This window comes from Amia ocellicauda, chromosome 11 (genome assembly GCF_036373705.1).
Source record: "Amia ocellicauda isolate fAmiCal2 chromosome 11, fAmiCal2.hap1, whole genome shotgun sequence".
Taxonomy (NCBI): domain Eukaryota; kingdom Metazoa; phylum Chordata; class Actinopteri; order Amiiformes; family Amiidae; genus Amia; species Amia ocellicauda.
Window position 1 is genome coordinate 12022053 of NC_089860.1, and position 144179 is coordinate 12166231.

A 144179-nucleotide genomic window follows, 5' to 3' on the forward strand; every position below is an offset into this window, starting at 1 on the left:
CATCGTGTCTGACTTCCTTTTTGTACATTAAGGTCAGCTCGTAATCATCTGGTCCACATTGTCAATATTAGGCTCCAGGAGAAAACTGAAAGCAACACAGCATATTTTAAATCCAACTGGTGGTAATCAGTATAATGTCCTTTTTATATTCATGAACAGAAATGGCATGGGTCACATAATAAATAAAACGCCAAACAAAGACTATAATTTACTGTGTTTTCAATTTTAAACAAGCCCATGCACGCACACACAGACACACACACTGAGTTACATGAATGGCAGCACTGTTGAAATAAAAGTAAATGTAGGAAAGCATGAGTCAGTGGGGTATCCAGCAGAGAGGTTTATTTTGGTTGATAAAATTGATAAAAAGTAGTGGCTTCACAATTATCTGAGCTATGTGTGTCAGTGTTTTGCGCGGCACTGTATGTATTCCAGAGTGAGCTAAGATTGCTGCTCATAAACCATAATCAGCACATTTAATTAGTTACTTTATTTCTGACCAGGGGAAACACAAGGACATTTTTTTACAAAGCTGCAAGTCTTTGTTATTTAATGAATCTACTGCGCCCCACGGATAGTTATCTGTACAATTTCATGACATCTTTGTAACATCTTTTAAGATTTTTTTTTATTTTTTTTTTAATTTAACAACCCAGCTGTGGTCAAAACCTTGGGGAATTTAATTCACAACATTGGTGTGAGATAGGAATAGAAATGTCTCACCACTAGAGGGGGGGTTACCAATTACTGTAGAAACATCTCACTGTAATACCTTTTAAATATATATATATATGTATATATATATATATATATATATATATGTATATGTATATATATGTATATATATATAGTAATGGTTTAAAAAGATACAATCTTTAAATCTTTAAAACATGAAAACATCAGTAGCTAGTAAGTCAGTAAGTAAGTAAAGAACAACGCAATTATTTGGACACGGTTTAGTGGTGATGTTGTGATCCGTGAAACATGAAACCTCAAAGCTGGACACAGTAAATTATTTCTATCCTCATTACTTATTGAGATGTGTATACAGGATCATGTTTTATTTCTTTCTGTCATTGTTTTATAATCATCTTCAAATTAAAAATGTGTTTAACCGATTAAATACACAGTTATTGCTCTCATTTTGGTCTGTATGTAACATTTTCAATTCTGTTCTCTACCGTTTCCACCATACCCAGGAAATAACAATGACTTGGCCTAGCACTACAATATTCACCGTATTACCAACCCTATGAATGGTAAAATAAAATCAATATGACAGGATTCCCCCTGCTACAATTAACTTGCATAATCAATGCTGAAGGCCATAGCCAACCTCTGTCCCACAGATCAGTGTTTGTATTCATATAACCCACTATCAGTCAGTGATTTACAGACTTACTGTAGTACTGTATTGCCGTGTTCCTTCGATTTCACAAAAGGGGATTTTGTTTAACGACACTGTTGTAACCTGAACCTAAAACAAAAAGGTTGTCTCTTGATGCGAATGGTGGGGGGAGGGAAGTCTTGCTTATATGAAAGGGGAAATTGAATTAACTAATCTGTAATTAAACAAACAAACAAACAAACAAAAAATGCAAAAATCATGGAAACCCCCGCCCACAGACAGTATAGCATAGGGATATTGATTTACTCCTACTAGAGAAAAGAAGACAGGAACAGATGCCATTCTGCCAGCAATGTATAATTCTTCTGTTGGCAGTTAAAGGTACTGCCAATTGGAAAGCATCCTAGCCAAATAACCCAGGGGGAATGGCTTGAAGAGAACAACAGGAATTGTACACACATTTTCATTTCCCCCAGTCTATACACCTTCAAGTGTGTGTGTGTGTGTGTCTGGGGGGGTAATATTCTATTACATTCCTACATATCTATTGTCAGGATAGAACAGGGCAGTAATAACCTGGAGAAAGACATAATTGCATGGTTTCATATGAAATCAGGCCAAGCAGCCAATCAGTTAGGGAACAAAAACCTAACAAACCACTTTTCAAGACATATTGTGAGTCCAGCTCAATAAAGACGTCACGAAAAACCAGCAGTAGTAGAGATTAGTCAGCCAGTGGGTAAAGAACAACAGCATCCAATGGAAAGCAAGAGAAAGAAGATCTTGTTAGTGGTATTTTGAAGCATTAGGTTTTTTTTGTGTGTGTTTGGAAATGCCCCATGAAGAGGCTTTGTAAGAGCAAAGAATCACTTGTACTTCTGCAATATGCTAGTTATGCTGCTCTGATTGAAAGTGAGTCACATGCATTCTTCCAACTTCCCTGAAAAGAGCTACTCAGCTATTTCTCCAAATGCCAAAAAAGAGTTTTCAGAGAAGAGACATCGAGCATGTTTTAAACTTTCACAAACCTGACACTTCTGTGCAGGGATTCATTCTGCTATTTCTACCGCTAACACTGTGCAAATAAACAAATACATAAATAAATCCAACAATAATACACAAATAAAAAAAAAAGTTTCAGAATGCAACCTTTAGATTAATTCTGACCTTTCTGCCACCTGAAGTGAGAAGCAAAAAGGCGATGATTAAATGTATACAGTTCTACTTGGATCCTCTCCCCAATCAATACTGGTCATTAATATTCAGCCTCCTGCATTCATCACCAGCCGCCAAATACAGTATTCAAGGTGGTACAATGATTCAGAAACAGGTGCGTTTGGAAATGAGACAAAGATGTAGTAGAAAATGAAGGTAGTGAATCCACTTATTTGTATGCTCAGAGTAGTAAACTTTCCTTCCCCAATGCCCACAATATTTCCACAACCATGAAAAACATATTAGCATCAGCCTCTGCATTATCAACAAGGTTAGGCCTAAACTAACACGTCAGAGTTTCTATTCTCTGCGTTCTGCACTTGCGGCTTTGTCTCAGGTGTATTTTCTCTGTGTGAACGAGGGTTATTAGACTGGGAAAGACGGACTATGTCGCAAAGAAAATAAATCCACACACATTTCTAAAAATAATGATTACAGACCTTTTATCTCCCTCGTGCTTCTACTTGGTTGTTGTGTTTGATGATGTTATTCTTGTTTTTCTTTCCTTGGCTTCTTTTCCTATTAAATATTTTGTTTCTCCTGCATCCATACATCACCTTTTAACATTTGACAGTTGCATATTTATTCACGTTTATTTCTTAGCTGACCCTCTTATCCAGAACAACTTGCTGTTTTGACAAAACAATCAAAGAGTGCTATAATATTCCCCTGGCTAAAATAACTTCGGTATTTTGTCATTTTAGCAGAGTCGTATGAATTAGTGGAAAACTTTTTAAATGATTTTTAATTGAGTATTTAAAACGTCTATCAGCCACTTTTGAGAGGCAGCATTTTTCGACCATTGACTTATAGCAATCGTGCTAAGCTAACGAAAGAACAATTCAAATTTCTTCAAACTGCACGAACAGAATTAAAAAAGGTTTCCACGGATTCGTATGACTCTGGGCGAGTAGGACATCAGGCTAAAATTACACAATACAGAAGTATCCCTTAAGCAAAAGCATGGAACAAAATGCAGTACAGGCTCTGATACTTAGGTTGTTCAAAAGTAGGGTTTAGTAGCAATGTGAGAGTTACATTAGTGGGACAAGTGGGACAAAGCCACAGCAGAGTATAAATCATGGGGACACCATTATGGGAAATTGCGAAAAATACATGCATGTTAAAACCATGGGATGCTGTCAAATTATTGTCCAGATGTACTGTGGTAAACTTCCATAAGGGTCTTCCCATCTTAATTCATATCCCTGACCACAATCTGTGGGTGGCAGGCGATAGTCAGCCGAAACATTGAGCCCTTTCTGTTTCTTGACAGGTATTGTTGCTGTCAACTGCAGGGCTCAGGAGTCCATCTTGGAGCAGTGCTAATAAATTTCTGTCACCACCACTATCTGTCATGACTTGTTGTTGGTCGCGACGACGCAGCGGCGCTTTCTTAAAAAAGCAGGCTGTTCCACTGCAGTTGTGCTTAAAACACACTTCAAATTGTTTCCAATTACTTCGTGTAGTACTGTGAATATTATTAAAAAAGTGCTTTAGACGAAAGAGTGCATAAGAAAGAGGCGTGAAACTGAAGCCGAACAGAAATGCCTATATTAAGACATTCACATGAGGGTACTTAACATACCAGCAGGTAACATGCAACACGAATCAATTAATAAACTCACTTGCTCACTCCAGGTTCTATCACAAAGTTGTTATAACCTAATTTGCCTCCCTTTTTGGTTTTGTCAAGGAGCTGAACATGCGGAAAGTTAATCAGAGCTTAGATTAATTAGCTAGGCACAGTGTTAGTTTACTTAACACTTCATTATTTAGACTGAGTGCACTTCAGCTCGATGCTCAGTGAAAGCTTTTGAAAAGTTTGCGGCACTGTTTTCAGCACACAGAGTTCAGGCCGGGTAAAAGTAAATAGCTTGGTTATTGTTTTAGTAGCAGGAATTCTCCGATTTCCAGATCTGCACTTTTAAAATGCTACCTAATAAAATATTAAGGCATTCTGCAGAAGCCATACAGTCTGAACTATATAAATAGTGATTTTAGAATGGAAGTTTACATTTTACACTGCTGCAGAAAATTACCTTTGTGTATTTAAGTTGCCTATTTCCCTAGCTGATTGATTTAAGTGAGAAGGTTGGCAGACATATAGACAGAAAGACAGAATCGGATTAAGTCTCGAGTCCTGGTAAACTCATTCAATCAGAACAGAGATAAACCAAAACATATATTTATAGATTAACAGAGATGTGAATACATAAATATTTCACATTCAACAAATCCATTAAAAACAAATAAATACACAACACATTCTATTTGTGTGTGTGTGTGTGTGTGTGTGTGTGTGTGTGTGTGTGTGTGTATATATACACAACATACACATACATATATGCACATGGTGCCTCAGAGGTTAAATGTGGTAAAATCAGTGCGGAAAATTAAGAAAACAAAGAAAACAAACATTCAGCGTCTCCCACTTCACCCTTCAGTGCTTGTATATTTGTGCTCAGCAATATAGGCAGTACATGAAACATTACCTGTGTGAGTTTATTACACTTCAAATGTTCGCAAACGTTCCAGTCACGTCTCCCAGGCGCTGCAAGCTTTCTCATTGAGAGGCCAGTGCTGCCCTTCATGAGTGATCTATATCTAAAACTGCCTGGCTTCTTCCATCAAATGTGAAGAGCAGATATAATAAATGATTGTGGAGGACAATGCCCCATTTTCGCTGCAGAGCCATCCATCTTGCCACGTAAACGGTGACAGAGCCCCAGAGCTGGTTATTAAAGCACCCTGACACTGTTCGTTAATTTAACCTGCTACTATTTTCATCTATCTTTAAAAAGAGAGAAGAAAGAAAGGGAGAGGGGAGAAAAGAAACATTTAAAGAGACCATTTGACTTTTAAAGATTCGGGTTGCTAGAGGCAACCCCTCATTAAGTAGTCGGACCTCTCACTGGCACTAATTTTGGACAAAAAAAATTAACTACTTCTCACTGTGTTTCTTCTTTTTAACAGCAAAACTGCAATTTCCAGATGGACACACACACACACTGTAAGGGGCTGACACAGCATCTGGGCTCTTCATATAGGAGTGGTCACAGGGAAATAAACACACAAAAAGGCTATTTTGTATGAGGTTTTTGAATATTCACAGTGCATAGCTGCTGACAATACAAACATGAAGCTAAATCTGCTTTTGAGCCCCAGCTAATCTCTCTTCAGGGCCTTCTCTAACACCCCAGGGCAGATAAGCTGCTTCTTGGCACAAACAATCACAAAGCAAACAAGAGCCACATCCTGACCCCGGTCCAAGTTCTAGTCCATATGCAAAACTGTTGATTATCGTGATCAATCTGCTTCCTCCCTGGCTCTGTTTCACTCAGGTCTGGTTCTTGATCCCTCCCACTTATCTTCTCACTCCTGCACCCCTAGACCAGGAAGATTGCGGTCAGCTGACCAATCCTGAGAGCTCTCCTGGTCAGATGACTCTTCTCACAGGGCTTCTGGGAAATTTAGTGTGGTCCAGGTCAGGTACTTTGCCTCAAATCTACCGTTATTGTCATGAATATTTAAAACAATCAAAAACAAACACCAGTTGTTGCCCACAAATTAAAGGAGGAACATTGCTTGAACATCGAAAGCAACTTCACAGATGAGTCAGGATTTTCAGGATAGTAATTAACAATTAATCACTAATCACCCTATTGCTTTGTTTTCATAATTTACTTAATTGACTAACTCATTACTAGAAACTACCTTTAAGCAGGTCCATCTTAATATTCTTTTAATCCTGGGCAATTACCATTTCTATAGCCCTTTTTTTAGACAAATAAGTACAACATTTTATAGTTACTAACACACACAAATTAAATAAAAACATGTCAAAAGCATGTTATATTATCGGTATGTTATTTCTTGGATCCATGAACCAATATTTAATTTAACTCACTAGGGGGGAAAGATCCCTTAATTTTTCATTTAAATTTAACAAATATATATTTTATCATCTAGAAACCTATGTGTCTTTAAGCTACATAAGATCAATTAGTAAAACTGAGCATTTACACTTTATCAGATGGTTTCACATACCTTCATTAGCATTAGTCTTAAATTACTCTAGCTAAAATAGCATTGGGTAGCCCAAGATTCAGCAGCATTACTCCAACTACACAATACAACAATTTCATATGGTTCAAATGACAACTCTATATTATTATATTATTCAGAACAACTTTAATACCTATCTTGCAATACAATCCAATTTTGGATCTCAGAGAATCACATTGCCAGATGACATTGCCAGGTGTCATTATTAAAATCCATCCCAAATGGTAACACTTTACAATAGGTCTCCCTAAATACAAATGTTAGTTACTCACAAGAACGGTGTAATAATACATTTGTTAACATGTACTTAATGGGTGTTAACTTAGTGTGTAAAAAGTGGGCCAGGGGCTTAGGTTTTGTTTCAGAAGGGGGGGACACTATCAATATTAAGGAATTTTAAGTTTGTAAAAAATACTCAGGAGATTCTTTTGATATTTGGAAAAATGTTTTTTATGATGACAAAACAAAAACTTCTTTCCTTCTCCTTTCTTTCAAAGAACTTCTTTCCTAAATGCAAAGCGTTATGTTTGGTGCAAACCCAACATAGCCCATCACCAAAAAAACCCCATCCCTACTGTGAAGCATGGTGGTGCAGCATCATATCATGGGGATGTTTCTCAATGGCAGGGACTGGGGCAATTGTAAGAATAGAAGGGGAAAGGCAATTCAAAGTAAAGTGTAGAAAACTCCTTGAGGAAAACCTGCTGTCCTCTGCAAGAAAGCTGCCACTGGGACAGATGTTCACCTCAGCATGACAACAACCTGAAGCGCACAGGTAAAACTATACTGGAGTGATTAAGAACAACAAGGTTAATGTCCATGAGTAGCCCAGTCAGAGCCCCAAATTAAACGGAAATCAGAAATTTGTGGCATGACTTGAAGATTGCTGTCCATCAACACTCCCCAAGAACAGAGCTTGAACAGTTTTGTAAAGAAGAATGGTCAAATATTGACAAACCTAGATCCCAACAGACTCACAGGTGTTTCCACCAAGTATAAGTACCAGTGGAGTAGAGACTCATGCAATTATGATATTTCTGTCCAGTAGAAAAGCTCTAGTTATCCTTCGGGCCACTAAATAATTTACCAAGATGAAACAGAGATGCACCATCCACAGGGTAAGGTTGTAAACAGGTCTCGTAGTCAAACACCAGGCAGGTTGAGGTCGTGTTTCAAGGTCGTAATCCTAATCTCGACCTCAAAATGGGGTCAAAAAGTCAAATGTCACAAAGACAAACCTGTCAGTTGCCAATAGCTTGCCAACAAAGACCCTCCTACACTTCCCCTCAGGTTCAGTGCAGTGAGGGAGTGTCTGCGCTGGGATTTTATCCACTCCTGTGATCCCTTGATAATAGACAGGTGTACTTTTCCACAGTCAGTTTTCAGTTCTTGTTGTTTATTTACAGCTGCACACAAGATTCAAATAAAACAAATGTGTTAATAGTCCATTGTGAGTCTACGAATCATCACAGTTGCTAAGTAACGTAAGTGCATCTAAGTAATTAATCAGGTGTTTTTTTGTATTTGCTTTGCAAATTGGTAGAGCACATACTTTTGTGAGAAAAGGAAATTATTTTTTACACATTTCACAGGTACATTCGTTTGCCCAGGGTCCATTCAGCAAAACCTTTGAAAGTATTTGGATTGTTCTGGTTCACTTGTTGCTTTTTCATTATAATGCAACTCTTAGGTGTTTTAACTATGTGTCTTTATCTACCTATTGGCTGTTCCGTGCTCACCGATCCTTGTACATTCATCGATGCGCCCAGTAGAAGAAAATTGTATGCAATCGAAGCGAATGGGGGCCGCCCCTGTAGCTCCCGGAAACAAAGGCATATGCATAGAGTCTTCACAATATAGCCCCCCATTGTAGTCTATGGAACAACTACCGCAAATCCCTGCTAGAGGCATACAAATGTGGCGCTTCCATACAGAGTGCAATACAGGCTACATGAACCTGTCTATTACGTTGTCTTAAATACACTACATATGCATACAGAATAAATACACAAATGTATAAATAAAGGCTCCTTTAAGACATGTTTAAAATGTAGCCTATCAATTTGCCTCTCCATGGGATCAAATGAAAGGCGTCAAATGCAGCGCTGTTACACACTGAACTGAGAGAATAAGGCTAAAGCAAGTAAATAGCGGCTTCTGGAGGCGCGGAGCAGGTTGGCTAAAGCATGCCGTGTGCAGCACCTGGAAGCTGCGAGATGTAAGGTTGAAGCAAGTGAATGCAAGCTTCTGGGGGGCTGGGAAAGCATAGGATAAAGCAGTGGTTTTATGCCTCTAGTGGGGATTTGTGGTAGTTTTTCCATTGACTACAATGGGGGGCTATATCGTGAAGGCTAAATGCATATGTCTTTGTTTCCGGGAGCGGCCCCCACTCGCCCCCACAGTAGAATAAAATTGTCTTCTACTGGGCACTTTGATGCGTGTAGAATCGCAAGGATCGGGTGCCGTGCTTACTGTAATAACACAGTATTTAAGAAAATAAATTCCCACCAAGTTCAGTGCTTTGCAAATTTAAAAATAGCAGCTTGCCAGGGATATTTCCCCCATTCGCGATCTCTCTCTCCCGCTCTCTTTATCTACCTGTTCTCTCCATGATAAATGTTATTTACAGGGCGGAGGAAACGTTGAGAATGCTGAAAGTGAAGCACCTGGTCGGTCCCAGGCAGAGACAGAGTGTTTGGAGATAGAAATCTAGCAGGACCATCTATCTGGGTTATTAGTGTTGCCTCTCAGGGTACTGCTAGAGAGAACACTCTTGCTATTATATAGGCCAACATGAAACACCAAAGAGGGAACAAGGTAGCATTTTCATTTATTTATTTGTTTAATTCTAATTTTGTAAAATAAAAGAAAATTACCACTGAAGCAAAAAGTTAATTTAATGATTAAAAAGGGCTGCAGGGAAAAATAATACCCACAACGCTGGAGCAAATGTTATTTTAGCAACATCAAATAATTAGTAGGCTACATAACATCTATCTCTGCAAGCTCTTCTGATTCAAGGTAAATATTTAAATTGTGAACCAGGAGCGATTTAGGAAGAGTTGAATGCAAACACTGGTTCAAGAATATATTGTATTTGGTTATGCTGCCGTAAACCAGTGAGAAAGATTCCGTCTTTGGAAACCCTGATGTTTAAAGCTTAGACACATCTTTAGCATCAGACTTCAGACTTCCCCGCAGGCATCTGCTCTCAGTCTCTGAAAGTATGATAGTTTCAAGAGATAGGTAAATACAAGTTGTCGTATATAGTATATTATTATAAAATTACAAAAGACAGCTGTTCACAATATATACAATAGGGTGCACATCCACCTTATCCACCTGCACTGCAATCCTTTTGATATATAAGAGTTTATAGATCAGCCAGAAGAAGTTGGACTTTTTGTGGTCTCTATCATTTCACATTTTCACATCAGTTATATATTATATATATATTATGAGAATTTATTTGGAAAAAAACAGTACGGTGTTGAAATGAAACTTAGCCATTTGCCTGATGAGAAAGGTATTTGATCAATGCCTACTACCAGTGCTCACTTAACGCAAAAATGATAGAGGAACTTAAAGAAGCATGGAAAGGTATATGCTTGGAATAGCAAGAAGAGACAGAAAAATATGCATCTGAGAACATACAAAAATATGTGACATCATTAAAAGAGCGATTGGGCCAGACACATTACAAGAAGAACAGATGAAAGATGCACAAAGTAAGCTATTGAATGGATACCAAGAGATGACCACATAAAAGATGTGCAGGTGAAATAATAAACTTGTATTTTAACTTTCAAACACTTACACTCTTACACAATCATAATAATGAAATTCATGAAACACCACAATCCAGGTGACAATCATATACTTCAGGATTTACTATTTTTAATTCAAAGACAATTCTCTGCAGGAGAAAAATAAAATGCATGTCAATTATAGAAGAATTTGCTGCTTTGCACAGTTTGGGAGAGTTAATAGAAAATTAATTGCCTACACTCCAAGAATCGTGCTGTGAAAATTGCCCAGCCCCCAACTGCAGCTCCTGGTTCTCTTCTCATGCATGTAGCTTGTGTATCTGCAGATGGCTATATCACACCAGTGAATTATGTTCAATCAATTTTTCATTTTTAAGAACTCATAATTGGGTGTATGGTCCTGGGAGAATATGCTAAAAAGGAGTAGTCAGACTGGCAAAAGAACATGATGAGATTGTGGTTTACAAATGATCTTGTCTGGTGAAGTAATGCAGGACAATACCACAGAGGACAGTGCAGTGTCAGAGCAATTCACTAAGTATATCTTGGAATAAAAATACATTCTAAGACTGTACAAAAGGTAAAGATGGTTTCAAAAGTGTCAATTAGTATTTGTCTTGGAGCAGTCTACAAAAGTGAACATTGGGTAGTCTAAGACTTATGGTAATCTGATTATCTGAAACCTGCCCTTAATTCCCAAAATCACGTAATTAAAACAGCTTTATGTGTTCGTGTAGTGTAGATTTATATCACTTTTCCAGATGGAATTCATCATATTTATTTTTCATATTTATTATATATATATATATATATATATATATATATATATATATATATATCATATATTATATATTTTTTTATTGAAAACATTCCAGATAATGGCAAATGTTAAAACACAGCATGAGTTAAGTGAGTGGTATGAGTTTTTTCAGAAGATTTCTTTTAAATAATAAAATGGGGGTACGTCACCCACTGAAAACAGAAGAAAAGTTTTAGTTTTAGTTTTGTTTTTAAATGGACAGGCTTACTTGCCAGTAATACAGTTAAAAAATTGATTTGAAAAATGGAAACCAGGTTAACACTGGGAGCTATAACTTTAAGAGAAATATATCCTTGCCAAAAGAAAATAAATAACTGTCATCCAAGAAATTAAAACTTTTTTTTTTTTATCGAGACTCATAATAAAAGCATTTTACTAAGGTAATATAATGAACCTTATACAAATAAAAAGCCACTTAATTGGCCCATTAAGATCTTTTAAAACATTATAATAGTGTGCATAGAGTTTTCTGTCACAATTTAATTACCTCATACTAACACAGATAGTGTTTAAGCCATTGAAACATAGCCCTCCGAGTTGTTATTGCAATGTTATTTTGCATAGCAAGGCTCCTAAAGGGAAGCGCAATCCATAGATGTTTATTGCCTTATGGTTTATGAATCAACTGTTTTTCATGCAAAAATACATTATCAGAATGCTATAAAATATAAATAGATAACGCTTGAGAGCAATAATACATCTCAGCATGTTCAAATATGATACAATATCTAAATGCCTGCAGTGATGCTCGCCACCAGGATTCTGACGGGTGGTGATATTAGACCACATTTCAGCCTCTTGGAGTGTGTGTGTGGATTCATCAAATGAATGTTCACTCCATTTCACCCCCTTTGCCAAAACCAAATGGGTCATCAATGCTTTATTGTCCGCACGGCCTAAGGAATGCAAAGCAACTGGTTGAAAGATGAGGTTGTGTATGAAATGTGTGGCGATTGATACATTTTGATTTTAGCCATGGTGAAATTGTGCAGGCCCCTGAATTCTGTGAGAGTCTTGGCTGAGACTGAACTATGAGCTCCCTGAACTAAAATGTTACTGGTCAACATTCTGCACCAGGTTATGGGATTAAGAAATGGACAAAACCATCTGCCTTATATGTGTACAGGCCTTTATTTTGTCCGGTTGAAAAACACAGGAATTTTCTAAGAGGCTGTTTATGAAGAGCTGGATGGTAATTGTTATCCTAAGTAATGGCGCTGTAGCGCACTTTATTTCGTTGAAAGAATTGTTTTGAACAAAGAAGAAAGATGCAATGGAGTTTCCAACTAGAAACCATTCTAAAGTGTTATTTATTGAAAGCCTGTCCCTATTTCTTCTACATAGATTGCTTTTAATTGAAAGAGGGGGAAAGCATTAATAAAAAAAGCTTTAGTGGGTGTATTAAAAAAATACTTTATAGAGGAATGTTTTATTGTAAATTATATTGAGTCTGGAGCTAGGCATAAAGGTCAAGAACAAATTTTCTTTTCTGCTTTCATTGTTCAGGTTTAAAAAGCATTCCTTGGAATTCCAGGAACAGGATTATTCTATAGAGGCGGCCCAGTACTACAAATTACTGTCTTGTTTACAGAGCGGTGCAGTATTTGCTGCGTTGTAGATGAGGACAAAATAGCTCTTTTGCTTTGATGAGCAACAAGTGAATGTTTTCTTTCTGAAATAAATATAAATAATGAAACCGGAGTTTCTAGTGTTGTACAGAAAGTTGGCTTTTTTTTTTCTTATGTGGCTACCTTTGTGGCAATAAGCAAGGGAAATGTCAATTAAGTGGGGTCACATAAAAATAAAATAAAACATGTTTAAATGTATTTCTCTGTAGGAAATATCAGAGACTGCAAGGGTTAAATTGTGTCACCTGAAAAGGAGAGGGCACTGGAGAGGGAGATTGAGGAGCGATGGCGTTTGGGTTGGGGTCGAGAGTGGGTGTAGTAATCCCTCTCGCCTCCTGCAGCCTGACTTCCTAGTTAGCTATTGCTCCGAGACAGACAGTCATTTTCTGAAGAGTCTCGAGAACTGGAATGCCTCAGAGACTCTAAGTGATAACATTATTGCCCTTTTAGCTTCCTGCGCTAAATGTTCAAAGCAATGCCTTTCGGGTTTGTGTGTGAGTGTGTATGTTGTGGCGGGGCGGGGGGGGTGGGCATGTATTGTCTAAAGGTTACATAAGATGGAACTTGTATCAAACAATCCAGTTGCTTGTTCTTTTGCTTCCCTGGAAGAAGAAAAAAAAATGTGAATCACAGCTCTTTTATTGCAGTTCAATGGAATTCTCCCCAGTCGTTTTCCCCCCCTGACTCTCTGATCTTCTTCAAGCTTCCATTCGTTTTTTTTCTCTTCGTATTATTAAATTAGCAGGTTAAAAAAATCTCATTACAGGATCTCTCCTGCAGCTCCTCATTTCCATTCTAACCAGGCCTCCTGTATTGCCTTTTAATCAGATTCTCAGGTTCACACACAGCAGCTAAACTGTGGTCTGAGACGACTTAACTAATCTAGAATGCAATTATAGATATGAGAGTTAATGAAATAAAATAAAAAAGCGATTGCAGTTTTACCCAGTTGTTTGGCTTTTTATATACACACCTGCAATGTAGGCAAAGCAGGGCTTGGGTAGGCAAGTCATTAGGGGAAATGATGTTAGTCTACAAAATTTAATTAAGGCTTGAAATGAGGTCAGTGTGGGAAGGACAATCATATTCAAATGAACCTTAAATGTATGTTGCTTAAAGATTTACTGCCATCTTTTACATTGCCTCACAGCCAGACATCTACTAGCTATAAACCCTGCCTGTTGTTATTCTCAGGAAAGTAATGCAGATTCCTACTTTCCAATCACATCCTTAGACAATTTAGACAATAAGATATGTACACGCCCTGTTCTTCTTTTCCTTTAAATTTCAATCAAATGCAAAGCTGAAAATATGAACTCATATCTTACTTGCGTCCATATTTCTCCGTATTAAAACAATATTGCTGGAGAATATTGAGGTGGACATACAAAGCTGTGACAGCCCTGAAAACCCAAAGACTGGAGCTGTTGCTCATTTTCAATGTAGTCTCTTATTAAACCTTGTAATCAGCCGAAAACAGGGCTTTTCTCCATGGATTCATAGGTTTTAATTAATTTGCAGCTGAACAAAAATGTTCAAAGATGAACTCTTCAGATGCTTTGCTTTTATTTATTATTTGTTGCTAGGTCAGAATAGTTTGCAGGAATACAAAGTGTCAGCTTTAAATTTAAATGAATAGTCTGATAAATAAATTCAAATACATTCCAGTTCTTTTTCTGGCAATGAATGGTACAATATTATATTTTACATTTTCTACATTAAACAGTTAGATGGAGGGACTATTTTGTGAGGAACTCCAGCTCTGTTAAATTCAATAACATGAGCCAGAATAGAGCCCATGGGTCAAAACAGCCTTGCCTTTTGCATTCACCTTCTTTTTTTTTAGTTTTCAAATTGGAGAGCCACGCTGGAGAGTTCACTGCTTTTAAAAGCCATTTGATAAAAAAAAAATTTGACATGCCAACCACTAAGGGACCCATCTGCTCCCTGTGTTACCTAATGGCAAGCAGGTCACCTTAGTACTGGATGTGATGCTAGGAATATGCTGACGCTTGGGACTGCAGACTTGATAGGCCTGTTCCTCCCAGACTTCCCTGCTGCAGCTTTGAACACCTCAGCAGCAAGACAGGGTCTGCGAACCAAATGTTAATACAATATTAAAATGTTTACACCGCTGATAAATATGACACTTTAGTTGTAATGTCACGATGATTACCTCACCTCTGCATTTTATTAAATATACAAAAATGTATTGATTTTCCTTTCTTCTCAAGCATGAATAAATAAATAGATTCGAGCAGATTAGATTACAGTGTGTCCTGAGGATGAGAAATGGCTTATGATTGCTGTGTAGCATTGAGATGCACTTTAGTCAAGACTGTAAATGCAGTCAGAATTGGGACTGATAGTCATAGGTGCACAGTAGGAAATATGAACACCAGAATAAAAAAAAAAACTCATATTTTCTAGGGGAATCCTCCAACTGTCCATAAAATAAGATAGATGATGTTCTTGTAAAGCAAAATATATTCTCAGTCTAGTCTGGACTGGTGTTTTTGCAACCTTTATGTAACACGGCAGTGGCAAAATAATGCTAAATAATCATATTTCATCTTATTAACTGATTAAACGCATGTTGCTTTCAGAAGATGCACTTGCCATGAAGAAAATATTTATATTTGAAAAGTCATGACATGGCAAATATTTCCAAATAATGAGCTATGCTACAGTAGACTAATAGGAAGAATGATTCATTAGAAAATATATAAATAAATAAATAAATAAATAATAAAAATAGTATAAAACTGGAAGATGTTAACTCTGAATATTGATGTACTTCAATATAATAAATCCTAACTGAAAGACCCAGAGGACCATTTTTTTTTTTTTTATGTTTGCTGACTCTCAAACTGTTTACATGACCTCCTCTTAATGGAAAAGTATTCTGTTTAGAATGCCCGTTTATGGGCTGCTAAGTTTAACTGAATATAAAGTGGCACAGGCACAACACAGTATTACTATCCTATCCAAAAGGAAAACTTTGATTGTCATTTTCTGTGTGTATTTCAGTAAATGTATTCATTAGATTTGTACAGCTTCTTCTCTGATTTTGTTTGTTTCTTCTTTTTTTAAGTGAGGGTATCTCTTTTGCAATAAGAAAAACAAATTCCCATTTTAATTTAAAATATAGCTAATGTATGTATGACACATGCAGTATATGGGATGGGTTAAAGGAAATCTCAACTCACTAGAATAACCTGAAAAGACATTAAAATCTCCCCAAAACTATTTTAGGCATTTAATTCAAACATAAAGTAACAGGATTTTTTTCTCTCTCTTTAAGCCCTTGAAAGTAGATGGATAATTCTGTTCTTTTGTTATTAATTTTAAAGGCTGATTGATTCACACAGAGTTAAGTTATTACTCTTGACTGCATTACCCAAGTATGATGAATGAATATAATATTTGAAATATACATTTCTGCCCTGAAAAACCTAGAGAAAGAAGTGAATTCCTTCATTCAGCACCAGGCATTCAAATCAGCCCTAATTGTTGCCGGTGCAGAAAATAAATAAATACAAATTACAGGTAAGGTCTTAAGAGGATAGTGAGACATTTGTTTAGAGCCTGTTGTGACATTTCCTTTTCTAAAAATGCCCTTATTTTTAAGCTCCATCAAAGTGTTAGTGCTGTTTGACGCCAAACATGAACACAAGGAAAATGAATGGATCATGTTTGTTAAATGATGCCCTTATTGCACAGAGAGGCGTTATTATTTATTTATGTATTAAAAGCTTTCATCCCAAAGATTGATCTGAGACCTGGTTCTAATTTTAAGCCAGATCCTAGTGGCGGCCCAACAGTGGTGGAGCTGTCGTGGATTTAGAGCTCTTCTCACAGGTTCAATTCTACATTGAAAGTGAGAGATTGCATTTTATTTTTAGCCCTGATAATGATAATCATTTTCATTCTTTTTTTTTGTGCAGGTCCCCAGTAAAGAGGTTGGACATGTTGCTTAAGAGGGATGATCATTCATAAATCATCCCCTCGGCCTGCTGGGATGGTTGCTGCATACAGACAAAACTTTCATCCACAGGCCACTGCACCGAAGTTTCTCCTCATTCCAGCAAACACACAGACGTCACTGCATCATCAAACCGAGAGATGTGAATATAAAGTATTTATGTTAAATGTGTTTTTTTTAAACTCTTCCTATTCAACTGAAACAACACATTATTATCTACCAGAAGACAAGACTATATTGTTCCTTTACACGCATGTTTAAAATTTTCTTATGCTTTAATCATAGTATTAAGATGTTCCTTAAAGGATTTTGCATTGTCCGATTTTTTAAGTTTGAACTGCAGAGATGTATTTGCTGAATTTGTTATTCAATCATCTGTACAATTTTAATTAACAGGCATTCCACTTACATAATATTGCAGATTTATTATCATAAAATGATGGGCAGATTAAAAAAAAGAGAAAATACTGACATTATTATACATAATATTCAAGAATATAAACTAGTTATGCAAAACAGACTCTCAGATCATAAGAGTTTAAGTCATGTTATGAGATCACATTTTCAAGTTAAAGATAGCCCTAAAAATAAAGGCAAACATGGGGTGTATAGTTCATTTTATAAATAACAAATAAAAAATGTATAAAATCAGCATAGCGGAAAGTAAGGAGAGTGCATGTTTATTATAATTTTTAGTAGAAGTAGCATTGATTTAAATTCATGGTTGACGCTGATGTCATAAGTGACTCACATTCAACAAGGAATTCTAAAAAAGCTTCACGGTTACAAAATAGGACGATTAAACAAACTATTTAAAACGAAATAAAACGCAACACAGTCTAACACTTCAAAAGTGGGGCACAATACACTCACACTTTTCTGTTTGGTTCTTTGTATTTTTGTTTCTGTTCCTGTAGGTCTGGTGCTTTCAAAGGCGCATCTGGTGGTCCAAGTTTTAGAAGCCCTGTTCTATTATTTATGTGGCAAAGCGACATCCTTCTCGACAGACTCTTAAAGTACAGCGGGGAGCATGTTCCTGCATGTGACACTGTGCTTGATGCCTTCGCTTGGCACCTCAGAAACCTCCGAACGTGTTGATGAGAAAAACACTCAAGTGCCGCCGCACAATTCCCATTATTAATTTCCTGCAGACAGAACAGGAAAGTGAGCAGTGTTTGTTAATGGAAGGGAAACCAGCCATTTCAAATGGTTCGAATTAAGCTAATAAAGCTCTCAGGCTCGACAGTGGACTAACAGGGTATGGTGTCCTTGTGTCTTGCTGTGATACTTTCAATCAGTTGGTGCTCTGATCTTCCCTCGTGGATCTTTCACCTTTTGTGTATGTCTCTTTTCATGTTACTTCATGTTGCATTTGTGTTGCTGACAATATTAATTGGCATTCAGACCATTATCACACATTCTCTGTTGCCTAAAGGCAGCTTGAGATCAGTGATTGATGATGCTGTGTTCCATTTACACACTCATTCCATCTCATCTCATCGCACTAAAGTGTGCAATTTGTAGCTAAAGTTAACAACTTGTACCTCGTTTGTATGTTTACATTGCGAGAGCCATTTTCTCACTCTATTTTTAGATGTCTGTTTTTCATCATTTAAGAAATACAAAACCTATGCTCAATGTTAGGAATCTGTTTGATAAAAGTGCTGTCTGAGGACAGGGGGGTTGGGAGTTGTATTACTTTTTACAAAGAGTACAAAGCTTTTGGAACTCTACCAAAGATTCTAAAATATTGCAAGAAGCAGTCTAGTTTCGAAACAAAACAAAATAAAGTAATAATCAGCAATCTTAGTTTATAAGTTCCATATTTTGCTGAAACTTTTAAAACAAGACGGAAAGTATTTCAGAAGCATTGTTCCTGACAGCTAAAGGGGCCCACCACAAATCTGCTTCATTTATCCAAATGCTCCTCATTGCGTTTTCAATGTGTCCCTTATAATTAACTTCCTTGGGCGTGGAATAATTTCCAGATGCTCTCTGATAGCAATTATTCAAAGATAAAACAAAAATAGTGCAGTTTCCCGCAGCTAGATTGATAGATTGAGACTGATCCCGTCCTCATTGTTTGTGTGAATCTCGGTTGCTCTTCTGCTGTGGTTGTTCGTGCTTCCTCACTCCTGGCGAGGTTTCATACTGAGTAGCACATTCATGATGGACCATTATCTTTAAAATGCACTGTCCTGGTTAAAGAAATGCATTTTCATAAAGGGCACACCGCTGCGAAAGCTGAGGAGGTGGCACACCCCCACCCCCCTCAGTCTCTTCAGCAGTGTCACCCCCAGATACCTTCATCCAGACAGTAAAATGTCACTCGACAGAAGCAGAAATATCAAGTCAGCAGCCACTGCACTGTTAACTTGACAAGTCTGACGAGGTAGGAAGACGTTGCTATCAACTAGTATGGCTGAAGATGTCAAGGACACCGTATAGTCTTGGTCTTGTTGATTCTAACTGACCTAGTTGACAGCTAGCTACTCACATTATAATGAAAGCTAATCCTGACAGGAAAGCAGAAGAAATATATATATTTTTGTCTCGTACAGCTCAAGTTAAAACACTTGAAATGTCAAAAAAAAATGCTGACTGCCTGGCATATAAGTTTTAATTTCCTCGAGGACACATTTGGCTATAACTTCTTCATGACATTTCACATCTGACCAGATCATTTGATGAAGACCATTCAGTGGGGCTGTGCATCAAGTGACATGATGTCACTTGAAGGAATGTCTGGGACAGAAAGCTAATTGTAGCATCATTTTGCACACCCCTCAGGAAAGTGTTTCACAGCAGGAACAAAGCTGTGCCAGCCTGCCAGGTCTGGAACCCTCCTGCAGAGAGCAGTTTCTGGATTCTGAGTGGCCATAAGTGTGAGTTGATTCTTGGTCATCCATGTGGATTTACCCACGATCCATCTGTTAAACCATACAGGGCAGACACAGTGGGTGCCACCTCTTCACTTCTCTCATGGATATTGCACAGCTTTGCCATCTTCTGTAAACCCAGAGCCACATGGGTCTCAAAGGCAATATTGTTATGTCATAGATATCAATTGGGAATGGGGACCAATTTCTGTGAATCAAAAAGGGCTTGGAATGTAGTCTTGGTTGGCATTAGTAGACTTGACTGAGTCCTACAGACATCATCCATGACCTGTATGGCTGATCCCAGGATGATGCTGGACAGACTCTTTAAGTCTTAGGAAGTTTCCACTGGTACTATGCTCATCAGTGCTGGGCATAAAGGGGTCTCTGGCCCCCTTAAGGAATATAGGTGTAATAACAACTCCCTGTATGACACTAGAATAAAATAGAAACCATTCTGTGTCATGACCACACATTAATACAAAGGTTGTGTTTCTGGGATTCTACTAATAAGAAGAAGCATCGTGACAGCTGGTCTTCTGACGAAGCCAAATATGGTTTTGAGGTTAACACTGACGAACAACATACCGCTTTTTCTCTGCTATTAGAGACCTTCACAAATTAGATTCCTCCCGTCTGGATGGGAGTATGTAAAGCCAATTAAATATTTTATTAGTAGAAAAGAACACTTGATTAAAAAAAGAGAAATTATAAAAACAAAATCCAAATGGAAATTGTTATACGGACGCAGTAATGGATCAATTATCCATGATATTAAACACATTCAGTGATATCAGACGTCATCAGGTGCTTTGGATGAGCACCCAGTTCATATGGATAAACACAAAGCTGAAAGAAAAAGATTAATGAATCACTGTATACCTGGAAATGTAATCATGCTACCTGCTGTAACAAGTACTATAAGCAGCTCAAGGGAGTAAATCTGATTTCTGGGACATGTCATTTGTATCTAAATGCTCTCCTATCTGTGCATCACACTTTCCTCTCAGACTTCATATATTTATATATTTATTAGTACCTCCTGATGATCACAGACCTCAGAATTCAACTGGATAGAGAAAAATTAAATACAGGTTTTAAATGTAACATTTTAAAGTTATTTCAAATCACAGTAAATACATACACCATGAATAACCATTTTGCAGTTAATTAATTATGGGTTACATTCATATTTACTAATCAAATGTTTTACTTTACATCTTTTAAATGTTTTTAATTCCAAACCCATCTTTCTATGACTTCATTGAGCCAATTGCTGGCTTCATTAAAGCACTTTTTTAACCACTAATTGGAAGAATCATTGCAATCTGAATGACTGGGGGCTCTCCAGGATCAAGGTGTGGGATCCCTGTCTGAAACTATCAGATGGTGATTAATCTTTTACCGGTCCGTGTCAATCAGTTTAGTCAATGCCGTGTATGTGCTCAATTGTCAGGATGACCCTGTCCACCTGAGCTTGTAGTTCACCACCCCTGGTTTGATAGCACATAGCAGGCAAGGCAGTGTGGGAATGTTATATCCATTTTGGAATGGTTTAGGTCTGTGTGTATATTATACCCTGACATACCCAGTAAAGGTTTTGCAAAACAGTTTTATGATTACAAACAGGAAACAGAGGGGGCTTAACCTTTTAGGCATTTTCCTCCCCTATAATGGGATTCATTGACTCCTTCATTATATTAGTGTAAGTAGAGATTTAATGGGTTGAGATAAGGGAGGTCTGGCAGTGGGTCAGCAGCCAGCAACGTGTACCTAATTAGAATTAATTACGCTAACAACCAGATACAACTCTGTTCAGTCGCCACCTGTGTTATTGTATGGGTTCTGATTTAAATGCTAAAGAAGAATAAAATGGTAAGACTTCAGTAATAGAAGAGAATAAGGTTCATTTTTTATTTAGATTATGTACATTTTTCTTTCTTCTTCACCCCCCCCCCCCCCCCCCGCTCTGTTTGCAAAACCTTGTGTCTCTGGCAATGACACCCAGTCCTTTAATAAGCACTAACAAGACAGCGGCCCAGACAGCCAAATCAATAATAAAAAAATATCATTAATAATCATCAGAACATTTATTGGCAACTTCAAATAAGTTATTAAGAACACCAGGAGTTTTTCTCCGGCAGATTCTCATTATCATTGCAGCAGCAGGGTAGCTGAAGTGTATAGATTTACTGTGACCTTACATGACAAGATATGTACAGACTTTCAGGAACTTTTGCAGCCCCGTAGCTAAACACAATGTGAACTGTAAACGCATTTGAGCCGTGGTGATTTAAACTTTGACATTTGTATTTTTTCCCCCCCACACACCGTTCGGAAATGTGCTTTGTCCTCAAACCTTAAGAAGCCAATGGACCTTCACACATTAGCAGTAATTGAGCTCCATGTACACAGTGTTTAGCCTTGGAAAGTGCAGACTGCTCCTTCTCACTCAGTGAATCACACATTTATCGAAAACAAAATACACGCCTCCAGCTAGGAATCCATGTTGAAAGAGAGCAAACCAGCGCAGATTTCTCCAAACACCCAGTCTTTAAGTGTTAAATTGCTCATTTGCCCACAAGGGCTTCATAACATAGTCTTTTACTTCTGATGTTCGCACAGATTAAATGGGGAGTGCAAATACAGGAAAAAAGATGAATATTACATTTTCCTTCTGCCCATCTCTGATATGTGGATCTTCATTCTTATCCACGTATCTCAATTAGTGTATTGAACACTGGGACAGACAGTTGCATTTCAATGACTACAGATATTCTAATCTTGTCTTCACAGAATTCAATCTCCTCCCTTTTGAACAAATAAAACACAAAATGAAACGAAAAAAATGAAATAGTGCTGATGCTTTAAAGTGAATCAAAAGTCGTATTTATTTCAACCACTTCATTCATTTTTTTTCTGTGTTCGTGGTCTGATTTCATTCAAGTGCCTTGGGAAAGTATTGGGGATTATTTCATTAATCTGCATGATGAGTTGCAAGTGTTTTGTAAAATCACATGTAAATAAAGAAATAAATAGTTTGTAGTGTAGATGACATAAAAGTGAAACAATGACACACTGTTTTATATATAGTGGAAACTGAATGGGTAATGAAGTATGTTCACAAATGCAGGGGAGAATTGTATTTAATGTTACACAGTTTTTTTTGTTCTTGTGACTTAATATTTATTATTTCTCATTTAGAACTGTTCCTACATTCCACGTCCTTACATATATGGGCAGCCGGTAATTTCCATTTGATTCAATTTAGTCCAATTGACAAGGTGCATCCAGGAATTGTGATGATCTTGCTGTACAATTACTTGAAATAGGGTCCAGTGGGCACAGTTTGATTTATGTCATACAGCAGTCAAAATACATTCCAATGTGGGTTAAGTAGCAAGGCAATTACAGCTTGATATTCTGCAGACTTTCAAACTCCACCACGAACGATGATGCTTTATTGTCTTGATGCCTCCTAAATCACATTTTCTTCATATTAACATAGTTCTCTCTCCAGATTTCTGTTAATATGTTTCCAATCCTTTATTGCTTAAATATAATCAACACTGTTTTAGAGTCACCTGCTATAATGATGTACCATGTGCTTTTGACAGCAGAAATACTATATCTTGCCTGCTTATAATTGTCTGACGCTAACTGAAGCCTGTTTTTAAAACTCACTCAACTGACACATGCCAAAATGAGTGGAGGTGAAAGTGTCTCCCTTTCACTACTGCTTAGGACACCTCTTCTGTGCAATACAGGTTGCTCGATGATCGTACAAGTGTCTGAATAAGATTTGCGCTCTAATCCTGGCCAAACCGAGTTGTGGGGGGGACCAAGCTCAGCTCAGAGGTGTTCAACGGAGCGACAAGGTTATGCAGGGCAGGGGAACACAATGGTGATCTGACACTGCAGCTACCGAAAGTGCATTCTGGTCACACAAGCATGTTGGAAAGTGAAGAGAAAATGATGACATCTGGAAAACGTCCGTGTGGTACCTGTAAGTGCGGTCTAATCATTAGCCTGTCCTCTAAATATTATGGGACCTGTCCTTGATGCTAGAAGTATGGGGTCTCAGATGAGAGCTTAAGCAACCGTCTATGAGCAGGAACACTAGATAGAGTAATGCATTCCAACCTTACACTCAATTCATTGGCTGCCCTCGTATATGCAAATTTAAAACACCTGTCGTTGAAGATGTCCCTGTAAACTATCGTTGATTGTAGCCATTCAGAAAATAATGCAATTGATTTTTTGTTTATTAATGGCATTTTGTCTGTGCGCACCACCTCCAAACTACACTCTGAAGCTAGGATTTAGCGAATCCTTTCATAGAACACAAAATATTATGCATAAACCACATTCTTTGTAGTTCAGGGTCATTTGTTTGCAGCTAGTCCTCTTTGAAAAAAGGCATTTTCTATATCACATCACAGCACAGTGCAACATGAGATGAGGTTTGTTGTAGTAGTAAAATACAGAAATGTGCACAGTGCAGCCTGCAATGTTAAAAAGTATGACATGGACACAGCATCTGTGCTCTCAAGGTGGGGCTCAGGAAACAGGAAGGCAGAGATTACAGTGAAAATATGTGCTTTTGTTATACAGTGGGCGGGTGATCCAATTAAAGAGACAGACAAAAAGCAAATCAAAACCTCAGCTCCTCTCGACCTTAAAGTCCCTCTCTTCACATATAATTATCTAAACTGAAATAAACACACTCAGCCAGTCACAATCGCAATCCACTTCAAGGCCAAGTTCGTAATTCAAAGTCCAGCATCAATCAATCAATCTTGGCTGTAGCCACAAGGCAGTGGAGTCAAGTGTAGGATCTATAAGTGCAATCTGAATAGGTGGGATATGAGGATATTCTCAGATATACTTCTGTCTTGTGGTTTGGAGAGTGCTTTCATAATGGGATTCAGAGCTTTGCCTATCAAAGATCTGATTTCCCTGCTTGTCTCCTTTGCCTTTCTGAATCCACGCTCTCACCAGTTGCAAGGTAGTCAGAGAACTAGCAAGTGAAGCAGAAATAACCACTCAATCAGTCCCAGTCCAGTGGTGAGTCTGACCTTTGACTGCTTCTGTAGCAATGTCACTATTTATGATTGCCTGGCTCCCCTCTGAGTCCCCACCCCCCCCCCCGAAAAACACCTTATCTTACTGGCTTTGTTAGACACAGCCACAGGTTGCCTGGAACCTGGGCCAGGTGGGTCACTCAGGCAGACACTGACCCGTCTGACTCTGAGTATGTTGTTTTGATCGTCATATTCCGACAATAGCCTTATTTCTAAGAGGGTAAACAGGCAAACAGGAATAGAAAAGGCATACTGATGCCTAAATAAGTTTTTCCCCCAAGTTTTTACTTGCGGTATTAATTTAAACATGGATGAGGCTATGTGTTAATTGAGATTCAGTTTTAGTGTGGCAGAAGCAAGTGCAAAGAGGAGACCCCAGCTGGGAACAAACAGAAAATGGAGCCGCACATTCATTAGCCTTAATGCCTTTCTTTTCACTTCTCCATAGGTGTTCACTCTAATGATGGGTTCTAGGCTGCAGTGCAAGACAGCCGCCCTGAGACATTGCATGGGAGCCTGCACTTACTATCTCACTGGAAAGAAAATACACAAGTAAACTGCTGCTGCAGCTTTAATTAAAAAAAAAAAGAAAGGCAGATCATCTTCCCTTTATCATTGCCCGTTCCTCAGCCGTGTCCTTGAGGCCTGTGATGGTGCACGCCCTGCTGAGATAAGAGAAGCATAACAAGACGCCAAACCAAGCCACCTGTCCACCTAGCGTCAGCCTCCATTGCCTTCCAATGAAATGGGGTGTCCTTTTGGGCCTTTATGAATGTTAATTAAGGTAGTCATTTTTTTTGGAGTCCTAATGAACACCTAAGAAGCGCCTACATTTTTGTTCTTTTTAAAATGGATCGTCAGCTTGGTTCTACAGATTACATGCTCCTTCTCTCTCTCTCTCTCTCCCTGTAATTTGCCTTCGCAGAGGAAAGACCAAATGCTTATCCACTTTGAATCTGATGACTAGAAATATCTCTATTATTTAAATGGAGAGGGTCCAAAAGGCAGACATCCAGCGAGTTTTGCTGCTGCTAAGAAAATCTCAGCGAATCCATCTGTTAGCACTTCAACCCTGGAGCACTGGACGAGGACCAGAGGGAAGATGTAGAAGATGTGGAGGTTAAACCAGATAAGGGAGCCTGCGAGAGGTTCCCTCCCAGAGCAGTCGTCCCGTGGAGACCTCTTTGTGTCTCCAAAGCATGCTATATCAATTTGCGGTTCTAATTTAAAAGCCGTTTTCTGCCTTATTTGTTTTCATTGTGTAATTAGAAAACACTTTTCCACGAAAGCCTTTCATTGTCTGAGAACACTCCAGTCAGACTGCAAGGGAGTGAGGGAATGGGCTGTTAAATGGTAGGTTGATTCCCTTCACTCTTAGGGAATTTGAACTTAAACAGTATTTTAATACATGGACATCATGTATGTATTTGTGTATGTATGCATGTATTTGTTGGTTTGCAAGTTTTTGTCTTACAGAATGCTTTAGAGTACACACAAATTACCCCACCTATTGCACCAAATGTAAACTATAGTCAATTGTATTAAAACAGTCCAATTTCTTGAATTGTTTTATTTCATATGTTTTGCCATCTCAGCCATCAATATCCACAAAGGCAGTTTGAGAACATTATCGCAATTCTTGAAGCACAGAAAACAATCATGCTGGCAGGAGCTGAAATGAGCATCTGAAGAAATATCATCAAGAAAATGAAGTAAGCTTTCGGTATATTTTTCATTTGAACGTTAAAAGGTAAAGCGGAAATATATATTTATTTTCTCCAGCTAACGCGGTCCCAGGTAAATGTGCCAAAGTATTAAAGGACACAGTTTAATTTAGAAAGAAGAATTGTTATTTTCCTTCATCTAAATGACATTTAAACAAAACAAATATACCAAATGTGCAAATATGTACTGGCAACATTGCTTATTGAACTGTGTACAATGTATGCTGTCTGTGTACTAAAATCATGCTTAAAAAAATAAAAAATAAATGGCAAAGTGTGCCCTCTTCTGGACATTTTGTCTGCGCCTTCTCTAATTACCATGCTGAAGCTTGGAAGCCTCTTCAGGGCACACTGTCAGCTACCCTTTGGCAACGGTGGTTCTTCACATTTAGTACAGAACATTGGAAGAGCTTAAGCCAAATATAATATCTAGATAAGGGTTATTTAAAGTCTTTGAAGCTGATGAACATATATAATAAGCTGCACTTTAATTCCAGTAAGGCCAGATTATTCTTAACACAGCATTGCTACTCTATCAGCTACCCTAAAATAACTCACTTTGAATTATGGACCCTCATTGAAACATATATCCGAAATACAGTGCTACAGTTTATGCAACAGTCCCCCCCTCCCACACACACACACACACACACACACACACACACACACTCACCTCATCTCTCTGTCTTTCTCTTGCACCGCATAATACTACAATCAGAGTATTTTATCTTTACAATTCTATTCAATATTTATAAACCTGGTTATCCAAGTGGGACTAATATCTCATTTTGGTTCAGCAATGTCATGCACTGTCACAATTATATTAGGGAAGCCAGCGAAGGAAAACGACAATTGTGCTGAAATTCAAGAAGTGAATACAGAGATCCTTCGAGTTAGCACACCAAGGCTGGATCAGAGAAGCCACAGGGGCATATAAAGGCAAATGTGACAATGTGATTTGGTGATAGTGATTTGCAAAGCACAGGACATTTGAAGAAGAGGGACAGGGACAGAGACGGTGGCCATCATTTTCCCAACAAAGAAAAATAAATTAAAACCGTCTGGAAATTATCATCACGTTGGAAGCCGAAAAAATACACATAGCATTTTTTTTTTTTCCAGTGGCTCGGATTGCTGTAATCTTCAAAGAACCTTCTCTCTGATGCTTAAGTAAGTAATGTGAAAGAAAGAAAAAAACATTTGTGGGAAATATCCTTTCAATTTACCGAAAGTCCTATCTTAAGTGGGACTCCTAGAGAGATTAAAGAAACACCAAATGTTTTCATATTCAAGAACTCGCTTATAAATGACTTTTTAAGACCCTTAGCCCAATATATTCAATGCAATTACCTTTCTTCTTCCTTTTTCCCCCTCTCTTCACCTGGGGGGGAAACATTTTGTGAAATTACAGATGCGTGCAGCAAAACAAAGCACATGCAGACCAATATTTATTTGCAAGCAATTAACACATGAATGAAACCAGAACTGATTAATTTGCAGTTTCTGCGTAAAAAAGACCTGTGCGTTTCGGCAGGTGTTGCTTAATCCTTAAAACCAAAACAGTGTGACAAGCCAATTGATTATCAAAAACTTTACTAAAGAACAAACCTCAAGGCCAAAAAATTAAGAAATGTGGAAGCGCAACACAGTAGCCTACGCAGAATAATAATCATAACTAACATTTAAAAAATTAAAAAGCTTACAAAAACAACATTTTTGGAACGAGAAGGTGGCAAAAATATGAAATGTTACCACCCTCACTTTCTCAGATCATTGTACATAAAGTAAGATGCAAGGCAAAGGAAAATGTATAATTAAACCAACATAAAGCACAAGATAGGAACCCACAGTAATGTTTCCTTCTCCCAGCTGGAAGTCCTTTGTGTGCAAGTTGATTACTAGCAGATTGAATTTGTATTGATAGTGAATATAATTCTCACAGCAAGAATCAGCTATTTGACAGTGATGACTGAACGCTGCCACTATGCCCATTTTCCAGAAGTACAAAATAATCTCTTTAAAATGAAAAGGAGCCCAGAATCCAAAGGAGATCAACATTTTCTAAACCCCCTGTTCATGTTTTTCAGGCATAGGCACTGCCATGAAGACAATACCACAGGTATGGTGAAGGGAACAGCTACCTCATGAGAAAAATAAAAACCCGTTCTGAATTATTTTCAATTGAATTGACTTGAGAAAAGCTCTTTACCTGCATTCAATTTCTACGAGTCTATACTCAATTCAATACAGAACCCTGACTTTAAGATTTTTGCTTTTTAGACAGATTTTCTTTTTTCAGGGTTGGGTGCTTATTTTGTGTGTTTGTTCGGTAACACTTTATAATAAAGTGCTGCTTATTGTTATTAATTATTTATATATGTTTAATATGATTAAATAAAAAGTGTAAAATAATGTATTAGCAAATGTGTCAAAACAGTAGGGAAGTTGTCTATAAAAAAATATAAGGGTCACTTTTTGGCTGCCTGTTCGACTTTGTGACCATTTCATGTATTGCTCTATAACTAATGTATAATTAATATATAAATCAATAGTTGTGCTTTATAAAGTTTATATTAATCATATATTAGACCTTTAAACATAATTAATAACACATTATTAAGCATAATCATGTTATACAGGGTTACCATTTGTTCACCGTTCACAATTGTTCACAGTTTAAGCTGTAGCACCTTAGCATCTACTGTAATGTAAGAGTTACCTAGTATTTGTCAAAAATAATAAAAATATCAGTATTATATGTCATAATCATCATCATCAGCCTATATCAATCCACTGCTGGATGAAGGCCTCCCCAAGATGTTTCCACTTGCTTGGATTTATAGCTTCCCCTGAGTATTAAAATATATTCGGTAAGGATTTTGGAATAAATTAGATTAATCTGAAGTTAATGAGCAACTTTTATGAATATTCTTTACCCATATATCCCTGTTAGGTAATCTAAGAAGATACATTTGATCTGATATCATTAATATTTTAATTTCATACATCGACTGGTGAGTTTTCTTACATTCCCTTTCAACAAGATGATTGCATCCATCCTACGTGTCACTGAGCTGCTGTATCATCTGAAGGCTTCTGCTACCAAGAGGGAAACCAATCTTCTTCTGTCTGGTCCTTGCTGTGCGAAACCTGTAGCTTCTTTCTAACATCACCTGCAGCCTGCTAATACTCAGCTGGTAAAATAGTCAATAGAGCTTCTTTAGGATAATCTGTGTTTCTGTAATTAACTCTGTTGTTTGACACAAAAGCGCAAAATCTTCCAGAGTGATGTGGTATTATAAACTGACACAGTGGGAATAGACTCTCGAAGCAGAGATACTGTGCTTCAGCAGTTGGAGACCATTTTTCTGTTTCCTTTTATTTGCACAACATAAAAGACTCACGTAATTCGTTTTGGTTTTCTTTCTTTATATGTTTATGAATTATTAAAATAAGCATGGGGGGACGTATAATTATGGAGATATATTTTTTGTATTGAGTTGGTGGTATAGTTGCTTTTTGAAGAAATAAAACAAACCACCACAGAGCTGTGCATTGACCACCAATGCACAGTCCCGATGGATTTATTGCTTTAATGCAAGCAAGAGTTCTCGTCATGAAGGTTTAACAGGAAATAAATTATGCAGATTTCCATGTACCATGTTTTGTGCATATGGTCATGTCTCTCTCCTGGGTTCTTGAGAGTCTAGAAATTCCCATTCCCTTCCCCAAATACCCATAGTCTGGCCTTTTTAGGGTAGGAGGTGTGTCAGTCATTTGCAAATTGTGCCAATCAAACAATTATAGATTTAACATCAGTTCTTATACATGGTGCAAGCTCTATATTAAGTTTATTTAACTGATCCATACATCAAACCATATAAACCAGCAACTCAAGAAGAGATGGTCCCATCCCCTACCCCCCTACATACTGCCAACTATTTACAAGCAAAGATTAGAGAAAAAAGGAAAACAACATAATAGATACATTATATATATATATATATATATATATATATATGGAGAGAGAGCGATAGAGAGAGAGAGAGATTAGTAAGATAACTTATGTTTGATGTTGTAAATTCCATTGCTTTCGTCCTGATTGTTGTAGATAAGTCTCTTGCATATGATGAGACATAGAGAGGAGGAAGTCAATTTATCGGTTAATAAGGTTATTACTCATCTTATATTAATCAATTCCATTCACGCAGATGTCTAATCTTCCTGCACATTATTTACTTTATTATTTTATTAGAGATTCATTCATTCTTCAATTTACATTAATACTGATTTCCCTAGTGTGATATATATGCCCTGCATCGTTCGAGAGAAGAACACTGGTATATGACCGAAGAAGACAAAAAAATAATAATAATAAAGTCTAAATTCTCAGGTTTCAAACAAATCATGTCTGATGGCATTTCACAGGGTTACACATGTAATTACCAACAGCAAATGTTAATCTCTGTGTGAAAAATATTTCAATAAGAAACAAAAACTTGAAAATCCTCACTGCTACCTGTCAGGTATATTGAACAGCAGAGATTTTAATGGGAGATTGTATCATCAGCTTTATCAGATTGCTCATCATAGCAACTATATGAATTATCCACTGAGTGGGAGTGGAACTGGTCCCCAAATACATCTAACCCAACTGAGCAAGAACCTTCTCCTTGTGAGGAGGTTGTTTTTACACTGCATGAAGTGACACCCTTTGAAGTAAAATCAACGTTTCACTATTGCATAACATGAAACAATTACTGAAGTACACGACTCACAAAGTGTAGATGTGTTACCAATACCTTTAAATCTAATTACATCTTCACTGCAACACGACACATGCTGAAGGACTAGTGAGAAGCAGCCATGTGCCTTTTTTTTATTTTCCTCTCATGCAGAGCTCAGAGGTGTTTGGTCTGGTCTAGATATCAGAAATCACAGATAGCAGAAATTCTGTCCGAAGAAAACAGACAGAAACAGTTCAAATCTATTCTCAATTACAAGGTTTACTTGTAATATTCACTCTATGTTGAAATTAAAATAGCTTAAACTGAACATCTATTACAATTCCTAAATATTCTGTATAAAACTGGTAACCTAATAAATAATCTAAATAACCAAATACAACTGGTGGTAAACTCCTACAGGCAGTAACTTTAACATAGTCACTGTGTGTCAAATGATTTCTACAAGTGGCATCACCTTGAAAATATCATTCTTTAGTTATTTTAAGTTATTGTACTATAATCTTTTTTTTTTAATAAAGGAGTTAACATGCAAAGGCGTGGGATACATTGAAATAAAACCATAACAAGAGCAACAAAGCTGTTACAGGACCTTGTGGCAGTGTGCTCGATAATTAAAGAATCATCATTTAAGTGATGCTGACACATAGCAGATTTTCAAAGCACCAGGGTGTATTGGATTTAACAGCACATCTTGGCAAACAATACAAGCATTAACCATTCTCTGTATTAGAAAAAAAAAAAAAGACCAAAAAAAAATAAATGTGCATCAGGTCTGAACCATAGACTACATTTCAGTTAGCATCCCTCCAATCTGCTGGGTGGTCAAGTTGCTGCTGAACTGACCAGCAATGACCAAAGCTATTGTCCATTGTGTTCTCAAATAGAAATCCACCAGGCCTTTCGTGCTGTCAGTGCAAATGCCTAATCTCCCTTTCACGTTTTCCTTCACACAAATCTAAAATCAAAACCCTGTCAATAGACCCTAGTGGCAACAACAGAATCATCTCATGTGCCTGTAGATCTGGAAGTTAGCAGAAATGTCCTTGGAAAGATTGAGTCTGAGGGATGGGCTTTGACAGACACCCTGGTTCACCAACTGAGCTACTGCTAATCAACACTCTTATTTCAACACGCTAAGGGAAAGTGAAGCAATAAGAGAAACGGAAAAGTGCATCTCCCAATGGGGAAACGACGCTGATAAATATAACACCAGTTGACTTACAGTGATATATTAGGTGAGGAATAATGAAGTGACATTGAACTCAAATAGCACGGCTCTCTCCTCTCTTGTTGCGGGTATTTCCAGCAACTTAATCTTAGTCTTCCTGTTACAAACATGGACTAACGTTTTCATTACATTAATGCATTTGTAGTTTACACCTCCTAGCAGCGCCGTCGTCATTTGCTCTCACCTTCCTGTGAGGTGCATTAAACCCAAAGTGACTTTAGGAAACCTCAGACAGCCATGATTAAATCAGCAGCGAACCAGTGAGCTTTTTTTTTTTCTTCTTTTTCTGGACGCATGAATTTTGCTTATTTAGTCGAAGAGCTGCTCATGTTACGTTTTATTATTAATAGACTGCATCCGTGTCACTCGGTTTTCAACCAATTAGCCACGTCTTCTGTTTGCATGCTTCTGTCCGGTGCCCTTTCTGAAGTCGACAGCCATCCCAAGCGGTTGACATTTCCCCCCCCCGCATCTCCGATGGTTACTGCAGAGTGCTCCGTTTCTGTGTTAGATCTCACACTGGAGCTCACGCCAAGCCTCGCAGGCAAAGTGACACTTTGGATTAAACTCCCTTGAGTGGAGCCTGAATTGTTAAAGCATAAAAGACTAAATATTATTTGTTAATGATCTATTAATTATTGACAAGGGGCAATATTTATAGTGGTTCATTAGCTTAGGGCCAGGAGAATGCCACTGAGTCAAATTCATTTTGATTTGATTAGAGTGACTGGAACTTACTATACACTCTTTTCATCTTAAAGGGGGGGATTACAGTGTAGTCTGTCAGTGCAAGTTTTAAATAAAATAGTCTTATACATCTTGTATAATATTTTGGAACTGTTTTGTTTCCACTTATTTCAATGTACAATAGTCTCTTTTCCATGTCACACCAGCAAATCTTATTTCATCTTCCCATCTTCTATGTGGTCGTCTTGTAGGTCTTTTTTTCATCTCTTGGTATCCACTCTATAGCTTATTTTGTCCTTCTTTGGTCCGTTCTTCTTTCAATGCGTCTGGCTATGAGGGGCTGTTCAATTCAAAATTAACAGAAAAATGAAATCATATACCAAAGTGGATATATCATATACCAGAAAAAATATTTCACATAGCAGAAAAAATATATATACCAAAGTGACGTGGTGTAGATGTTGGGTTGGACATGCGCAGTGCGCCCACTTGGTTAGAGATGAGAGTGGATCCTTCACAGGTCACAGGCATTATAGCCGAATGAGGGACACATCGATCGATTACGAGCAGGAGATGATCTTTATCGCTGACTGTACATATACATTAATATACATATATTATATTACAGTTATAACAGTTTTTAAATTATTGGTACTGTATTTGTTATTTGTGATGTATTAATAGCTCTATTTGTTTTTTAATGTAATTTGGTGGTGACCAATGTGATGCTGTTCAAGTTTATAACAAACGGAAGCAGCATCACATTGACAGAACATATCGGCTCATAATAATCAAAATCAAGGCCAGCCAATCGGAATAGTGAAACCAATCTAGACTCATGACTGTACAGTACTGCTCTTACATACGTATTTTGATCAAACTGTCAATTAAGTGTCTGCCACACTATTTGTGCATATACAGTATGTTGATGTTATTTTTCGTTTTTTAATTATATGAACTATATCACCCAGCAGTGGATCACCCAAAGATGTTTTCACTTGAAACTGCTGGGTGATATAGTTAATATAATGTAGTTAACTGTATACATAGCTATAGGCTAGATTTAAGTAACTATACTGGCTATAGCTGTGTATAGAGTACATATACATATAGGTATGCTATATAAATATGTACACACACATTTTGTTGCCTTTTTCTGAATTAATACATTAATTGGAGATTCCAATAATTTAATCATATCCAACTATGTACAGATTGTTTTTATTAAATTTTTTGACTATATATCCCTGTCTTTAATGGTATCAGAGTAGAACAAATAATTATAATAATTAATAAAGCGTTGACACAGCTGGTCTGTATTGAATGGCGTGTCAGTATCACAGCTCAGGGACTGACCCTACACCACAGAAATTAACTAGACTTCCCATCATCCATCTTTAATTCACTGCGAGTGAGATGTTGATTCCGCCACCTTGGGTAATAATGACCCTTCTTTTGAAAACACCAACATGATAAAAGCATAGCCTGTTAATAATAAAGTACAGCATACAATAACACATAGCGAGCAACGTATACACTAGCCTCAGAGTGTACACCTGAAAACTTTAATTTAGGCTTCATGAATGGTATCTTGATTAATGCCTGCGCATGAATGTCCAGATCGATGTGTCCCTCTAATGTCTGTGACCTGTGAAGGATCTGCTCTCATCTCTAAACAACTGGGCGCACTGCGCATGTCCAACCCAACATCTCCACTATGGGACTTTGGAATATATATTTTTTCTGCTGTGTGAAATATTTTTTCTGGTATATGATATATCCACTTTGGTATATGATTTTTAGTTGTTCTGCTATATGATATATCCCCTTTGGTATATGAATTATTTTTTCTACTATATGATATATCCACTTTGGTATATGAATTATTTTATTGACTATATGATATATCCACTTTGGTATATGTTTTTTTTTTTTCTACTATATGCTATATCCACTTTGGTATATGATATATCCATTTTGGTATATGATTTATTTTTTCTGCTATATGACATATCCACTTTGGTATATGATTTATCCATTTTGGTATATGATTTCTTTATTCTGTTAATTTTGAATTGAACGACCCCTCATATCAGTGAAGTCACATATTTTGTTTTGTTCTCCGATACATTTCTTTGTTTTTCTATCTCTTCTTCTTATTCCAAGCATGCATTTTTCCATGCTTCTTTGTGTAATTTCCAGTTTTGCATTTAGTGACCAGGTTTCACAGCCATAAGTGAGCACTGGTAGTACACATTGATCTAATACTTTTCTGTTCAAGCAAATGGGTAGATTTCCATTCAATAACATGCCACTTCTTCCAAATGTACTCCATCCTATTTTTACTCTGTTTGATTTCATGCAGTAGTTCTCCATCTGTCTTGATTTGGTGTCCAAGAAAAAATAACTTTTGACTTCTTCAATTATTTTGATCTATTAGTTTTAACAAAGTTGTTGAACATGACTTTGGTTTTATTCAAGTTCATTTTGAGTCCACTTTTCTCCTTTGCTCTTGAATTTGAAGCTGCAGGTCTTCGGGTGTTTTTACAAAGATAACAATGTCACTGGTTGTTCAAGTAAGCGCTGCTTATCTTGATTCATTTTTCTTCCCAGTCCAAAGTCTTGAACACATAAATATATTATTTTGGTTAATATTTATATGTTTTCAACTGCAGCTCATGTTCTTATTGTTGTAATATTTGCTTTTTAAATATTGTTTTTGTTTTTGGGATTTGTTTTTTAGCAAAATAATAAGTCTATTTAATATTTAAAAAGTTGATAAAAAAGAAAACTACATAATAATAAAAACAATACAACTGAGTTAAATTCATACCAAGACTTATATTCTATTAATTGCCCCCACCCTAACCACAAGATACATAATGTACAGTACAGGAATAAAACATGTTTTCATTTTAATTTCAGCCACAACAATATGCATATTTTTCTTCTCTGTTCAATTTCCTCCACTTTTGATCTCCCTCTGTCTTATCAGATGGTTGAGCTTGTTTACATTCAATTTCTTTAAATCCCTTAAAGGCAGTTTAAGGCAAAAGCTTCCTGCGGCTTTCAACCCGAAGACAAAAACGAAACAGGGAAAACATATTTTGGCTTCTGTTTTTTATTTAATTTATTTCTTTGGCAATTTAAATACATGTGTCCTTTTGAACATTTACACAGTCATTGTCAGTCATTAAAATAGTCAATGTCAACGGAGAACAAAATCCAACTGCAGAACATTGAAGTTATTCAAAGTAAGCACAGGTGATCTAAGAGTACCAAATGAATTAAGTGACACTTACCATAAACCAGTGTAACACTTTACAGCACCAACACACACACACACAAAAACTGTTGTGTTTTTCATCCTTCTCTCCAACCTTCTGTGGAGGTCAGAGACGCTTATGGCGAGCAAGTTGCACCACCGTAATAGTGACTAATTTTGCTGTACTGTTTTCCCAAGGGACAAATACACATTATGAATCTTCCTTATTAGAAAATCTACTTTATTAACTCTTAGTAATTACCACCAAAAAGAGACAGTAGTGTTCTGGAGGTGAGTAAAGGGCTTCCTACTATCATCCTGCTGAGCACATATTAAAAGTTAATGTAGGCTGATTAATTATGAATTGAAGATTGACTAATTATGAACTGAACATTAATTAACTGTTTAGTGAGAACACTTAATTTGAAGTATCACCCTATAGACTTGTCTGCTTTTATTGGCAGTGTTTAACATTTTTTTTTTTTTTTGTGCACAGACTAATACAGATAAATGAGACCATATATTATCTTATGATTTATTTGGAGAGTTTTTTACACATTTGTCACATAGTGATTCGCCAGCTTAAAATGGTTATGGATAGATGGATAGCTCGTATTACCCAGAGTAACGGACAAGTATTCCTTCACCAGCAATTGATTGTAGGTATTGTCTTTGCTGTATGCAAGCCTATACTGAGTTACAAAGAGATGTGGATTAAATAGTGTGTTGAGATTATAACTATAATACCCTTAAAATGTATCCGATTGTTTCTTATAATATGATTTTGGAAACTGCATCCTGGAGAAAAAAATGCATTCACAGCTACAGTGAGGGAAAAAAGTATTTGATCCCCTGCTGATTTTGTACGTTTGCCCACTGACAAAGAAATGATCAGTCTATTATTTTAATGGTAGGTGTATTTTAACAGTGAGAGACAGAATAACAACAAAAAAATCCAGAATAACGCATTTCAAAGAAGTTATAAATTGATTTGCATGTTAATGAGGGAAATAAGTGTTTGATCCCCTATCAATCGGCAAGATTTCTGGCTCCCAGGTGTCTTTTATACAGGTAACGAGCTCGTTACCTGTATAAAAGACACCTGTCCACAGAAGCAATCAATCAATCAGATTCCAAACTCTCCACCATGGCCAAGACCAAAGAGCTGTCCAAGGATGTCAGGGACAAGATTGTAGACCTACACAAGGCTGGAATGGGCTACAAGACCATCGCCAAGCAGCTTGGTGAGAAGGTGACAACAGTTGGTGCGATTATTCGCAAATGGAAGAAACAAAATAACTGTCAGTCTCCCTTGGTCTGGGGCTCCATGCAAAATCTCACCTCGTGGAGTTACAATGATCATGAGAACGGTGAGGAATCAGCCCAGAACTACACGGGAGGATCTTGTTAATGATCTCAAGGCAGCTGGGACCATAGTCACCAAGAAAACAATTGGTAACACACTACGCCGTGAAGGACTGAAACCCTGCAGCGCCCGCAAGGCCCCCCTGCTCAAGAAAGCACATGTACAGGCCCGTCTGAAGTTTGCCAATGAGCATCTGAATGATTCAGAAGAGTGTTGTGGTCAGATGAGACCAAAATCGAGCTCTTTGGCATCAACTCAACTTGCCGTGTTTGGAGGAGGAGGAATGACCCCAAGAACACCATCCTCACCGTCAAACATGGAGGTGGAAACATTATGCTTTGGGGGTGTTTTTCTGCTAAGGGGACAGGACAACTGCACCGCATCAAAGGGACGATGGACGGGGCCATGTACCATCAAATCTTGGGTGAGAACCTCCTTCCCTCAGCCAGGGCATTGAAAATGGGTCGTTTATGGGTATTCCAGCATGACAATGACCCAAAACACACAGCCAAGGCAACAAAGGAGTGGCTCAAGAAGAAGCACATTAAGGTCCTGGAGTGGCCTAGCCAGTCTCCAGACCTTAATCCCATAGAAAATCTGTGGAGGGAGCTGAAGGTTCGAGTTGCCAAACGTCAGCCTCGCAACCTTAATGACTTGGAGAGGATCTGCAAAGAGGAGTGGGACAAAATCCCTCCTGAGATGTGTGCAAACCTGGTGGCCAACTACAAGAAACGTCTGACCTCTGTGATTGCCAACAAGGGTTTTGCCACCAAGTACTAAGTCGAAGGGGTCAAATACTTATTTCCCTCATTAACATGCAAACCAATTTATAACTTTTTTGAAATGCGTTTTTCTGGATTTTTTTGTTGTTATTCTGTCTCTCACTGTTAAAATACACCTACCATTAAAATTATAGACTAATCATTTCTTTGTCAGTGGGCAAACGTACAAAATCAGCAGGGGATCAAATACTTTTTTCCCTCACTGTATGCCTACATATAGCTGTTGAGTGCAGTAAAAACAGGTATCAGATAAAACCCATGATAATTCTTATTTTCATATGTCAGAAAAACATGGTCCAATTCAAATCTCTCCTGATAAAAAGTGGGCCTCACAGACCTTTTTTTTCCCATTTTTAAGGTACACTACTATAAATCATGTACACAGTTCCCAGTGCATCAGTCCTCATTTACAATATGATAGTACCCTATAGTGTGTTATATTTAATTTTATCGTGAACCCATTTCATTTTATTTCAATAGCCGAACTAAGTAGCAATGGAAGGCAATAGTTTATTCAGTCCTATATGTATTCTTCTGGTCTGCTTGATGGTATTTTTCACTCAGGCTGCCATTTTTCTCCAGTACCTTGTTTCAAATTGTATTATGCGTGCTTTCTTGTTTGACAGTTAAGCGGTGTTGAAGTTATCATTGCAGGTCTGATTAACAATGTTATTGTCCACACAAGAATGTTTCTCGATCTGGAATAAAAGGCTAATGTGTCTGTAATGTAACTAATAATTTAAGAAAATTAATTCTTCAGGAGTATTCCAGGGGAATTATATACAACCAATTCCCTGCAAGTATTCAAAAGCAGAGGTATGTTTCTGAAAGTCTTAATGCTCACGATACTGTGTGAAGATGTTCCAGAGTTGCCATGACCTTCTTCTTCTGGGGCTTAGTCCCGAGGATCTGTCTGCAGAAAGTGCAAAAACCTTATTGTAACATTCACCTGTGTCTGAAGTTAAATATACTTTCAGCTCCCTCTTGAAAACAAACAAATCCTATAAAAATTACTTCAGCTTGAAATGAGTCATGTGTTCTTCTTCCAGATCTCACCATTCACACCTGCTCTATTTTTATTATTTTTTATTTATGGAAAGTACTGACTTTCTGGTTGTTATTCTATGTGAAATCAAAAGGCTTTGAACCAACAGAATGCACATTCGGTTAAGGTATGGGACTGAGAGGTTTCAGAGTGACCCTGTTGCCTTCTCGCCATACAACCTTCTGCCTGAATGAAGCTCTGAGCTCTAGAAAGTGGGTGTTTTATGCTCTGATGCCCTGATACACTTTACATTTGTTAATGGGTAACAAAGTATACGTTCATGTGATTTTTTTGATTATTTGTTAATATATTAATTATTTTATGTTGTTTTAGAAAATTGTACATAATTATGGCGTATGGGTCACGTCAAATTCACATTTTCCTTATATAATAATATCAATACACTTTTACCTCAAGGACACATTCAGTCCTGCCTGCTGTCAAATGTGTCTCTCAGTTATGCAATTTATGTCTGTGTCAAAAGGGAGCTGGTGGTGGATTCTCCTAGGATTTTGACGATTATTTAAAATTATATCTTAGTGGAAAAATGCAATCAGTTATCATTTTTTAAGGCCAGGCAAGGCTAATACTCCTTCAAGCAATTCTCTAATATTAACACCCTCGAGCTGGCCAGAGGGTGAATCTTAACAAAAATGTTAATAAAATAATCATTGCCCGGTGCGTTTTCTCACACAAATACTGCTGTAAACCCTGTACAGCCACAATAGAGTTTCAACAATCCAATAAAATGTTAACCTCCAGGGCCTTCTCTGGTATGATTTAAGAAGGTCTGTAACTGTCTTTTTGTGGCCCTTTCTTTTGTGACACTCTTCCATGGTCAGCTGGGTGGAAGAGGTTACAGAGACACAGCTGGTGGTTAGAACATCCAAGCTGTTAGATAATAAGCACACAGGAGAGATAATGCAGTTCTAGCAAAGGTAGCTAGTGAGGTCTTCAGAGTTACATTTTAATGAGCAGCTCTTTTCTGCCATGACGTGACCGTGATACAGAGAACACGGAAGACGGGAGGGGGAAAAAATCAATCACACACAAATATGTTGGCATGAAATAACTTTTCAATTCCTACAGCACCATATCGTGCATTGTCAATTCTATTGGAGTCAAGTTTACAAAATATGTTTTATTTCAACTTGCGAAAACAAACAAACAATAAGGACAGCTATTACATATATATACAGTAGGCACTCCACCGGTGAAGGTGAAAGCTGTAGGACAGTAACTCCTGATTCAATAAATGTCCATAGTTACAAAGAGTTCTGACCACAGGTCGAAACATGTATGCCTCCTTCGCCAACCATGAAAATAATCATAACTTATTTTAAAAAGTAATTCATAAACATGCTATATTCACACATATCTATCTATATATATATATATATATATATATACAGTGAGGGAAAAAAGTTTTTGATCCCCTGCTGATTTTGTATGTTTGCCCACTGACAAAGAAATGATCAGTCTTTAATTTTAATGGTAGTTGCATTTTAACAGTGAGAGACAGAATAACAACAAAAAAATCCAGAAAAATGCATTTCAAAAAAGTTATAAATTGATTTGCATCTTAATCAGCAAGATTTCTGGCTCCCAGGTGTCTTTTATACAGGTAACGAGCTGAGATTAGGAGCACTCTCTTAAAGGGAGTGCTCCTAATCTCAGCTCGTTACCTGTATAAAAGACACCTGTCCACAGAAGCAATCAATCAATCAGATTCCAAACTCTCCACCATGGCCAAGACCAAAGAGCTGTCCAAGGATGTCAGGGACAAGATTGTAGACCTACACAAGGCTGGAATGGGCTACAAGATCATCGCCAAGCAGTTTGGTGAGAAGGTGACAACAGTTGGTGCGATTATTCGCAAATGAAGAAACACAAAATAACTGTCAGTCTCCCTCGGTCTGGGGCTCCATGCAAGATCTCACCTCGTGGAGTTACAATGATCATTAGAACGGTGAGGAATCAGCCCAGAACTACACAGGAGGATCTTGTTAATGATCTCAAGGCAGCTGGGACCATAGTCACCAAGAAAACAATTAAATAAACAAGTAACACACTACGCCGTGAAGGACTGAAATCCTGCAGCGCCCGCAAGGCCCCCCTGCTCAAGAAAGCACATGTACAGGCCCATCTGAAGTTTGCCAATGAGCATCTGAATGATTCAGAGGAGAACTGGGTGAAAGTGTTGTGGTCAGATGAGACCAAAATCGAGCTCTTTGGCCAACTCAACTCGCCGTGTTTGGAGGAGGAAGAATGACCCCAAGAACACCATCCTCACCATCAAACATGGAGGTGGAAACATTATGCTTTGGGGGTGTTTTTCTGCTAAGGGGACAGGACAACTGCATCGCATCAAAGGGACGATGGACGGTGCCATGTACCGTCAAATCTTGGGTGAGAACCTCCTTCCCTCATCCAGGGCATTGAAAATGGGTCGTGGATGGTATTCCAGCATGACAATGACCCAAAACACACAGCCAAGGCAACAAAGGAGTGGCTCAAGAAGAAGCACATTAAGGTCCTGGAGTGGCCTAGCCAGTCTCCAGACCTTAATCCCATAGAAAATCTGTGGAGGGAGCTGAAGGTTCGAGTTGCCAAACGTCAGCCTCGAAACCTTAATGACTTGGAGAGGATCTGCAAAGAGCAGTGGGACAAAATCCCTCCTGAGATGTGTGCAAACCTGGTGGCCAACTACAAGAAACGTCTGACCTCTGTGATTGCCAACAAGGGTTTTGCCACCAAGTACTAAGTCGAAGGGGTCAAATACTTATTTCCCTCATTAACATGGAAATCAATTTATAACTTTTTTGAAATGCGTTTTTCTGGATTTTTTTGTTGTTATTCTGTCTCTCACTGTTAAAATACACCTACCATTAAAATTATAGACTGATCATTTCTTTGTCAGTGGGCAAATGTACAAAATCAGCAGGGGATCAAATACTTTTTTCCCTCACTGTATATACTGAGAGAAAGCAAAAGATCATCAAGATGACAACACTTTGGCTGAGAAAAAAGCATTTGCCCAAATTGATAGAAGAAAGATCTTGGTAAGAAATGTCTAACATGAGGAACACAGGTCTGCTTTGCCTGATAATGTAAACCTACCCCATGATGGAACTACAAGTGGTTTAAAATGTATGGTTCTTTGATGATTATGAAGGCTAGAGTTTATTAATCCTGACCTAGATTGGGAGAAGTCTTTCAGCAACTTTTATTTCAAAATCTCCCAATCTTCGCAGCACAGGTATACATATATATATATGTATGTGTGTGTGTGAGTGTGTGTGTGTGTGTGTGTGTGTGGTTTTACCTGATCTTTGAGCACTTACTTCACTGAGAAAGCTTAGATAAATAAGACTTAGCCACTGCTGCACCACTGGTGATACTGAAATTGAATTAAATGGAGGGAAAAGGATGAAATTATCCGGGTTCAACTCGAGCATATTAACTTGTGGATTAGTCCAAAAGATTGCAGAATGTGGCCATTATGAGACCAAAGGGACCACGGGATTGAGGTAAGAGGAAAAAGTGAATAATATAATCCAAAAGGATTGAATGATGGAATTGAAAAGTTTAAAGATTATAAGTGTTTCCCCTTTGAATTCTTAGAAGGCCTAGAATTTCAAACTCGTACGGATAAAATAAGTGTGGGATTTGATTATGAGATTCCGCGCAACATTCACAGTGAGAAGAATTCCACACGAGGCGGATATATCTGTGAACGACACAAAATCTTTGGCTGAGGGAGTGAGCTGGGATATGACAGGGCGTACATCTCTTTTCAAGCTGCAGATTTCAGAGTTCATATAATAGACTCATCTCATTCCAATCCAGTAATGATGTGTGTGAAAAGAGGTTCGAGGAGAAAACAAACTGGAAAAAGTAATAAAGAAAACAATCAAATTTCAAATGCATGTAATAAAACAACAGAAAAAGGCCTCGGCTACATTCTCCTGGTCTTCTTCTTCTCCTGGTGTCCTGGTGACTTGAGATCAAGTGGAATATGCAAGGTGTATATATGAAGACATATGTATTACTTTTGATAGCGGAGGGAGTGACTTCAGAGGCAGTTCAGAAATGCTCCCTCCATCCACCTCCCCCACGCCAAAAGATAGCCTGCGTATTGACCAAAAAAGAAAGAAAAATAACTTAATCTGCTAGTTTTCATCTCGAGACGATCAATATTGGAAAAAGGGAGATGAAAAGCATCACCTGGAGTACATGTAAAATAAATGAAAGAGAAACTTCATAAGGACCCACCTGTCCAATAATTAGATTTTATTTTCTGTGCAGCACAATCAATCTCTTGTACACCATGTGCCTCCTCTATTGGGGTCAGTCTGGCTTTCTCTCTCTCTCTCTGAAGTGGGAATGTGAAAAGGCTTAGTCTCTCTCCCCTAAGGCTGTAAATCATTGCGCACAGCAAGAGGTGGTATTTTCAGACCACAGCAACGAAAGCCACGCATCATTCAAGAACTATCTGAGAAGACATGCTAATGCAGATATATAGGACCTGGAGATGCCCAGTTAGGGTTACAGGATTATCTCCTGCGCTGCATTACTAGAACCATCTCTTTCATTTTTCACTCCAGCAATAAGAGCCTTATTTTCTGTGCCGATGCTCCCGGAGGCCACACTTGGGACAGATACAGTCGTATTTGATATTTTACTTGTAAACTACTAAATATTTAACATATTGAAATATATATGCTCTGATAAATCAATTATAGTATTCTGTTGGATGAAAAATAAAGCATATTATATCATTCTATACGATTCTGTAATATTCCATGGTATTTGATAGTATGCCTACTTTAATAGACAGTATCATCTTATAAGTAATACTGATATAAACTGATCTCACATCAACCTGTAGTATTGTATACTAATTGCATGATATAGTATTCTGCAATTATCTGTAGGATTACATAATATTCTGCAGTCTTGCAAGCAGGTGTTTGCCATTGATTTGCATCAATTGTAAAGAGACATTCTCTTGTCTTGTTATCTCTATGGTACCTGAATATTATCTAAATGATGACAGATAGGTAATTATGTCAATAATAAGCAGCTTCACCCAGCAGCTGGTTAAATAGAACATCTAAGCAGTGACTGTTTGCTCTCTGACTCAGTGAATTTGAGCCTTCTTCTCTACAGAGGGACCTTCATCCAGACCCATGAGTACCATTTTTCACATTTCATACGTCTCCTGATCCTTCATTTATCAAACTCTGTTTAATATTGATTTAAAATCAAGTGACTGTGCTGGGCTGAATTGTGATATCTCCCAGCAAGGTTGGCTTTGCTCCATGTCAATGTAAGTGACTTTAAAATGCATTAACATGCTTCATGGACATAGGACAAGATGGGGATATGGGACTATCCATCAGAATTAGAAACACTCAAATGAGAAAGTGATCTGGGAGCTTAAAACTATAGTACAAGTTCCAAGAATTGACTTTTGATTGAGACAATCTTAAAGGTCTATTTTACCAGGACAGTTGACTGAAGAGGTGTGATGGGTTTGTGCAAAAAAAGATGTACCAGCTGCATTGCACAATACCTGTGGGGGAACCATAGATGGATATTGTTGTAGAGTAAACAACTTTGAATGTGAAAATCACTTGAGACTTCTTATCAAGTATGACTAATGTGTCAACAGGTTTAAATCATGAGAGATCGTCGACTCCTGGGAGCAAGGAGGTGAGAGAGACAGAGAATGAAATATGTTGACAAGAACTGTGATTAGTGTAGTACAGCAGGCACATTTTTAACTTTTGGTGTCAATCTGGTACGGCAATAACAAAAATAGGAACAAGGGCGTGTTTGATGTAGTCTCCAGTTTTTCACTGAGATTGTAAAGAAAATAAAAACACCCTTGTGTATCTGTATATCACAAATTTACATTAATAGTATTACAGTATTACAATATATTTAATATATATATATATATATATATATATATATATATATATTATATACAGTATGGTTGATGCCATCATGCAAGGTGACGCAAAGTAAAAAACAGTAGCATGGAATTGAGTGTGTATATATATATATATATATATATATATATATATATACAGTATATACTGTGCTGTAAATATTTAATAACCCCATAATCTTTTCAATTGTACTCCTCAGTTTTGATGAGCAGTGGCATTTGTTAATTTATGCAGGATGTGTCTCTCATGCAGTTCTTTCTTTGTAAAATGCCATTCATTCTCATTTAATGCTGGCTTCTTAGGGGCATACATACAGCACTGTCATGTTTCCAACGGGGGCATCGATCTTAAGCGAACATGCAAATGGTTATGGGAATAAGAACCACAATGTATCACAGCCTCGTGTCATAGACTGTATTAATTTCCTTTCTGAATCAGCATCATTGAAGACATAGTATTCTGTGAGGAAAGCAGGATTGGGACAATTTGTATTACAGACTCATAGAAGATTTAACGCACTCTGCTATTCCAGGAAAATTTAAATCAATAGACTTATATATATATATATATATATATATATATATATATATATATATATATATATATGTGTGTGTGTGTGTGTGGTTTTTCCAGTGTTGGTGTCCTTTTAAATCATTATTATTTGTGGTGTTCATCGTATATGAACTCCACAGATTGGATCTACCTGCTACACTAGAGAAACAGAAACACATTTCAAGTGAATAACTATTATTTAAAGTGTCAATGCCGAAACTGTAGTAGCCATTCAGTAATTTAATGCATTGTCAAATCTGTGGGAATGTCCCTGCTGTACATTAGATGGCATCGTCTGGGATTAGTTTACACATAATTCTCGATCAGGTGAAAACCATGTAAATATGACAAGCTAATTTGATTATCAAGAAAAATTGCCATCGCCCACACGCTGAATAAATAAGTAAATCAAAAATGTGGAAGATGTGGGCATTACATTAATAATATTCGGCACATCCGAGGTTAGTTTCATATGCCTGTACAATCATGTTGTCTGTGCAGTGAGACGGTGGCTTTGTGATCACAAAAGGACATCAAACCAGTCAGATAGCTAGGCCCCATGCAGACATCAATTTCATATTTTCAATCCTCAGGTCGGGGTAGCAAGAGCTCCTATCCCACATCTATCATGGGCAGTTAAATTGTTTTGTCTGCTTTTGGGGTTGTGACAAAGAACACTGTCCCGATTCAGTCTAACTTAACGAGTAAGATTTAAGGCCTGATTTGTCATTTTAAAAGTTTAGGTTGAGGGATTACATTTCAGATTGGACTAAGGTGCTGTTTTAGACTGTGGTTTAAGACAGGGTAAGGGAAAACCTTAGATTGAGTGGAGTAGATGAGATGACATTTTCAGTCTGGAGATTAAATCAAGATGAGGGTAGGAGGTAGGGTGAGAAAGTGGCCGTTGGGGATTACGATTTTCTAATTTGCCTCCACTCCCTTGTGGAGACCATAAAGACACCATTAATGAAGAGTGTGTAGCTTATCTAAGATTGTACAAAAAAGTAAATTAATAACTAAATCATCCATACATCCATTTGCAAAGACCACTATATCCAGCTCAGGGTCACGGTGAGCCAGAGTGCTTGGTTCCATTCAAAGTCATGACTGTGTCAGCTGTCTTTCACTTTTTTAACTGCGAATCCATCTGGGATGAGTCGTAATCTTGCTGCCTTGCTCAGTCCAAGTCACAGATTTCCTGAGCTCTGCGGCGGGCCATCAGAGCTGTCTCCTGGGGTGGTGCACAGGGTAGGTGTGTTTTGGGAGCGAGCCCTAGCCATCTGTCTTGTTCCTGCTCTCTTCTTTGCCACGGAACGCACTTGCACACTGCTCAAGGGCTGCCCCATGGCCATTTCAGCCCAGATTTCTTTATCTTTTGAAAAAAACATGCATATCTGAAAATGAAATATATATGCAGTATATATTTGGTCTCGCTATCCTACAACCATTGATTACAGCATCTCGGAATGACTCAGGGAAGAAAACGAAATGATTTAACATGGTTATGCTGCTGTACCATATATGAAACTCATAGTATGTGTAGAACCTTCCCCGAAACTCACAGTGAGTAATATATTGTAATTCTATGCTTCAGGGTTTTTGTTGTCCTTTCTTGTTTGCATCAAATTTACAATGTGGATCAGAATATTGTTTCTCCTGCACTTACCTTATGTCGAAATAAGGCAAGGAAACACATACATCCTTGTTTAGTATATATCTTTCATGTACACAAGCTCCCAAATATACCATTGTTAAACTCTTTTTATGATCATTTAATAGCAATTTTATTTCAGAGCAGCATGAGCACAGTTTTTTTTTTTTTTTTTTTAATCCTCGTTTTCGCAGACAGCCCAGGTGGTATGAACCTCATTACAGTAACAGCCAGAGTGAATATCTTATCTCTCTGCACTGCATTGGGAAACTAGGTCTGAGGAAAAGATCAAACTTTCCGTAAATACCAATAGGTTTTTTCCTTTGCCAAGAGGACTTTTCTTGAACCTTTATCTGTGTTTCAAAGTAAAGAAAGGAAGAAAGAAAGACAGACAGACAGACAGACAAATAAAAGATAATTACATCTTCAAAATGGCATTTGAACAAAACATAATTTACTATGACTTTGAAAGAGTCCCCTCACAGTTAAACTGGTTATTCTGTAAGGAGGAGAGAATGAAAAATACTTTAAATGGTAAAATATGTAGCAACACAACAATCTGTGTAAAGGGGCCTACAGGTGGTAATGCAAGGTGACTTTGTCAAATGCCAGAAATTGCATTGCAGCGAAGAGGACATTACGATCATTACAACTAGAATGCCAGTTTTATACTAGACCTTGGACATGTCAGGCTATTAAACATGCAAGATGTGGGAAGCTCTCTGGAGATATCAGGGTCCATTAGTCTTTCAATCCTTCCAAAGAGTATACAGTCCTATAGGTAAGGGTCACCTTTCCCTTGAAAATGCAAGCAAAGCTCATCCCAGTGGACTTCAACTGGTTATCTTTCCAATAGAGAATAGTACCCAAAGGGGCGTGGGATATCACGTGTTACCGTGGGAAACTCATTCAAAGCATCCTATAGGCAGCTTTGTTAGACAATGTGTTCTGGAGAGATGTCCCGCCCCCTTTTGGGTATTTTCCTCTCTCAGTTTATCAGGGTTGCATTTGTAACCTATTGTTTAAGATCGTTCCTAATCCATACTGGTTCTGCCTTGTGAAAATACATGATCTAACCGAATTCAACATGGGCAGTGAGGCTGCAGTGTCTGATAGCTGTTTGGCTTAAACTGCAGGATTGCCATTTGTCAGAATTTACTTCAAATAATGAACATATTTGTGTGTATTTTGTGTGTGTTTGTATGTGTTGATTAGGTATTGCTGTAATATTTTCATGCCCGCACCATTATGCACAGACGATTGTGGCACCCTGTTCTGTGACATGCAAATTCTTCTTTGGATCATACTCATAATCCTTAAAGCACTTCAATCTCTTTTACCACCCAAAAATATAACCTCACACAAGCAACTTTGCATGCACTAGTATCATCCCGGCCATCCATTGATACAAGCCTACAAGTAGAATGATTTTACTCCTACATTTCCATTTAAAATAATTCCCCTTGCCTTCTCTGCTGGGATTTCTGCAGGCAATCATGGGGAATGAGGGGAGAGATATTTAAAAAAATGCAAATCCCGATAAGGCACTGACAGTATCTTGTTCAGGGCAGCTGCGCCCAGAGGACAAAATGCAAATGAAGATGTTTGCTTAGCACTAATTGCTTCTGCCCTCAATGCATGGCAAGGGGAAGCTGACTACAAGACCCAGAATCCCACGCACCAAAATGATTTTAATAGTGGGCCTGTGATCATGTAGCTGAATCCTCTGATAGAAATGACCAGCAAAGTCTGGGCATGGGAAAAGTACAACAGTGACCTTGTTATGTAAGTGAAAATGAACCAGAGAGCAAAACCTGTCATGGCTTCTTTCTTCTGCTCCAAATCGGATGCTAGCCGGGACATTTATTTATTTTAAACAAAGTCACCTTGTTTGTCTTCACAGGTGGCATTCAAAGAAGACACTGGCACACTGCGAACGGCTTGAGTCGTGAGGGATACTGTAGATGACAGACGTGGGATTGAGAGAGCGAATGAACCCCACGGTTAAGGGAATTACAGCGCAGGTCTGTGCCGGCCTGCGCCACGCTTGTCCACTGCTGGGAGGTGCTGCCTTGGCACCTTTCGAAAAGACTGGGAGTTTTGTTTTTTGTCATTTCTTTCTCTCCCTCCTGATAAGTCTTACTTTGTCCTACTTGTCACCCCTAAGTGACGGGCAACAACATAAAGAATTAATATGACGACTCGAATTGCATTTCCAGTAATGGAGTAAAGGCAGATACATTTCGTCAATACACCTCATCAATATAGAGAAGCATGCTGTGAGTATAAAGAACCTATATATCATGAAGACAGATAGATTCAGATATAGATATAGATACACAGACAGACAGATAAGTGTCTAAATGTAGGCATCTAGTATATGAAATGCCCCGTAACAGCATGAGCTATTGTTGAATGCATATTTCTGCCATTATGTATTGTTTGTATATTTTAATTTATTGTGATTTTTGAATTAATATGCCAAAGCCAACAATCCAATTATTGATTGAAGGTATGTTATATACCCACATACACACACATACACCTTTACCTAATGTTGCAGTTCATCTTTCCTCAACTAAAGCTGGAACGTTTGATTGGAACGTTTGGACAAAAAAACGTTTTTTTTCCAAAGCCTTGCACTTTGCATTCAGGTACAAAACACCAGTTTTATAAAGAGCTAGATTTTAGTGTCTAAATTTAATTTTTTATAATTGAAATGGGTGAGTTTGTTTCTTCACAGATGATTAACAGCTGCTTCCAAGAGCCCAGCTTCAAAAGTATAATTCTTTAGAAGTTCGCCAGGGTTCTGCTCCCAGTGGGGCATAGGATAAAAGAGGAAGAAACACATTTTTAGAGAAATAAGACATTATACAACAGATGTCATTAGTAATACAAGCATCAAAAAATGGTGCCAGGGCTATTGCAGTCTTTATGTTTTTAAATGAAATAACCTAGCTGATTGATTGAAGTTATACATGTTGTATAAAATTTGAATGAATGTCAGAATAATTTATTTTTTGTTTTCTTCTCATCGACTAACCTTGCTGACACAAGTGATAATGAAGGTTAGCAGAAGAGAGCAGGAGGTTTGAGCACGTCTATGTCTCCCTCCCAGGCCAGTAGCAGTCACCTGGCAGGGGGCAGCGGCTCTCCCGACAGATTTGTCAATGTATATCAGTCCAGTCTGTCTGGTTTCTTGGTACATCCGCAGGAGACGTCTCAAAATAACCACCTCCTGGGCTTCCTTTCTGCAGCCAACCTGTGACCGCATAGATGACAACAAGTTATAAAAAAAAAAATACAAGAGTTCAAAAGTTGTTTGTTTCTGGAACCTTTCAAAATCAACGACAGGGGTACAGTATCGTAAACGGATGGCTGATAACAACACTGGAGACAGGGGGAAGAAACAAGGAAAAATAAACGTCCACGTGAGCTGTGAGCTGTGAATAAAAATAATAGAATAGAGATTCCTCTGTGGAAGTAAAGTCGTGTTTTTCACCTATAAATAGGTTTCTGGTGTAGCAATTGCTCATTGCAGCATCTTCCTGATTCACAATTCCAGTTCATATCAGATGGATTGTATGGAACTGAGGACTGGCCATGAAAAGTGTTTATGTTTTTATCAACTAGGTACAATGTATACGCGCTCACTATAAAATTACACAGATGCTGACAAAAATATCATAATACACATACTGGTAGTTAAGGTGCCCTTCAGAAACGGTAAACTGTAGCACATGCAATCCTATAAAACTCAACAGGGGGAGGCAAATTCAGTTATTTTAACCAATATCGTGTAAACTGTTATATGAATACAGCATTTCCATGAAGAACTGCAACATATGGTCCCCAGTAAAGCAGCAATCAGAGAAATGTTATGTTTCTTCAGCTAATTTCTTCTCTGATAGTTCTCTTCTGTACTATTACTTTGTTCCTCCTAGAAATGTAATGTTTTTGCAAGCTTCAAAATTGGGTCCCCTAGGCTTTAATGTGGAAGTGCACAGAACTAAGAGTATTTTCATCGCAGTAATTAAGCAAGCAGCAAGTGTATCACACAATTGAATATGCATTTCTTTATATTAAAAAAAATGTTCTGATATTATGTAGAGACAGAAGCACCCCAAGAGTTTATTATTATTTATTTATTTATGAATACATTCCTTTTCTTATGTTCTACCAGGGCACAAAACGAACTTGATACCATCACTTTGTTCCTGAAGGAAACCAATTCAAGTGAAAAGCTTTCCGTTCACTTACATCTGAGCAACAAATAGAGGTTCAGAATCAATTGGCTTGTACTGTCGTGGTTTTGTCTTGTATTAACTTCTTATCGTCTTCTTATGTGATGTGTTGAAAAGTGCATTGGGACCTAAAGTACACTGTAGCTGCTGTGATTAGATGTTAATGATTGTTTTACAAAGACAAGCCGCATTTGAATGAGGAAGCCGGTACCGTTAATGGGTTTCGTGTTGTTTTAAATCATGTCTCTGATTTCCAGGTTTCAAACCGGTGGAGCCACCAATTTAACATACAGTAGAAACACTACAAATATATGCTATACATAATAATAAACTTTCCAGGCATGACATAGAAAGGGGAAGATATAGACCAAAGCAAGTGGAAACATCTTGAGCAGGCCTTCATCCAGCACTGCATAGATATAGCCTAATGATGATGATTATGATATATATACACACTACAATCTGTTCATCTGTTTTTTTATATATATTGAGCTTTTCACCACAATTCCATGACCATTCTGAAAGGAGCCTTACTATAAACCATAAACTGCACATATTTACACCATATTTGGTGTTAGAATGTAGAAGCCTCAAGCTGTTGGATATATTTAGCACAGTCGGAATTAAAATAAAACCTTGATAATGAAACTCTGGCTTTTGTGTATTCCCCTCAGTATACATAACTAAAAGTAATCCCAACATCCACAAAAGGGAGACTTTCGACAGTGCGTTAGCCGACTACATGTAGAGAATTAATAATTCCTCCATGTTGATTTTGATGCCGGGAAACTTCCTTTAAGCTTGCATTGGTGGTATCAGAGTACGAGAGCACTTTCTGTGATGGCATTATTATGGGGGCTGACAGCTAGAGAAATGTTTAAAGAAATTTGCCAAGTGTTGTAACTCCTGGTGTCATCAGTCAGGACATCAAACAGAGTGAGCTGGCTCTGGAAACATGCCATAATAAGGCAGCGCAGAGGATCCAATCAATTAACAAAACAGCAACTAAAACCGTGAAGATAGAAACACAGCTTTTAATGATCTTAACACTTGCGTAAGAAAACAAAACAAAGTTATTTTTGTTTAAACAAATTGAGGAAGAGTGTAGACTGAATAAAGATGCAGTATAACATTTTTGTTTCTTGTCGTTACTTTTTTTGGGAGTGGTGGTGGTGGGGGGTTCCATTGATCATGTATTCTGTTTCCATATGTGCGTTAAAAGTCCTGATGTGATGATTGGGATGGTTGAGTAAGTTCAATCCACTACCCTCTTCATCTTTTGCCCAAAAACTGCCCTTTTATCTCCGTCGTAATCAAAGAGTTGACAGCTACTAAAAGATATGATGCCTGTATCCAATGGCAAGTTATTAAAAGTTATTCAGCCATTTTATGCAACCCTGCATTAAAAATAGACTGGTTTTAATGCATATGATTTCACTGTTTAATTTGAGATGCCTTTAATATTTATTAGGGCAATTCAAGAGGCCACGTTTTTAATCTCACAAGCATTTTTAACTCATAGTCTACCCTGTAGTGTTCACCACCTTCAATATGATGTAAAAAGGTTTCACACATTTCAGACCAACACAAGAAAAGACAGTGATCGCCAATGAACAGATTAATTTGAGCGGCAAAAACAGCCTTGTTCTGGAGTTCTGCCTTTAACATATGTTCATGTTCGTAGAATATAATGTGTCCAGGATTGCATGTTGATACTTTTGGAGACTTTTGTAAGCAGCTGTGTCAGAACAAGGCACCCCATGTTTAAAATGCATTTCCAAACATATTTGTTTTTGTAGCGCCCACACTTTCATTGTCATATACAGTATGAGCCAGTGGAGTTCATACATCTTAATAAGACAACAACAAGAAAAGCACTGAATTCTGAAAAGAGTGGGCAGTGTTACTCAGCCAACATTTATAAAAAGGGAGACATTTCTCCGACCGAGTCCTCACCAATAGTTTTCTTTCCCTTGTGTATACAATGAAGGTTAAAAAAAATGCAATTTCATAAGATGTCAGGAGACATTCTAGGGTTTACTAGAGTTCTGTCCAAATGTTCAGTTCGTGGGGCCCAATGCTTTACTTTCTAACCATACTTGAGCTTACGATTGAGCCCACTTAGGTGCCTGACCAGCTTGGGCTTCCCGTTTCCTACGCCTGCCATTGAAAGTGAACGACAGCCCTCATGATGATACAGTATTGCGATTTGAGGGTTATTTACCAGGTCTAAGTGGAAGAGAAAGATTCCAAATTCTGTGACATTTCAATGACTCACATGACAGCAAGGGTGACAAGTGCCGAGATGAGGGAGACTTAATGAAGGTGTTGAAGACAGGCCAGACACACCGTGTGGGATGATAGGCCATATCCCATTAAGACACTGGATCTGTCAGCCATTTAAAAGTCTAATTGGAGATCCCTTCTAGCCCCGGCCCTGTAATGTCATCAGGTTGCAACCTCTCCACACCCGCCCACCCCCACTCACACACACACACAATAAAAAGATTTAAATGATAAATATATATCTTATAAATTAGTTCCTGATCTGTTTCACTTTTGCAGCTGTCACAGAAGCATCTTGCCAGGATGCAGTCATCAGTGCTGAGATTGCAAAACACGTCTCCCGTCAAGCCTGAACGCGTTCCCACCTGCCACCGGGCCGTAATGAGAGCACAAATGTATGTATTTATTTATTTCATTTTACTTATTTATCGTACTTTAGCCACCCACTCAAAGTACCAGTCAAGAAACAGCCAGCCACAGAGGCCGTTTAGCACTCAGACTTTCCAACAGTTGTCCCCCATGCCCGAGAGGATTTTCGATGTCAAGCATCGAGTTGGGGGTTGTTTTATTTCAAATGCTCTTCATGTGCGTTGTTTGTAATTTCTGTGCTCTCAAGTAGTAAAAGTCTATCAAGTTCTGTCTCCTTTGCTGTTTGTGTAGCCTGTTCTGTGTTCTGAGTGATTTCCGTTGTTTTTGTCATCTTGCTCGGAGGAAGAGAGCTGATTTAATAGGAAGTGCACATGGTAAGGTAATAAATGTCAGATAAGGTGAAAAGACCAAGCAGAAACTATTAAGATTTCCATGAGAGCAATAATACATTTTCCTCTCACTTTCACTTTTGGGAAGGTGTGTGTGTGTGTGTTTTCAGCTCTGAGTAACAGAGGGGTAAACGCGCAGTCTGCTCGCATTCAGAACAACCTAAGGATGAATCCAGTATATATTATTTGATGTTCTATCAAACACAGAGAAGTTCAGATGTAATTATGTAAAACTGATGTGTATTAGTACACTGTAAACAGAGTTTTCCATCTTGACATTTTGAGCTCTCTACAGGTATGTGTTGCGTCTACCAAAACGTGGATGGTCTTGTTTTGATCAGTAGACTGTCTGGTTCCAGAATATGTCATAATTGTCAATATTTTCTGAGATTTTGCATTCCTACTCTGACCAAGTATCCCCCCACCCCCACCATTTCAGAATGCAGCGTAAATGCGGGGTGGGGGGTGGTATAAAAAACACATCACATCAGAGAATGCTTCACATCTTTAGAAAGCTGAGAGTCTCAGCTTTCATGGGATACCAAACACTTGGCAAATAACACAACAGTGTAGAGTACACATGGGATTAAAGAGAAGCACATGGATTTGGTGCCCTTAAGGCTACCAGAGGGGTTTGTCAGTTTAAGGGATTACATTTTGTTAAATAAAACAATTCCATTATGTATTTTTTATCTCCAAATTGTTTATTTGTTCTATGCTTTAATTTCAGAGTACATTGAGACATTAAACTGCATACATTTCAATAAAAACTGATAAATTGAGGCGTTCAAAAACTTTTGACCAGTAGTGTATATGAAATAAATGATTAGACAGTGCAGGTAATATAAACTGCCCCTTGAATTGATCTTCCTCTGAAGGTGGTACATCTCCAAAAAACGTCTCCAGCATCGCAGGCTTCAGTAATAGCCAGACCTTGCCTTCAGACCCAAACAGAGCTATTTAGATGAGTGCAGTTATTAAACCAGCCAGAGCTCTGCGGAACCTCTGCCTGCAAAATTATGACTCTAATCAGAGGGAACGAAAAAGGATGATTTAAACAATTGAGCTATTAAAGTGGGGGAAAATGTGTTTATCTTCTCCAGCTCCCAGGATTGGAATAAAACTTTAAAAAAACATTTTCTCGTTCTTTTTTTTAGTACATTTTTGCTCCAAATCAAAAAGGCAAAAACCAAATCAAACCCTAGCTTCTGACTGAGCCAACCTAAACACATAACAAGGGTCCCTATCTAAACATAGAACATATATACTGTTTTAGAGGTTTTGTTTCTATTTGTTCTCAAATTAACTTTAATTACTCATGTGAAGGCAATTCTGTGTAGGTATCCCCAACCCAATCAATATAGAGAACTCACCTCAACTCCCTCTGTTAGAACAAGTATCAGTTTCCCATTTGAACTGCTGTTTACAGTGTTAATCCTTGCATTGACAAACTCTCGTGAAGTCTCCATTCACATAACCTGTGGTTGAAATCTAACCGAGCCACCAATGGCCAATCACAAAGCTGCAACTTGATAGTGACTTTTTGTTTGGCACAGACTTCTTGACTTCAACCCAAAGCAAACTGCATCAAATATTGGGTTCCAAATTTGCAATTGCCTTCATGCTTTCGTAACTTCCCATTAGTTGTATCTAGTTAGCTGAATCTAGCTTTTTCATTATCATACATTATTCACATCTGTTAGACGACATTACAAAAACATTTCTCCTTCAAAATTGAACCGCACTTTCAACCCAAAACAAAGATAAACTGATAACATGCAAGAGAGAAGTGGAGCATTAGAATTGAGCATTGTTATTGTTTTTGAGACACGACAGACAAGCACAGCAAGAGGGTCTTTCTTCAAAAAGCATTTGGTATAATGTTCATTTAAGACATGTTTCCCTTTGGTTAATATAAAGGCAAAAACTGCTTGTTTATAAATACATATTATGTAAATTGTGGGCTATTGTGCTGGACTGATTTGAGAGAGGACACTTTAGAGTATGTGTATGTAAAGTATTCTGCTTTTAAAATGTTTTAACCAGTTTATAAATATCAGTTTTCCATACCTGTAATAGTCACATGCTAGATTTGTTTAAATTGTACAATCCTTTAAGGAAATAAAATAGCTTTGCAAATCCCTTGTTACGCTTCCACGTAAATGCTGCCGTTTGTTTTTCTTTTTGTCTCCTTTGGCAGCTCTGCTACAGATTTTAAGGCATTTTCCTAATTGTGTCTGAAAAGTGCTCAGCCCACAACACGCTGTTTCAAAGCTGAGGAATTAACTTTGACAAGGTGATTGTAATCAGCTTTGAAGTAAATGGGGATTCATCAGAGTCCAAGTGACAGTAACTGTGTTTTATCAGCTCTATAATGAGGTCAGTAATAATCAGAATGTGTACAGATATGTCAGTGGGAAGTTTATCAAAACACCATGCTTTGGCACTCCTAACCTGGAGAATGTGACAGGACACTTGACAGGTGAAAAGACGACAAAATGATCTGGTTCTTTGTCATTTGTTCATCGTGGATTTTATCACCGTTAACACCACTGCATTATGATTTTGCTGCCTGTTCATTCCTTTTTTTAGTAAAATACTTTTTACCTCTGGAAACAGTAACATTATCGATTTAAACCACAAGCCAGCTGTGGTCTGTTAGGTTTGATGTTACAAACTACCGATTAGGAATGACAACATTAAGAATATTATTGAGAACGAATTGAAATGAATATGAAATAAGAAGATGACCAAGTTGAAAAAGGGAGATAAACCAGGGTGATTGAGGGAGAACAAAACTAAAAAGATCAAGGAGAAAAATAAAAAAGTGGACGAACATTGACAAATTAAAAAGTTGCTGCTTCACAGAAAGAAAAAAAGGAGGCTGATTTTTGAATACCACAACACGAGCACTATTTGTGTTTTTTATGTAAAAAAACAAATCTGGGTAAATATCAACTATATGTCGTCTATAACTTGCAGTTGAACGTGGGGGGATAATTTAATTGACAGTAAATATGCTGTGGGGAATGTCATTTCTCAACACCGAGGGAAAGTTAACACTGCATCCCTGTGGAAGTGATGGTGCCTGACAGTTCAGTGGCATTTAATTTTGGAGCGAAAGAAAACTGGTGTGTCTGTCAGTAAACTCTGAGTACCACTCTATAAAATCTCTCATATCACACCACCATAGGAAGAAAAGACATAAAATCTATATATATAGATATATATAGATATCTCACAGCCCTCCCCTCAGCAAGATGTTTGGAGGTGCTGCAATGCTCCAAAAATGCTCATTCCTCGCAGTCATATTTCACATTTATAAACAGATATCTCACAGGCTGGTGAAGCTGGAATAAGGAGGGTGGGATGCAGGGGTGTATTTTTTTCCCTCTTTTTTAACAGATTCTTTACTTAAAAAGCCCTGCTGTAGACTCATCAGTGTGTGCCCTACTCATGGCTTCTGACAGAGGATTTGTAAGCCGGTGCCTCGAAATCTGACAGAAGAGCTGGTCCAAAGAGTGCATGAAATATTAATGGTAGAGGTGTGTTTTGTGTTGACTTTGATCCTACACTGACTGGCTGCGCTTGCTTCAGTTTTTCTCTTTTAAAGTCTTTGTAGATCAAAGGAGGAGCTGCCAATAACACAGCCCCTCAAATTCACAGCTTTTCTGCTTATTTTTTACCACAGCCGTTACCATTGTGACTGTTTGGTGCGTGTTTATGCCTTTGTTACTTTTCTGTTGTTCCCACACTTCCAGTGTTAGTAGAAACAACGTGGGCTTTTGATTTGTACTAAATGACTCTACATATGCAGTCACCACTTAAGTGCTTAAACTGGGAGAATTAACAATCGCATTATCGGCCAGGTAGCAGTATCAAAGAAGGAGCATGTAAAACTTCAACTTCAAAAGCTGCACAGCGTTTGATTGATACTATCATCATGCGCACAGGTGATACTAAAGCATTTCTTGTAATTCTCCGAAGAGCTCAGTTTTCACACTCTATTCTTTTATAACTGTTTGAAGAGTTATTCTAGGAAGTGTCAAGTTCTTAAACTTCTCATAGAAGCTTCTTTTACTGGTGCTTGTAAAGGTTAACTGTTTTACATGTATGTTTATGTAGGCTACTTCCATGAACAGATTTGAACTGAAAGACATTCCTGCTTTTAATTGTCTTGGTGTCTCTGTTAATAATAAGGAGCCAACATCCAGGCTTTGTAGATATTGTAGAAGTTATCAATCTCACGTGTTGCTGATGAACACAATCCAACTCTAATAATGTTTTATATTTAGACACTCCATCGTGAGTCATTTTGCTTCTTTGCTTCACAGTGCATTAGCCATACTAGTGATGTCAGGTTAAATAAATACTATATCGGGGAGCTTAAAATTGCTTCAGAAAGCATTATAAGGATGGCACCAATTTTGTGGCATTCTGTCTACATTATTATCCTTCTTCGAATGCCTCCCATCAATGGCTCCTGGATTATCCCACTCTCACTCTCAGGTTGCCGTTTCCCAATAAGCAGACTCTTCTCTGTGATCGTTTGATAAATTAGCACGCCGATTGCCAATTTGCATAACAAATGTGCTCCTCGTCTACACTGCAGGTGAAACTGGCGACGAATGCTCGCAGCTCTCCGGCATCCATTTAGCTTTAAACATTTTTGTTGCCGATAGTGATGGAGCGAAAGTAAAAAATACGATGACAAAATGACGAATTATGGCTTATTGTGTTTTGTGGAACCTGCTACCATGATCATTCATCAGTGCTCGGGTTGGGTGTACAGACATAGCAGGAGTTTGTGTGTGCGTGTATTGGATATATGCATGTGAGGTTTTGTATAGAACATGAGTGCATAGGTCCACATGATGCTCTGTTCCCATTTGCAAATAAGGTCAAGCGAAGAAGCTGCCATTCATCCATCTGGCTCTCTGCATGCCATTATTAACCGCAATCATCCTCCTATTGTCTTAACAATGCTGTCAATTTACACCTAATGATACTCCCCTGCTGGCACTCGGCTGCACAATATTAATTCAACAGGTGCAGAATCCAAAGGTTGTTCATAATCAGGTGCTGATAACCATGCCATCACTGTCCATCCTGGGCTCCTCTCTGAGAGACACTCTCCTCTAAGCTACCTCAGTGCAGCTAAGGAGGTTCGAAAGATATGTCAGCTTAATATTGTAACTCATCCCATCCCCCCCCTCTCCCCATGACACATAACACACAGACACACACACACACCAACCACCTTCCTTTTTACTGTATGATGAATAGCTCGAGCTTATATATTGATTTCCAAACTGAAACAATTTGGGGACAAAACAAGCAGCAGTTTATCATATTGATTTTCTTCCCAATTTCATTTCTCCTCTTAAGGTGACACCATGGCATGAACGAATATGTGTGTGTGTAATATATATATATATATATATATATATATATATATATATATATATATATATATACACACACACACACACACATACACACACACACACACTCACACCAAGATATATTTTTCAATTTGCAATGAGACTAAACTGATAGGAGTGTGATGCGTTCAATTAACACCAGCCATCCACCCAACGTGTCAGTTAAAAAGTAAATAATAAAATAATACAGAGACAGAAGGTTTGTATAGTTTTTTTATTACGATTCACCTCATTTCCTAAAATAGAAATTCATGTGGGGGGAAAAAAAATTCTTTTCGAAAACCTTTTAGTCCTAAACCTATGTATTTTTACAAGTCTTTAAGGTCATACATAATAATAAAAGTGCATAGGACTCTAACCAACCATTTGAAATGTTTGTCTAATACATTTGGTAAATCTCTGAATGAATTGTTGCAGAAAGCATCAATAATCTTACAAGGACCTGATCAACTACACACGCATTTATCACATGAGAGAGTCCCCCTTAAAAGTCCTTAATATGACCTCATATGTATGAGTGACAAATTATGAGCTGCAGAAAGTAAAGGCACATGTTCTCCTGCCCGACAATCCACAAATTGTGGATTAAAAACAAAGGCACCGCTTTTATTATGTGCAGGTGGATCTTGTTTTACATTTTTTAGCTCATATAGTGAAGACCGGTGCTTACTTTGGAACTAATGGGGAAAAGAAAGCTTTCATTAATTATGTCTTGACATCAAGGCACCTGAAAACAAGAAAGTCTCTTCTACACTGATCCTTCTCACAGGGCGCCCAAAAATTAAATCCAAGGTCAAAAAGATATTGAATTACTTTTGCAAATAATTTACAGGTAATGGACGTTTTTTCCTTGGGCTACACGTAAGGAGGCACAGAGACCTCTTATCCTAGCTCACAAATCTGTCTCTGTAAAGTATTTTGGGATACGTTCCTGTAACTGATCTCCAGATATATTTGTTATTGGATTTATATATGATTTGTGAAAAGCAAATCAATAGTCAGAAATACTTTGAAACTGTAGAAAATGATCTATAACTGTCTATTTAAACACGTGAAGATGCATTTGTCCTCCTGGCATTTAGCAGATGTATGGCCTGTGATATAAACTAACAAAAGGCACAGTGGAAAGATAATCTTGTGAACTGTTTAATGTAGGTGAATCCTAAACTACAAAACAGGATAATTTTTTTGAGGTTAGCTAGTGTGCAAAGGCGATTTACCTTACATTGCATTACTATCAGTATGGTTTTGGTGGTTTGGTTTCTGTCTAAGGCTGGTGTCAAGATCATCCTTTAATAACAGTCTCAATTTGATTAAGATCTGCTGACTGGGCAGGCGAAGTGGGCACCCTGAAAAAGCACACACGATACCACCCTGAATGCATTACTGCTGATGGAAAAAGGTACAATGAAGACAGCAATGCCCCCAGCTATTGATCGCAGTGTCACCTCAATGGCTACCGGAGTATGAAAGTCTGCAGAAAATAAATAAATGCTATAAATAAATAAATATAAATAAAACGGAGCGCATAAGGCAAACAAACCAAGCGGGGGGGTGGGGCACAGTCAGTTTTGCAGTCATATTAACAATCTAACCTTCCCCCCATGCCTTTCCTCCCCCCTACGGTTTAAATTATCTCCATACCCTGCTGTGTCCTCTTTTGGAATTACTTTTTGCATGAAACAATCTGCAGAATGCGGCGAGGTCACAAGACTGGGAATTCTCCAGTGAGAGGCGCAGCTCGGTTTCTCCCACTCTGTACCAACACGATGGGGAAAAGGCACAAAAATAATAATAACATCGAATAAAATAAGGACAAATAAAAGAATAAAAAACTGAATTATCTTAAAAAAAAATGTATATATATAAGGAGATTAAGAGAAACAAAACTCAACTGAAATTGGAAAGCTCCCAAAAACAGGGCCAGTCTCAAGGTCATGGATGGTAAACGCTGCAGAGGGAATGAGTATAACGGAGTAAATTAGATGATTTCCTCTTTTGCTGCATGTTGAGATTCATTTCCAGCTGGGTATGATTCCCTGTTGACCTGACGCCACTGGCTGCTGTACACCGCTCTCATGCTTGGGCAGTGCCAGACAACACAGTCCGGATAATATGGATTTAAACGGTTTGTTTCTTAATCTTTTCACATCTCTCCAACCTTTTTTTTTTCTTTTGTCTCTTTTTTTAATATCTCCTCGTGAGCGGATATCTTTTTTTATTATTTCCTATTAAATTCTGTATTACTGCCATTATTTTGTCATGCTCGCCAACCACCTGTGCAGTTTTAACTGCCGGCCGAAATATTTTCACGGTGGTGGGGGGATTGAGGATCGACGGGGGAGGGCAATGGAAGGAATGGGGGTGGTGGGGTGGTCAACGACTATACAACCATCATGGCAAACCAGTTACTACATGGTTTCCTTTGCAGCATGGCATTTTAGCATCTCCTCGTGTCATTTTCACAAGGGTTTCCAAGACCAAAGTAATAGTTCTTTTGCCCTGCGGTTTTTTCTTGGTCTGCCTCTCTCTCTCTCATATATATATATTATATATATATTATATATATATATATATATAAATAAAAAAGTGAAACAGCTTTTACCATGTCTTGATGATTGGAAATCCTTGCAATTCACATGGCTCAGAAGAAGCACAAGTCTTTTTATGAAAATGCCCGCCTTCCCTAAATGTCTCAAAATGTCTTTCAATAAATGCCCTCGACTGCTTGAAGAGTAGACCACCTGTAGGAAATAACTCAAACCCCCTATAAATTTCTCCCTTTCAACACCACAGCACAAAAGTACCATACATCCCTGTGGAGTAGACATGATAACCTTATGTCACCGCCTATGGGGTACGTGGGTGTGACACACTCACGACCACGCCACCTCTTTCATTTGAGGAGAGAGGACCTCGTTCACCCCCGTCAATTCTCTCTCCGGGCAGGCTCGACCAGACCCCAGAACACCACCACACGGAAGGCAAGTTCACAAAAAAGTAACTATTTATTATATATAGCTAGAACAGGGCATGAAGACTGTACTAGCTCAGAACCCTAGGAAGTTGGCATCCCTAAAATTCTAAAAACTATATTAAAATGCCTTTAATAAAAATGGGCACAAAACACTAAAAACCCTACCCAGAATAACAAAGAAAATAAAATAAAGAAAAGACTAAGTAGAATAAATAAAACCCAATTTCCTAATAAAAAAAACACAGAAAGCAACGTCAAAGTTTCACAGGCTCTTCTGTTCACAATAGGTGACACCACACGGAAGAACCTTCCACCCCCCTTCCTCTCGGAGAAAACACAAGTCTCTTTGCAGCTCGGTTGGAACCCCGTCGGCCAACTGGGACCCCAACAACTGCAGGTAGGAACAAGTATTAAGAAGTCTCAGATTGCACGAATTCAAATGTAATTACTGAATGTCTTTTCTTCTATCCCGCAGTCACCCGTCTGCATCAAAGACCGAAAAATAAATCACAGCAGGCAAGTCTCTAGCCCCAGGACAGGGAACGCTCTCCACAAAGTAAACCCGCAGAGGAGATCTCAACAAAGTCTTAAGAAAGTTCAACCTCTGCAACGTGTGGCTTCTCTTTTCTAATTATTCCCTTCTAAACAAATACAACCGGGTACTTAACGCTCCGTAGCCTGCGCGGTCATCTCCAGAAATCCAAGGTCTGTTTCCAAAGCTTCCTTTATAATCCGTGCTTGGAGAAATCATCACCATTCACTGCTTTCCTAGTCTTCACTCACTCTGCCGGTTGCTTCACTACTGCTTGGTTCCCCTCTCCATCAGATGTCCTGCTCAGAAGTCCATTGCTCTCCACCTAATGACCATTTCCCTGGGCTTAAATACTAAAGAGAGGGATAGGGGCACAGGTAAAAGCAACCAATGAGAAAACGTGCAGGTTAGTCCGTGTGGGAATGTGATCCGGCAGCTTGCGCTGGGCAACAAAAGCGATTAATCAATTAACCCAATAATTAACCCAAATAACAAATTAACCATAAAAATAGAAACAATAAGGAAGTCAAAAGAACATACTTCATAAATAAAACCATTGTGAAAAATGAACACAGTGCACAAACAATAACCAAGTGAAAAAAAATGATAATAAGTAAATAAATAATAAGTGATCAATTAATGCTAATGGCCAGTCACGCCCCGCCCATGACACTTACATAAAAGGAGGACCTTCAAATTGTCATGTTACAGCCAGGGGAATGCCTCAGCTGTTTTCTAAGAACTGTAGAAAGTTCTTGATTAAACCCAACTTTGTGTCATACATGGGGAGGCAGACCAAGATTCTCACAGAATTCTACATCAAGGATGAACAGTCATGAACTAGATTACTGTCTTCCTACTGAAACCACTCAGCTATTCTTTCAATGCAGATAGGCTCTTTGATGGAAGGCTACCAGAGGGACTCTCATGTTCAGGATGATGTAACAAAGTACCAAAACAACCCAATCTGACCCTTACCCCCACACCTCAAGGGGAATATGACTTCTTTACCGATTCAAATCAATGACAACAGGAATGTTTTTTAGTCAGACTTCTACTTCTGCTGACATGTAATTAATTCCAGGCCAATACATAGTTAATCTCAAAAAGTCATGTTATGAGGTGGCTGTGTGGGAGAGATGGACATGTATTCACAGCTGGCTAGTTTTATCTCATCTGTAACTTACCACAAGACAAGGCAACCAATACGATATCTGTCTGCTGTGACTACAATCAGATAACCGATATTTATTGTGTCAGATTTTTTTTTTTTTTAAGCATTTAATTGCTTTTATGTGCCCACAGAAGCAATGTTGTTTATTGGATTACTGCTTCATCGTAGAAGTCCATGTTAACAATAACATCAGACACATTGTTAAGCCACTGTATGATATCGAAATGATAACATCAAACCTGATCTATAAAAAAAGTTTCTGAACTAGTTTCCTCATACTGATGTTGTCACCAGCTCAAGCAAACCTTTCCTCCGAGAGAAGACTACGTGGGGACTTGGAACAAGTCTTCAAAATCATGAAAGGCATCAACCACATCAAACCAGAGGAGCTTTTCCAGATCTGCAGGGACACACGCACCCGGGGACACAAATGGAAATTGGGATTCAAGGCATTCAAGACGGAAAACAGGAGACATTTCTTCACACAGAGGCGTCACAATCTGAACAAACTCCCCAGCGATGTGGCTGAAGAGACAATTTGGGAACATTCAAAAACAGACTGGATAGGATCCTTGGATCACTTAGTTATTAATGGACACCAAACGAGCACGATGGGGTGAATGGCCTCCTCTCGACTGTACACTTTCTTATGTACTGTTGTGTCCCTACTCTCTTTCCTTCTAAAACTCTAGGGCAGGTAGTACACTGTCGACTCTGTATCTTCTTGTCCAATCACCCTCCAATCTGGATTTTGCTTCTCCTAGTCCTCCTACCACCTCTCTGACCTCATCTACCAGGTGACATGGCATGGTTCATCCTCTACCCCTCATCTTTTCATAATAGGTGTACCCCAAGGATCTGTCCTGGGCTCTCTCCTGTTCTCCCCCTGGGTCCCCTACTCGCATCCCATAGCTTATACTAGACCTAATCCTAATATGTGACCCAGGACAACAACATGACCAAAATCTGAAAACCAAGTTTTATACACCAGGATAGTGTAGGCTTTAAAATGATATATACAACACTGCTGGGACATAATCCATCACAGAGATTTGGCTGTCCAAAGCCGTCAAGGTCTGGTGTCCTTTGCTTGCAGGGCTTTTATTGGCTGAATAAACTCCAATTATTATTTGGCATTTTGTAAATACAAAGAGGGAATTCCACACTATTTGTTGATGTATGATAGGGGTTCCCCAACAGTGAGCAATTCAATATTATGACGGGTTTTCCTGCATTGTTTCAAGTAAACGAATGCTGTGTGGTGGAATACAGCTTGCAAACCATTCATTTTTATAGTATAACACTTAAGAACTAAATACTTCCTGTTCTATTTGGACATGTCAAAGTACCTAAAACTCAGAAAACTTTGAAATGAATTTTGCCAAATGTATTTCCCTTAGGATCATTTACAGCATTTATGACTGCGTTTACTGTCCTGGGTCACACATATTGAAACAAACCAGACAAAAAAATATTCCCAAGATGCACTGCAATAGTTTGCTGGTGCAAGCTGGACGAGGATATCCCACGGCAAGGCATATGCAGAAACACCTTGGAGAGGACAACGGGCGAAGATGATTACATTTATTTTCAAGCGTTTATTAAAATGATTATGGAATGGGCCACCTTCTGACATCACTGTTATAATTCAAGATATTGGTGGGAAACATGATTCATGATTTTCACAGCATGGACCTTTTTTTTCCCTTTCTATTTCTGACTGTGGGCAAGCTGCCTAACCCAAAGGAAATTAAGGAGATGGGCAGTTAGCTCACAACTGAAAACGGGCCCAGAATACTTAAGCAGATAGTTTATATAATCTGCTTTTCTCTCCTTCCTTTCCGTCTCATGCCTGTTATGTAGTATTGTGAGTTCTTTTCAGTCCCAATGTTGACAGAGATGGCGTATGCTGTTATTGGCAGTCTAACGAACTGTTCCAGCAGCAGTGCCTTCTGAAAAGGTCACTCAACACGGACAGTGAGAAAATTTTATGGCGATCATTAGTGGAAGGACTCTGGTTGATCATCTCTTGTCTGCAGGCTCCCCGATCATGATGGTCTTTTACTAGAAAGCCTTGTAGTTGGTTTGGAGAAGTAGTTTAGGAAGCTTTCTTGTGAAGCCAGTCATTCAGCGTGCTAAATGAGTATCAAAACCATAGCTCAAAGAAATACATAAATCATAGGATACACAAGTAACACAGATGTGAAGCATAACCAGATACAATCTACTTAATTACCTGGAATGAACTAATCAATACGAAATGTTTATTCAGGAAACACAGGGATTATTATTGTTTGTTTCTTATTTGGTGTGTTAATATTTCTTCTTAATCACAGTGCTGCAGACAGTAGCAATCCCTCTGTGTTTCTGTTTCTCTCTCACACATACACGCACACGCACACACGCACACACACACACTATGATAAGTTTTGGGTGGCTGCAAGGACCACAATCTGAAAAGAAAGAGCCACACAATTCAGTGCTTGGGAGCTGATTAATGCAGTGTCCATAAGTGAAAGCACTATGCGACTCAAGATTTAAAAGCTGGCAGCTAGAGACAATTTAGGACCATGCACTCCATTTCATTGTAAGATCATGACATTATGACAATTATGACAATTAGAGGTCTCCAATATGAGTAAACTGTACTCATTTTGACTGTTTGGGAGACAGGTGACTCTGCTCCCTTTAAAGCAACAACACAGACACTAATGGGTGGCAGTTGGAAACAATAATCATTCAAACAGACAAACCCAACCTAACTGTGTTGGCTGTGGACTTCTGACTGGGTTGCGTCCATTTGCCGTCTTTAGGAAGTTTAACGGCAGAGTTTTCGGCGGTGCACTTTTAGCACCGCACCGCTGTAACGCCGATCTGGCAGTGCCGGTTTTTAACAAAGATCCTTCACGCAGTGCTGGCATGTTCAGACAACAGTCCAGCGATAACAGGGTCTTCCTGGGCACAGAGAAGTATCTATCTTCTGTTATGACTGGGATTGATTCCTCCTGTTACCCTGCCCAGCCTTGCTATCTCAGAGAATGCTCACTAACCTCGAACTTCCTCCAGGCAGCCAATACATTTTGTCGGCTCTCGTGGCTTCAGGTCCTGGGGCAGCAGTACGTTTTTAAACTGAAACAATAGATTATTGTCACCAATACGGAACCACGGCAGCCGTCGGAGTGAGCTTTCTGAAAAGGACAATAGGGTATAAAGTGATTTACGAGGGTTCAGGGTGCCATAATGTGCGGCAGTAACAAGGAATCAATGGGCTAGAAAAATGCTAACAGCAGACCTTTTATGTCCTGCACCTCGGTTCTTTCTGCTATTTAATTAATTTGACTTTTTGTTGAGAGATGGAGACAGAAAGCTAAACTCGAATGGCTTCCACCCTCTGCCTCGACCCCCCCCAGTGGTCACAGACCGCAAAGCAAGTCAGATAACATGCTCAAAAATCTGTGAGCTTATATGAGACAATATTACTTGATTGAAAACCTGAGCAGAAAAAATATATATATGTGTGTGTATGCATGTGCGTGTTTGTGTGTGTGTGTGTATGTGTGTGTACGTGTGCTTGAGCAAGTTGAGTCAAGGTGAACCCAAGATTCTGTATCCAGTGAAAAAGAAAAAGGAGTATGAGAAAGCGAGAGAGTTGCCAGCGGCAGGTATTGCCAATTTAAATATCTGGATGACTTTCCAGAAACAATTAATTGGATGCAAGTAAGTGTTGCTCTACAAGGCAATACTGCCATTGCATATTAACTCCAACTTCATCCTCTCTCCAGGGTTTCTAAACCACATTACCAGAAGCCATTCCTAGTCTAGACAGGCAATGCACAGAACAATGCATAAAGTATACTTATGAGCCCCTGTAGCAGCTTCCTGCATCTCTGCATCCCATTCAGTGAATAACTCTTTATTTACCATTGTGATGTCGTGGGGAAAATGTTCTTCTGTGGTGCTTTGCTGTCAAAATGTAGCATCTGTGGAGGTAGTTCTCTTTGCTTGCACTGGAATGTAAAAAAAAATGCATTACTATGTCACACCCTTCCAAACCTGCTTTAATGAGATCAGCGAGGAGAGATGAGTCAATCCATCCCCACCGGCACCCTGACATTCTTCAGCAAAGCCTACGCAGGATTTCACACCATACTGGTACCGTCACTTCAAAATACTGGTATTGCAACGTGACAAAAAAAAAGGAGTTCAGTGGCTATTCCTCTCTGATTGTTAATAAGGTATAAAACAGGTGGGGATTGGGGTTACGATAAGCAAGCTCAGATGTAAAAATATGCCGTACCACCTGTAATTATTTAATCAAACATCATTTTGCCATGTTATTCAATTTAACTCAGGTCAGGCTTAGTAAAATGCATATACCCTCTCATTACGTATTACATACGGTCAAGCAGTCTAGTACAGCTTTAATAGGCCATTCCCATATGGGAAACAGTAAAGTATGATTAGTTATGCATATTGCAATCGCTCTATTAACTAGGCACCAAGAATCCCCTAATTACCCTATTAGCACAACATTCCCTCATTTGTGTACAACTTGTAAACAAGTTAAACACTGTTGCAATTGCCCTTCCCATCTGGCCAGTGCGCCTTCCTATCTTTTTTTTCCTGTGAAACCAAATTGAATCTATAAAAATAATACAAGAATTAATTAATAAAATGTATGTAATCACCGTGTATAGCATGGAGTCCAGCTGTTTAGTTTCATGGTCCACAGCCATTTGAAGAACTGGTTTAATCTGTATTTATGTAAGTCACTTTTGATATTGGCAAAGCAAACTGGTCTTGGCCTTCTTTGGTGTTTGTTTCTATAGCCAGAATAAGTTCGTTTTCAAATACTGATATTAAATGGACAGATAATTGGTACTTATTCCACCTAAAATGCAATGTTGAAATAACGTCCTATCATAATTAGTCAATGAATCAGGGTTTTAATGTACTATTACTATTATTAATTGAATTGGCTGATTTAAATGAGTACACTTCTATACAGCTGGGTTTTTACAGGAGCAATCATGGTCAATCTGCTTGCTACAGAAGTATCTCACGCTTCATCTGGGCCCACAACCCTCCACTTACCAGTCCAGAGCCCTACCTACTACCACACAACCTTCCCGTGCTACAAAATACAAACCCATATTCAGAATATGGTTTCCCGAGGATGTCTACTAGTATATATTCATCTTTACCAGACCTATATTTTGTATATTTATAAACGTACTATTCTTATAGCCAGCAACGTTACAAATTAAATAGGACTGGAAGAGGGCTGTCACAGTCAATCACATGCAGCTCACTATTGGGGGGCTGCAAGTGTTTTTCACCCGCAGAACCCTTACAAAGGAAGCACAGTCTCACAAGAAGATGGCTTTAAACTACATCACATTTACCATGCTTGTCATGCCAATAAAATAAAGCACGGTAGGTAAGATAGGGGAGTGCGAGATGCTTGTTTGGCAGTTCTTTCCTTCCAAACGTTTGATCATTAGAGCAGAAATCCGTCAGCCCGGCGGGGGGTCGGCATTACTCACTCATCGAGATGCCTGTGTCTGACTCCTGAGGAGAATAAGCTGCAAGCAGAGCCCGAGATCGGCAGCACCAGAAATCTGCTAAATGCAAAAGAAGCTGCTCTCAGAATTTTTGCAATGTTTAACCCTTGCCAAATAGGAGGCAAACCAAATTCCATGGCCTTACTTGACTGTATACAATTGCAGGTACAAAAATCGAAATGAGGTAGAAATACTACCAATTACGGACTTAGACTAAACCCACTGGCTTATGCAAAAGTTTGAGATCCCCTGGAAAATGAAAATGGAACAGTGGATATATTTGACTGGCATTGTACCACAGTTACTCCCACCAGACTTGATGACAGATTTGCATGCATTACAGTGAAGGATCCTGTCAAATAAAAAGCTACCATCATCATACTGGAATTGTAATGGGTGCTTGGCGGCTGGGCAAAGGATTATAATTTGGATGGAGCCTAAATTGAATATAGAAGAATGAAAGAATGAACGAAAGAAACACAGTGACTCTTTAATCTAATCTGCTGCTCTCCTGACCTTGACCCCACTCAAATGCTAGGGGATGGTATTTTGATGAGAAGAGCTGGCATTAAATGGTCACCAAAAGGATTAACTTTGTTGCTCTAGCTTTTGGGTTCACTTTCTTCAATCAATTATCAATCTCATTAATGAAAAGATTATTCCGATTGATTTCTTTCTTATATACAGTCATCCCCCGACTTACATAGTCTCGTCTTACATCGGCAACAATGCACTGAGCAGGCGCATGCTGAATCAGTTGTGTACAAGTCTTAACTATAGCTTAGGAAGTCTGTACACTCTTCACAAATTGCTTGATCAGGGCTGCTGCATTTATTTAATTATTTATTTTAATATAATTATAGGGAAATGGTTTCGATATCTGTCTCGACAAACATCATAAGGGACGCACAATGTAAAGGCAGCACTCAGAATCATTACCCTCTGGTTGACCTATAGCTACCATGACTAAATGGGATGTTTTGTGCCTGTGTGTGAGATTCTGCGCTTCAAGCAAGAGCTGGTTCACCTTTGATCAACATTTGTTGTGGGTTCATTACAAGTAATTGCTGTCATGCATAGTACATGAGTGCAACTTCCCAATTCTCTGAAGTATTTGATGCATTATTAATTTTTTGGCCAAGTATGTAGGATATCTTCGAATCATGAGCGGATCTGAGAAAAAGTCAAGTCACTTCATGTATACAACAGCTCCTGCTCCTCACCTTAAAGCGAGCGTCTGTAACATTACAAAGTCACGGCATTTATTTGCTTTTTGTTACAGTAAAACAACTGCAGTGTCTCCAAGGACTTCTCAATGAGCACAGTCAACTTCTCAAGTTGCTTAAATACTCCGTAATGCATCTGCGGCCAGGATTGCTAGCAAACTCGAGTCATCCCATCAGAGACTGCTTCGTCATCTTTAAAGACATCCCCTTGTGGTCTACGGATCAGTCTACACAAGGGCCTTTTGATTCTGCGTTTATTGGCCTTGGTCTGAACTAGCAGTTAGAAATAATAATTAATGGATAATGAGATAAATTGAAAGTGAAACAACATTGATAAATTGATTAGCAGGGCTTAGACATAAATATGTCAGTATGCAGCTTTTTTAAGGCAACAAACTTGCAATAAAAAGGAGGTGTGGGAATTGAATCAGCTTCTGGCAAGGTTTTGAGATGTGAGATGAAAAGTCCAACTGAAAATAAAAGTTTATCTGAGAACATGAAGTCTCCACAATCTAACCTTCCATAGTGAGTTCAGCAAAGGAATTGGTTATAACCAGTTGCTAAATTATTTAAATGAAGTGACTGATGACTAGTTATATGATTAAGTTCCTAAAGGCAGCAACTTCCAGGAATGGAATGGATTGTGACACCCATGTGCCCGAGATTCAGAGGGCTGGTTTTCCTTTTAATTGTGGTCACACAAGAGTACTCTGGGTTCTAGTACAATTTCAGAGATGACAATTAGTTTTATTTTACATAAAACAATGTAATACTTTTTGTCTTCTGAGCATTGTCTTGGAAAAAAACTCAAATGGCTGAAAACAAATGCAATAGATAACAAATCGCTACGTGGCATGCATTTTGAATTCCTGAAGAAAATGGTTCCACACAGTTGTTTAGCTTTGAAGCTTTACAAGGGATTCCACATCTGATTTGTGAATGCAAGTGATTCCTATATAGTTTAATTTGCTTTAGCCTTCCTAACAGAAATGGTGTTTGAATGCTGTCTGGTAACAGATTACCAAGGGATTTCTATTAGCTAGTGCAGTGATGATAGAACATAGAGAGAGGTTTACTGATCTCTATAAAATACTACACAGTTGCTGGGATTGCAGCTAGAATATTATTTCAAATAAAATTGTATTCTGATTCCCTTTCACTCTCCTCCTTAACTGTACAAATAAAATAATATAAAAATATGTATATTGTGATGCAGTGACGGGCAACGGGTGACAGTCCAGGTGGGGGTGATTTACCTAGAGCATTAGCTCGATTACTGGTTTCACCCTCGATAAAATGTGCAGTGATCCACTTCCTGATTATGGAGAGGCAGGAGGAGAGCCAGGGAGAGGAGTGAAGTATTGTTAGCTAGAGAAGAGGATTACGTACTGGATTTAATTTACGAACTACGGATTGATTATGGATTGCAGACTGGATTGTTTGCTAGTGTTTGGGCTTTTGATTAGTTGTATGTGCAGGTTAGGGACCTGTTTAAATGTGTTTAGTTTAGGCTCGAGAGGAGCAAGGGTTTTGTTCACATTTCTATCTGTCCCTTTGATTGGTGTACCGAGCACTGTGTACAATAAATCACCCTTCCTGCGCCATAACCCAGCCTCTTGTTTCCTATGACCCTGCCTGAGATCCCCGGTACATCCCACCATGGTACTACAACTCATCAAAAGCACACACACTAACAAACAATCCAATCTGTAATCTGTAATCAATCCGTAGTTCAAAATTTTGTAATCCTGTACCGTATTCTTCTGACTGCCAGAGCCGCCTACCTATATATATTATATATATAGTGACACAGAGCGGGGCTTGGGACAAATGTGGTTTCAATAAGTGGTGGGGGCTTTCTCATTTTCATTGTATGGTCCAGATTTAATTTCAAGTAGGGAGTCCTCCAAAACAGTCCAAAGTTCAAAGCCGGGTGGTCAGTAATCTGAAAATAGCAGTCTCTTCTCACTCGCTCACTCTCACAGCTCTAAACCTCTCATAGACATCATCCTTGCGTTTCCCTCCCGGTACTTTGCAATCTAGCAGTGTGCTGCCTTTTTTAGGACCGTCTCTGTCATGTGTGTGTGTGTGTCTTCTGTCTGAGCTACTAGGTGTGTGGGAGAGAAAATTCGTTTGACCTGGAGCTGACTACGTTGTGATTGGTCCAGGAAGGGGAAACCATTTCTCCCTTATGTATTGGCCGTCAATTACAACCCCATGCTGTGTCACACATATATGTATGTATATATAACAAACAAAAAAAGTTGTTTTTGACATTTGTGACTTAATGTGTAGATTGATTTCCTTTCTGTTAAATTAAAATACAATACATTACTTTCAAATTCCCTCAACACCTGAGATCTGTTTATTCTTTAAATGTGCATTTGCTTTTTTGGATATGTTTTGCCGTGTTACCACCAGTATATTATATTTACTGGAAAAAAAAAAAAAAGTAGATTGTTTCATTAATTTTATTTTTTTATAGTTACACTCACAGCTTTTGAAAGGGATACTAGAGAAAATACATTGCTGTACAAGTTTAGTATAGTTTAGTCCCTGTTTTGTTTTGCCTTGGTTCAGCTCAACGTGATTTTCAATGCATGGCCTTCAGGTTTGACCCATGCTAATGAGTCCCTGCCTATCATCCATAACATGTGTCTGTTGACTTGCCAGATTTAGATTTTGTTCTGCATGGTCGTCTTTCGCTGCTCTGGCTGCCAATGTGACTTTCCCTTTAAGAGCGGACACAACTAAGAAAACCTATGTTTCCTATCCTTGAATGCTCATTGACGGTGATAGTTCTGCTGTGAGATGGCAACCTTTTCAGTACCTCCAGCAATTTTCATCAAAAACACCTGTCTCCTTCACCAGAAACAGAGTACGACTGTTGAATAATGCTATCAAGGCTACGCTGGCAACATTGAAAGCCAATCCACGTGCTAGCCCAGTGGTTTTCTGAAATTACACCAAATATGCCAGTCAGTGGGGCTGCAAATTCAGATCATTTCTCTTAATTTGTTTTTTGGATTATTTCATGATTATGCTATAACCCTGCAGTGTCAGCTATAATAACAGCCTTTTCAACATCTAGTGCTTGGATAAAAATTCTGCTGTTGGTCCTTTAGTATACTGTTCAACACAAATAACACCCAATATAAATGGGTCCTGCTGAAGGGATTTTAAATGCCTTCAGGTGCCTCTGAGGTTGTCTGGATTAGCTATTAATACCAAATGTCATGACTGTTTACCGTAAACTGATTTAAATGGAAAAAAGAAAGAAAACCAGCCACTTTTGCTTATTCTTTGCAAGTAAAGGAAAAAAACACAGCATATATACATCCATGAATTGTGTACTTGCCTGAAGTAATCACATAAAACAAGTTCCCTTTTTTTAAGTAAACATGAATAACAGACTATTGATATGTAACAACCACTTGAACTTGGTCACATCTGAAGGCACCGACAATCACTCTAGCCATGAAGTGCTCGATTTATCCTGTGACTGTGCATGTCAACAAGCCATTTAATACTTTCTAAATTACTTAAGTGTATAACGACTCCACGATTATATATTTTGTCCAAATATGAATTGTAAAATTGGCTTGGGTCAAAGCTGGGACCATGCTTTCTGGCAACATAGCGGTATAATCCAAAATTAATGAAGAGGAATGATCTGAATTTTTCAACCTGACGGCCTGGATTGTATGAAGGAAACCCCATATTCAGCCTGATTCTACAGAGCCACTGGCTCTGCAGTCTGGCTTTCACAATTTAATGATATGCCAGCACAGTGTTGATGTCTTCATTTTGCATTCAAAAAGTATCGTTCTCTCTGGATGAAGAAGGTGTTCTGCTTCTGTCCAATCTTTGAAAACATCATCAGCGATATTTAGAACAAAGAAGGTTTCCTAAGCGAACCATCCTCCGGCAGATACATTAGGATCCGAGTCCATGGTGGCAATTGATGTCATTATTCTAGCAACGTTTCGGACTTGAACCATAATACATGTGCTGAAGCTTCAGAAAACGAACTGGCAGAGTATGAATCTGAAACCACAGATAGGAAGGCCTGCTTGCTTTTCCTTCTTTACCTTACAATCACAGGGAAATGCAGATCAGTCCTTTAAGTCAGGCACCTCAAGCAGCACAGACACTTTCTATCTATCAGCACTTGCCATAATAAAATAACGTATCCTATCAGGTAACAGTGTAATTACGGAAGGGTCTTTTCTTGAGATGTGATGTGGTTCCTTGGCAACCAACAGTTTCAACTTAAAGTCACGCTTGGGTGAGAAACATCACACTCTATCTGATTACAGCACTACCACTTTTTCTTAATACACGACTTCTGAATCATCCCTGAACATTGAAAGTACAAATGAAGTTTGAGCTGCTTGTTCTAATTAAGCGAATTTTGCATGTGCAACCACCCCAACATGCTAGGGACACATGGATACTGGACACAACACAGGACATCACAATGCTCTGGAAATCACTTCCTGAGGCCTGAAGAGCTATTCATTTTCCAGGTGTTAGCCTACGGTGGTAAGGGGAGGCTTCATTATTCTCCAGCATGTGTCAGAGTCTGGATGAAGTTTAAATGGACCCAGTGGGAGCACACGTGGTAATATCGAGCCTAGGAGAAACGGGAGAATATTGAAATGCATGCGATTCAGATTAATTGGTAGTCTATTCAGACAAAATTTTAAGACCGATCTGGACTTGATATACACTTGCTCAGTGGAATTGGGTGCCTCCAATGGCTCTTACTGAGTCATTTAATGTCAACCAGGACTAGTCCAAAAGTTCAGAATGAAATAAAGGTAAATTAATGTCTACTCAATATCCCGTATAGACTAGCTCTGAGCCAGTGATCGTCTGCCAGTCTCACAGAACACAATACAATATTTTTCATGAACATTTCAGGTCTATGTCTACAATGCCAGCAAGTGTATTGAGCAATTGCCAGCAGATACCACAAAAACTGTATTCCCAATGTCTCGTAAGTGACTCATCAATTCATTCAAATGCCAATTGAAGGAAAAAAATAGTTGATTCAATGTAGAGGGTAACATTTTTGTGTCTTTTCACAAATTATACAATTAAATAAAACAGCATCTCCAGTTAAACAAGCAATTATATTATCATTTCAAACTCAATTTCTTAGTTGCTATTAATTTAGTACTAGTCGCTGTATGAAAAGGAGAGGAAAGAAAGCAGGCTGATGTTTAATTTTCGTGTTTCTGACGTCTGCAGTCTCAACTGAAAAGCACCCATTCAGGCCTATATTCTGCCTTTGTTACAAGTCATAAACCCATCTAATTCTATGTTCAAATAATCAGGAGCCACTGAAGTCACGGCGTGGCAGAGAAATTAACCAGTGAAGGTATTAATAGAAAAAGTTACACATCTCACTGCTCATGGACAGAATAGAAGAAGGCTCTCAGACAATTGATATTGGAAAGCTGTAATTCCTTTAATTAAGCTTTAATTTAATATATATGTTATATACCTTCAAACACACACACACACTGGCCCCAGTAAGTCTGTGTGTACCTGATGAATTAATACTTATCCAAGTCAGAACAGACATGCCCTCCTTTCTTCATTAATTACAATTACATACTCATGCATAGCTGTGCAGCAGCTCATTTATCACTACATATGAGGGGGATGGAAGCCAACAGATTTTAAACATAATATTTATATTACCTAAGCATTTATTATATATATATATATATATATATATATATATATATATAGCACATCCCATTAATATTGACAACACGCAGTACAGCTTGATGTGGCTTATGGCATTTAGAAAATCGTGTTCCATCAATCCAACAGATATTAAAATATATGTATGTGTGTGTGCACCTTTCCTCCCATCGCCTTAACAGTCATCCTACAAAGCTGTCAATTATTCAGGTGGAAGTGTAAGGGATGCATGAGTTTTAATTTTCACAGGGTAAACATGAAGGCCGCTACACAGAGGAAATACAGGCAGAAAGTGGCAAAGTGAGAGATTACATTTTCTGCGAAGGAGGCGGGAGAGAAGAGAAAGGATTTGGCTGAGGATAATAACAGTTACAGGGAGAGAATGTGTAGATTTCCTGATGAAGATTTCCATTAAAACCCTATTGAACAGCCAGCTTAACTAAGCAACATTATGTTTACCTCATCTCTTACATCGCGATTGAGGCTTAACCGTAATTAATGGCCTGTCATTAAACCAAACTGACTGCTACACGTGTTGAACGGATTTCATGATTGACTGAAGTTGGTCGATGGACACGTATCCCTGTTTTGAATGAGAACTTTGAGAGGTGTTGCTCTGCATATGAAACGGACCTGAAAAGTGAACTTTTTACAGAACCAGTGTCCGCAATCAATGCCAATTGATGGAAATGAGTTGGTCCTTTATCATTTTTAATTAGTGAATATGAGACATTTAATCTTTTTTTGTGTGCATATGAATAAACAAGCCTGGGCTGTTTGTATCGATTGATTTTGAAATTCATTCAAAATGTATGTATTTATTTCAACAAATCACGACAGAGCCCCCATTTTTTTAAGATCTAACATGACAAAGATAAAGAGAAACCTGATGCACTGAGCATTACCTGTGGACAAGTCCGAATTTGGATTCTTGTGACAGATTTACAAAATTAATTGAATTAATTAGAATTCCTCTGTATTTGTCTTAAATCAACGTTGTGCACACATCTGTCACTGGGGACATTTACAACCAGTAGGGGTGCATCATTGAAGAGATGACTATGGATTATGCTTTGGGACACCTGTGGTTTCCTGACCTTATGCTTCAAATGTGGTGAAGGATAAGGTCATCGCTTAACACACTGTAACAGTTATTAATGCTATACATTAGGACACCTTTTTGAGAATACTATGTCAAAAGCATTGCAGTAAATCTTAGCAGCATTTCTCCCTTATTCCCTTCCCTTCGTACAATGCGAGACACTGCCATCCCTGTCTGAAAGCCTCATGCTGCTCTCATTAGAGTCCCCTGCCCAGAGATGTGATAATTACAAAGGATGCGATTGTCAAACAAGTCAAGACCCCCTCTATCAGTGGCTGACAGGTTCAGCTGTGTGACAGTTGCGGAGTGAGGAAGAGAGCAAAATTGTTCAGATCTAAAATTATAATTAAATCTCCACTAATAATACCTTCATCATTCTCCAATAATAATAATAATAAATCAACAGAAATCTATGGTTATCAGCCACATAGGTTAATATCTCATGACAAAAATAATAATGTGTCAGGCACAATGAGTGGTTAAAGGTGACATTTTTGGTCAGCAACCTTAGGAGTAATGTAACCAAACCATTCCTGCAAAGAGGTAACAAGAACCTCAGTTGCACTAGGCTGCTCATTTTGCTGCTTTTAAGAGTGCAAAAAATGTTTTCTTGGCTAAATTGGGTCAATTTACAGGGTTCTGCTCCTGACCTTTGGAAAGTTCAGATCAGCTGCAACAGAGCTTGTTAAAGTATAGAAGAAATAAAAGAAAAAGGAGTCCCTGGATGCCCTTAGGTTAAATTGTGTAAGCCTAGTCCAGGGATATCTATTTTGTGCCAGGTAACTTGAGTAAGATTTACTTTTCCAGCACAACTAAACTGATGTTACAATTACTCAAATCACCAGATATCATGACAATGTTATTGTCAGTAATTTACAAATGTAATATATTATATATTATGGCGTGTAAACAATGACAAATTTAAGGCACCATCTCACACCAGCTCTGATTTACTTGGCCTCAGCACAGTAGCACAGCAGGGATACAAATGTATGGAGCAATAAATTAATTACATTGTGGCGTAAAAGGTTCATCAGGATTATTCCTTTTGCGTTGCTTATTGAAAGCTAAGTAGCAGCTCCCACCTTTAAAGGGGTGGCAGGAGTACAGTAAACGTCTGAATAAAAAATGATAAGTTAACATTTCGGCCCCCATGTGATCTGAAGCTAACTGCGAACTGACAGGAGGAAGCATCATTATCGCACTGGGTTGCAGGATCTGAAAGACTTCAATCAATAAATACAATTACTGAAACATCGAATGCAGGTGTAGTGGCCAAATGACTGCCATAATTGCAACTGTATTCTGAAAGGAATACAATTTAACCACAATGGATTCAAATGATAACAAAAGAAAAAAGAGAGAAAGTGACAGTTCCTATCCAGGTGGTGACCGTGAAAGAAAGAGAGCTGTAAATAATAATAATGTGAGAAAGTGAGTGAGGAACTTAAGGATTTTGGGCATGTTTAATTGTGGGAATTATCTGTCCATTGCGTTGTGTGCGTTAGGCCTTTGCCAGTTTTGTACTTGTCGACTGTGCTGCAGGAGTTAAAGAAAAGAGTTCCCGGCAAAGAAAAATAAGATCTCCAGCAAACTGTCTGACAAGGCTTGTTAGGAATTGCTTAAAATAGCCGAGCACACGTACCTGTCATTCAGATACTCTTGAAGAGGGCGAAGCGAAGCAGAGAAACACACAGTACTAAGGAGGCATGTGAAAGGAGGGTGATGCGGTTATTCAAAAATCCTGTTACTTTGAGTGCGTTTTGACAGGAAACAGCAAAGCACCAATTTCCTAAGGGAAGCCGTTGCTGAGAGAGGGGTCCGGAGATGAGAAAAAACACAGCTCCGACTCCATATTGCAGCTTCGTTCGCTCCCATCCCGGAGCGCATGCCTGTGTCTCCCATCTGTTATCGGCCTGTGAGGGTAATTCCACAAGGTTTGTCACAGCAATGACCAAACCTACCAGAGCACAAGTGGCTCCAATGACATTCCTGCTGCCTTATTATTCCAGGTCTGAAGGGAATGTCCTACTGAGTGACTGAGGGAACTGAACCTTTTCACCCTGGAACAGAGGAGACTACGTGGGGACTTGATCCAAGTCTTCAAAATCATGAACGGCATCGACCACATCAAATCAGAGGAGCTTTTCCAGATCAGCAGGGACACATGGACCCGGGGACACAAATGGAAATTGGGCTTCAAGGCATTCGAGACGGAAAACAGGAGACACTTCTTCACACAGAGGCATCACAATGTGAACAAACTCCCCAGCGATGTGGGTGAAGAGACAATTTGGGAACATTTAAAAATAGACTGGATAGGATCCTTGGATCACTTAGTTATTAATGAACACCAAATGAGCACGATGGGGCCTCCTCTCAACTGTACACTTTCTTATGTTCTTATATTGAAGAAGTGAAGTAGTAACAGCTCAATTAAAGTACTGCTACAAACATGGTTTATCTCGATCCCAGCTACAGACAGAAGGCATTTATCTTGACATTGAGAGAAACACAAGACTGGAGTGGCTGCTTCCTTGCATTCCTTCCTGCAGCCCTTCATCATGGTTGTTAAAACATTCAATTGTTGTTGCTTTTCATTGAACGAATCGCTACGATTTAACTTGATCAAAAAAGAGTGCACAGCATTCATTCGGCTGACTGTCATTTATTTGCTCAGCTTGTGGACATTTGTTTTTAATTAAACAAGCTTTTTATGAAGCCTTGCATCATGGTCAAGAGGAATGTAATTAGGTGATATTATTAAGAAGGGGAAATGTAATCACTTTTACCAGGTCCCGTCCCTTTCTTGTCTATTTAACATCAATTCTAATATGGAATTAATTTTTTTTTTAAAGTGAGGCGTGATAATAACACCAATCATGTAACAAGACAGATGTTGATACACTACACATTACAAGCTGTCAGGTTGAGACAGACACGACTTGACACTGTTACTGGAATATGTATGTATTTATTTATTTATTTATTTATTTATTTACACTTTAAACTTTTTCTTAAGGAATAATTACTGTTTATTAACTATCAATAACAAAGTAAAGGATACATACTGTAAATATTCCTCTTTATTATTTTCTATTTACCAGATACTGAAACATGAATTATGCTTGTGTTAAAGTGGTGTTTATTACAAATTACTATAACAGATATTAAACTATTTATAAATAGGTTTATTAATGGGATTTGCTAACAGAAAACTTTTGGTATGAGCAGTTTGTTGTAAACTTAAGCATTAATAAGACTTTAACCTTAATCTGAAACTTAATCCTCAAAAAAACACAATTACAACTATCTGTAAACCCATAAATTAAACAAAAATAATGTGTTTAAAACATATCAGATTATCTCATTGATAAACAATGAATAAAAAGAAGAGAGGAAATCTCCATATTCTATATAAAACAGTGTCACAATAATTCAGCATTATGTGGAATCCAAATGACCATAATGGGGGGGGGGACACTCTAATTTGGTTACATTTTGGTTTTCCAATTTAAATATTAATGAATACTTTAAAATTATTTTAAATTAGGAAAAGGGTTCCCTGAAAGTCAAATCCAAAATGTGCAACATGTAGCTATAGGCCTTTCCAGGTCTAAGTGCTTCATTATTTGAATGCAATAATTCTCCAGAAACCTGCAGTACCTTCAATTTCTTTCCCACTATGAAAACGAATTCCGGTTTGTAATGAGCCTTCATACCCAAAGCACAACTATGCATAAATATATTTAATTCTCATTAAGCCCCACTAAGGAAAAGGAGCTCAACAGTAGGAACCTTTTTTTAATCTATACCTTTTTAGGCAATCCTGTTTGTCCTTAATGTCATTAACTTCATGCCAACAGTGAAATGTGATAGAATCCTACGTGACAAGTTTCCTTTTCTCTCCAAGAGCTGGAAGCATACTTTTTCACTGTACTTCAATACAACTGCTTAGTTTGTTAGGAGTGTAGCAGCCTCATTTGTTATTCTCTGTAGCATTTGCATTTATCTTGTACTGCCCTGTACTCTATAGTATTATATTGTATTGTGTAGGGATAGATTCCAACACCTTTACATGCATTGTACTCACTAACAAGTACTTTGTAAATATTATAATGCTCCTTACATAAAGTCACAGCATGGCACAGTAGATGTGTTGCTTTCTCATAAAATTGTAAATGAACACATAGCAGGTGGAAGATGGATACAGTAAATTATGATGCTTAATGGTCCTGTATCTATTGTACTAATGAAACAAACACAGCGTAGATACTTTGTTCTTCAGTAGTAGTGTAACATCACAAAGCAGCAGAAAACAGGTGTAATTAGTTTAATTCACGCACAAATCATCACTCAGAACACAAGGCCCAAATACGACTCGCTCACTTTTCTAAATTCCCGTTGTGCACCGCCCCCCCACACCCTTAAAAAATGCCAGAGAATGGGATTGTCAGATTGATTGTCATTATCAAAAAGCTTATTACATCAGGACTTCGCAGGATTACCATTAACTGGCTCGTTGAATTTTTATGTGATCGTCAGCAATGTGTAAAACTGCAAGATATCACTCAACCCTGAGAGAGTGAGTGGCAGGCTGTAAAGAAGAAAGATTACAGTGTGTGTGGGGGTGGGGGGGGTGCTAGAGTTTGGGAAGCAATGCCGAGTCCCACCTTGGAAGTGTAGAGCTGATATATTGGATGGTGCATAACAGCTGCTATAAAGGTATAGACGAGGCACTAAATGGAACAAGACGTTTTTAGCTGGTTGAGCTCCTTAGTGGTTTCAGGGTTTTAGATTGAATTTGAATTCTTCTTAGAATTGCATAATAGTGATGGGTAGCTTGTAAGACCCCAGCAGGAATGTCTGCAGCGTTCAGTTTAAGATGCAGAGCACAATAACGCCCGAGGAGCCTAGCGACACTGTCAGTCTCCTTGGGGTTTCAAAGAGAATTGGCCCTCACATTTTCTTTTCCAAGATTTTGAAATCCATGTCTAAATTTTCTACAGTTTTTTTTTTTGCTTTCTTTGTTTTAAAGTAGGGGCGCTGCTTGGGTAAAATCAACATGCAGTTTGAGTGAGTCATTTTAAAGACCCCACAGGACAGTCTGCTAGTTCTGTCACACTGGGGAGCGCCTGCTACCTTTTCATATTCATTAGCATGTGTATTTTGATATAGTCGAAATTATGCACATCTGTTTGCCCAGGTGATGGATTCACAAGAACCAGTTCATACAATCAATAATTCCCTGTTCCCTGCTGTAGTTTAGGAGGCTCTGTGACTTCCTCTTGACAGGTGAACTGCAGGTCTTATCCATTTCAAATGCAACAATGGGAGCACAAAGAAACATTGCTGACTGTGTTCATGGAAATAGTTTTAATTCTAATAATCTCTGGCACTCACACTAAAATTCATTCTAAAATGTATTCTGTGTGTATGTGTGTGTATGTATATATATATATATATATATATATAAATATACACCGATCAGCCATAACATTATGACCACCTGCCTAATATTGTGTAGGTCCAAAACAGCCCTGACCCATCGAGACATGGACTCCACTAGACCTCTGAAGGTGTGCTGTGGTATCTGGCACCAAGACGTTAGCAGCAGATCCTTTAAGTCCTGTAAGTTGCGAGGTGGGGCCTCCGTGGATTGGACTTGTTTGTCCAGCACATCCCACAGATGCTCGATTGGAATGAGATCTGGGGAATTTGGAGGCCAAGTCAACACCTTGAACTTGTGATTCATCAGACCAGGCCACCTTCTTCCATTGCTCCGTGGTCCAGTTCTGATGCTCACGTGCCCATTGTAGGCGCTTTCGGCAGTGGACAGGGGTCAGCATGGGCACCCTGACTGGTCTGCGGCTACGCAGCCCCATACGCAACAAACTGCGATGCACTGTGTGTTCTGACACCTTTCTATCAGAACCAGCATTAACTTTTTCAGCAATTTGAGCTACAGTAGCTCGTCTGTTGGATCGGACCACATGGGCCAGCCTTCGCTCCCCACGTGCATCAATGAGCCTTGGCCGCCCATGACCCTGTCACCGGTTCACCGCTTTTCCTTCCTTGGAGCACTTTTGATAGGTACTGACCACTGCATACCGGGAACACCCCACAAGAGCTGCAGTTCTGGAGATGCTCTGACCCGGTCGTCTAGCCATCACAATTTGGCCCTTGTCAAAGTCGCTCAGATCCTTATGCTTGCCCATTTTTCCTGCTTCTAACACATCAACTTTGAGGACAAAATGTTCACTTGCTGCCTAATATATCCCACCCACTGACATCAGTGTTATTTACGTCACCTGTCAGTGGTCATAATGTTATGGCTGATTGGTGTATATATACACAAATTGAATTCTCAGATTTACAGCTGAATTAGCAATTAACTATATCAGAGCATATTACTTGTTATTATATTATATTATATGTTGCATTTTGTGTGCATTTTAATGTGATCATGTGTCAATACCAGCCCTATTTGTGCCTGAATATGCATTTTGATGTGTAGAGGACAAAATATAATTATATTGATTTGAGTGATCTGACTGTCCCCTTAAATATTTATTCTAAAAGTAAATTCATATTTACAATGCGCATATGTACAAGAAATGACTCTTAAAAACACAATTTTATACCTATAATTACAGTAGATTTACACTTAGTTGTAAATGAACTTGTAAAGCTTTTGAAATCTTTCTCTGGGCAAAAAATTTAATAAATAAGCCATAAGATGTCTCAAATTAGCCATAACTCCAAAAATAAATGGACAAATCAATTGAAAGAGATCAATCCTACACAGCATCATGCTATACGTAAGGAAGGCAAATATAATCATCCCATTAAGATCAAACTTTATTGATGAGAAATCAATACTTCTATAACTCCAGCATAAATAACTGTTCAGAAAACTACATAAAGTGTGTCTGTCTCTGCTTGTGTTATGACAAACCCTCCCATTTCTGCCTGACTAATCATTTGAGCACATCTGGCATAAAACGCATGTCTTAACATGTATTATACCGAAAATAGCATAGGTCTGAAAAATGTTATACTTCCAATGCAAATATCATTAAAAAAATGAAAAATCTATTCTTACATCTATTTATCCCCCATGCAAATTACTTTCCAGCATGCCTGCATCAGTTGATGCCTGCTTATGCTATTGAATTAGGTGCTGAAAATGCTCACTTTATTGTCATAGGTATAGGTTTTATCATGGATTTTAATATGGATTTTAAAATGGACGAAAGACTGGAATTACCCAATTTGACGGTTTTAAAAAGGTCTTTAAGCAATGTGATATCACTTATCAATAAAATACTGGAATCGGACTTGGTTGTAACAGGCATACAAACCGGACATTGTACAAGGTGTGCCCTGTTGTTTACCAGTACACATCGCAATATTTTGTATAGACGTGTACTGCCAGCATTGATAGCACCTCTATGAACACAATAACATACCATATGTCACAAAGTTGGGATTGTACCAAAGAACACAGTAAAAGAAAGACCCAAAGTCTTTTAAATGCATTGTAATAGAGTACCTGATGTATTATTAAACTACTGCAGTTCTAATCTCAGTAGTTTGTTTAATAAATATATTTTTATCTAAAGCACATTCAGAAAAGTGTTAAAAAAAACATTATTTCTCCGACTATATGACCAAACAAAAATCTTCATCAATAAAATAGATTCAATTCCACAAACACCACTCCCTCATTAGCGTGCGGTGACTCTTCACGGGTCATAACCTCTTCTCGAGTGGCAAAATGCAAGACCAGTGTCGACAAATAACTGTAAGTCACATTTATGCACAGCTATATCGGAGAGATGCTGAATTTTATTAGCACTTTTAATACAGTGGTAGATTAACAATGTGGCAGCCCTACAAAAAATCAATTAATGAGTAATCTCACAGTACATTAGTGGTGGTAATGGTTTGACCTCAGACACAGCAAGGTCACTGCATTCGTGACGTTAACCCTTGACACGGGGCAATAAGAGTAACAAGACCATGTAATTAAAACAGAGCAGCAAAGACCATTGAAAGTTTACAGTATCATTAAAAACAACTACAAAACATTGGGACATGCCCCTTTCTTAACATGTTTTTAATTTAAAAGAGAGACAGAGAGAGAGAGAGAGAGAGAGAGAGAGAGAGAGAGAGAGAGGAGAATATGAGAAATGTTCTGGAATGTGAAGTATACTTAATCATAATGACTGCAATGGGCTTGAGGAAAAAGATGGCATGATACATTATGTTGACAAACAAGTGTTGAGACGACGTGTTGCATTATCTCCTCAGAAAATGAGCAGTGGTCAGACTTGGAACCCAGCGCTTCAAGTTTAATTCGGCAAGACGTTGTTATTTAGGACCGCGGGACCGCAGTGTTTCATGCTTTGTGTCTCATGAGTTACAGCATGCTAAGACAGTAATAACACAGGCCATTAAACATTTCCAGAGGTTAGAATGGAGTGTGTCATTCTAGCCTCAAGAAAATAATATACTGTATTTATATACATATATGGAACCTGAATCCCGCTTTTTCTTCATTATATCCAATCTCTATTCTAATGTATGTGCAACAATGCAGTAGGATGACTTAAAACAAAATAATTACTTATTGAGTCGAAAGGATGAGGTCCTAAAGCCTTCTTTCCATTTCGATTTCAGGGTTTTTTCGATTCTTGCTTTCTCTCTCTCTCTCTCTCTCTCTGCAGCCATGTTGAATACTGAAGAAGAGCATTTCGTTCACATTTGGACAGCTGTTGGACCTCAGTGAGGTCAAGACATGAGTGAAAATAGAGATTAAAACGATTCTAACTATCCATTTTAGGGGCAATTTCCCCATTCAATTTGACCAAATAATTTCCTTTGCCATGTTCCTGTCTCCATTGCTGAATGTGAAGCAAGGTAAAACCTCAGTCCATCACAAAAACTCCTTTCTTGCTGTATGAGGTGCCTTTAAAGAGACTTTCAGTTTAAATCGGACAGAAAACAACAGAATACAAAAATAATGTTTCACACCAGCAGGGGAATTCTAATTACCCAAACTTTAATGCACTAGCACAGAGAAAATAAGTGAAATAATTCATTCATTCATTAAATGTAAAGGAAAATAAAACAGAACCTTTGCTTCTTCGCACATGTCAGTTTTGAGTGCTCTGAAACCAAAAGGTCAAAACGTCGATCCCAATGCAACCTGCTTCGTGAGTTATGGGATAGAAAGAACTGTAAAATCTCTGAAGAATAATAAAAACAAGACAAGTTAGGAACAGCAAACGACCATTAAGCTGGACAAGGAGCTTGCCCTTAGGGTGATCTCCTCCTCTTCACTTCCCTGATTTTTTATATCCTTCTAGCCTCTTTTTCACAAGAAACACATCTACAGACGTTGTTCCTCAAATCCATTAATACTTACTCATTGTGTGAAACAGTTCTGCTTGAATTCCCTATTTTATCTTTTTTATTTTATGTGTCTGCTTGTTATAGCAAAGGTTTCAGAGCAGAAGTTTGCCATTGTGACTTTTTGGCCTGGAGTTTATTGGTTTGTGAAATGTCACAAGTGTAGTGGAAGGTACAATTAAACGCTACAGTTCATCAACAAAAATGCATTACTTTTCCTATGACTTTTTCCTCATTTTCGTTTCTCATCTTTGGTTTCACAGTTTGAAGGATAGTTGTTTAAGAGCTGAGAGGTTGAGAAAATATTTTTTTTTTCTGTAATTTCCCACCACTTGAAAAATACGTCCACAAAAGTAGATAATTCCTGTATATATCACAATTGAATTCATACTTCATAATATTATTATTATTATTATTATTATTATTATTATTATTATTATTATTATTATTATTATTATTATTATCAATGACAGCTGAGCCAACATAATCAATGTTGAAGGGAAATCATTTTGATGGTGCAGTCATCTTTGGTGTTTCTTTGGTGCAAGAAATGAGAAACAATGCAACTCTCTGTGGCTCAAGCAAGCATGAAGGCAGATGAGGTTTTTTGTTTGTTTGTTTTTAAGCATCCACTGGATCTCTTACAAAGAATAATGCATAAAGTACATGAGTAAACTTAATTCCAACTTTATTAAATGTACACTTTAATATTCAATTTGTAGGCAGAAATGCACTCTGATTCTTTTCAGTTTTGCATATCTGCGCACAGACATAATGGGCTTACAGCGTTGGATACTACAGGAGGACTTTCAAGCAAAAGTACACAAGGTAGGAGATAGCAGGGTGGTGAGAATACAAGAAATACAATACATGATCTACAGGAAAATGCTGTGCAAAGTGTATGCATGTTGGGTCATCTCCGAAACCCTATTCTATTCAGGAAGAGGGAGAGGGAGACTTGCAGGGCACCAGAAGTAATTAAAATCCAATGTGGTAAAACGATGTACACACCAGCGCTCGCCGCGGTTCAGCACTCAGCGCTGCTGTAGGTCACGGAAGGCAGAATAAAGTGACACTTGAGGCAGTGCTTTATTTCCCATGATCTCCCTCAATGAATCATTAGAAGCAATATGTATGCAATAATCACTTTGGCGATGAAGGGAGATTATTAACAGGCCAAGGAAAAAGGGAAAAAAGCCATCCCTGAAATATCGTTTCATGATCCTCACCATATGCTCTATTACTACCTTGTCTCATTTTCACTTCCAATTCCTTCCAAATATCTTATTTACGACCTGCCCTAAAACCAAAAGCCTACCATTAAACCCTTAATGGGGTTTGTCTGAAGAGAGGAGACATCTCAGTGCTAAACTACAGAGCCACCGACAAAAATGAGACGGGGCGAACGGAAAATCCCCTCATTTCGTAAGAGCTTCATCATTTCCTGTGAGGAGACATATAGTGCTATAGATGTCCAGATAGTGGAGGCCCTTCCTGTCTAATTGTATCTAATGAGTGTAACTAACTACATAGACTGTGGTATTTGCCATCTCTGTAGTTCTACCATACTTTAAACATATTATCTGAACATATATCAATCATACGTACAGTACTCTGACTGGAGAGAGAAATAAAAATGGAAATCCAGCAGAGCTATGTAAAAAAAAATGATTTTTTTTAAAAACTCATTGTTAAAAATGAGAGCTATTTATTCAAGAATAGCTTTAACTATGCATAACCATAACATTTGCGAAAGTGGAAAGATGTCTGATCCCGATCATTCTTGCTGCATAATTTCTTCATTAAGTGAGTGATGAAAGCTCACAGGGAGTTTCAAATCCTGACAGCGTCATTTTGTACTTTACCAGAAGTTATTGTGCTTGCAGCTAAAAAACCTTGGTTTCCATCTCGCTATTCACAGCCTATTTAGGAGTTTGAAATAAGACTGCAATGCACACCATTTTCATCTGAGGTTACAGCAAATCCTTGATATACCAGTAATGGAAATTTAGCAATACATTGGACCCAGACTGACTTAACAGTACTCCCTGGCTGAAGCATGAAAGTTAGAGTACTATATTTGAGAAACACATCTTACAAAACTCTCAAAATACTGGGGAACGTTAACCAAGCAGACACCTCATTTCCATGAAGGTCATAATGCCAATATTTTGCATTGAATAGAAGTGAGCAGACATATCTCTTTATACATATATCACCATTCTTTTCATCTCTCCGTCCAAGCAGTAATCTCTTCTTCTTTGTCCAGCCCAGTGCCATGTTCACCTCTTTGCTCTAGCAATGAAGTCAGATACGAACTCATTAGATATGTTTCATATTCATGCATCTTGGGATTTGGGGAACACAGAACTCCAGTCCGACTTTGTAAGAAATTGTAAATACATTCTAGTGTTCATCCTCATGAGTGTTACAGAAATAATTAGCCGCCTATCTGGCCCATGTTAAATCTGCATGGTTACCTGGATCATTTCCGTCAGGAAATCAATTACAAACCCAAAGACTCAGACTTATTACTGCCTGGATAATTCTTGACAGTCTGATCAGTTCAGAGCAAGATTAATTTGAGCCTGAATGCCTTATTGGCACCTTATCATTTTCATTAATGCATCTCGACGAGGCATGGAAACCAAAGGCAAGACAATGGAGGACGCAGAAACCATTGTGCGCAGAATTCTCACTCTTTTTATCTTCCTCATTACAGGTCACATAAATTGACAGGTTGGCATCCATTCTTTGGGATCATCCATGGTTATATAACTGGCATTGGGCTCTGAATTGTGGCAAAGGTCGAAAGGGACAATGGCACAATACGATTCCGACTGGTTGGACAATTACCGGAGACAACACCAATTCACAGAGTTGTGACTGCCAATGCAACTTTCCCCACAATGGTGACATTTCATTTTTGGTTTATAGTTGAACAATGGCATTGAATGAGTGATTTTTCTATTTAGCCTGTTACTAACTAGCAGCACATACATGTTTAGGTTACTGAGATCAAGTGTGAGTATCATACATAACACTTATTCACACAGCCAGAAGTAAGAGCTTTAATCAACCTAGATGAAAATCAGTATTGTTGGGTGATTGTTGACACGATGTGTTAAAGGGCTTTGAAACAATGAGAAACAGGAATGACAAGGTTAAAGAGCATAAATCAAACTATGAACTCAGAAAGCATGGAAGCTATTAATGACTGTACAGCATTTTTAAGCACTAGCACAAAGGGTCAAACATTGAAATGTATTGTGCGTTTTGCAAACAGAGTCGGGGAGAATTCATTCAGATTATTGCTTCCTTTCAATTATTCTACGCACTGGAGTGTGTTCGTTTATATTGGAGAGCTAGGTCATGAGTTCTGGATTGAACATGCCCTGACTAGTTTGCTGAAGAAGTCCTGAGTTGATGGTGCCTAGACAAAAGACAAGAAACCTCTCTCTTTTTTAGAGTTACACAATGCCTAGGAAGATGTGACACCTGTGCACGTCGAGCTAAATCCGACGCTCATAGTCTTTAGCTACGCACACCCTTCAGAGATCAGAAGGGGACTTCAATTAGCTTTCCTGCAACTTAATACAGAAATCATTATATAAAAATAGAAATTCTCAAAGTCACAACTGTTTTATACCTCCATGTATTCTCTTCCACAGTGCTGTGATCAATTGGACTTCTACACAACTTTTGTTTTTATTCGAATCACTTGCCAATTTTCATGCAAAACATTTGCAATGCAAGCATAAATCGACAATATCCAAATGTTTACCTATCAACCAATAACAATTTTCCAATTCCAGTACTTAATTGTTCCTTCTATCCAACACACTATGAAGCCTTATCTTTGTAATGTGCAAGCGGTGGGTGGGTCGGTCAATTTTGATTTGCTTATGCCTACGTTAAATGTGAGATTTCAGCTGGGAGATATCACAGCTTTTTTTTTTTTTTTACCCTTATCTTTTTGCACCCTCTGGCCTTCCTCTTAATGTGACAACTTTATGGAGAAGTTCAGTACTGAACATTCAGCAATATATTTCACCATGACATGCAAAATAAAAAGCTTGCTCTCTCCTGTATAGTCCTACCATCCTCCAATCCCTCTGCTTCCTTTCCACAGTATTTATTGTTTGCTAACATAACGCAAAAAAAAAAAAAAACATATCGCATCCTAAACTGTGTATGAATAATTTAGGGATTTTATTGCTTGTTTCAAATGCATTTATTGTTTGATGGAAGGTGTTAAATATTGCATGAATTTAATTTCCTCTACGCAGTTTTACATATTGGGTTTGACAGTTATTTTAGGTAAAGACTATAAAGAAGAAATCAAAATGGGATGAAAAAAATGTGTTTATGCGTCTGAGAAACATAATATAAATAATGAAACCTACTTAAGTCCTTGTATATCATGAGAAGATGACACTTCTTTTCCCCAAGTGTTGGAAGAAGAAACATATGTTTATTTTGACTTCATAACTGGATAACACATGCATTGATCTGGAGTCTTACTGCCACCCTAGACTGCATCTATTAAATTATTGATTTAGCATTTATACGTTGTGAAATCAAGTCTGTTTTTAATAAATGGATATTTTTTTTTTTTTAATACAAGGAAGAAATTACTTACTGATACATAGCTTTTCAGGTAAGGAAACATATATGAGGTGTTGTGAACATAATCAATTCCACTGAATATTATTCAAATCTCCCTGCAACACTTTATGGGAAAGACTGGTTGAATTCCCTCTCCTCGCAGTTATGAGTGCCTTGAAGAGGAAAGTGCATTTGCCTTGAAACATAATAAATACCTTCACTTCTCTGATTGTAATACTACTGCCTGCAGAGGAAAGGAACACATTAGCAATTCTTTTCAAAATAGACATTAAAAGAAAACACATTTCAACATGCAGTAGATCAGTAATGTTCACCCTGGTCTTGGAGAGCTCCAAGTTCTTCATGTTTTATAGGTTTCTTTCAGCTCTTTAAAAATGATCCTGAGACATATATTGAAAACCACTAGGGGTGGAATGAGAGGGAATGATTGACGCATTACCCAATCACAAATTCCAGACCCAATACTTGATGCTGTCTTTGTATTGGGCAGGCACAAGAAGCCTCCAGCAACCAGAAAACCACTATTAAGTGACACATCTAGAATCCAATATTGGCATGTAGGTCAGCATTCTTATTCAATGTGGACCACAGTCTAAAACTGGCCTCATAAATGCTGCAAAAAACGTATCAATAGCAGAATGAATTAACTGTACCTCAGACAAAATACATAACGGAAGACATTAATTGAACTTTGTTTTACAAGAAGTGAGAACACCACATTAAAAAGCTACATTATTATCCAGAAAGGGAAAACATGACCTACTTGATTCTCAGCAAAAGTTCGGCGTATCTGAAACGTACTACTTCTGCAAAGGCACTATTTGTCTCCATTTCTCCAGTGTGGGAACAAAACCTGAACTCGGACATCTGAGTGAAGTCGGGCCGGGCTCTGGGTAATGCCAAAAAGGAAGAGAGACAATTATGTTTTATGTTATTTTTTATAATGTCTAAGTAATCTGTCATTCAACATTGTTCCTCCAATTCTTTTTCAACTTCGTCTTCTAAATTGTCAGTCGTACAAGGTGTCGTGTCTTCCTTGACATGGGCCGGAAAAGAAGAAACGCAATAAACCGGGGAGTCTGTTCTGTGTCCCAGTAATTATTTTAAGCCCAATTGGTTTACACAGCTCTTAATAACTCGAGGAGAGGGAAGGCAGGGAGAAACCTGAAACTCCTTTTGTTCTGAGAGCAGCGTTTGAATTACCTAATGCGGGTGAAATTGAATTGTCTCCAATTGTCTCCGGCCCATGTTATCCATCATTTTTATCAGTGCCGCAGTGAGATAAGACTTTGTTATCTCTCAGGGAATCCATTTTCTCCTGATGAATAATGTCAATTGAATAACGTTAGATATGAGGAACTGTGCTGGGGCTAAACAATGCTCCACTCTGCGAGGGCTGAAAAAGATTGTTGTGGGCGAAAAACTGAACAAAAAACCAAGAGGAAGGAAAGGGGGGGGAAAGAACATTTGTATTATGATGTAGTTCTCTTCCAGGAAAGTTCAATGGCGGTTTAAACTCAGGGGCAAATCTCCAGACTTCATTCAGAGTTTGCACAATACACTTGTGAAATGCTGGGGTGGAAATAAATCACCGCTAAGCTGAGTTGACAACAGGTACTTGGACAGCACACTATTATTAAATTAATATTTTTAAAGAAGGGCTTTGGGGAAAAAAGGTGTCTTTTCTAGCTAAAGTAATCTTATCTAATTAGTTCAAATAAAGCCCCATTAGGATCTAGCATAACTACTCTAAGTGTTACATTTGCACATTCATCATTTGTGTGGTGGGGTCCCCTGTGCATTACAAATTATAAATGGGGCACATTGTGGATTTTAATGCACGTGTGCGTCTCTGTGTGTAAATTCATAAGCTTTTATTTATTTTTCTTTCTTGACATTCTACCTAACTCTTCTACTCCACTGTTGCTTTGCCCTACAGTTACACAACTGCTCACATAGTGCTTTGAGAGGGTGCCTGTTCTTGGGGACCAGTCACATGAGCGCAGTTTATATCCATGCGTGTCATTTCCAATTCTGGTCGAGAATGTCTTGCCGTCTCTTTCCAGTTAGCGCTCTGGGTCGCATCGTTATGGATCTTTGAGACAGCGGGGATGTCGTGGCGCATTATTTTAAATTGAAGATTATAAATGGACATAAAAGATTGTAAGTGGCCCTAAGGGTTTGTGCTCTGTGGAGACACTAAACCATGAAATGTATTTAAAAAGATCAACATGAAAGCGAGGCCCGTTTAAGAGGGAACCTGTAAACGACAGCCCCGCCCCCACACCTCGGAACCCCTCCTTTAAAAAGAATCAAATTGATTTTTTTTAATTATGCCTGGATGATGATGTATGTCCCCTTAATAAGACATGAATGGGAAATGAAAGGTCGGCGAGAGCTAGATAAATGACTCCCATTATTTCACCAATCGGCTAGAAGCCCCTATATGTTCTAATTTGAATGATAATAAAATTCTGAATGCCTTTTATATTGCTTTGTCCTGCCGAGTCCCTTCTCCCCATGATAAGCAAAAAAAAGGCAAGGTAACCTTGTTCTGTAGCCCAGACATCCTATTAAGGTGTTGGAGCTCCCACTATTCCTTCATATTAAAACCAACTACAATATATCACACCTCAGTACTCCAGGCCAATAATTATATGACTATACTGTACCTCACCGACTAAAAAAAAAAAAAAATTAAGCAAAAGCACATGGCAGGTTTATCTTAGCAGCTAGTCATAAAGCAAATCATTGATAATGTGGAAGCAAAAGTCTATGGCTGGTGCCTCAGATCAGCTGTGAAGATGAATTTAGTAATTGATTACATGGGTCCAATATCCCAACACGAATTTAATTTCAAACTGTAGTTAAAATACACAAATGTTCACTTGAGTGCCATGCAGCCTCATTATAATTATTGTAATCATAATCATTAGTGTTCTGTTACTCTAAAACATTAAAGGGGGGATTATAACTTCCTAGTTTGAAATCTGATTGAAATATTCTAAATATTAGGGGAAACATAAAGTAGCAGGAGACGGCGATAGACTGTAGAGAGACGGTTGCACATCTGCCAGGTCGAGAAATTAATAAGGGGGGAAAAAGACAATGATAGGCCCTGAATGCCTGCGTTTAACACAAACACAAATGTGGTTATGTGGAATACTGAAATGAATATCTCTGCTTAACTTCCAAATGAATTGCTTATTTTTAGCAAGGTCTAGGCCAGCAAAGGATAGGGTGGCTTTATCACAATGAATAATAAATGAGGTTATACTTGTCCTGGGATCCATTTGAAAACCAATGAAACCCGATAAACCATTTCTCTCGGCTGGTCTGATACCTGCACGCCTCCCGTTTCTTAGCTGACCATGTACGAGCTACAGCACGGCTCTGTAAAGAAGGTCTCAGTGGGTCTATAAAACAGGATGGAGGATACAAAACAAGTCGATCCCAGAGCTCATCACGTACCGCATACCTGTAGAACTGTGCGATCGCCAGGGACATGCCGTCTTTATTTCTCTTAGCATGTGTAGTTCACGTAGTTGTTTCACGGGGGGTTGAAATGGGCCATTTTACAGAGATATTGATGTGACCTTGTACTTCTGCATGGCCACAAATGGTCCTGATAAGTAGCAAACCATACTAATGTTTTCTTGAGGATGGCATACCTTGTGAGATTGACAGGTATTGCTGTATTGCAAGTAAAATCAGACAGTGTGTGTGTGTGTGTGTTTATATTTCAGGCACGATTAAAAAGTAGGTAATTCTATATGACTGGACGTCACTTTCATTATTTCAAGTCACAAAACTCAACTAGCTACCTCCTAAGGCAAAAAAGTGGCTGTTGTCTTGTTTTCAAAAGTAGGATAGAGACCTTTCAGAAACCTTTGTAACCTTTTGTTTCTTTCTTTCTTTCTTTACTTCCTGGGAGAGTTTGCTTTTATGTTCCACCTGTTCCAGATTTATTCTCCTACAGGTTGTCCCTATACTCACCCAGCTTCATTTATATAGCAGGGAAATGAAAGCACAGTCGAACAAAACCACAGCAACAACAACAAAAACAATGAACCCGACAAAACATAGTTTAGAACTTCATGCTTTCAAAATTGACGTTATTCTAAAAAGTAGTGTCCACAGCCATTATGATTGTTGTTGAGTGATGTTTCCCAACCAGGACACAATAGTTGGGTGCGTTTTTTGCCAGATCACAATTTGTACAATCAAGTACAATTCTTCAGCATGGGGTCTTTGCAAGATTGTGCTTCACTCATGGCTCTCATAGGGGGTTGCATGATTATGGTAAAATGTTTCAAACAAGGACAACATTGTATGTGTAGGTATTTAGTTCCATTTTGACCCATGCACCTAAATATATGTGGGAGTCCTTCTTTTGTATATATATTTGAAACAACAGTTAGTTATTTTTCAGCTACTCATATCCAAAGTGGCTTAAGTAGACGAACTTCAACAGCTGAAGTGCAGAATGGCTTACAAAAGCAGCTCCATTTTACTTCTCAACTGAAACACAAGGCGCAAGAAGGTCCAGTAACCTGCCATGGCTAACACAAAGTAGACGGGAGATAAAAATCAGGGCTTGAACACTGGATCTTCTGATAACAAGTACTTTCCCTTAACAACCCATCCTCCGAGCCTTTCCTTTTCAAGTTCATAATGTTTCTCAACAGAATTTGCAAAGCCAGTTTATATTGCACCATGCTGAGAAATCAGTTAAAAGCACCACAGCTCTGATGATGTACTTCCAAAAGGCATTTCCTTCAAGTCCGTTTTGATAAGTCTTTTCAAGAGCAAGTAATATCATGAGAATAATATCATAAGCATCACAGCTAGGCAGAACATGTATAACTGTATAATGGAGAACAGCATAAATATCCAATGAAATGATAGGGAAATGCAGATTAGATAACCTACAGTAATATCAATAATGGGGATGTATATTAAGTCCGCTGAGATGTAATGTATGGGCATTTCGGCTCATGTAATGCAAAGTTATTGTGGAATCGCAGTGATGCATGCGTTTTCGTCGCTAATGGTAATATGTAGCATTTTAAATACAGCAAACATTATGGAATATAAAAAATGACTTTTTCCTGTAAGAACGCTAAGTGCTGAATTTTATTTATAGACAACTGCCTTCATAAATTGCTGCTGAGAAAGCTGAACAGAATTCACTATGGCTTCAAATTTTCTGTGATCTTCTCTGATTAGTCCATTTGACAAGGATTGTGTTTGTTTCCCACATCTGACTGAAGAATCTCCTAGGTAAAAAAAATTAAGAGGCACGTTCAGGCTCTGTTAACGATTTCCAGTTGCACATTTGTTATATGATTTCATACTTAAGTCTGCAGGATAATTCTATGAACTGGAGGAGAGCCATTCTACACTCATGCTGTTAATGAATGTCTTTCCATAACCTGATTATCTTCCTGCATGTAGCAGTAGGCATTAGCTAATGCTAAATAAATTGTAAGTTATGGTAATTGAGGAGCTCATTCCCAATTTGCGTGCTGAATAACTATAGAGGAGCATCTGCACTTTTTCGGAGGATCCTGGAAACAAATTGTAGTTGTCATTTGAAGTCGCTCGGTTGTCAGTTGTAAGCGCAGTCCTCCAAGATAAACAAAGTTGGAAAACATTGCATGCAAGTGTCATCAGAAAAGCAGCTATATGTAATTACAGCTCCAAATAATTACCACGGGGTGCATTTACACACAACCAACACATTTCAACATCAACTTTTTTGTTCGTTTTTGCCTTAGAGTTGTGGAAATGCTTGCTACAAACCAAACAGAATCCTTGCTCCAAAGAAAAGGAAAGATTGGTTTGTCTTTTTATCTATACAGTTAATTTTACATTTGCTTTTGGAAAACGGTAAGCCAGTTAATTTAGAAATTAACCTTGTATTCACCACACACAAAACATCACAACCTCTTGTACAAAAGCATCTCCTCAGAAACACTCTATATGAGGTGAAGACAACATTTTCTGATTGTTAGAATACAGTCACTGGTGTACGTGAGGAAATCCCACAAAATGATAAAGCACACACAAACATCTAGAAAATACTTTTCCAAAGGATTGCCTGAGAGAGAGAGAAAAAGAACTGAATGCAGCAAGGTGCCCAAAAATACATTAGAGTGTAAATAGGAGTGGAGCTGTTATCACTTTGAATTATTTTTTAAGGGAAATAAATGAGTGTTTTCAAACTAACTGGCTACTTCTTTCCATCTCGATTTGTTTTCATCGGCTGAAGGAGGTGTACTTACCAGTACATTTCCAAACTGCCTGCAGGCATCTGCCAGGGAGGAAATGTTTGTGTTGATTTGTGGTGAGGGAAGATAAGGTTTTGCAGAAATCAAGGTGGGGTCCTTTCTAGCCTCAAGACCCTGCACATTAGGGAATAAAAAAAGAAATGTAGGTAAAGCCAACACCAATTTTACAGAGACAACTGTCTGCAGGCCCAAATGAATGACATAGCCCACAAAAAAGTTCCTCTTATTCTAATATAAGCCTTGAATTCCACCATTCAAATTACATATCACTGTCGTCATCCTCAGCCTTTTTTTGATCCACTGCTACATGAAGGCCTGTGCCTGGTTTGACCAGATACATGTACGTACAACCAGACGGGTGACAAATTAAAGGGAGTGTAGGAACATAACGAATGCAGATGCCTCCAAACAGATGTACTGCATGATACAATTAAGCAATTAACATCCTATCATGCTCTGTGGCATGTATAAAAATGCTGAGCAGGCCCAGTTGACCTCAATTTTGGAGATCGTTAGACAGCGCTCTCCACCACCATCATCAAAACCCCAAATGAGGGAATATCTTTTGGAAGAATGGTGTTCATCCCTCCAGTAGAGTTCAGAGACTCGTAGAATCTGTGCCAAGAGCATTGAAGCTGTTCTGGGGCTCGTGGTGCCCAACACCTTACTGAGACACTTGATGTTTGTTTTTTTCTTTAATTTGTCGCTCGTCTGTATGTATGCATGCATGTATGTATCTGTGTATGCATGTGTATATGGATGCACACGTATCCCATGGCTGAAGAGCTGCACAGCTATTGTGAGGGTTACTGATATAGTCATATATTTGTAGAGAGAGAGAGACAGAGGATTGACAGAAGGCAGAGATGATAAACATATGTGTGACCCCTTCAAGAATCTGTATATCTTACATTTTCAATCCAAACACATGTACTCCTCCCAAGTGTTTTTGAATTGGCCACACTCCTGTCTGAAGAATTCAGGGATATGTGATGCACAATCAAATCCAGAACAAGTCTTTCCTGCGCCACACGGCCGTCTGCTGTCACCTACTTACTTCTAACTTTCTGCCAGCGTGCTTAATACACACACACACACACACAGAAACCATCAAGATTTACTTTGAGGTCATGAACTCACTCTACTCTGTTTTTGAATGGCAGGCTCTGTTGCCTCTGATGAATATCAAGGACACTTCACTTCCATTATTCATAAACCTGCAGTTCAAAGGTTTTGATATTTACACATTTATTGCAGGAGTCTGCATATGACTCTCATATTTATTATATTACCTTTTTTTCTTGTTGTTTCTTTTCTTTTTTAAGGGCAGCTGAGCAAGACACATTTATTAAGTTTCCTTTCAAAATAGCACAGGGAATGACAGAACGTCTATGACACAGTGTGGTCTGTGAAGTTCAAAACAAGAAACTTATTTATTATCAAATCTTAAGACTAATGCCTCTTATCTTCCAGTTTTTTGTGCATTTTAATTCTACCAATAAAGGTTTTAAGCCTCTTGTAAGCCTTTTCATTCCCACTTTTTAAGACTGGATTAGGCTTGTGGTGCTTTATAATAAATCATTTCAAAAACTCAGACTGTCTTTTACTGATTTCATTTTATGGATGTCCATGGACTCGGTAGAGTATAGGAAATTCTAGATGCGCATACATTTTCTTTAGCCTAGCAGACAAATACAGAGTGCAAACTATATCCACCATGTATATGCCTCCCCTTCCACTAAAAAACTTGGAGTCAGCCTTGACCCCGTGCTGTCCTACTCCCAGAAAATATCTCCACTCTGACACGCCTTTGTCCATTCTTCCTGAGGAACATACGCCGAACTACCTGTCACAGTTCCTCCTCCAGACCCCGGTTCATTCCCACCTGGACTACCGCAGCTCCTTCCTGGAGACCAGTTTGGAGACCAACCATTTTAAAGATGCCGAGTTGCTGGGGTGAGCACTGAATGCTGTAGATCCCTCTGTTGCCCGAATTCCCACAGGAATTTGATTAAGGTTGTCTGAAGATTTCCAGGTAATGCACTGTGTTCCCTCTCAGAGTCATATGAATGTTAGCAGCACCTATCACCTACAAACTCATTGTGGCAGAACTTTCAGGCACGTAATTAGCTTCATCTAGGGCAAGCCATTATATAATAAGAAGACATCTTATGTTTATACTTAAGTAAGCAAGTGGGTGTGGGAAGCATTACTGTGTTATTTCATGCACTTTAATGGATTCAAAGCATTTCTGATCAGATTATTCATGCTGCTTTTCAGTTTTGATAAACATTTTTTACAATCCATTTCGACAATCTTTTCCCATCCTAAGCATTACTTTACTGCTCTGTTAAAAAGAATTGTATTCTGAAGGCTATTCAACAACCTTGTCAAACACAGAGTCTAGTATGAAGTCAAAATGTGTTTTGCTTAGTTTCTTCTTTGAAGTACTCTTAAAAGTGTCTCAGGTCTTTCATTGTTGGCCTGTTTATGCACCAACCCTGTTAAAATGAAGTAGAATCAACAGGATAAGTCGAATGGCAGGTGTTTAGGTGTACAGGTTAAATGGATAAAAACATGTCCCCTTTGTTATTTTCCTTGCTGATTTCATGAATGCTGAATGCTCTAAAAACATACTTCTAAGTGGACAGCCACAAATAATCACTTATGTGTATAGATTGAAGGAGGGGAAGGATGAGAGAAACCACAAACTATATTTTCAGTTTTTCCAGACTTGTCTTAATAGAGAAACAACTCAGGCCTCAGCTGTAGAAATATAAGACCCTGCCCACATCTGCGCTGGAACACAGTGGCACAGATCTCAGCAGGTGCAGAAGGTCCACAGGCATCAATGTTGTGCCAACGATCCCCGGTCGGTGCTCATTGAAAACCAATTCATTCCAGGCCAAGCGCTCTAGATTAACCTCCAGTCTTTAAACTGGTATGGCCCCCAGGGGGAATCTCTTACAGAAGCTCACACCCAGTCAGTTTTGATTGTTGAATATTAGCCACAGTGATAGTATCAACAGAAGCAAAGCCTCTGCCAAGATTATTATTATTTATAATTTTTTTTATAAATGAAGCCAATTAGGCAAAATACAGGACATATGATATAAATTGATCCAAGTACTGTAAACAGAATCACTGACACTCTCTCCTCCCCTGCCTTCTGTATTTCCCTGAGGGGATTCTGTGGTCTTCTGGAGCCGCGTGAAAACATGTCAATCACAAATTGTTTGGAAATCGAATGTATAATTAAATATGTGTACAGTATATATGTGGCTTAAGGTAATGGGGTGGGTCCCAGGTTCCATCCTTATTGTCACTCACTGTACTATAGGCAGTGTATGATATTTAACTGGTCGTGTTTGATCTTTAAGATTAAATCAAGGTCTACTATAAGTGGCTCGTGCCAATTCTTCACACCCTAGAATGCAATCTACTCTGGATACAAACATCAGCTAAGTAGTATTGTCCTTTTTGTGTATTATATAAATATTATATATATATACACACACACCATTGTAGTTCAAAGTATTCATGCTTTACCTCTGAAATAATTGTAACTGTCAATCCATTTTGTTTAATGCATATGTTACAATTTTTTTTATAAAAACATACATATTTATCAGAGTGTGCTGAGCACTGATTCAGCCTACAGATAACTATAAAGGCAGGGGAAGTTCAAACAGCTGTCATTTCCTTGATTGTGTAATTGTCGCGCTCCACAAACTACGAAAAGATGGAATTGATATATATGTATAAATATTTATTTGCATAATGTCACATCATTGAGTAAAAGTGGCAAAGGGCTGGATGCATTGCAAGAAGGACAGAGCCATACTGGACAAAAGAAGCTATAGAATGGATCCCAAGAGATAGAAGGAGACCTAAGAGAAGACCAGGTAGAAATAGGAAGATAGGAAGATATAAACTTTGCAGGAGTGGCATGGAAACCAGGGGAGCTATGGATCAAAGCAAGTGGAAACATCTTGAGGAGGCCTCCAGCAGTTGATCCATATAAACTGATGGTGATGATGAATATAGATTATATACAAATTATGTGAATCTGATTTGAGAAAGCTGTAGGTATTAGATAGATAGCAGTACACAAAGACTTAACTATCAATTATTTCACTTAAAGTGGTTTAGCTCTAAAATGTTCAACAATAACTGTAAAAACACTAGAATACCGTGACATAGTGGGAGATTCACTTACCTAATCACCAATTGTTTGTGTCATGGCACACACGGAGCACATCTCAGCCTATATTACCTGTAAAAACGATGGTTCTGCAACAGGAATGACAGTACCAGTGCCAAATGGTGCCCATTAAAGCTGGAGACAGACATTCTTTATAAAGAGAAGTTGCCCGGAAAATGAAGCAAAATGCCTCAGCAAATCCCCGGAGGCTACATGCTTTATCTTTAGAGAATTGTCCCCCCACTGTTAATAAATCTCCGGGCTTAGAAATTACTGCATTGTAAGGTTGCTTGAACCTGGCATGGATATTCTCACCAGGCCCTAGTTATATGCAGAGGTGTACAGGCATTCTCCCCTGAGAGGCGCAGTGGCAAGGTGGCTGCGAGTGATGACAAGATGTAGTTACAAGACGCATCTCTTATTCATGTGGCTGGGCCTCTCTCGAGACACGGGGCCTGCATGAAACAACAATTTGTTATGGGGAATAAAAAGAATTTCCACAACGGAGGCTGTGTCCAATGCAAACACACACTGCTGTCGCCCATCTGGGTGATACCTTCCCCTCTGCTTTTCATTTGTTATTTTTAACGTATTTCTTTTCCCCAAAAAACAGAGTTAAAAGTCAGTGATAATGGGGCTAAGTCCTGTACCTGATTATGATGATTATTATTATTAATGTATTTATTTATGAGCAGACGCATCTATCCAAGGCAAATTACACAAGAAACAAAAGTGCAGTAATACAATCAACACAAAATACAATAAGGACTCATTGTAGTTGAATGAGTTTAGACATGATACAGTTAAGTGCTAGATATGTGCTAAAGGAAGTGGGGGCTGGCATAGGGGAAGTTACAGTAAAAATAAGTATGCAAGGGAATCATCTCTCTTGAGTGAATCTCATTTTGGTTCTCACAAGTGTATTGGATTTTAATCCAGGTAGTTTAAATTTAACTGCCACCACCTACCTTTTTTAATTGCAATAAAAACACTCCAGGAACCATGGTGGGCAAGTATAACTTCAGCTTTCAAATGCTTATTAACAAAGAAGGCACATTTGTTTTTAGCTTTCAAAATATAAAAAGACTTCTCTTCAGAATGTAAAACATTGAAAATCATCTTGGTGGCTGAATATTGAATCTACTGCCGATCCCCCACCACACACACACACACACACACACACACATACACACACTCCCAGTCCACAGCTGTGCAAGCAAGAACATGTTTTTATCTTCCATGTGAACACTGTATTGACTTGAAAGCACATGCTTTGCTCAGCACCAATTGTTGAAATGTTTTGAACACTTTACCACTTCTCAATTACCAGCTTTCGGCAGCTATTCACAAAATGTAAGCATTCTGTTCCTACAATAATGTTTATTTTATTTTATTTAAATGCGTGAATGCTTAAATGACTGTATTCTATTTCTGATAAGAGAAGACGAGGAGAATAAAATGTGTGTTTTGCTTTAAATTTTCACATTTCATATTACAGCGTGGAGCAGGTGAAATTCTTTGGTTGTGATGAAGGGCACTTGTATCTCTGACCTTTTAAAATACTGATTATGCTATAACTGTATATCTCTAGTGAGGTTTATTAGAATAAACAGTTCCTAACTCAACACTACTGCATTTGCACCAAATTGGACTGTTTTTTTGTGTACCTTGTGGATATATACCTAACACATGAAATATTCAAATCAGGTCTCCAAAAAGCCAAACAACTGACAAGACCACAATTCCCAAAGACGGGTCCCCTAGCGAGGGGGATTCAAACACCCTTGAGAACTACACAATGAGCTCCATTACATGAAGTCCAATATTATAGAGCCAGTGTGGATACAGAGAACTTACAACCACAAAAACTGAGATCTGTAAGGTTTACGACATTGTTTATAGCAGTGTTGGTTTGTAAAAGAGTGTGCGATTTTGAATAAACAAAAGAATTCAACCCTATTCACCAGGTGTATTCTAAAGATAAAGAGGACTTCATGAGAAAGGGAGGAAATTGGAAGATTAGCCCATAAACAAGGTAGATGCTTTCTTGGTGTGTGTGTGTGTGTGTTCGAAAAACAAGTACCACCAATTAGGACATGTAAGGAGGGATCTTATTAACATTGCAATCAAGCGTGAACATTGGTGGAATAATATTAAAAGCTTCAGGGTCCAGTGCCTTGGGAAAAGTGATATAAAAAAATAATTAAAAGTTTAAATCCTTTTACTTGGGTGCCTCAGTCCTTTTAATTTGTTTTTGACTTAATTATTCCCCGATAAGAATCATATTTACTAGCGAGACTCCAGAGCGCTTCTCTTTGAGGGAGAAAATTGAGCAGACTTCTCTTGTAACCTTCACTATGAAGACGACGCATCGCACCCGTCCCACACTCCCTTCAGCCGAGGAGACTGGCGAGGTTCTGAATGCTCACACCCATTCATCCCTGAATTCTGGCCACAGGAGTCCAGAGCTGTGTGATTCCCCTACAATAAATGTACCCATGATAAACCCATGAAGTAATTAAACATTTGGTTGGAAATAAACAAGTTTATGTGCTGAGCATTATTTATTTATGCATGTATTGATTAAATCTATGTTCTCCAGTGTACTGCTTTGCTAAATACTAATTGAGGTGTATTCCTTGCTTTCTATGTTCTCTTTAATTTGGCATGTTTTTATGAAAAGGTCACCTATCTGGGAATCATCTGTGTGCGGTTGTTTTTTTGTTCTCACATTATGCATTATTCAGATTTGTTAAACTGCCTTTCAAACAATGCTTTGGAATCAATTTTTTCACCACGCTTTCCGTATTGAAGCTCTAAGTTGTGCAATCTATTTGAATATGAATGGTTATTTTGTTATTATCATCAGACAAACCCGTCTTTAAGTCTTTTATTATTAAACTGCATTAATTACATCTGTCATGTGCACAGAATATGGGCTCGGCCTCTGTATAATTTCCTATTATACCAAAGGAAGGATGTGTATATCACTCTGTGATTAAGACAGTAAAGTATGTCGCATAACATATTCAAGATTAGCCGCTATGCAAATGTTGCATTAGGGCTGATTCCATGCAATTCATCAAGTCTTTCCCAGTACAACTCCAGTCAATATGCGTAATATCTTCCTGAATCTGTGTAAACTCCCTTCAATTAAATACAAGTAAATATAAGGATTAATCAGCAATTTGTGACATAGGTTATGTAATAGGTACTGGCCCTCACCAGAGGAAACTATTATTATTATTATTATTATTATTATTATTATTATTATTATTATTATTATTATTTATTATCATTATTGTTATTAATGGTATCGTTTCTCCAGAAGCATGAAGCAGCTGAAAGCTTGTCCTTAGAAAATTGTGGGAATGCATCAAGGCACTCCTGAGGGCTCATTCTGCTGATAGGTATGGCTGATACACCTCACTGAGGAATCTCATACTTCTTGGAGAGAGAGCATAAAATGAGAATAAATGGTAGGTGTCAATCCCAAAGGGGAAAGTTGGTCAGATGGAAAGCAAAAGATGTATGACCATATAACGAGGGCTAATGCCATCCTGGCAGCTGCGTGTGTGACAGAGTTAAGGTTCCCTTTCCCCACGCTGCCACACCATTTTGAGGCACTACTGTTTTCTGGGAAGTCCGTGATCTTTTGGGCTGCAGCAATGACTGGAATTGGGGATTTCTGGTCAGAACCTGAGAGTGACAAGTTCTCCATTCAACAGACTAAAGTTGGGATTAAATTACAATTTTGGCCCACCCTCCACCTTCAAATTTGTACCCAGTGGTTAATCTATTTATAAATTATGCTATCAAGTTCAGCTTTGTAGTTTTCAATGAGTAGGTTGGTCAAAGTTTTGATTTAAAATGGCCCTAACTATTCTGTGTAGGCTCCAATAGTGACAAATACAGTGCCTTGCAAAAGTATTCATCCCCCTTGTTGTTTTTCCTATTTTGTTCCATTACAACCTGTAATTTAAATTGATTTTTATTTGGATTTTATGTAATAGACATACACAAAATAGTCCAAATTGGTGAAGTGAAATGAATAAATTCTAAAAAATAAAAAATGGAAAAGTGGTGTGTGCATATGTATTCACCCCCATTGCTATGAAGCCCCTAAATAATATCTGGTGCAAAAGATATTACCACCAAAAGTCACGGACCAGTCACGGACCAGGCAAGGAGGGCATTAATCAGAGAGGCAACAAAGAGACCTAAGATCACTCTGAAGTAGCTGCAAAGCTCCACAGCGGAAATTGGAGTATCTGTCCATAGGACCACTTTAAGCCGTACACTCCACAGAGCTGGGCTTTACGGAAGAGTGGCCAGAAAAAAGCCATTGCTTAAAGAAAAAAAATAAGCAAACACGTTTGCTGTTCGCCAAAAGGCATGTGGGATACTCCCCAAACATATGGAAGAAGGTACTCTGGTCAGAGACTAAAATTGAACTTTTTGGCCATCAAGGAAAATGCTATGTCTGGTGCAAACCCAACACCTCTTATCACCCCAAGAACACCGATGTTTTTCATCGGCAGGGACTGGGAAACTGGTCAGAATTGAAGGAATGATGGATGGTGCTAAATACAGGGACATTCCTGAGGGAAACCTGTTTCAGTCTTCTAGAGATTTGAGACTGGGATGGAGGTTCACCTTCCAGCAGGACAATGACCCTAAGCATACTGCTAAAGCAACACTCAAGTGGTTTAAGGGGAAACATTTAAATGTCTTGGAATGGCCTAGTCAAAACCCAGACCTCAATCCAATTGAGAATCTGTGGTATGACTTAAAGATTGCTGTACACCAGCAGAACCCATCCAACGTGAAGGAGCTGGAGCAGTTTTGCAAAAATCCCAGCGGGTAGATGTGCCAAGCTTATAGAGACGTACCCCAAGAGACTTGTAGCTGTAATTGCTGGAAAAGGTGGCTCTACAAATAATTGACTTTGGGGGGTGAATAGTTTTCTGTTATTTTTGTCTCATTTCTTGTTTGTTTCACAATAAAAAATATTTTGCATCTTGCATCAAGTGGTAGGCATGTTTTGTAAATCAAATGATGCAAACCGCAAAAAAATTCCAGGTTGTAAGGCAACAAAATAGGAAAAATGGCAAGGGGGGTGAATACCAGTGATGTAGTGGTAAAAAAAAAAGGTGGGTAAGCTATGAATTTCTCCAGATAATTTCGATACTACAAATCATTCATCAATATAATCGAAAATGTATTACATTTTTAAACAGTATCAATTCATTGCATTTGATGCAAGTCTACTAAAAAGGAAGCCCTAGTGTAGGTAATTAATAAGGTTATTAATCTAAAAAAAAAAATCTGGACTGAACATACATTCCACCAAACATATGATTTGCAAATGTTGATATTACAATATTTTTATTCACATTAATAATTATCTGATATGAGCTACACTGCAAATACAGTAAGTATTTTGAAGCGCTAAAGAGCACTAGTGTGGATACAATATGTGATGATAAACAATGTATTAATGTACAATACATAACTGTTACACATGAAACCGGTATGGCAAGCCAAATTATCATTTAGAGATATCTCTAAATCATTTAAAGATATCTGCAAATCAATTAGAGATATCTGCAAATCATTTAAAGATATCTCATTTAAAAGTACATTTAGAGATATCTATAAATGGTTTGAAGATATCTCTAAATGATTTGCAGATATCTCTAAATCATTTAAAGATATCTGTAAATTATTTAGAGATATCTTCAAATGACTTCCTGTATGTAGCCCAAGATTATCACTTCCTGTTAACTTCATTAATTCATTTCTATGTAACTGAATAAGGAAACAGGAAGTGATAATCTCAGCCAAAATATAGGAAATCATTTGAAGATATCTTGAAATGATTTGCAGATATTTTTAAATGATTTAGAGATATCTTCAAACCTTTTAGAGATATCTGCAAATCATTTAGAGATATCTTTAAAAAGCACCTTATTAAGATATCTCTAAATCGTTTGCAGATATCTCTAAATCATTTATAGATATATTTAAATGATTTAGAGATATCTTTAAATATTTGAAGATATCTTTAAATGCATTTAGAGATATCTCTAAATGATAATTTGGTTTGCCATAAACCGGTGACAACTAATATTTGCAGTTTATCACATTTGCTTGCAGAACTCATTGTCTGAACACTTGCCAGAAAACCAAATAAAACTAATAATTTTGACTAATTGAAATCAGTATGTTGGCCACATTCAAAATTATTGTCTGCGGTGTGTGTGTGTGTGTGTGTGTGTTTCTAATCACAGATTTCAATGGCAATGACAAGAAGAACTATTAGTTCCTCTTTAGGACAACAATGCCCAGAGTGCCTCTTTGTCCACATCCAGAGGTGTTGGCTTACATGTGTGTGACCGTGTATCAGAGGCTCCCCTGTGTTTTAACAACCAAGACCTGACATACTCTTTTGGGTTCCATTTTTGCAATGGAGGGCCATTCATGTTGATAAATATTAGGGCAGAAACATTCTTCAGCAGGAGATTGCTCCGTATAGGGCTGATGATAGTATTCATTAGACTGAATCCTCGTTCACATTCGGCACTGCCCACAAGTATTAGGTTCATGATATTGGTTAGTGTGGCCAATCCATCTGGTATGACTCTGGTGTCCTCTTTATAATCTCAAAACCCCTCGAGAACACTTCTTGTGTCAAGTGTAAACTGATATGCAAGCTGTTTGATGCAAATCTCTCCATAATGTTCATACAAGGGCTCAGGCCAGTTTGCTGGTTCTAAAACTTTAAACTTTTCAAGCAAGTCCGCATACCTCAAGGTATTTTCAGCTGATACACTTGAATTTTTGCTTGATGCAGCAGTAAATAACCTCTCCTCCATGTTCTTGATGAGGGATTCAGGTAAGTGGGTTGAATTAACAGTGCTTCATTCTCACATTAGCTTTTAAGGAGATGCCATTAAACTCCTTTATCTCTGAAGCATCCACGGCTTCCTGCCTTTTTTCACATGAAACCACTATCATAGAGGAGAGTTGCCAAGTCATCCTTCTCATAAGCTTGTCTGCTTTTGGCAGTGTCATCCCTCTTTGTTGCAAATTCAGGAATAAGTGTGCTATTTCCTCTAATGCGTCATACATTAACCCTAAATCGCATAGGAACTCCTGTGATTCCATCTTGGTCATCAAGCCTTTGTACTTGGCCTTTTCCTATTCATTATTTTTGGCATCTTCTGCTGCAGCACTAAAGTGGCAATGGGGGGCTTTGTATGACCTCCACACAGCTTTAACTGTTCTGAAGCTACTGGCAGCCCAACGGATATTAAGCACCCTTCCAATCTTCTGCAGATGAACTTCCACTTCTTGTGCCCGCTCAGCCAGTTCACGACAGTTCTTTGGTGACTTGTGGTAGATGGTGTAAAGTGTGTCTATAAAAGTGGTAGAATTGTTAATGTTAGTTACTTCTTTAACTGCATCTCCCACTGCCAGTTCTAACCTATGATTAAGGCAATGCCAAACTATGAGTTGAGGATATTTCTGCTGTAGGCGGTTAGCTACCCCAGATTTTCTACCCAACATAACACTTGCACCATCACAAGCAAAAGCTATGACATTTTCCTTTAAAAAGTTTTCTTTCAGTCCGTATTGGTGTAGGCAGGACAGTAAACTAGTTGTTATTTGCTCAGCAGATTGGCTTTCAAGCTCAACCAGGTCAAGAAAAATCACTGTTGGCTCATTCTTTATTACAGAGGTCAAGTACACCACCAAATCAGACTTTTTACTAAGTGTTGTAGACTCATCAATAAGAACACTAGTATGTGTTCCACTATTATCTCATTTGCTGTGTGATCAATGTTACTGGCTGCTGTGTATCTGGAGTGCAGAGTGGTTTCCATGTCAAGGCCATTTTGCTGTTGGAGAACCACCAGCTCTTGGTAGTCTGAGTATGGCCTATTGTTCTTTGCAATGGAGTATGCAGTGCGAAACAGAGAGGCTATCTTCTCCCTATCCCCTTCTACTTGTTTACTAATTAAGCCTTCAATTGGACACCTAGTTTTGGTGATTGTATCTGCTTTCAGGTGGCTATTTGATGCTCTGTGATTATAAATCTTACTTCGTAAACATGTCAACTGGTACTGGTGGTCAGCATTACGACTAAGTTACCTTGGTGTCTGACCACTCTTTTGACAACAACATCCCCATTTCCTTAAGTGCACCAATATGGCAAGCCAAATTATCATTTAGAGATATCTCTAAATGCATTTAAAGATATCTTCAAATATTTAAAGATATCTCTAAATCATTTAAATATATCTATAAATGATTTAGAGATATCTGCAAACGGTTTAGAGATATCTAAATAAGGTGCTTTTTAAAGATATCTCTAAATGATTTGCAGATATCTCTAAATCATTTAAAGATATCTGCAAATCATTTAGATATATCTGCAAATCATTTAGATATATCTTCAAATGACTTCCTGTTCATTTAGAGATATCTGCAAATAATTTCAAGATATCTTCAAATGACTTCCTGTATTTTGGCTGAGATTATCACTTCCTGTTTCCTTATTCAGTTACATAGAAATGAATGAACAAGTTAACAGGAAGTGATAATCTTGGGCTACATACAGGAAGTCATTTGAAGATATCTCTAAATGATTTGCAGATATCTCTAAATGAACAAGAAGTTATTTGAAGATATCTCTAAATGATTTGAAGATATCTGGAATTATTTGAAGATATCTTGAAATATTTGCAGATATCTTTAAATGATTTAGAGATATCTCTAAATGATAATTTGGCTTGCCATACACCAAGGGATGTAATCTTGTGGCATGTTGCACAACCAACAAAGTCCCCATTTACTGCAACCCAGGGATTCTCTTTTTAAAGTGCAAGTGTTGTTTTACTGTCCAAATGCTTGAGTAGCCTTTCTGTCTACTTTCATCCTGTTGGTCTCATCACCACTGTCTGCCTTTGGTCTGTCTACCTCACTACTCGCTGTATGGTTTGGAGGTATAAGTATTTTATATTTGACTATACTTTTCTTATTTATAAACTTCTCCAAATATCTAGGCCATTATTATCAGCATTTATTAAATGCATATAACAGCATTTATTAAATACATTGGTAAGGCACTCACCAATGTCCCTTGCTTCCTCTCTCTCTCTGTCTCCTCACCACCATGGTCTGCTTCTTCTTTGTCTATCGCACTACTCTCTATAAAGAAAGGTTTGAAAGAAGGCTATAGGTTTTCTACTACACTTCCTTAATTTTCCCACTTCAACAGATTAGATCAAAATATTTAGGCCTTTATTATCAACAAAACATATTAATTAATGAACACTCTTTCTGCACCACTGTGCTCTTTCTCTTCCCCAACTGTTTCTTTACTCTCTGTGAAGCAATGTTTTAAATTATAATTTATTGTCATGATAATTATATTTACCGAATAAATAGACAAGTATATTAGTTGATATTGGGGATTTACAAAAATGGCTCATTTTCAGTCTCTCTCACGTAGCTAGCCAGTTCACTAGCTAGCTAACTAGCTAGTACAGTAGCTACTTAAACAGAGCTACTGCATTTGAAATATCAGAAATTACAGTATTTTATTTACCATTTGATACCTCCTTATCCAAGAGTCTGGTTTTTTTCAGGGTTGGTGAAGACAAGGAAGTCGCAGGAGTGAATGGATTTAAAAAAGTTTTGTATGTCTGTCATCTCTGTCTGAGTTTGAGCGATTGTTGCCACCAGCGCTCACTGGTCCCAAGCCAAGGCTGGGCAGTTCTACATCGTCAGTGTATAGCGTGACGTGGATGAGCGCAGATTTCTGTTGGAGAGATGAATCAGTGCACGCTTGCAAGGCAAATCGAGCATGCGCAGGCGCACATAATGAGCATACTTCACGTGCCTGAGCAATGCTGTGAACGCGGTAATAAGGAGGTAAACGTTAATTAATTAAATGAAAATGTAAGTAAACGGGTCTACCCTCCACTATAACCCTGCACTGTACATGTACTCAATAGTGTTTGATGAGCTTTTCATCAAATCCTTTATTACCAGTAACAAATACATATTTTTATACATTATACATATACACACACACACATATAAAGAATGTGTGCATTTAATATGCAATGTAGAGGCACAATGTAATTAACTTTTAATTCTAATTACACTGTATCTGCATTCAAACCATTCATTGTATCAATCCATATTGTTTCATTAACTCAGATGACCAGACATAGAAATATGCCCATGAGGCAATATGTTTCGGGAGACCTGCAAGGGTATCTTGACGTGTACAGCATGCACTCAGCAGTTGCCCTCCATACCCTTCTAAAATAATTCATGAAGGATAACCTAGGCTTCCTAAATGGGTTAATGAAATCTCAAATTTTATTCAGCAAAGGAAGGTACTTATTGATTCCAAACAGAGGAAGAAATTCAATATTGCAAAGGCGATCATATTCATCATCTTGATGCTCTGTATAATATCAGCGTACTTCATCGAAGAGTTCGTAGCTTTTGCTTATTCAAAAACCACAAAACTTCATTTGGATCAATACAGATAAATGAGAAAAAGAATGCTTCAAAGGAGGCAGCAAACAGATAAGAAAGGGATAAGAGCAATAAGAATGGCGAAATGGGAGAAGAATGGCACACGATTTTGTAAAGGGTATTTTTTGGGGACTTTTTAGTATTCTGCAAGCACATCAAAGTAAAAACAACGGCAACAACAAAAACATCACTGTGGCGTATGATGACTACATGTATAATCAAACTGTTCTTTTCTCTGTCACAGTCAATATCCGCATTATGCACTGGAAGTTTTTTTCAATGTAAAGTAAAAAGGTTGATTTTGGAGAAGAGTGGGGAGAGGCCATTTTTCATCCCATTCAATTGCAATGCTGAATGGACAAATGGGACTAAGTGCAAAAGTAATGCTTTGAGTAATGCATGGCAATCTAAAGCTTTCCCTGGTGGGAACGGCTTTACCCAATGTCATTGCTGTTGCAACATTAACATGACCTCATAAAATACTGATGGATTGAGATATTTTGGGCATTCATTAAAGCAGTTGTTCAGGTCTTTGAGGAATATAATGTTTTCTTGGAGACAAATGGCTGCTGCAGGTAATAATACATTTTAAAACAACACAGAAATGTCTGACTGAAGCGAGAGGGAAAACGTCCTAATGTGTGTTGGGCTGCATTTAATATATGAGCATCCACACTGATGTATAATAACCCTTATTAAAAATAAATAAATGCACAAACATTGGTGAAGTGAATTTACATGCATATTGCAATACGAAGATGCATTGGACCATTGAATAATTTAGTTCTAGATATAGGTCTATATTATGTGTAGACAATGTTGTGTTCCCGAAATATATCTACAAATTTACAGTCCATTATTTATCTTCTGTATAATCAAGGTATGTACAATTCATACATTTTATTCCATTAATAGTGTTTTAACAAAAGTGTTTCCCTATTCAAATAAATAGAGTCACTTCATTGCTTTAGATTGTAGTAGTTGCAAACGGGTTATGGAAAGCGTTGTTATTATTAGTGTTATTCATTTTACTTTGTTGAGTAATAAGTCATTAACAGTAAGCATTTTTGTTTTCCTTTACTTTTTTTTAAGTGGCGTGGAAAAAAGTTTACAAGGCAGATTATGGATTTTAGTTACTTAACTAATTCCTGTGGTGATTTAATAAACACCTTTCCCAGTGCTGTGAATAGCTCACTGCGGGAGCTGTCAGTATCTTTTATCATTAAGTGACAGCACAGAACAGATCCCATTAATATTTCAAACTCATAAAACTAACTCTCAAATAGAATTAAAAAAAAAACGACCCAAAGGCTTACATTATTTTTACTTCTTATCCTCTCACAGCACACAGATCGGAAGCCATTCAAGCAGCAATGTCAACCAATGTTTCAATCCCCATAAAAGGTCCATCTGATATTGAACTACAAAGCAAGCTCTTCTGTAGATGAAGAATGGCAGAAGTGTATAGAAAACATATAAATACTTACAACTCCAAATTGGACTGAAACACTAACTGAAATGTTAATATCAACAAAATATGCCCACATCATTATCAAAGCCAGCTACCCAAACAGCAGGCACCTTCACTGCCTAAGGCTGCTGTTTTCATACGGCTGACTCCTCACATTCAAAACAGGAGTAACCAGAATTCAGACCAAATAACCTCTTCAATGTGGTGCACCCACCAATCCTATAATGGACTATAAGCACCCCAGGAGGCAAGTCTTGACAGAGAGAAACGATTTCTGGAGAGACAGGCACACTCGCCAAACTGTTCCTAGTTTGGGTGGAAGCGTTTGTCCCCTCATAGATTGAAAGCACTGGTTAGTTGCTATATAGATGATCAATCAATTGATTGTTAAATAAGCAAAGCCAATCCTTGTCCTCCCTCCTAATTCTGCTTTTACCATTCACCAACCTTCCCCTATGTACACCTGTGTGATGGTCACCTTGGAAAGACCTATTTTGGTCATGATTTACCTTAGCATTCACAGTCCTTCTAGAAGTCAATAGCTTGCAATGACCTGTGTGACGCCCCACCAACTGCATTAAGAATATGAGAAAGTTTACAAACGAGAGGAGGCCATTCGACCCATCGTGCTCGTTTGGTGTCCAGTATTTTTTAATTTTCCCAAATTGTCTCTTCAGCCACATCGCTGGGGAGTTTGTGATTGTGACGCCTCTCTGTGTGAAGAAGTGTCTCCTGTTTTCGGTCTTGAAGCCCAATTTCCATTTGTGTCCCCAGTCGCCGGGTGCGTGTGTCCCTGCTGATCTGGAAAAGCTCCTCTGGTTTGATGTGCTCGATGCCTTTCATGATTTTGAAGACTTGGATCAAGTCCCCAAGTAGTCTCCTCTGTTCCAGGGTGAAAAGGTTCAGTTCCCTCAGTCTTTCAGTAGGACATTCCCTTCAGACCTGGAATAAGTCTGGTTGCTCACCTCTGAACTGCCTCTAGAGCAGCGATTTATTTATTTAAGTGTATTTAACCTTACCCCTTGGTTTTCCATGCCCATGCTTGAGAAGCAGCAATGCAGTGGGAGTAGAAAAGAGTGCCAGAGAGTCAGAATAGCCTTCTGGGAAACCAGTTCTGCAGTGAGGACACTGACCCGAGATTGACAGTGATTTGAACATCTCCCACAAGTCTTACGGATCATTTTGTCCTGCAGTGGTCCTACTCATTTCTCACATATTATTGCCTGGCTTGAGGGCCTGAAAAGTACGAGCAGCTTCTATTGGTTTTGAAGGCAGCCATTATTACTAGGTTAACCGAGCTTGTAGCCATTTCAGAATATTGTTTGTGGTTACCTGCTCTGTCACTTTCCAAGTCAGCAAAGCCTTAAATCTCTTAGGCTGCTACTGAAGAACTTATGGAGACACTTCAATATTTTGCATTGTCTTCTCAGACTGGCAAGAAAAAGGAGGTTGCAGATCATGTATTAAACTAAAACCAGTGCATCTTCGCAGGTTATCATATTTAAAGGTCCTGGTTGGGACCCCAGGGGTTGTCACTTTCCATTTAAGTCTTCAACAAAGACACTAATACCCTTTAGGGCACTGTAGGGAATAATAACCATTATCTCATGCTATATTAGCAATGACCCCACAGTGTATGGGGCTCCCTGAGGTAAGGCCCAATCAACTGTCAAGTCATAGAGTTTGGGTTTTCTGCCTTTTATGTTTGTTTATTTGTCTTCTTTTTATCCAGACATCCTGTCACTAATGCAATTGTTAGATTATCAGATCCAATTGCCCCACAAATAACAACATAGGCAATGTAGAAGAAACATCGATATTGTTGGAATTCAAGAGGTTTCATTTTAATTAGTTTTTAATTGTGCTATAATTACAGTGTTCTCTCAGATTGCAGTTAAACCAAAACATATCAAAGATGAATCTACTAATAGCACACAGATAAACAGATACATAAATACATGCATGCAAAGGCAGAGAGATGTTTGTGTAGCATAACTGAAGGATATTTTAATATACTTCCTTCTTGACTTCAATGCCATGAATTTAAATGATCTCAAATCTTCTTATTTTTTATTATTTTTTTACTGCTTGGAATGCATTATAGCCCTAGAAATGTGCCAGTTTAGCAGGGCTGTCTTATAGCCTCCAGCACTAATCCTTAAACGATGGCTGTAAAACTAAAAATAGACTAGCAGAGTCTTTTCTTTTCTTTTTGGATTTTTGTTTTGCTTGCATTTATCAAGTCAAGACTTCCAGAGAAAGACAGCATTCCATTCAATCACTTAATGAAGACATTATTATTATTATATTTTTAAATGTACGTAATCACTATGCATGATCTGCATTCAAATTCACAGATTAAGCTCATAAATGATTAATTTGGGGTTTGCTTTTTATTTCCATAAGCTGCATTAGGGGATCAGTGGTACTCCCTGTAAACAGAGCGACTCTTTAATGATAAACCGAGCTAGTGTGTTGATGACATGCTAAGGAAACCAGTCCATGCAAGACGTGACATTATAAACATGCCCGTGACATGCATTATTTAAATACCAATAATTAATAAAAAGGTGCCTTTTAAAGATCTTGAATGTCATTTTAGTAATCCTTCACAGAATCCTGGAAGTTATATAATGTTATATTTTTTAATTTGGTGTCTGGAAAAAAACAAAACAAGAAGCTGACCTTTGAGACACATACTGCAGTGAAAGTCTTTAGGCCTACGTTGGCCACTCTCTCCTGTTGCTAGGGTTGTGAGTGTCAGTGCACTGGTTGTCAAGATTTTCTAGCAGTGAGAAGGAAAGGCTGAGGAAAGAGAATGCGTCAGTGAAGTATTGACAGTGATGGGAATGGCTCTATTTCTGCTGGAAACGGAGAATCAGTTTAAAACCCTGAGGGCCTGAATTTTAAGCTGGTTCTTGCTATAAATCTTCAGGCGCTCTAAACAGCTCAATGTGTACTAATGGGCCAGTGCTCCACACAATAGAGAGGATGAAGTAACCTCTGTGTTTGTTTTCCCAAATTAATCAGTACTTTTAGGACTCCGTCACTTCGCTCCAGCCTGCAATAATTTAGTACATAGAAAGCACGAGTTTAAACCTAATTTCAGAGCCTGGCTCCCATTCTAACTTGAAGCATCCAACCGGTTAATTTATGTGCAGATAGTAACCTTTAAAAATCATAATCAGTTATTAGTAAGAGAATCACAGTGTCATTATGCAGCCCCCATGCTGACTGTATGAAGAAAAAACTTCAATTTTATAAACAAGCTTCTGTCCTCAATGTATACCCAAGGTGAATCTGAAACCCTTTGGTTACAGTTCACCAAATTTAACTGGCAAATATACATATCTTCAGGCTGGTTAATTAAAGCATGACACACATCTTTTACTTTTTCACGGAAGGACATCAATATCCCCTCCCCTTTCTGTAACTGAGTGTTAAAGCAAACCTATTCTGCTCACCATAAGCAAGCAGTAATAAAAAAGCAGATATGGAAATGACTTACTCCATGTCCTCAGGACAGGACTATTGGATGATTATAGGCAGTTTAGATATCAACCACAAATAAGTCTTGAATTCAAAGTGACTTTGATTTTTCACCTCATTTCTCTCTCCCACTCAAATGTGCTGTAATAAACCAGACGCTTCCTATATGGCACAGAAGACTGTACCAGTGTGGGTTTTATGTCCCTGTGAAATGAGGTCCATAAAACAAAATGAAAAATACAAAAATATTTATATTGTCATTTTCATTTATTTTATATTTTTTGGGTTTAGTTTTTCTTCTTTCTGCTTTTATTATTCTGTTTAAACTATGTGCTGGCCAAGACAGTTTTTTCAGACGCAAGATTTCACATCTTTGTACACTGGAGAACTTAAAGGTCTAATTGCTAAGTGTTTTTCATTACCATTACCAAAATGGAGTGAGCTTGTTTTTATTTCATGAGCACATATGAATACTGTGCTGTTGCTGAGAGCAAAGTTTTTATTTTTATCTATTTGTCCCCTTATGAAAATGGCTTATAGGTTTCTATAGAATTCAATACATGTAATAATAATAATAATAATAATAATAATAATAATAATAATAATAATAATAATAATATAGAATATATATTATTATTGCTCGGTTGTGTTGCGTAATGCACTGTTATGTTTATAGGTAAACTAGGTTGGAATTTATGGTTTTCGGGAGATTGCTGTGTGAGATGGCAGTCGATTGTCACCTTTTCAACTGTAAAAGCGATGGTAAAGAGAGAGCCTATGTCTATAGCTTTAATTAAAAAAACATGCTTTGTTTATAATTAAATTATAGTTGCACCCCTCTCAGTCATATGGGTACAATCAGTGGTAAAGTAAAAGAATTGGCGCATAGTGGTGACATGCCAGACCCTCTCACCCTGCTCATTGATTGGGTTAGGAAGAACTGTCACACAAAAACTAGCAGACCAATGAAATCCCATGATCTACACTTCCCTCTAAACCCTGCCTTCATGTAAAAACTGTGTAGCTTTGGCTGTGTGCTTCAGGTCATTGTCATGTTGAAAGGTTAACTTCCATCACAGCAGGTTTTCCTCAAGGACTTTTGTGTTTATTTTGCTCCATACAATTTCCATTCTATCCTGTCTCTGTCCACTGTCCCAGTCCCTGCCGATGAAAAACATTCCCATATCATGATGCTGCACCACCATGCTTCACAGTAGAGAAGGTGTTATTTTGCTGGGTTGGGTTTGTGCCAAAAGTGTTTTTTTCATTCTTCAAATGGGATTCAAGGTGGGCTTTCTTGAGTACCATACAGGACAGATTTGTGTTGTGCTTGGGATATTGTTGTCACATGCACACTTTGACCAGTCTAGGCCATAAAAGCCTGTAGCTCCTGTCAAGTTGCCATTGGCCTATTGGTAGCCTCTCTGATCAGTCTCTTTCTTGCTCGTTCATCCTGTTTGGAGGGATGGCCTGATCTAGGCAGGGTCTTGGTGGTGCCACACACCTTCCACTTCTTAATAAATCGCTTTGACCATGCTCCAAGTGATATTGAAGGCCTTTTTAATTTTGAAACCCACGAGTCTTTGCTTTGAAATGCACTACCCAGCAGAGGGATCCTACAGGAACTGCTGAATTCATGTGAATCACTACAATTTAACACAGGTGGAAGCCACTTTATTTGCATGTGATTTTGAAGGTGATTGGTTACACCTGAGCTAAGTAAGGATAGCTAGTACAAGGGGGTGGACTCTTGTCCAACAAAGCTATTTCAGTTTTTATTTATCATTTATTTTCTGCAAACTTCTAGAATATGTTTTTCACTTGGAAGTTGTGGGCTGGGATGTGTAGATTAAAAAATACAACTATTCTAATGGATTTTAATTCCAGGCTGTGGGCAACCATTAAAAGTAAATATTGTAGCGACCTTGCCTTTTAAAGGTTGCTAATGAAATAAAACCACTGGAGGCAGAGTTTTTCAAAACAAAAACTGTCGTTTATTAGTCTGTTCGCAAAGGTACTTCCCCTTTCCCCCTTTTTGCCTTCAGACTCTCCCAAAACACACAGATCAGTCTCTTCGTTTAACTCCCACTCTACTCAGACTGCCGGCGCATCACCACGCCCTTATATATCCCCCCACCCCACAACATCCCTCCCTAACCCAACACAACAACACCCCACATGTATGCACACACACAGATAGACAGACAGAGTCCCTAAACTGACTCACCCACCCTGTATACACACTTTTATGTCCTCCCCCGCCTTTGGGCTGCCCTACTGGTACATACACACAGACCCCCGCCAGGATCGCTACAATATCATGGTAAATGGAATGGTACAGTGTACTGTTGTGGGTATAAAAAAATCAGCTGTTAGATTCTTGCTCCCAGAACTACATTATTTTCTGAACACTGGCATCCATGCACATGAGTTTGAATATTAGGGTGTAGGATCATCATAAATTGAAGGGACTTGATGGGTCTTGTTTGATTGACGATTCATTCTGCAATTTATTGTTGTGGTAGCTCTTCAAACGCAGAGGCTGTAACCTTGTTAACATCATTGAACACAGAGCAAGTGCGTAAGAGGAAAATCTGCAGATTTTATAACTTGCATTGCTTTGAAAAGATTGTATGATCTCATAAAAAGACAAAAAGGAAGTCTGGAGCATTAGCAACATGTTCAGCTCAACCAGTAGAAGGGATGTTAATTCAAGAATCTGACAGTGCAGAAGATATTGGCATCAGACGAGGAGCAGCTACCCGAGGAGCTAATCTCCAGTTGGATTCTTAGGTACATTATTACTTTTTTTATTATAATATTTGTAAGTCATGGAATATTGACAGTATTTATCCGTTTTGATAAATAAGGGTTTGCATTCGGAGTTGAAAGGGTTAATAACGCTGGTGAACTTTAATCCGACGTTCGAAGCCCACCTCCTTCTCAGATGAGATACAAAAGTGCAACTTCATGAGGATTTGTAAAACGGCTAGCATTCTCTGTGCAAATGTAATTAACCATTTAACCCAACCTACAATTGGCCACTTTCCACAGAATTAAAAACAAACTGAAGACTAACTGAAGTTCCCCATTTCACTAGGTTAGATGGCACTGCATTGCTCTTTTCGAATGCAGTTATCTCTTTCCAGAAGTGCCCGGTAGAACTTGAATTTCAGGAGGAAGAACAAAAGCCTTGAAAATCACACTATTGGTTTGAAGGAAGCAGAATGTGGCATGGCAGTATGTGCATTCTATTTTAATTTTAGAAAGGCATGAAGAAAAAATCCTTTCAAAATCCATTTTTTCATAGCTGATTTTCAATCTGACTTCCTGCAGCAAGAATCCATTAAGCAGGGGCCACTTCGGCTGCACTCTCATTAAACACAGTCATGTTTCTATCAATCAATCACCTTTCATTTTATTGGGTCCCCTTTCACGGTGAGCCCCATCTCCAAGTGCTTTACAATGAAACGTGTTACAATAGGTCATGGAAGAGTTGTATAGAAAGTGCAATCAAGCACTCAGCATGTTTCAGAAATAAATTACATGCAGTTAGCAAACCATAGATACAGGGTCTCAATTCAAAGCACTTTACATTTCAAGCATTTAGATGCAGCGAATACATTTAGAAGAATCTAACCTCGCAGTGAGGTTCCAGTACAAAAACACAAGAGTGTGTATTGGGTAGGGAAATCAGCCCTGACCAGAGAGAGGCAATTATTTGAGAACAAATATCACAGCACAGTGGTTAGGAGAATGGTAGCACGTTAAGGGAAAGCCAGAGAGACACAGCAGGATATTTTTTTTAAGGATTTGAACAAGGAGCAGGAAATGGGACGTGTCTAGTAGTTGGATGAAAATGTTGAATTTGAATCAATGTGGCACAGTGCTGGGCAGGGCAGGAAAAGCCACCCTGACTCGCCATGGCTGAAGCACCTGACATGCAGGACTCCCCTGACTGGCTGGCTCTTGTTTGTTTGTTCGTGAGGCAGGAGGAGAGCCTAGAAGTGGTGTGGAGAGAGAGAAGACACCTACAAAACAACTCAAACAAGAACTGGTAACAGACGTTGGATTATTGGACTTGACCCTGATTATGGACGGTGCATTTGGACTGTGAATGACATCATAGATACAATAATGTAATAAATGGTGAACAATCATTCATTGATCGATTGATTGATTAGCAGACACCCTCATCCAGAGCAAACCATTTTAAATCATTCAAAAAGTGCAGTAATACAATCAGTACAAAATACAAAAGCATACATCCTAGTACAATGAGCTTATAATTGCAGACATACAATTAAGTCTTAAGAGTCCAACAAACAAGTTGTTGAAGCAGAATTTCTAGTGGCCTCCTTGAGATTTGTAATCTTACTTATTGTTGTTTTTCACAGTTTCTGTTACCATCAATGAGTGTCAGAATGAGGAAGCAATACTGCTGCAATAGTGTCTCCCAAGTGTAGGTTTTTGAGATATCAGAACAGAATGTATGCAAATAGAGTGCTGCTCGATAAACCTTGATAAGAGTTTTGAAATCAAATGAAGAAATACAGTTTTAAACAAAAAGGAGAAGTGCCTGAGAGTATATTTTGACTTAATCCTAAACAACGACCTTTGACAACACAAAGATTATTAATTGAATATGCCATATTATTTTCCAACAAATGTGTTGCATTATAAGAAACATTATCTAGCAGTGTATGGCTTGTCTCCTTGGAAGAAGTGCCAGGGCTCTTGAAAAGTGATCCTATATGTCTTCTTCACTAAATGTTTTCATTGGGTGAAGGAAGGGAGTGCATTTTTAACAGTTTTATACAATTTTCTCTCCCAGAGAAATGTGATGTCATTTCATATCATTGTTTGCAGTGTCCGTATTTGAAAATCAACCGATAAGACTAACACCTCTAAAACAACTCGGCTTGTAAAGGGAGCTATAATTAGAAAGCTCTCTTTGTACACCACATTACGCCTTCAAACAATGACATTTCTGGGTTGAAAAGCTGTCTAATCCAATAATGTCAATTGAAGAAAAAATGCTGAAGGTTAATTAGTGTGACAAATGAAGCTGAGGCCATTTTTCAATCTTTTTCCCCAACTTCAATTAGTTTTTTTTTTTTAATGTTTTTGTGAAATTACATTAATTTAAAAAACCAAACACACTCAATACTTGGGCATGTTGTAAATTTCATTTGATCCCTCTATGAATAGAATATAAAGTTGATTCTGCATAGATGAGACAGTCACCAAAAATGAAAATATATCTTTGTTTCTTGCTTTAATGGAGCTCATCTAGTATAATAATGACTTCCAAACCTAGTCCATAAGATTCCCAATCCATCTATCCATTTTCAATAACCGCTTCATCCGGTACAACATCTATGTGGGAGGAAATCTGGGCACCTGGTGAAAACCCACAGGGAGAACAAGCAAACTCCACAAAGGCAGTCAATCAAGCCTGTGTCCCAGGAGCTGTGAATCCCCAATCCAGTTTGTTTATTAGGCCATCCAAAAGTGGCTGATACCAAATCATGCTCTGGACTGTAAGTATTTGTTAATAATCATTTAAGGGAGTTCTAGTACTTGAGCAACGAAGGGTATTTCTTCCAAACAAGTGATCTGATTCAGAGTCTTCATAAAATTGTCTGGGGAAAACATGCAAGGCTCACTATCTAAAAGTACTTAATGACACTAATTAGGAACCTCTTATAACCATTGAGGTGCTCAAACTGTTTCAAATGTTTTTTTTGAGTATTTCAGTTAAATCAAAACCAATTTAATAAGTATCCTACCTTACCATCTAGTTATTTTTACCCATTCAATAATCTCATTTATTCCTTTGAACTTAAGTCTAATTTAACAGCTCCTCTTAATTGGACAGAGAGTTGTTGGTACAAGGTCACATACATAAGGTTTTTGGGTTAATTAGCAGAAGTTAAAAGAAAGAAACAAAATACAGCCATAATACTAAAACAGTTCCATGAAATGATTATTTATTATCCCCCACTGACCATTTTAATTTTGATTGTAATTCTTTCCAATAACAGTGAATGCACAAAATAAAAATAATGGGTGCTAACCAGCCATTGCTATTCAGATAGTAACAACCTAATTAACTGTTCTTTTATTTACGGTGTCAAAACTCCTCTTGCAAGTCATATTTGTTCAACTCTCTTGGGTGGTTTTAAGTGTATTCGCTTTATAAAAGACGGATACAATCAATCTGAAACACAGTCATCTGAAAATAGCAACAGACCCCTCGTGTCGTAGTATCAGTGAACAGTATAAGCCCAGTCACACAGATAGGTTCCTTTTGACTTCATCGAGTTATTTTTATCTGTCAGCATTTTTCTTCAAGAACATCTAGAGGTTACAGAGTAGCATTCTGATTTGATTTTTTTTTTTTTTTAATGATTAAAAACAGGTAGGTTTAAGGTCATAAATGAATATTTTGAAGCTACATAGCTGTATAGATACACTTGACGCCTTTTAATATAAATAAATAAGAATACAAATAAGTGGATCTAATTTGAACTTGAATGGTTTGTTGTCTGCATGGGTCAGCTTTCTGGCCACAGTACAATACTGCACTTGACCACACCAAAAGATTGCTTTGTGTCTGCCACCAGTTCAAATGCAGATTAGAAAAGTAATTTGTTCTTAAAGGGTATTCATGAAAATCAATTCCAATTAAGCATACACATTTCAGTTGAATACACTTAAATACAATTATACATGTCAAGAAAGCATTTAAATTAAAATAAACCATGAGACAACTAATTTGCCAGAAAATCACAACATTTGACCCTGGCTTCTCAGAGGCAGATCTTGGACTACCCATTATTGTATTAGGTATGGTAGTCAGATACTAGTGCTAATCAAGGTCTGTGATACCAGCAGTTAGTGTTCAAATCTCAAAAACACAACCAATACCATCCAATCAATCAATCCACACAATGTCATCCCAACGAGGTTAGAGAACTGTAAACTTAAAATTCTCATTCTCCTTTATATTGAAGGATATTTTTAAAACTAAAGAATCTGCCTTTGTTAGAAGGTCATATGATCAGCAACATTCATTTGCGAGAAACTAAACTAAAAATAGACAACAGCAAGGTAAAAAATAAAAAACAACATGCTTTAAATCATCTTTGTTGATTTATGAGTACTTGACAGATAGCAATAGCAGTGTTCTAGTTCAGCAATACAATAAGAGGACAGACATAAATGTCCTTTCTAGGGGACAGTATCTCTGTCATACTTGCATATACCTAGCAAACAAATTTTGAAGCAATAGAACAATATACGTGTTGATTGATGAAATTCTGGAAAACTAATTCTAGTTTAATTTGTTCATTTTTTTGTGAGCGCATCCCAGAATGCAAATCGATACTGTCAACCAAACGGATGACAAAAAAAAGTTTACCTCTCTCCTAACTTTGTTTAGAAAGCTGTTAACCTGGAAATAAAAGATTGCAGTTCTTAGTTCTCAGCTGGTTTATTCTCTGGTGAATGAAAAACCAGGTAACACGCCCGCCGCACCACAGAGTTTCAACTAAGTGTCTGCAATGCTGTTCTATAATGAAACAATGTAAACTTCAAAAGCAGTACCCTCACTAGTGCCTTTGCCGCCTTCTGTGTTTAACATGTTTACATAACACAAAGTTTAGATCATACTGTAGTGACACTCAAAGATAAACCGGGGATTATCTCAAAAGCTGGTCATGATAGGATCTCTGTAGTTCTCGCTGTCTGAAGACGACTAAACCATCAAATCATCAACCCACTCAAGTCTTTTATTTATTCGGAACTTCCCATATGATACGCACGGAATCTTATTTTAGCTGAGCAAAACTCCTGTAAACCATTTCTGTGAACAACACCCCCCCCACCCCAACCTCAAATAAAAAGTAAAAAATACAGCTTGGGGATTTCGAGCCTTGCCTGACAAGCCATTTCATGTGACAACTTCAAGAAGAGCAAGCTTGCCTGAATCCCATCAAAAGAAACCCATTGTAATGCCTGTGTCGCAATAAGCATGAATATATCTTTAAGGGAATGTACGGAAGTCTGTGATGGGGCCTGTCATGAAACCCATCTATTCATTCCTCGGTCAATCAATCAGTTAGGTAAACTGTCTCCTCAATAAATATTTAGACAGGTCTGGATGTCATAAACTATGAGATGGAGAGACATTCAATATGCTTTCTCTCCCAACATGAACTGAAGACAGAACAAAAAAAAAACGTAGCTTATGGTGAACAATGGAGCTCAGATAAATAAAATAACTTGTGTTTATGATCGACATTTTATTAAAGACAGGTGAAAATGAGAGAAGAATGATTCATTTTGAAGTCGTTGATGTCTGATTACAAATCTCAGAATATAATGTTTAATTTGAATACATTCAGGGTGACCAGTTCAGCTTCCTTAGTGTTGATCTATGGACTTTTAAAAGGCCCTGTAAACAGTACTGTGGAAATTAAAACATTGGATAGTGCTTTTCAGGGTTAATAGCGAACAGGTGAAAATAGGTTGTCACCAATGCTACTCAAATGCTTTATATTTTTGATTCTCATATCAACTGCTCTCAGAATGCCACCCATATGAAAAATGTATTTATGTAAATTATTACTATCAGATCAACAGATACGTACATGAGTTGCTTCACAAGGAGACCTAAATGCACTCACTCGATATACCGTGGCTTTGTTTTAGTATGGCATCTTTAGAAAGCACACTTCTGCACGGATTTTGTGTGCACACATACCAAAGAACCCCAGAAGAATCTGATAAGCAATTAGAGAATTAAAACCAAAAAAAAAAACTACGCTAATAATTCCTTCTGAAACTGGATTAACATTTTTCTCAAGTGTGTTGGTTGTTTCAAGTGGATCGTGGTGGCGATGTATCTAATAAATACTTATATCAATACAAACACACCTTGGGTGACATTAAATATGCATTACCCATATTAAAGACCACACTCCAGATTTAGTATGCATGAATGCACCCCTGTCTCCTTCCTGGGTATCCAGAGGATGCGTCTGTATTTTAAGACTCCCCTTAATTCCTGCTGGGGTGCTCACTTGAATTATGCTCCGAGTCTCACTAATGCGCTTTGTCACCCGTATTCACAAAAGAATAACAACAAATAAAAGTCAAAGTGCTCGGGAAGAGTTCTGTAATCCAACAGCAACCTTAAAGGGGTGGTTTATTTCCATTTTAGTGAAAGTGGCATGTTTTGTTGTCGTTGCTACTTTTCATTACACTCGGACATTGTGTGAGGAGGGTCGATTTGTCTGGTAAATTGTATACCTGGTAAAAGAATACTAAAAGAAAGAAACCACAATGAAATACAAACAGCAAACCTTATACCTTAATTCAGTCAATACTAGGACTGTCTGGTAAGAGGTTTTGGATGGTGTAGGTACAAAAAGTGCAGATAATCGAGGAAAGCAGCTACAATGTTGTATTGTCTCCAACAAGTCCACCAACGAGAGTCCCTGACACCATACAGCAACCTCTAAGTGCCAAAAGTGGATTTCTAGACATCTTTCGACCCCAAATCCCTAAATTCTGAAAATTGTGCACTCCAAATATATATACGCCAAATAAGTCACACCATTGATCAATACGTAAATTCAATAAGATCTAACGTGTGATTACTACCCAACATGGTATAACAGACATAAAATAGACCTGTAGCTAACAGAAGAAGAAAAAAAAATTGGACTATATTTCTGTCTGTTTTGTTAATCTGCTTTGTACTTTGTTTTATGCATTTTATTCAGAAGAAAGATCGTATTCTGGAAGCCGCCTGCATTATCTCTAAATCAGTGGTGGTGATGAAGTGTTTTTCACAGTCCTGGGGCTCTTAAGAGGAACCATGATGGCAAAAAACGTAAGTGGCCTTCCAAACCTTGAGTGCCTCTTCTCTAACCAGCTGCTTGTGAGGCCTGTGTTTTGGATTTGTTGTCAAGGAAACAAAGATGGAGGAACCTGTGAAACGCAGTTATATTTTTAGAAATATGAATACCGGCGGCATGAAAAAGAGCAGCTTTAAGAATCCTCAATAATAATAATGATAATAATAATATACACATTCAAGTTGTTTAGTTAGATTAATATCCATGCAAAATGATATTGGTGTCAAGTAAGTTCATATAGCAAGTAATAGAAGTAATTTTAGTTTATTTGAAAGGTAAAGAACATGTTTTTCACCCAGCTAAAAGCTTTTTATTTAGCATCTGCAAAACTAGCTATTACATTTAATTAAATCATAAGAGATAGAGTTGTCCTCGCAATCAGGAATGGAAGTCGCATGAATGTGGGGGATATTAAGGTAATTAACTTTTAGGATAAGTCATTGCTGACCTTTAGTTCTTGCTTTTGTTGTTAAATGAGATTTGGTGCTTCATTAAACTTTTTTTTTAATTGGTTAATGTTATTTATCTATTTTTCGTTAGCTTTCAACATACGACCAATTCTGTAGACATCCGCTCACCTTGCTCCCTTGTGAGGTTACAATAGTTATGGATTCAATATAATTGTGTTTCCAATTACTTTGAGCTGGATAGAGCAGAAAGAAACAGCTGTAAACTATGACCCTGTTTCTACCTTCCTTGATGATTCATGTCATCTGTTCTTCCAACCAGAGGAACAGGCAAGAAAAGCAACATGCCTATTGGTACTGATATTCTATTTCTGCTCCTTCGATTTCCTCATCTTCTCCTTGGTTTTCAGGTAACAGATTGTATTTTCTCCTGAATGTTGCTCCCCTTTCATCAGACAGTTGTCATGAGGAAACTCTTGTTTTTTTTGTTTTTATGTTTTTGTTTTTTATTTAAGATCTTTTTTTTTTTTTTTTTTGGTTGTAACATCAAAAAGCATTTGGCAGCACTCTTGTAAATACTAGGTGAAAATGTGTGGAAGAAATCATTTCTAGTAACGTGTACAAATGCTTTAAAATCACATTTTGTATTCATGGATTAGTAACGCAGATAAAACAAACAGTGTTGCTGTTTTTCTCTACACTGCACTCACAGTGCATTTATATATATATATATATATATATATATATATATATATACCCACACACACACACATATATATATAGATAGATAAAAACCTATGTTATAGTACTAGTTAAAAGCAGTAGTGGGGTCATCCTGCTTATGTTTTATTATCTTTTAACATACTTATTGAGCTAGGAATGTAGTTTAAAGTTTTTCACAGTGTGATGCTATTGTTATTCACTTAAGGAGTATAATACATTTGCCCATTAAAATGTTATTTAATGGTGCATTGATTTGAGAACAGTATTAATGTAAAGTGCCTTTAGGAAGTATTCACCCCATATGAACTTTGTTTTGGTGTTACCACATGAAATCTTAATGCATTTGTACGGGGTGATTTGATCCAATTCTTCAAAATCATGAAAGGCATCGACCACATCAAACCAGAGGAGCTTTTCCAGATCTGCAGGGACACACGCACCCGGGGACACAAATCGAAATTGGGCTACAAGGCATTCAAGACAGAAAACAGGACACACTTCTTCACATAGAGAGGCGTCACAATCTGGAACAAACTCCCCAGCAATGTGGTTGAAGCTGAAAATTTGGGAACATTTAAAAATAGACCGGATAGGATCCTTGGATCACTTAGTTAGTAATGGACACCAAACAAGCACGATGGGTCAAATGGCCTCCTCTCATTTGTCAACTTTCTTATGTTCTTCTTATGTTCTTATTTAAATGGTATTTTTTTTTCAGATTAAATATACTTGTCTCTGTAAAGTCCCACAGTTGAGTAGAGCATTCAAAGCAAAGATCCTATCATGAAGACCAAGGAGCTTTCAGAGCAACTCCAGGATACAGTTGTGGAAAGGCACAGATCAGGGGATGGGTATCATACTTTTTAAAGGCATTGAATATCCCTTGGAGCACAGTCAAGTGGATGATTAAGAAGTGGAAGGTATACAGGACCACCCAGAATCTGCTGACAGCAGCCGCCCTCCCAAGCTGAGCAGCTTGGTCAGAGAAGCCACCAAGAGGACAATGACAACTATGAAAGACCTACTGTGTTCCATGGCTGAGATATAAGAAACTGTCCATGTGTCAACAATAGCTCAGGTACTCCACATATCTGGCCTGTATGGAAGAGTAGCAAGAAGGAAGCCATTTCTGAAAAAAGCCCATGTTAAAACCATCTTGGAATTCTGTAATCCGATTAAACAAAAAATGAACTATTTTGGTCTAGATGCAAAATGCAACACAGCACACCACAAGGGAGAACAATAAACCCCACACAATGCAGACACGCACAGTACCTATAACACCATGCGAGACCAATTATGGAAGCTTTTCACAAGTACGTAGTTTAGGAGGTATTTAAAGCCATGATTAAAGAATGCATGCATCTTTTACCTTAAAAATCAAAGTCAGATTCAACAAATTTGCGAATTCCGCCACTGCATTGAAACTCCTTTGAAATAAATGTTGTCTACAATTGAAGAGAAAGGAACAATGTTGGCCAGAGAGAGAAAGGCCTTATGAACTATACATGGTTTATCATTGTTTGGCAACTTCTAATACTCACTATAATATTTCACTTTCCTGTACTAATTAGAAACATATTTGAATACATAATGTCTGCAGTCAGAGAGAAAATAGCATACGATTCATTAGTTATATGATCTTTTTTTTTTTAATGGAGAAGTACTGCCATTTTTATTTAAAAAAAGTCTTGGATGAAGTCAAAATTATTCCATGTCATATTTTTCTATTGTGTAGTTTAATTGGTCGCATTCTTCTGGAAAATACATTTCGGCAAATTTCCCTTAACTTTTAAAAAATTTGAATTTAGTTTCTCCTTTCCCAGTAAGATCAAAATCTGACAACTTTGTTACACCTCCATATGAAAATGTAACCGTCATCCCAATCTGCCTGAGTGCATGTAGGAGTGCTTAATGAAAATTCATTATTCTGATTATTATCATTAGAAACCCTTTGCGAACCCATTGCTTTTTATAGGTTTGAAAGGCAGTCATTAAGCGAGTCTTGTCAGCTCTATCAAAACGTCGCTTCAATGGATTACTGTGCGCACTTTCTTTGAGATATCAAGAAACCTTTACAGCTGTCTGTTACAATTCACTGCAAATTGTTCAGGTTCTGTCAATACCAGCAACTAGAAGGTATTGTTTTTGGGGAGAAAAAGAAAAAAGTCGGGAGTGACTCTTTCTATTGGCAAAGTAGTGCAGAGGGTAAGTGCAGATTTCTGACAAGACGGCGTTCTCTGTGTGACACCTACTGCCTCTTTCACCGGCTGTATGAAGTCTCAACAGGAGCACTCAATCCAATCGTTTACCGTAGGTCTCGTATTCCCACATTTCTCTCTCTCTCTCTCAACCTGGCAAATTGCAAGACCTCTCTAAACAGCTTTCCCTTCCATGCAGTATGCCACAATCTCTCCCGTTCCCCCTACATCTTCCTCTAAATGCGATAGAGCTTAAATAATGTACCACACATTTTGATGGATGAGGAAGCGTCATTTGTAGTGTATCATAGACCACTGAAATTGCTTGATATTAACTCAAGCCTGCTAAGGAGAATAAGGTGGGATTGTCCCCAGTGTTTCCAGTTTGTGGTGCTGATCATGTGGTGATAAGCATTGCATTCTCCCAACTTCACTTTTACTTAAAGAGACTCAAAACAATGCAAACCGACAAAAACCCTTACCAGTGAACAACAGAAAGAGACATTTCACATGTATATAAAACTGAAACTTTTGTATACAAGAGACGTCAAGATTATTTATGTCATGCCTATAATACATTATGTCCACTATTAATACCACATGTCCACATAAATCTTTTTATGTATGCATTACTCTAATTAAGTAAAAAAAAAATGGGGAAAGTGGATGGAAACAGCGGCACATTAATTAACCTCAGAAAATTCTATTTCAACAAATGTCTAATTACAAAATCAATGATGTTCTTTAACACATACACTGCGGGAGACTGTCGCCTTCACACTATTAAGAATTATCACTTTATTGGGTGGGATGAAAATCACAGCACTCATCTTGAAACATTCGACACACCATCCAGGAGAAAAAAAAGTTAACTTAAGCTTTTTAATGATACCACTCTAATTAATGTTAACTAGTTTTAAGGCACTGGGATCTCACATTTGATACATTCTTTTGATTATACAAATGAGTAGCTTTGCGCTGATGTTCTCATTAGGCTTCATACATCTAGCAGATTATTTCTGTCATCGATCGACATAGCTTTGGAAAGTAAATGGCATAGACAATGAAGCAGATACAGCAGAAGTGCAAAAAGCCTCATTAAAAAAAATAAGATGTAATGTCACCAGCTTTTAACAGTTTTCACTAAATTACACCTTTTATTACCTTCAAGTGGGCTGTTTCCCAAACTACAAAACTTTCCCCAGAATTACTCAATGAATTCAATGTTGACGACTATGGAAAGAATTCAGTGCAATCTATCACTTACACCAAGCTGAGGGCAAAGTCACATTTCTTTCTGAGTCTAAAAAATGGCAGCACATTTTTGCCCCAACCTGGAGAGTATTGAGGGCATAATCTCCCAGTCTGTGCTACTGCCACAGTGGACTGCAATGCTCAACTCCATCCATTGCAGTGGATGGACTTTGAATTTGTATGCAGTACTGAAAAAAAGTGAGAAAGCGTGCAAGAGAGAGACGAAAAAACTAGCATTTCCTTTCCAGTTAGTCACTAAAGACCCGCTTCTGCTTTTACAACCCCATCTACGCCTATTTGTCTCAACTCCATCCGGACAGAGGCACATCCATGTGGAAAAGAGCTTTAATTTGGTCAATTTATGACACTTCTGTATCAAAACCTCGTAATGTGGCAAATTACTGCCAATTTACAGTAACATTTCCCGTGCAAACGTGGGCACGCCAGGGACCCGTCTCAGTGCATTTGAACTCGTTTCTAATGAGAGCGCCCTTGTGATCAGATTGGAGACCACGCTCTTTCTTGGCGTGGCCTGGGCTGACCCGACCCCAAGCGACAGAAGAAAGGTTTCCTGCATTTGCACTGGGGGGGTCACACACTTTGAAAGAGTACAGGAATGTGACTGGTTGTCGTGGAAACAATTTCCCGCATCACTTGCCTCAGAGAGGAAAGAGAACCAGAAAATCCCAGTGATTGTGGGCCACCACTGCTGTTATTTGTGAATTTCTGCACCTATTTATTTATTTACTCACGCATTTATTTTTTATCAATCTCTCTTGAGCAGTCATGACTGTGCTCATCCAAGAGGTAAACCAGAACAGTTGCACATAGAAAAAATGAAATAAATAAATAAGCAAGGCTTCTGCTGTTTTTATTTTTTTGTATTCCTCTTCCCAAAATGCATTATGTTCTGTAGTAATAAGATCAAGGTAGCAATCTCAATCGTGATGCCAGACTCTCATGGCACATCCACGCAGCTGACAATTTGGAGGTTTGAAACTCCCTCTGTGTGACACGAGTCTGACACATTTCCCATCTGATATGCTGTGCTGCATTTGTCTAGTGGGTCTTTTGTAGTGCCGTTACACACAACGACGTTGCGGTGCGTTGTATTACTAACCCTTTCCAGGTTCCGTTTAATTGGGCACCAATCGGACACCCTTCAAGATTTTAATCAAATGCTTGCAAATCTGCATGTGAGTGTTGGCTTGGTTTGAACTTTCCTTTCTTTTCAGCTGCAAGAGCAGTAGAACAAGGAAGATGGATATAATTTTAATTTTCCTTCTGTAAACATACAAGCTCCCCCACCCCATAGAAAATACCGATTGCTCTCATACAAGCTTCGGTGGTTATTCTAACAGTGTGGCCGTTTCAAAGGGGTCTGTGGGGTTCACCTTGTGACCCTGGGCATGCGTCACTATCATTATTCGATGATAAGTGGGTGGTACTGAAGCTAACAGGTGAAATGCTTTGTCTGCATTGAGTGAGGGTACTGGCAGCGGTTGGTGAATCATACTTTTTTGTTGTTTTTAGCAGTTCATATAAAGAGAAAGGTTTTGAATTCTCTGCAAGGCGCTGTGCTCAAAATAAAAATGGGCCCCACCTCTCATTGCTTATATAATTTACAGGGTGGGACCTGGACAACATACATTATAGAGTGATTCCTTCCGTACGCAAATACTTTGTCTAATTGTATGCATAATACATACATACATTCAAAATGCAGCATTAATATACAAGACGCCTAAAATAGTAAGATGGATTCTATGTCCCACTCTAAATTAACCCGGTTGTCTAACCTACTAAAGTAAAGTAGCCCCAAATTAAAAGAAGAAAAAATAAGGCTGAGGTTTCTCCAGGACTAACAAAAGGGGAAAAAATATATATCTTGCGTGAAAAGAAAAACTAGATATTATTTAAGTGAACTCAAAGCGTGCCTGGGACTTCCTCTCCCCGAGGAGGTGGCTGCCTTTCACGATCAGGTTTAATTTCTGCATTACTCATTAAGAAAACAGCCTCTATCCTCTGCATCTCTCCTGAAAGGAATTCCATGGGACTTCAGTAATCCTGGGTCTCCAAGGCTGCGCAGGGCTGTGTCTCCTCTTCTGCCAATAGAGATCAGCGTGCCGACTCTGATATAATCCCAACTCATTTGAATTTCACATTTTGTTTTATCGCCGGCAGAGCTTATCTGAAATTAATGCTGAAACCTTTTTTTAATTTTTTTCCCTCTCTCCCCCTTTTCCTTTTCTTAAAGTGACAATTCATAAAAACATTTTGACAGCACTTACTCCCATCACCTGCCCTGAATGCAGATTAAACTGAGCAGATAGCTGTCATTTGCACAGCCTATTACTTTTGCCTCTCGCTTCTCTTTGCGGTCTGGTGTCGATATTGTTACACTGGAGATATGGAATATGGGGATTTGGTCCTTTAAGTCTCTTCATGCAAATGAGGCTTTGCAAATGCATGGTCATCTCGTCTCCCAATCCCCCTCCCACACACATTTGTATGAATTATGTGCAGTGTGCCAGTTGGAATTATCTCCTTTATGGCAATTGACACAAACGGCAGGCAGGTGTTGTTTCATTGGGCATATCAAGACCAGACTTTGGGTTTGATCATGGCTGGCGCTGGGAGTTTAGAAGTTCAGCACATTCCACCTGAACTTTTTTCCAATGAGATTGTGCATCGGGACTTTGTAGGGACACTGTAAGCCCTCAAGGCAGAAAGGTGCTGGACAAAGCAATGGAAACCAAAAGGCGTTCTATATTTGGACAATAATTACACTTTTCTTGACCCGGTAAATCTGTCACCATCCATTAAGCAACTATGCTGTTGCTAAGAACTGTCTATTCTAGGGGGGGATTCAAGAGTAAGAGATTTGTGTTGTTCAGTTATCAAAACAGCCAGACTAGGCGTCTCCCCAGCGACAGCTTTCAATTATGGTTCCTGAGATGGTGCCGACTAAACTGTGTTGCCAATCAATAATAATTTTCTTCACAACACTCAAACACTCAGTCGACCAAGTAACAGCCAACAAGTGGAGCCTAACGCCATGCCAATTTGTAGAACAAAAAGAGAGAAAAACTCAAATCAAAAGTACACTTTCCTCCCGTCTGTACCGACTAAGGGACTGAACGACCTGTGGCAGAATAAATACGACACTGGGAGAGCGATGCATAGATGTAACTTCAAGTGCACATCCACGACTCCAACTCAAGATGCCCGAATGATCACCAGAATTGCCTGAGCCGTGAAGTGTGGAATTGAAATTGAAATTCGAGATCAACACTGGACCCCCATTAAGTTATTTACAAGTGTCCTTCAGATCTAATCCTGCAGGAGCAGAGCACTTCTGGATGGAATTACACCCGCGCTCTTAATTTGTTAATTGATCAAATTATTCACTTCACCGAACCAATGTAACCCCATTCCTAGGTCTAATTCAGGTGATGGTTTAAAGAGAGCTGTAATACCTCCTGGCCTGGGCCTCTTGAGGACTGGCTTTGAAGAACACAGGCGTCTACTAATGAGGACTTTCACCAGTTTGGGACTGTCTCTGTATCAGCTGGGACTGCCATTTCTAAGTAATTCAATCTTGAGCAGAGAGAGAATCACATTTAACATCAAATAGCTCAATCAGCAGGAGCCTATATCAGCATGAGTCTTGCAGCTCTTTTTTCTTCATGTTGTTGAACAGCCAGGAAGGTCAACATCTTCACTTCAGACATAAGGACCAACAACTTGAATCATGTGGTTAGGAGTAGGTGCCCCAGCACCTTCTGAGCTGCAATGCATCAGGGGAGCCTACCATGTCTGTATGCTTATTAAAATTATATTATTTGAGGGACAGTTGCCAAGTTCTGCAAGTAACCTACTCTCTACCTACCTCTTCAGGTTATTGTGCATGGCAATACATTGCACAGACAGGCAGACTCCAGAGACAGACAGGGAAAGGAAGGAGAGGGTGTTTTGTAGAACAGGCCGATTAGATCAGAGCAGATATCAGATGGCATAGCCAGCGGTCTTCAACACCTGGTCCTGGTTGGGCCCAATCCAGCAGCTTGTATAGCACTGAAATCATCAATTTATAATGACTAGAATGAAAAGAGGAAAACATTAATAAAAAAAAAAAAACAACAACCTGAATATCTTTCAGACTCCAAGGACCAAATCTCCCTTACCTGAACAAGTGGCCAATTTAATTGATCAATAACTAATTTTCCTAGCCTTTAGAAATTGGTGATTTAAGAAGGTGACTATTTGTGTTGCTAAAATTACTTTTAGTATTAAGGATTGCTTTAACTTTTTTTTTATTTATTTAGTGAGAAAGGTATAATTGCAATGGATAAGGACTGCGTTTTGGGTTTGAGAATGTTTATCAGAGAACAGAAAGCCCCCGTTCACTTTTGCCTACTAATCTGTTACATCACAGTGACTAAATCTCTAAACAAATTTAATTCCATTTTTAATTAGACTGATTTTACTAGCACTGTCTCTCATATTAACATCAATCAGGATGATTTAAATCCCACCATATCAACGGCATGGCTAGTTAATTATAATCAAATATAAACTGTGGGTTATAAACTTTTGAAATTGATATTGGTTACAATTGATAACAACTTTTGATGTTTTCATTTTTCTCTGCAATGTTCTGCCATCAGTAAAGTGTTATTTTTATCATCAAAAAGTGCACATTCAAGCAGATATTGAGAACGCAATCCCTTTTCAAAGAATCTGACAAATAAAAGGTTGGATAATTGTATCGTTAATGAACAAGTAATTAAGCCACCTGCTTATGCATTAATTTACACTCTCTCTTCTGCAACAACTGATGTGCAGTGCAGCAAAAGACAAAAATCTACTTTTTGCACTCAAGTCTCCACTATCAAAATGAATAGCATGATAGCATTACCACCCCCTTCAAAGTATTGGACTAAACTGGACCTCCTAATTAAAAGATTTCTTGGGGGGGTAAACGACATGGATTAAATACACTACACTTCAGTGAACCAAATCTCATGGTATTTAACCGTTCCAAACTTCAGAAAAAAAATATGGCCCTATAACTTACTCAACTGCAAACTAGAAAACTGCGGAGAAGCGTATAGGAATCAAAATCATTTGGCATCTATGCCTCCTTATCTGTAACAACAAAAATCTCCTTCTGGGTTAAAATTAGCACTTTTCATTTAAAATCTGGCCTTTTACCCCATCTCCCCAAAACTCAGTATGTTTTTTCTTTATAAACTTCAACTTTGTAAATGAAACCAACCTTTTTTTGTGTGTAACAGGTTGCCTTGATCTCTTAAAATAAGCAATTAAGCTTTAATGTAAATCAGCAAAGCAATTGTTTAACAGGCAGTTAATTGCATGAAAATATTGTTTTTACACCTATTACCTCTTTCCCGGTTTATTAATTAATTATTTTTTGTATTTAAAGGATTCTAGTGATTACAGCTATCACCACCTTAACTGTTTTGGAAGATAATGTCCTTATGTTTACCAAGAATTTCTAAATTTTCCCAGGGCTGTCTGACACCCACTGACAAAACAAAAGCAGTCACACGCATTTCCCTAGAATCTGAGTAATGAAGAATTAGTATTAGAATAATTAAATCTGGGAAATGAAGGTAAGAGCAAAGCCTGTGAATAAATTAAACTGAATTGGAAGTATGAATGACAATGTTTTGATCACGTTAGCTGCCTGTGTGCAACCCCTATAAGTAACTGTGTAAAGATCACAGATTGTAGCAGGCGGAAATCCCAAGATTATTGTGGACTGCAAACACTGACTTTTGGTATTGTGTTAGTTTCCCCAGTGTAAATCCCCCAGCCTTGCAAATCTCTGAATGAACAGATCAAACACTGGATTATGGGGCTGCAAGTTGGAGATGGATATATTGTGTTCTCCACAGTTTTGTGCACTATACTAGAAATGTCTATTTTAAGTCCTAAATTGTAATAAGGGTATGATATAATATACACAGAAAATGACAGAGATTAAGGAAACCTGTGGCTATCTAGGCGCAATCTGAAGTTTTTTTTATATACAATGTTTAAATGATTGCATACTGCGTTCCCCAGCTATTGTGAGGAAATTGCATGTTTTTCAAAGCTATTTGGACATAGTTGTAAGATGTTTTATTTACCTGAATGCATATAAAGACTTCGGCTTAATAATCTGTACAGGACAATCTTTTTCCAATCTGAACCCATGAAAGAGGGATAAAGAAAGCAATTTTAAAATCCAATTGGTTCAGTTTAAAGGTCTATTGTCAAGCAGTCAGTTTTACATATCTTTCTGTGGAAACGTGTATATTTAAAGATACATTTACAAAAAGCTTTGATTGCCAATTTGTTTTAAACATCACCTGACAGTTAGTTTTATTTGTTTCACTTGTTTATATATATATGCACATACATACACTAAATAATTGCATTGTTGCTTTTTCATCTCACATTTCCTTGGGTAAAAAATACACAGCCCTTTTCAGCACACAATGCTTCCCTAGAATTAAGTTCTGCCTGAAGTGTATTTTTCTTCACCAATACCAACACAGAGAAGTGTATACCTTCATAAATAAGTTGTACAACTTTCTAAGGCTTATAGTGGCTTGTATTCAAAAATTACACAATTTTTGGTTTTAGCATAATTTTAAATGAAACCCATTATTAAGGCCCATGAACTCCTATGCATGTGCTTTTGAACTGATCTGGCAGTGAGGTATTAGACAGTAAATTATTGGAAGTCAAAATGTTAATAGCAAAGTTAATGTTTAATGCACCTAATGAATAGTTAATTGGATAAGAGGCTTGAGAAATATGATGTATTTATTAAAACACTACATCACACGTCGCACTCGGGGCGCAGCTGGTGGGGGAACTTGTCATTTTGCCATTCCTGATGTATTTTGGTACTCTGCTCACAAAACTAAGAGGGCTTTTGTGATTCACAGGACCGTAGAGTTTCAAGCCCCCAATTCTGGTCCGAAAATGGGGTTGGTGGAGGAGAAAGGAACGAAAAATGTGTTTTAATCTTTTTTTTGCACTTTTTCGGTTTCTGTGCGTGTGTGTATTGTGTGCGTCATTTAGCTTTGGCCAACATGCGCTAGTTCGTCTTAAATATCCTGTCTGAGTCTACCCACGTTAACCACGTATACTTGTGTCATGCGCAACCAATTAGTGTAATCTGGAGCTTAGACTCACTCCTGCCAACCAGTACAAGCATACGGAGTTGAAATTTCACAATTGATGACGTTTCCCCCTTTTCCACTTTCCCTGCCGCCCCCCTTCCTGTTTGATTTAAATGCAGCACATACAGAAAAGCTCTTTTCCCATCAAAAATGATTTACTCCCATCCGAACAGCAACAGAAGCTATTATGGAGTGTGATCTACTGTGAAGCCGTTATCCCCACCACATACACCTTTCTTGCTTACATAAACAGATTAAGATTTCCATGGCCCAGCTCAAAGGAGCAGAGGATGCTGAAGGTAGGAGTAAAAAAACACATTTTGAACATTTGGCTTTGGACACATGTATAATGTCCACAAACAGGTGGGGGATTAGGGCAAAAATGATACTTCAAATCCACAAGAGGTTTAGATATCAGAGGGTCTCCGCAGCTGGCGTTTCCAACCCAATCCAATGTGGACTTCTGATACACACAGCCTTTTACTTATTTTGTGGCTGCCTCTTGGCTTCTGCCAGTTTCAAACCACCTTAGCATCTCGAAGCCTGACGTGGACACTAATCAAAGCTGTAGTTGACTCCACACCCCTGTTTCCACCAAGCTGTATGCAAGTAAATTAAGGATGATGCGAGGACATTAAATCTTTAGGGAAAGATTAGGCTCTGTCACAAAAAATTAGAGCTGGCTGGTAACCCTGCGGGAGGGAGAGCCTCCTGAGGCTAACTCTAAGATGAAGGCTCTTCCACAGCCCTGCGCATCCCAGCCCAGCATCCGGCCTTCTTCCCTGCATTGTTGCCTCCCGGCCACGGCTGCAGCCACTGACTGACATCGGTCTGACCCTGACCAAGCCACTGCCCCTGTGCAAGTTGTCCTAGTTCGGGTTCATTAAAGAATGGCACAAGCAACTTCACTCTGGCCAGCACAAAGCCAGCACTTCTGGCACATTCCTGAGGAGGCTGTTCCCATCTCAAGACATAATTGCTAAAGTCCATCCATTTCAAGAAGTCACTCACCTTTCACCCACCCTGACACTTCTCTGGCAGAGTACACAGCCCTCCAGAGACTTTACTTTAGCAGTGGCTTCTGATGCACTTGATCTACTTTAAGATCCCCCTCAAGTTTAAATTGGCTTGTATTTTCTCCAGGGCTTGAGTCCTCCTGCCTTTAAAGGGACTTTTAGATCATCAGAATAATTCAAATCTGTTTTGATTACACAGTGGGTTCTCGAAAGTCATCTTGAAGATCATGATGACTGGCGAAACACCGAATTAAGGAGAAGTAAGATCCATAAGAAATAATGGGAATAGCCCTAGATGCATTCCAACACCCCAAAATAAAACAATGTACCCATCCTAATGTCTTTCAAACACCATAAACCACTCTTATAATTCATTACAACCATAATTTTACATAAAAATAAATGTAATCTGAGAATTAACCTAACATAGTATTGTACCATTTCTAAACACCGACACTTTTTACTTAGCCCATCTCCAAAGCATTAAATCACATTATATAAAATCAAGACATTAAAAATAATTTGTACTGTTACTAAAATTAGAGTGATAAATTATTTTTCATAAAATGTAGCTTGAATTTGAGAGAGAGAATAAAAAAGAAAAAAGGTCACTAACCACACAGAATCGCTGTTCACAGGCTGAGAACACATGACATTGTGGGATGATGGGAGTGTGAGCCTAGCAACAGTTACAATATTAAGATTTAGTGTAAAGTACTTATTTTGTACCTTCACAGTCTCCGTAGTTGGAAAAAGTAATCAGAATGGGAAAAGACGAGGTAGGAGGAGTTCAGACATGGAGAAGTAGCGAGGAGCAGCTCACTGTCGACTGGTCCAGTTTTTCTTTTATTATTTTCATACTGGAATCACATCAGTTTATAATATTTGCTGACCACCATCCTGGGCTGTTACTTAGACTGTGGAGTGACTTTGTAGCGCCAACGTCAAAAGCCGCCGCCGACTCTGGGAAGACAGGTGATGAAAAACTACAATTGATGAAAAAACCTCCTATATTCATTAGCGACGACTCCGGGAAACATCAATGACTTGACAAATTACGAGGACCCCTAGTATCGGAAGCAAATTATTCCTCCTTGTGGCCAACAGTACCAGATTGTTCTAATCCAGAAAGGGCAACTCTAGATGCACCATTTCAACCTCGTCTAGGTTGTATCAATTTAAAGCAAGTATTTTAAGAATTCTAGTTGGAATCGTTAAGGGACTTATGCTAAATCACAAGATCCCTGGTGTACAACATTATCGATAACAAATGCATTTGTAATTTAATTTTCGTGTAGGAGAGACATTTAAACTCAGACAGCTGGAGGACCCCTTTAAAGGAGAAATTGGCATGTGTGCACCGTTCAATTCTTTCTGCACAACTAAACGTGATCCATCAGAGTCTTTTTTTCTTCCAGTCAGCCTTCAATCTTCATCTCAGCCACTGTACATTAAATAGAAGCAACTCTCTGTACGAGACATTCACCGGTGTAAATTATAAACCCCATTAGGTTAAGAAAAGCAGTCAACAGTGCCGCAAGATTGCCTATTGGACTCGGAGCTTGTTTTTTTTTTTTTTTTTTTTTTATGTCACTGAATCTTCCCTCCACTGACCCTATGGCACGCCATCAATCTTAGATTCTGTACAGCAGCATATGTCGTGGAGGACAGTAAAGTCAATTAGACTTCAGAATTAGGAACAGAAACACAGGTTGAGTTGATAAACTAACACGACAATGTATTAGGTAGAGATGTTCAGCCCAATCAAATGCAAGGAAGGCTTCCCTTTTTAAAACAAAACAGTCGACAGCCGGTCAGAATATATTACAATGAAGAACAGTGACAGGAATGTAGCAAGCAGGAGAAACACAAAGGACATGCTGTAGCATTAGTATTGACTATTATGGAGGTAGTAACACTTTTGTTATTCTGTACAGAGTGATTAATGCATTTAAATGACAGTGTAAAGAAATTAATAAGGGACACTTTTTGGTAGAAACAGTGGAATGCACAATGAATGCAATGTCAATCTTAACCCTCATACAGAAATCACCTGATTGGTCCACTTGAGCAGATTGTTTGCCACAGCAAGCATTATTTTATTTGGCCTAGAAAGCAACATCCTTTCAATGTCAGCAAATGGACCGTGTTTCCATCTCCACGTCCAGGAGAAACTACATGGTTTAATAGCATTTTAGGAAACAGATGCTAAACTAAATTGCAACCTACATTTAGGCAATCCTTCTAACGGACCAGTGATTGATGAGCAAGATGATCATCACAGCATTATTCCAGTTACATTACTCTTGCAGATTAATTGCAGGTTTGCCTTTATGCCAAAGTAATCTCGAAATTATCTAATTAAAACAAAAGACAGTAAAACAGTTTCAGTTTTAGTTTGCAGAACTTTATGACCACGTGCTTCTCACAGTGTTTGTTGATATGGCTCAGAATATGTTCTTATTCTTGGATATGGGAAGTCAAAGCATTACAATCTGCAATGCCCAAAAAACAGCAGATAAACATCACCATGCACCCATGAAAGCCACCAATA